This window comes from Cavia porcellus, unplaced genomic scaffold (assembly GCF_034190915.1).
Source record: "Cavia porcellus strain 051 isolate PalLab524CR breed Dunkin Hartley unplaced genomic scaffold, mCavPor4.1 scaffold_3, whole genome shotgun sequence".
NCBI lineage: Eukaryota > Metazoa > Chordata > Mammalia > Rodentia > Caviidae > Cavia > Cavia porcellus.
This window is the reverse complement of record NW_026947486.1, coordinates 65,372,268-65,516,446: the sequence shown is the minus strand read 5'-3', so window position 1 is coordinate 65,516,446 and position 144,179 is coordinate 65,372,268. Positions and strand designations below refer to the sequence as shown.

Here is a 144,179-nt window from a genome sequence, read left to right as displayed (position 1 = left end):
ACTTTTTGGAGATGGCTCAATCTAGCATGTGTGAATATGGATTAGGGGCATGTGATAACTGAATTAGTCCACTGATTCTTTTAACATACTTCTGGATATGGCTAGTGGGAAGGCCCAACTTCGGTATGAGTGGTAGAAACCAAAGGATTTGTAGCCTGAGAGAATAAAAAGGAGAGGGAGGCCCAATGTTACTGCTTTGCTGCCCTGTGCCTTCTACACCATGAACTGTTTCTCCTCTGGTATGCCCTTCTGTTGTGCAACTCTGCTTTGAAACCAGCAAACTATGGATTTCAACCAATACAAACAGTGAACAAACCCTAACCAACCTAACTAACCCTAACTAACCTAACTAACCTTTACAAACCTTTCCTTCTTCATCTTTGGGTGCCAGCTAACCAACAAGACAAGTAACTAAAGTAATATGCACATATTTTAAATAAACTTCTTCAAAATCATTCCTTAAATAAATCCAGAAATTTATATTGAAGAACAAAATACACTAAATAGTCAAAGGAACCTTGGACAACAACAACAATACAAAACAAAACCTAGAGGTATTAAGATATCTTACAGTAATGAAACTTTCATGAGACTGTCAAAAAAGCAGATGTATAAGTTAATGAAATAGAATAGAGACACCAGAAACAAATGAAAATACCCATACTCAACTGATTCTCAAAAAAGACATGAAAAAAATAAGTATTTGAGAAAGTATAGCTTCTTCGGTAAATGACAGGGGAAAACTGGGTATCTACATGGAAAAGACTGAAATTTGATCCCAGTTGTTTATTTTCAACAACAAAAACACCCCAAATAATCAAAGTTCTAGAAGATAACCCAGGGAAAGCTCTTCAAAACATGTATATATGTAAGGATTTTTTAAAATTTGACTCCCAAAATACAAAAAGTGGAAATAAAAATAAAGAAGAGCAATTATATCAAATTAAAAGCTTTGTATAACAAAAGAAACAAGTAAAAGAGTGAACAATTTTCAGAATGGGTAGGGATATTTATCAGCTATTCATCTGAAAAAGGATTCATATATACCATATACAGAGAACTCAAAAACAATAATAAAACACTGAATAATCTAATTAAAATGATCAAAATGCTTCTCAAAGGAAAATATAAATCACAAACAGTTATATAAAAAGATTCAATATCATTTACCTTCCAGGTTAATAATAAATATACTGAAATATCATGTGACCTCAGTTTTATAAAAAATCTTCAATATCATTTACCTTCCAGGTTAATAATAAATATACTGAAATATCATGTGACCTCAGTAAGAATGGCTTTTACCAAAATTCTGGTGAGGGTGTGGTATAATGAAACTCTCTACATAATTGGTTATAGGAAGGAAAGTATTTATGGGTATTATGCAGAACAGTGTAAATATTCCTTAAAAAACTGAAAATAAATTTAAGGTATGATTCCACTATCCTGCTGCTGGAAGACCTAAAGAAATGAAATAATCATACCAAAGAAATACCTGCACCACCAAGTTTCTTGTGACATTCTTAACAGCTAAGCTATAGAATCAACCTAGATGCCCGCTAATGGATAAGTAAAATGAGTACATATGCACAAGGGTGTCTTAGTAACTTTCTCATCACTGGGGAATAATATACAAAACCCACAAATTATAGGAAGAGAGACTTCTTTTGGCTCACGGTTGTGAGAGGTTTCAGTTTACAGTCACATGACTCCAAGGCAGGAAGCCATGGTGCAAAGGCCTGGGTGGAGAAAAGCTTCTCGCATCTTGGCCACCATGAAGCAGAGACAAAAGGAAAACCCCAGCGAGTGAGCAAAAAGTCAGACTTAGCACCTACATAATCTAATCACTTTCTATAAGTCTTACCTTTGAGCACATAAGATTTGTGGAGTCATCCTAGATCCAAACCACAACAAATGGATTACAATCAGCCACAAAAAATTCCATCTCCTGGAACTCTCATATCTTCCAAACCTGCAGTTTGTCCTCTTAGGTCCATTTCTTTCCATTTACCTTGTCATGGTGCTCAGAAACCTTGTTACCACTGGGGCTGTGAATTCTGACTCCCACCTCCACACCCCCATGTACTTCTCTCCATCTTATCTAGTTGTATTTCATCTTCACCATGATCTGCAAAATGATTATAGACAACCAATCTCACAGCAGGGTCATGTACTATGTAGGCTGCTTGCCACAACGTTTCCTTTTTCATCTTTGGAAGTGTGGGTCATATGTTCCTGACTGTGACATAATGATTTACTCAGTCACTACAATACCTTGCCTTTGTGGCTTCTTAATATTGGTTTTTGTTTTTGCTCAGGGTTTTGGGCTCATCTACATAATTATACTGTCTTACAGTTATCTTAGTTCAAGGATGTGGAAATTGCTGATTTCTTTTGTAACACTGATCCCTACCTTAATCTTATTATTTTGACAACTTCCCTAGTTAGTGAAGTATATTGCTCGGACCACAGTCTCCTTGCACCAAATCTTATGGATATTTTCCTCTTAATACAAAAATATTTACTTACTATGTAAACCTATCAATGTTTAGTAGAATAAAATCTTCTCTCTGTTTGTCCCTGACTGTCATCTGTTTGCTTACTTTATAGAAAAGGCATTAGAATACATGTTGACTTAGCTGTATCATAATTTACTACAGATTGCAGCACTTTCCGTGATGTATACAGTGATTCCCTTTCTGCTGAATACCTTCACTTGGGGAATTTCAGGTACTCTGAAGAGTTCTCACAACACAACAATATCCTCTAGGAATACGTGACATCCATTTGAATATAGTCTGGAGAAAGAAAATCAATCTAACATCTAAACTTGTAAGTCCTGAACTTTAGTGTCATAATTTTATACCATTTATTTCTTAAAACTTTTCACAATGTAATGCTGATGGGATAAATAGGAAATTTTAATATTGAGTATATATTTTACTTAGGAAAATGAAAATTGCTTGAGCCTGTATGATGCTATGTGTTTTGAAACAATGTAAGTATAATTGAAATGATTAAAATGTATACTTAATATGCTTTTTAAAAAGTAATAAATTCAATCAGTTCTAGCAAAATGACTGATACTGGAAGAAATTATGTTAAGTGAAGTAAGCCAGGCACAAAAAGATAAATACTGTACTGCAGGTTCTCACTGATATGTGAAAGTTTAAAAAAGAAATCTGAATGTATAATAGTGGTTATGAAACAGGGAATATAGGAAGAGGGTGATTAAAGGGAGACTGAATTTGACTAATGTATGCTGTTATATGCTTGTATTGAAATATTATCCACTAATATGTACAAAAATACATTTAATTAAAAGTAAAACTAATTACTACACTTGCATATTTGACATCTTTCTGTGCTCATATTCTCTACCTCATTTGTGAATTCTATGCAGAAGGAAATTTTTGTACCTTCAAAATTTATATTTTATGTATTTTTCTAAATACAAGGGGTATATAGTACATTTTAGAAAATTTATTTTAAAGAAGTTAAAACAGAACAAAGCAGATCAGAAGAAAACAATATAAGCGACACAGATTTCAAAGCAAGACAAGAGGAGATCAACAATAGTTACCATACTGTCTCTTGCATTTTTCTAAATAACTGTCTATATCTTTACACACAATTAATTCATAAAAAAACAAAATAGTATAAAACTGATCAAAACAGTACAATGAAGACATTACAGCCTTTCAAAACCTGACAGTAGGAAAATCAACAAGGGCTACCATAACGTCTCTTGTTCTCTTCAAAATAGCTGTCCATACCTTCATGCATGTTGAAATTAAATACGCAAAACAGACAGAAATCATTCTGAACAAAGAATGGAAACATTACAAGATTTCACAGTATGATGATAGGAAATCAGAAATGGATAACATAATGTTTCTTTTTCTTCAAAGTAGCTGTTCATTTCATCATGAATAATACAATCGATTACTGTAAACTGATTAGTAGAAGTTCTAGGCTTGTATAAGCCTCTGCATGTACACGTGTTCTTTCTGAATTAGAGTGAAATAAACAAAAACGAAAAGTTAAACAAATTACTAGAAAAACAAGAAACAAAAAAGACAAATGAATATAGCAAAGAGCCCAAAACAATCTTGAGATAGGCTTTCAAAACAAGGTAGTAGGATCATAACTAAGATTGTTACTTTACATAGTGATCTTCAAAAGAATTCCTCAGATACCAGAGACAAACCTGCAAAATTGTTCTATGCCTACAAATGTTAACTGTTTTGTTCCAAGAACTAATAGAATTTGTAGCACAATCATCTTAGCTATCTTAAGTATGTTTATACAAATTTAGATATTTTTCCTTTTCCCTTTTTTTGTTCTTTTCTCGAGATATTATTTTTCCCCTTTGAGCAGATCCTTACCCTTTCACACTATTTATTGAATATTTTGTATCGTATGTACTGTTACCCTATCTTACACTAGGGAGACAATATGGAATTTACACATGTGAGTTTGATTTATTTCACTTATGATTATGGTCTCAAGTTGCATCCGTTTACTTATAAAAATCTCAATATGATCATTCTTTATATATGAGCAATACTCTGTTGTATAAAAGTACCACAGCTTTCTAATTCATTTGGCAGTAGATTGGCGTTTAGATTGTTTTTAAGATTGGCTATTACAAATTGTGCTGCTATAAGCATGAATGCACATACCTCACTGTGATATGATGTTTTCAGTTCTTCTGGGAATATGCCTAGAAGAGGAATAGCTGGGTCAAATGAGATTTCTAATCTCAGCATTTTAAGGAACTGCTAGACTGACGTCCACAGTGGTTATATAAGTCTGCACTCTCACCAACAGTGAAGAAACCTTTCTTTTTACTCACAACCTCTCCAGAATTTGGTGTTGGTACTTTTCTTGATCCTAGCCATTCTTCCTGGAGTGTGGTCGTATCTCGGTGTGGTTTTTATTTGCATTTCTACAATGACCAACGATGATGAACTTTTTTCCTGTATTTATTTGCCGTTTGTATTCCTTCATCTGAGAATGGTATATTCAACACAGATGTCCACTTGTAGATTAGGTCTTTACATTTTGGAAGTCTTATTTTTTTTAAATTCTTTGTATGTTCTAGACAGAAGTCCTTTGAGGAACAGATGACTAATATTTTTTTTTCAAAATTCCTGGTTTTACTTTATACTCTCTTGGAGATTTCTTTTGACATGCACAAACTTAATAAGATGAGATACCAGCTAAGGATTATGGGAAGTATTTCCCATGCAGTTTGATTTCTATTCATGAATTGTCTACCTAAACATATGTCTTCAAGATTTCTACCTACTGTGTCTTTCAACAGACTAAGTGATTCTGTTTTAATATTTAGGTTTTTGATTCATTTTTACTTTAGTTTAGTACATTGAGATAGGCATGTGTCTAGGGGGAATGGGAAGATGGCAGAACAGTAAGCAACAGAGTAGAAAGCCTCTCTGAGAGAAACAACCCAGATGCTGAAATATGGCATTCTGGAAAAGAAAAGCAGAAAAGATGTAGGTTCCCTTGACCCAGGAAGAAAAATTGAAGCCCACAGAAAGAATTTTAAAAATAGAAAAACTTGAACAGAGGAAGGCGGTAGCTGGCAGCGCTTTCACCAGAGCTGGTCCTACTGAGCCAGAAGCACTGTTGGAACCCTGAGATGTGCAGGCACAGTGAAGCTGGTGGCTAGTAAGGCTGCAGGCCTTGGTCAGTAGATGTGATGGCAAAGGGGAGCAGCGCACCGGAGAACTGCACTGGCTGGTGTGCCCAAACTCGCATGGCTGTGACTCAACGGGCTGACCTGGTTCCCACTGCTTTGACTCGCCAGAATCCCAGTTGTGCTAAAGTGCAGACACACTGAAGTCAGAGATCAGTGAGACCTGCAGAGAACAGAGCTGGCAAGGGACCTGCATTGATCTGTGGTGAGTGCTGGGAGCAAATCCTTTCCACAGGAAAGGGGACAGTATTTTGCAACTGGGCAGGACTGGCAGAAACAAGGTACAACAGAGACTTCAGCCAGTTGTTCCCTTCTCAGATGGGATTGGTGGGATTTGCTTGGCCTGGGTCATGTCTCTGGCTAAGACCCAATAGGTTGTCCCAATTCAATTCCTTATGCAGTGGTGCACATTAATACATGAAGGCCTCAGCAGGTTGACTGACCTGGAGCGGAGGGGCCAGCATACACCGCACCTGTTTGCACCACAATAGCACACTGGAGGGGACAGGATCACCTAGCCAATGTACTTCAGAAGAACCATAACCAACAAAGAAAGAGACTGAGGCCTCCTCTATAAGCCTATATGGAAGAAACAAAAATATGAGAAGAGAAAGCAAAAGAAAAAGCCCCCAACCTCTAACCCTGAGAACATGGATCCAGGAAAGGTAAATACAAAAAGGATTGGGGACAGCAAACATGCAATATCAGACACGACATCAGTGGACATAAAGAGATATCTTTGGTACCTTAGAGGTGAATTCAAAAGTGAAATATTTAACCAAGTAAAGCAAGATATATATAGAGTAATAAAAGAAATGCTAAGCACCTCTTAAGAAGACATAGATGGAAGAATGGAGGAATACAAAAAAGGAGAGAATCATTCAATAAAGAATATAAAGAAAACACAGAATACATGAAGCAGATTCAAAGACATTACCAGGAAATAAAAACTCCATTGAAAGCTGGCAAACCTGCTTGAAAGAAACTAAGGATAGATTATCCAAACTGGAGGGCAGGTTTGCAATGTGGTATCATGAAAGGGAAAACTTCTTTAAAAAACAAGAAAACAAGCAATAATAATTCAAAGGCTAGAAGATGACAAGAGGATCTATAACTTGAGAATAAAGAATGTGAATGAAGAGGCAGGGGTACAACAAAGGAACTATGAAGGTTATTCATAGAAATAATTAAGAAAAACTTCCCAATCATAATAAAAAGAAATGATTCTCAGATGTATGAGGCAATACCGAACTCCAGGTACCTACAACCAAAACAGAGCACACCCAGGCACATAATAATCAAGATCCCAGAAATTCAAAGTAAGAACAGAATATTAAAAGCTATTAGAGATAAGAAACAGGTCACCTATAAGGAAGGCCCATCAGAATTATGGCAGATTTCTCGACACAGATCATTAAGTCAAGAAGAGCGTGGAGTGAAATATTCCAAGCCTTGAAAGAAAATAACCTCCAGCCCAGATTGATACACCCTACAAAACTGTCTCTAGAAATTAATGGAGAAACAGGATGATTCCAAGACAAAGAGGAACTGGAGAAATTCGCAATCACCAATCCCACGCTACAGAGAATACTGCAGAACATTCTAGAGAGAGAGAAAAGTACCAGGATTCCAGGAACAGTGGCAGAGAGGCCTCAATGAGTGGAACAGAAAGCAGAATGAAGAAGACAGGCAGACAACTAATGACAGGAAAAGAGCACAACAGAACTGATGCAGAGAATGTTTGTTATAATCTCTAATATAGATGGCCTTGATACACTTGTTTAAAAAAAGAGAATCTCAAGTAGAGTAGATTAGGAGGTAGGGTCCATTGAGATGTTTTTTTATAGGAAATATAATTAACCTAAAAAAGGGTATATGGATGGAAAATCAAATACGAGAAAACAATGCTCCATGTGACAGGGAACCAGAGAGTAATAGAGCAACTAGACCAATATTTGTGGATAGGTTGGAAAGACAGGCTTTAATGGGTAATAGAATACAAGTAGAGATCAAGTCCAGGAGAGAGAAGGTTCATAACCACTTAGGTAAATAGCAGGTTGCCCCCCCACCCCCAATTTCTAACTGAGGGTCTTGGTGAGACCCAAAAATGCACAGTGCACCCTGGGGAAGTGAAAGGGGAAGAATAGTCTTTAAAAATATGGCAGAAGATATTGTTAATAGTGTATCAAGAAATAAAACCCATATTACCCACATGGCTCTGCTTAGATAAACTTTATTCTGCCCAGTTTGTCTACTTGAATTAGATTTGAGGGCACAGATAGCTATCCCAAGGATATAGCACAGTAATCATCTTTAATTTCCTGTTAACTTAATCTGGAGCCCTACATGACTTATACTGTTTTGTCATGACTTATTTTAGTTACATCTGGTTTGTTTGATTGCTGTTTGGTATCAACAGATTTTATTCAAAACTGTTATGATTGATAGTACCAAGTCTCAAAATATGGGCAACTATACTAAGAATGATAAGACTCACTACGATGCCCATTCTGGTTTGATTACTACCTGTTTTTGACACTATTTTCAAAGTTGTGTTTTTATTAATACTGTTATGTACTGATACATTCAATTATACTATATCTGATGATATAGCCAATTCTATTGAAGATAACAAGAGACAATACAGTAACCATGGTAGAACTCCTTGTACCACAATTTTATATGTCTTTTTCATTTCATGTCTATATAGGAATATGGTTTGTTTTGTATTGCTTTGTTTTGTTTCTCCCTCTAATATAGAAGAGATAGAACTAATGTTAAGGCTCATGCATGCGCTGAGCCTGTAAATAGTTTATGAGAACTGATCTTATGACACAGGATGAAATGAACAAATACTTTGAAGAAAAAGAGACACTACAGTACCCAGTGCTGATCCTGGAGTATCATGATGTGAAACCCAGCAATACCATTATTTTTGTTCAGAATGATTTTAGCCTGCTTGAGTTTGTTTAATCTCAACATAAATGAATAAATGCACGTATGTTTAAGTGTATAGTCTTGTAGCCCAAAAATGAGTCCCCCATATGCCCCCAACTTGGTGTCCAAAAGTGGGGCAAGACATGTTTTAAAAAGCAGTGCTGATTTATTTTATCCTGGGTCCAGTGACACAGTGCAGTTGGAGTTTGCAAAAGCTGTGTGTCCCCCCTCAATTCTTTCCAAGCTTTTTGTAGAAAGCATGATTTACAAAGTAAGAGGCTATGGGCGTGGAACAGGAAATGAGAAAAATCCTTGATCTGCTAAGGGATGAGGAAGACCTTTGTTTCCCTTTGCAGAGGACAGAGAAGTCTCCGAGGAATTAACAATCCTTTGTCAACTTACTTTAACACTCAATTTTAGATAACATCTCTGGTTTGCAGAGGGCAGCAATGGTTAACATATCAATTAGGTCAGATTCCCAGGAATTTACAGTTCTTTGCAGAGGGGAGAATTGATTAACATATCAATTAGGTCACTCAGAAAAATGACAGCATACAGAACAGTACTTTGGTCATATAACTTAGGCATAACACAAACATAATGAAGCTGTTTTTGCTAGTGTATAACACATAGGATTGATAACCATGTCACTAAGTTTTTGTTGAATAGTTGAACAGAACTGTTTTCAGTTTCTCTGCTTGAATTCCTACTTTATATGTTCCACTTTTGTATCTTGAATAACTACTTGTAAGAGACAATATGTTAATATCAACTAGTGATTTCTTACTGTTTATTTTTTCTTTGAAAGTATGTATTATTTCCACCCGTTTTCTGTTTTGTTTAGTCTTCCTTTAAATTTTTTTTTTAAATAGAAACAAAAAAAAGAGATAGGCATGGGTCTAAATTTAGTTTTTGGCATAATTAGTGCCAGTTTTTCCAGAACCACTTATTAAAGAGACTATCATTCTTCCAGTGAATGTGCTTGGCCTCTTTGTCAAAGATAGGGTGGCTCAGGGTGTGTGTAGTTATAGTTGTTTCTTCTAATCTATCCCATTGACCTTGAGGTCTGTTATTATGCCAGGACCATGCTAATTATATTGCAGTAGCTTTGTAGTGCAACTTCAAGTCAGGAATTGTGATGCCTTCTGCCTTGCTTTCCTTGCCCAGAGTTTACTTTGCTACTCTAGGTATTTTCTTGTCTGAGATTCATTTTAGGAATGATTTCTCTAGATATGAGAGTTATGCCAGAGGTATTTTGATTGGACTTGCATTAAATCTGTATAACAATTTTGGGACAGTGGCCATTTTCATAATGTCTGTTCTTTCTATCCATGAATAAGGAATGTACATTTTCTGAGATCTCCTCCTATTTCTTTTTTCAGAGTATTGTCATTTTCATTGAATAGATCTTTTACGTCCTTTGTTAGATTGATTCCTAAGTATTTCACTTTTTTGGATGCTATTTAAAGGGTGTGGCTTCACTTATTTCTCTCTCAGTGGTTTTGTTGTTAGTGTATAGGAATGCTATTGATTTTTGAGCATTGAACTTGTATCTGTGATAGCTTGGACCCCAGAATAAAACCCAAGGAAGCAAGAAATTAATATTTGGGGAGCAAAGGCTTTATTTTAGGCCAGGCCTGATGTCATAGTCTCCAGGAGCCAATTTGGAGGCTGCATGCCTCACAGCTAAAAGTCAGGGCTTTTAAAGTTAAAAACCACAGGAATGTTGTAACTGTTGACACAGCCAGATAGCAGTTGGGCCTTACAGAACTTCCTGTAATTTCTTTGAGGTTAAGCATTTTTTAAAGAACAGTACAATTAGCACATTTTATGATAGACCACCACTGAGTAGGGAAGGAGGTTACCAGAAACTGAAACCTAAGGCCTTTATGGCTTTTCAGGAAATTGAAACTTACCTAGATAGATAGGGAGGAGGAAGGGGGGGCAGTACGGCACATTACAGAACAGAAATACGGCGAGATTACTTTTCTTTGGGGGGAAGAACAAGGGCAGGTAAGGGTTGTGCTAACAAGCCAGTCTCCCTGCATACAAGCAACTTACCCTTTAAACAAGTTTAAATTAGGAAAACATCCTGGTTTCCTCAGCCAAGAATAGAGAAGTCAAACAGTAATTAACAACCCCTGTTAGCTTATTTTAGCACCGCATCTGTTATTAGTAGAGGGCAACAATGGTTAACATATCAATTAGGTAAGATTTTACAATTCTTTACAGAGGAGAGCATTGATTAACATACCAATTAGGTCACCCAGAGGGAGAAGGAAAGCATATATAAGGTATGGCCATGTTACAGGTAATTTGCTATAATACAAGTATAACGAAGCTATTTTTCTTAGACTACAACAGTATCCAGCTACAATACTGAATTTAGTTATATCTAGGAATCTTTCAATAGAGTTTTGGGGGTCTTCTATATAGCATATCATGTCATCTGCAAACAACAATTATTTAAGTTCTTCTTTCCTTATCTTTACTCATTTTATTTCTCTCTCTTGTATAATTGCTCTAGCTAGAATTTCCAGCACTATATTGAATAAGATTGCTGATAATGGACATCCTTGTTTTGTTCCTGATTTTAGAGTAAAAGCTTTCAGTTTCTGTCCTTTTAATATTATGTTGGCTGTTGGTTTGTCATAGGTGACTTTTATCAGATTTAGGTAAAGACCATCTATGCTGATTTTCCATAGGTTCTTTTCATGAAAGAACATTGGACTTTATCAAAATGGTTTTATGCATCCATAGAAATGATCATGTGGTTCTTATTTTTGGCTTGTTGATATGGTGGAATACATTTATTAATTTGCATGTTATTTAATTTCCATGTGTTTGTGGAGTTTTTGCAGTGTCTTTTGTCATTAATTTCAGTTTCATGGTACTATGATTGGATAACATGCATAGATTAATTTCAATTCTTTTTCATATAAGCATGTTCTGTGGGCTAGTAAAGGGCCCGTTTTAGAGAAGGTCCCAAGTGCTGCTGAGAAGGATGTATATTCTGATGTTGTTGGGTGGAGCACTCTCTACATATCCACTATGTCCATTTGTTCACAAGTTTGATTCAGTACTGTTATTTTTTTGCTGATTATTTGTCTAAATGATCTGTCTATTTGTGTCAATGGGGTGTTAAGGACTTGTTATAATTGTGTTATTGTTTATTTGATTTTTCATTTTTGTTAGTATTTGTTTTGTATAGCTGGGTGCTCCCAAATTTAGGGCATATATGTTTGAGATTGTTATCTCTTCCTCCTGATTTTTCCCTTAACTAGTATGTAGTGATCTTTTTTATCTCTTTTGATCATCCCTGGGTTGAAATTCACATTGTCTGCAAACAAAATAGCTGTCCCTGTTTTTTTGGTTTTTTTTTTTTTTTTTTTTTGGATCCAATTGCATGAAGTATGATTTTCCATCCTTTGGCTTCCAGTCTATGAATTTCCTTTGGGTTAGATAGGTTTCTTGTATACAGCATATAGTTGGAAGTTGTTTCCTGATCCATTCTGCCAATCTGTTTCTTTAATTGGTGAATTGAGGCTATGTACTTTAATGGTTATAACTGATATATATTGATTTATTTTGGACATGTTATCTTTCTGCTGCTGATTCTTTACCTTTCCCCCCTGTTTAATTGTTTGCCTTGCTTAGTAGTTTTTTCCTATGTCTGTCTAGAATGCCTTTCAGCATTGTTTGCAGTGTTGGTTTGGTGGTCATGAAGTTCTTCAGCTGTTCTTTGATCTTATTTCATCCATTTTGAAGGACAGTTTTTCACGGTGCATCAATCTGTGTTGGAAGTTGTTTTCCTTTAGGATCTGAAAAACTTCATTCCATGCTCTTCTTGACTTCATTGTTTGTCTGCTATCATTATGATAGGCTTTCCATTATATGTGATCTCTCTCCTTTCAGTTTTAATATTCTGTTCTTATGTTAAATTTCTGGGATGTTGATTATTATACATCTGAGTGTACTTATTTTGGTTATGGCTATTTGGGTTTTTATATGCTTTATTTATCTGCATGTCAGTTTTCATTCTCATGTTTGGGAAATTTTCAGCTATTACTTCTGTAAATAGTCTCTTGATATCATTTGTGCTGTCACTTTTTGTTTTTACACCTTTCAACATAAGGTTGCTTTTCTTTGCATCTTCTTGCCTATATTGAATTGTTATTTCCTCATTTCTTATTGTTTTAAAAAGATCTTTTCTTTCCTGTTTATTAGGTGCAGTCTTGTCTTCAGGACCTGAAGTGTATCTTCACTTTCATTGAGGCAGGTTGCCAACTTTCAATGGAATTTTTGATTTCCTGTATTTCTCTTTGAATGTTTCATGCATTCTCTTTGTTTCTTAGATTGTTCATTGAATATTTCCATCCTTTTGCAATATTCCTCTAACTTTTTTAAACTATGTCTTCTTTAGATGTGTTCAACATTTCTTTCATTACACTTGTGATTGCTTCTTTTACCAGGGAGATTATTTCTGATATGATTTCTTTAATAGCTTCCCAGAGTTGTGTCTTTACTTTGGTTGCTAACATTTCACTAGTTTCCAGTGTATGGCTTACATTTTATGTCCATGTCTCCTAGGCTTGTTTGTGATGGGCTGGAGGTTTGAGATTGCATTTTACTCTTTTACTTTGTCATTTTCCTGTATTCCCTTAGGGAAGCTTAAGGAAAGGTCTCAGTTGTTTCTTGAGTTGAGAATATTTATCCATACTGCAGGGAGTTTCCTCAGTTGAGTGGAGGTCATTAGACAGGCCTTACCAGGTGGCTCACATCCACTTGGCATCCCTGGGTGGGGCCCAAGTATGCCCAGAAGGACCTTTCCATGTGTCTCTGGTAATGGAAGATGCTGGGCAGTGACCTACCAGGCTCTGAGCAACATGCCCAAGCTTCCTCACAGGTGGGAGATTGCTGTGTGTACTTTCAGCTTGCAAAGTTTAGTACAGGTGGCTCTGGGCTACTCTGGGGTCACTGGGAAAGGCCCAAGTAGTCCCTAGGGAACTTCCAGTGTGTCTTCCAGTGATGGTGGACTCCGGGCTGGGCCAAACCAGGCTCTGAGCAATGTGCCAAGGCTGCACCATGGGATAGAAATCTCTGCACGCAATTTTGACAGAGTGCAGGTGGCTCCAGGCCATTCAGGGGTTGCGGGGTGGGGCCAAATGTGCCCAGGGGGACCTTCTGGTTGGTCCTCCAGTGCTGGGTGAAGCTGGCTTGTGCCCTAACAGGCAATGAGCAACTCACTGGTCCTGCACCATGGGATGGAGATCATTGCGTGCACTTTTGGCTTGTAAGGCAGAGTTCAGGAGGCTTTGGGCCACTTGGGGGTCTAAAGAGTACATATTATAAGTAAACAGTTGCTGGGAAAATCTGTAGAATATGACTTAACAATCCTGTGACTTTCAACTAGGCTTCTTTCCAAGATATTCTTTATAAGCAGTTATGTATATATTCAAGAAACTTTTTAAGAAAACTGTAGCTCTATTTTTGTTTCTTTTCCTCTATAATTGAGAGGTGCATATGTTTTATTGATATACTGAATTGGTATGTGAATACTAATGCATTATATATAAGATTATTATATATTATCTATAATAGCAAAATGCTCAAAACTAGTTAGATATCCATCATTGATCTATTACAAATATAGCTATATTAGTAATAAACAATTTTCTTGGTATTAGAGAAAGAATGAGTTATATCTGCATTAACAACTAGAAGAGATATTTGTGATGTGTGTGTACACACACTGATTCAAACATACACATTGAATGAATATTAAAAATAGTATTGTCTAATACACAACACCTTACACAGCATTTGGAGATAAGGAAGGAATGGATGTATGTGTATGTGAAATTTTATTTTTATAAGAACATTGCAATATTTCATTCTATTTCTTGTAGGAAACACAACAATTTTATAATTATGGAAGAACACTGGATCACAGAATTAAAACATACATATTTGAAGCATTTAATATAATATTATCAATTGAAGAATATATTATGTATAATCTTTATTTGCACTTTAAACCTATAGTAACTTATTACCTGAAAGAAGAAAAATTACATATTTCATAAATTCTCAGCATTTAGTGCCATAAGCTGAAAAATTTAACTTATTCCCTCCCAGGAATATCTTTATTTGTAATATTTCTTTCCTTACAAAGGTCAAATCATCATTCAATAATATGAATTATGAACTTCTATTCATTCAAAAATCCTCATTGATAGCAGAAAAAGATGGGTACAATTACCTGTCAAGAGTAATTCTGCAATGTAATAACATTTGCAGAAACCAAATAAAAAGATATTACAAATGGCCCTTTTTTTTTCTTTTTCTTTTTTATCGGTACCAGGGATCAAACTCACGACTGCCTGCTTGCAAGGCAGGAGCTTATGCCGCTGAGCTAAATCCCCAGGCCCTCAAATAACCCTTTTGAGAGGCTATTCAGAGTCATTGACTTGATCATGCTGTGCATTTTCTTTCCAAATTTCTCTCTAAGCATGTAATTTTGTAGTAGCTCAGAACTATTGTAGATGGTCATTGTTCCATAAAATATACAAATTTTCAGAAAAATGAAATGGTCTCCGTGCTAAATGTCTGTGAACTGTGATAGTTTTTGTATTGAAGTGGTGCTGCCATAATATCCTTGATACTGTCTGAGTAACAGTATCACTTTACTGGTCTTAATCACAGGTTAGTAAATGATAATTTTTTTTTTTGCATTATGCATCATGTAAAATATTTAGATTATTTCTGTGGTCTAGGCACTATGTTAAACATTATACAAGTATGATATAATTTAAAATGAATAATTATCCTATTAGGTAGCTGTTATTATCTACATTATAAACCAAGTCTAAGAGTAAGAGTGAGGCCTTCAATTTAAAGTACAAATGTTTACTCTTTGTCTGAAAGTTTCCAATAGTATCAGGGTTATTCATTACTAGAGTTCAATATTGAGTTCTCCTCCATTTTATGAGCAGCAGAAAACTACAATTCCTAGCTGTCTGGTAATTAGACAGGGTCATCTAACTAGTCCTGGCTTATGATCTATGAACAGAAAGGAGATGTTTTGTTTCAGGATAAAATATTTCATTGCTAATGTGCAACTCTTCTGAAACTGCTCTTTCTTAGTTGCAACTATTCAGGATTTGTGTTGTGATATGATACTTTCAAGCTTGAAGTAGCTAAATTCCGTATCTCAGAGTTGTCTGAATCCACATTTGTAATTTGTATGAACGAGAAACATGCTTTTGTTTCGTTAATCCACTGAGATTATAGAACCGCTTTTTACCTACCTTGTTACCCTAGTTAGTGTAAAAAAGGTGCTGAAATTTGACAGTTGTCATATCAAAAATCTGAAATGTGACATCAAGAAGGTGATTTGGTGGTAAAATTTTTCAGCGGCAAAAATTTTGTGAAACTGTAGCCTGCAGTAGAATATGCACATATAGGGAACCCATAACTCTAGAAATTATCTATTCTTATCTTGATTTGCAATGAAACAGAATAGAAGATCCAAAAAAAACTCCAAGCACACTGAGCTACTTTATCTTTGACAAAAATGTACCAAATGCCTTCACTGGGAAAAAGCCTCTTTAAAATATGGTGCTAGGAAAACTCACTTTATATATACTGAAGCTCAAACAAAGAAATGAATCAAAATCTAATCTAAGAAAATCTCCAAACTCCTTGGAAACTTATGTCTGCTGTAATTTATGTCCACCACTGAGACTGCTTATTTCATCCTTGTTAAACCATGGTATATTGAGTGTGTGGAGGACAGATGACTTTTCTTTTTAGTTCACATATTCCATTATCAACAGGAGCCACAACTCAACTTGATAGACAGTATTGTAAATCATTTGATGATTCTAAACTTTTAAATTATGATTGAAATTTTCATTGAAGAAGAGGTGGATATTTTTTCTCTATGTGAAGAATAATGAATCAAATATTTGAAGAACTATTGTAGTTTTTAAGTGTTCAGCAGGATTCATTTCTGTGCTACTTCCTGAACATGTAGAGCATCTTTCTTAAACTCTTTTTTAATCTTAGTGCCACATGATTTGTACTGGCCAATAAGATGTGAGGAAAAGTAGCATTTATTCCTTGTCAAAAGCACTTAATTGCTTTTGTGCACCTTTTTTGTGACAGTAGTGGAGGTATGGAGCTTAGATAGCAGTGCTACAGCTCACAGCAGCTTGGTTTGCTGAGTCAGCCTTTGAAGAAACACCTTACAGAACCCTTTGAACGTGTTAAAATTTTCAAGTTGTTATATTTGGCATGTTTAATCTTATTCCTTTCAAAAATATGTACTATTTTGTTACTTTAAATTTTATTTTGTAAGTACACATTTCCAATGAATGAAATTTACCTTTACCTTAGGAAGTATGTGCATGGTTTTATTTTATAAAATGTCAAATATGTAAACAAATTGGAAAGATCACTAAATACCTCATAAGTACCATTAAGGAAAGAACATCTTCTGTACCAGCTAAAATGGATTTACTCAGAAATGGGTATGGATATTCAATTAATTTTATGAAGCTAGACTAATTTTAATGCAGATTTTATAAATATAACACAGCAATAAGTGAACTGCTTTTGTGAATAGTGGTACATGAACTAGTATGTGTCAAATATTGTAGACTAACTCAACTCCCATTCTACTCATTTAAGTGCAGTAAGGGTTCTAGTAATAATTAAGTTTTTCCAATTAGACTTATAACGTGTTTGTAAGGTGGAAGTGGAATAAAGAACATCTTCTGTTGTTGCTAATGGCAAGTTAATGGATAAAAGAGTGGCAGTCATAGTGACCTGAAGTAGAATTCTAGAATTTTGCCAACAGTTTCATTGAGGCTATTAGAGGACACTAAGCATTTCATTATCTACTTCCTAGTTTCATGAGTATTGGAAGTAGTTGTGGGTGACAAGAGTAGCAATTTTTCTTGAATTAAATGATATAATGCTGGCCTCTTCATCTCCATTCTATTACAGTAATTTTATGCCTCTGCTAATTTTCTTTGTATTTGAACTATTAGAGTGGTATCTGCCTCTAATTTTGTAATGTGTACTCTTGGACTGCAGAAATTTGCATCAGCTCAGAATAATTGTCTAGCCATTCTCTTAGAGTTTAGCTATATCTGTCTTCTGTGTACGCTGAACCCATTAGTCACAGGTTCATAGGGAGGAAAATTAAATGAGTATTATTGGGAAAGAAAATCATATATATATATTAAAGTATAAAATGTATGTCTTGGGATACATATATGTTGAGAAATGATTATCACAGTCAAGCTAATTAACATATACATCACCTCACACATTTAGAGACATTCTTAACTTCTACCATTTAGAAATATTTTGTAGTAGTATGAGTCAAAAATTACTCGTAAACCAAAAGCAAAATTGTTCTCAGCATCTTCCACTCAGACAGAATTAAAACAAGTGAATATCTCTGTAGATGTTTTTTTGACATCTCTATATATTAATACATTTTTTAAAAAATTGACAATGCCATTTATACTGTCTTTTAACCCACTGTTTCACTTAGCAGAGTTAATAGCTACCTTTTCCTGTTAATGAAATCATGTCCACATTATGATTTCTTAATGATATAATTAATAACTTTTTTCCATCTTCCCAATTACCTTTCCCTATAACCTCTCATTCCCTTTGTATTTTCTAATAATAATTTCCCTTCAACATTTGTCATCTTTTTTTAGATACCATGTATTAAGGAAAACATGCAATAATTGTCTTTTTGAGTCTGGTTTATTTTGTTTAACACAATGTTTTCCAGGTCCATCAAATTTCCTACAAATGACAAAGTTTCATTCTTCTTTATGATGAATAACACTTCATTGTTGATACATACTATAATTTCTTTATCCATTTATATGTTTATAGGCATCTAGGATGTTTCATATGTTGGTCACTATGAGTTGTGATGTAATTGATATGAATATACAGATATCCCTATAGTATGATGACTTTAATTATTTAGGTATTGTTGTAGTCAGGGGTTGTGCAGAGAACAATAAGGACATGGACAGTGCATGAAGTTTATAATATTATTTTTATATGGTCACCGGAAGTTAACACAGGAAAATGCAGGAAATCTATCCACAACACCAAAGACATAGATTATTTAGTCAAGAGCCTAAACCTCACGGCAATGTTCCACATGAGTCCATATAAAAACCCAGAGCTCAGGACAATGCCTCCCATGAGTCCAAAGGCACCACAGCAGTCCTCAGTGACACGGAGGCCCTGAGCTCCTCTGACGACAAGCACAGTCAGGTACGTGCCAGGAAGCCGCATGACGACTTCATCCTTAAGACCAAGCAGCACATGTCTTCCCCTCTTGATCCCGGAAGCAATGCTTGATGTGAGGACCAAAGCGTCTCCAGGAGAACAAACAGCTCAGACAGCAACTTGTAGGAGAACCCACAATGCCTCCTTAATGCCCCAACCCTCAACACCTCCCTTCTTCTCCACCTATTTATCCTGGCAACTTTCCTCAAGTGGAGCATCTTTGCTCAATGTCATGTTAATGTAATCCAGCTGGCGTTAAGTTGACCACCAGTTCTTAATCCATAGCACAGTCCCACCAGCATTGTAAAAGAGTTCCTTTTTCCTTGCATCCCTGCAAGAATTGATTTTTATTGTATTCTTGATGATAGCCTTTCTGAGGTGAGATGTAGATTTAATCACATTTATGAAATGGCTGAAGATGTTCAACATTTTCCCATATATTTAGTAACCAATTTTACTTATTTCAAACAGTGTTTATTCAATTTATTTATAATGATTCATTACATTGTTTTGAATTTTTGTTGTTAAATTTTTTACTTTTTAAATATTTTCTTGTTATTGCTTCTCCTTTAGAAGAATAGCTAGCAAAAATCTCTTTCATTGTATTGACTGAATAATTCTGTTGGTTGTTCCCTTGTCTGTGTAGAAATGTTAATTTTGTGCAGTTTCATTTATTGATTCTTAATACTACTCCATGTGCTATTGCAGTAGTTCAGCAAGTCTTTCTCACTGCTTATGTCTTCAAGTGCTTTCCTCATATTTTTTTCTTATAATTATAAATTGAAAATCTTATATTTGAATTTTTGTACAAAGAGAAGACTTTTTGTACAGGGAGAAGAAAATACTATACGTTATTTTTTGTACAGGGAGAACTCCTGCTACATGTGGACTTCAAAAGGCCTAATCATCTATATATGAATATCCAGTTTTCCCAGGATCTGTTAAGGAGATTGAGTTTTCTCCAGTCAATATTTTAATATACTTTGTCAAGATACACATGGTTGTAGCTGAATAGGTTTGTTGCTGTGTTCTCTATTCTGTCTCATTTGTCTACGTGTCTACTTTCATGCCAGTATCTCGTTATCTTTGATACTATGGCTTTGAAGTATAATTTTAAATCTATCTTCTGCCCCCCATTTTCATATTCACCTCTTTTTATTTTTATTTTAAATAAAAAAACCAAGCAAAACAAGACAGAATAAAGCCAATCAGAACAAAACAGTGTAAGTGAAACAGGACATCAAAACAAAAGAAAATCAGCAATGGTTACCATAATGCCTCTTGTCTTCAAAATAGCTACAGATATCTTCATATATAGAAAAATCAAACAATGCAAAATAAAATAGAACCAATATAAACAAAACATTGCATATAATAAAGGACTTCAAAACAAGATAATAGTAAATCCAAAATGACTACCATAATATGTCTTGTTATCCTTGAAATAGCTGTCCATGTCATCAGATATAATAAAATCAAACCACAAGATAGAATAAATCTCAACTGAATAAAACAATGAAGATATTGCAGGACTTCAAAACAATATAATAGAGAATTAATGATGGTTACTACTCTCAGAAGGAAATCCCCATAGATGCTACACTTTTTATGATTATCCTTTGAATAGATGATCAGACTACCAGATTTAGACCTAAAATGTAAGTGAAGCATTAAATTGTATTTTATCACAATAGCTATCATCTGAACCTGTGTTTTTCTGGATCAACTGGATGCTTATGGCTGGAGGAGAATGGGGAGGTGGAGTTAGCTGTTTTTGTTTCCCAATCCATGCCCCAGAATTGGCTGGCATCTGGATCTCCCTGCAGTGGCTTGTGCATGTGGCTGATTCACAGTGAGGGCTTGCTTCTTGGTGACTTCCTGTCTTCTTCCTCCACAGTCCATGCAAGGCCCTCAATTCTCATTATAAATCTGGCTAAATGAACCCAGGATCTAGGAGTAGTGCACACACCTGTAACCCCAGCATTTGGAAGACTGAGGCTGGAGGATTGCCATGAATTCACAGCCCTCTGGACTACATAATGAATTCAAGTCCTTACTGAACTATGTAGTGAGACCCTGATGGATAATAAAGTGTCCAGTACTACCCATAATATACCCTGATTGTTGGGCTGTCTTGAAATTGCCTCCACTAGATTAAGCAATCCTCTTTCTTTAAACTCAATTTCCGGTAAAGTCTCAGGACATAGGCTAATGCAGACAAATTTTCTGCCATAGCATAACACAGACTAGTTCAACTGCCAGTGAGGCATTCTTCCTACCTGAAACCTCCAAAATCTGACATTAGTTTCCACATTCCTATCAACATTCTGGTCTTCTGAGTTCTGACCAGAATTACCCATCTAGATATACTTACAATATTCTAAGGCTTATCTAGCCTGCACTTCCAAAACTCTCCCAACACCTGCCTCAAACCAGTGCCAAAACCTTTTAAACTACATTATCAGGTACAGTCACAGCAATAACACCATTTCTCCTGGAACCAGTTTTCTGAATTAGTTAGCTGTTTATTCACTGAGATACAATACCTGACACCCAAAACTAAAAAGAATGGAGAATTAAACTGGCTCATGATTTTTGGGGCATTTTGCTCATGGTTGATTAGTTCCAAGGTAGAAACATTATGGCAGAAGGATACAACAGAGAGAAGATGCTGGGTTCCAGACAGAGGCAGAGCAGGGCAACAGTGCCAAAGAAGAAGGGGTGAGAGACTAATCAAAAATCACAAGGCCATATCTCAATGACTTACCAGCTTCCTACATCCAAAAATATGTTTCACCAGTGTTTTGGTGGATCCTCAATCAATCAGTTTTGTATGCCATTCTATTTGCCACACACTCTTGCTGGTATGAACCATTCTACTCCCATATTTTGATATACATTCAAAATCTAAGTATTAAAATTCAGCTCACATAAACAATAGTGTGAATGGTAATGATGTAGAATCTACAATTTATAGTACTCAAGGGATACCTTCTAGTGAAAATAAAATAAATGCCTAAACGCTTTTGCAGGCATTGTATACTTTGTTCAGAGTAAACATACACATTTTAGAAAAATATATGGCCATAAGCATTTCTAGTTTTTTCTCATCAAGTCCACTTTCATGTAGTCGAAATTTCTCTTACTCTGGTTTATACTTCAGTAAAATGAAGTATAAATTGAAACCAAGGGAAGGAATATGACTTGTGTCACAGAAAATTCATTGTCAACCTGGAGTGTGGGTTCCCTGAAGCTACAGTACAAACTTTGATCTGCTACTTATACTTCAACAGACAAGATAATTAAGTCCTGCACAATTTATTTTCCTCATCTATAAAGTAACAACATTAGTAATGTCCAAATCATATAGTTTCCATAAAAAGTTTACTGAAGCAAAACATGTAATGTGTATAACATATAGACAGACCTCTGATTGCACAGTGGGTTGGCATCAGAACCAAATTTGTAGTATGGAATATGTAATATTTTGGGTTTCTAGATTTTTAAATAAAAATATTTTTAAAAGAATTAAGTCTATCAAAATAAAAGAGTTTAAGTGATACATGGTTTCAAAACAAGATAATGAGAAATCAACAATGCCTACCACAATGCCTCCCTTTGTCCTCAAAATAGCTGCCCAAATCATCAGATATAGAATATAAAACAAAACAGAACAGAATAAAACCAATAGAAACAAAAAAGTGAGCACAACACAGGACTTCAAAACAAGATAATGGTAAATCCAAAATAGCTAACCATAATATAGTTTTATCTTAGAAACAGCTACTCACACAATCAGATATAACAATATCAGATATAGCAAAGTCAAATAAGACAAAACAGATTAAAACCAGACCAAACAAAACAATGTACCCTATACAAATCTTTTTAACAATGGTTACCACCTTCAGAAAGCAATCCCCCTTAGATGTTATACTGTGCATTTTTATTCTCCAAACAGATGATCAGGTTACTGGCTTTAGTCCTGCAAATTCAATGAAACAGTAAATGCTACAAGCATTAAATTTAATTTTATTTAATAGGTATCATCTCAGCCTGTGTTTCTTTGGATCAGCTGGTCACTTACTGGGGGAGGAACTTCACTCTTCTTGTCTCACAGCCCATGCACCGGGAGGGGATATATCTAGCTATTTTTAGTACAGCCCTTACATGGCACTGATTCACAGGAAGTGGCTGGCTTCAGGTTTGTAGATTTCTCTTGTGTAGCTTAGACTACCTTCAGATTCTAGAGTAAATGCCATATGGATTTTTCCTTAAATTCCATAAAAGAGTTGAATTCCATAAAAGAGTTGAATTATTCTAGAATAGATATAAATATCTCCAAAAAGAAGCCAGAAATTAGCAAAATGTTGTTCCTCAAGTAGTTCATGTATTTCATTAGAGACTAAATTCCCTTCAACTATTCCTTCTTGTGGTCAGACTATAAAGACAACCACTGTTCATCTTATGTCTCAGTTTCTTGAATAAAAATAGGAACAGATGAAAACCTCAGAAGGATTACTCATAAAACACTTATACTGAATAGCTCTATAAGAGACAGAGGTAGGAAAATTGCAGATTTGAGTTCAGTCTGTGCAACTTAACAAGACCCTGTTTTATAAAAAAAAATGTTAAAATTGCAGATCACCTCAGAGGTCCTAGGCTCCTTTCTCAAAAGCATTAAACATACAAGTATGGGGAGCAGAAAGACAAATGGCTAGCCAATTTCCTCTACCCTCTGCTGATACTGCTGCCTGCCCAGGTCCTGCTTGAACAATGCAGAAAGCAGGGAAGGGGAGAACCCATCTCCTGTTGATGCCATCATCCTCCCAGGTGTCATCTGACCAGTACAAAGAGTAGAACAGTCAGATTCCCAAATTCTCACCAGCTCTGTTCCTGTGCTCTTCACAGCACAAGGTATCAGAAGTGAAAATCGAAAGACAAGTCTGATTAAAGATGAGACCAATATATGGAAAGAAAATTTCCCTTCAGGACTGTTACCACACCACAGACACCAGCCGAGAGATAGCTAGGAGATATAGGGTTGGAGAGGATAAGAGCTAAACAAGAATCCCCCAGGATCCCCTAGTAGGCTCATCCTGGATGAAGAAAATCATGGGGATTGTAGTCTGGGAAACCAGATTTGGTAGCTGTAATCTTTAGAGGGGTTGGTCCTCAAGGAGAAGCCATTTATTCTAGTGTTACACTTGAGCTCTTGCTCTGCTGCCTATATCCAGCAGAAATTAGTGGTATGAATTACTATAGGTCATTATATGGGTGGCCTACATGTCTTCACTAAAATCGTAGACTTTGTTCTGATTAAGGGCAGTTCATGCAATGATTGTGGCTTTAACAATATCCAGTTGACATTTGACACCATCATTTTTGTTGATTTTAATATAGTCAAGGTAGTATAGTAGTTGCTGTGAATTAGCTTTCTTTCTATGCCAATATTTGTATATCCTGGGAGTAATAGCACTGTAGCTCATTCTGAAAAATGGAGCACTATGTCATGAATGCCACAAATCCCAGCCCAAAATGAAACAGCAACAAAAAACTGGAAAAAGAAATATGAAATTACAAGGCAACAAAATATCTCCCAAAACTCTCCCTCAAAATGGTTCAGATAGCATTTATGGGAAGGAAATCATAAGTCACAAATCACAAGGTCTGAAAGATTGTCAATGGAAGTAAAACAGTTTAATAAGCTGTTTGGAAAAGTTATGTATGTATGTATGTATGTATGTATGTATGTATGTATTTAGGTGGGGTCTTACCATGTAGTTTAGGCTGGTATTGAGTTCACTATGAAGCCCAGGCTGGCCTTGAACTCATGGCAGTCCTGCTTCTTTGGCCTCCCAAGTACTTGAATTATATCCATATGCTATCGTGCCCAGCTTGGCAAATTGAAAGAAAATATAACTAATCAGGTAATGACTCTAATGAGATAAATGAACAGTGAGTGTAGAGAACACACTAATAGAAATCAAGGTAAATTAAAGAAACCACAGTGCAAAGAATTTCATAAAACAAACACTAATAGACATATAAAAGTTCAGATAAACATCAATACAAGTCAACACAATTATGGTGGGGACTGCTATAACACACTATCATAAATTAATTGGCTAAACAAAATATCAACAAAAATATCAGAATTGAAACATACCTTCAAACAAATATATCCAACAGCAAAATATTTTATCAAACAACAGAATATTTATTGTTTTTAGTAGCATGTAGTAGTTTCTCCAGCATAACTCACATAGTAACTGATCAAACATGCCTCAGTAATGTAAAAGAATTGAAGTTTTACTGTGCATAATCTCAGATCAGAGTGTAATGAAACTAGAAATCAATAACAAAAGAAATTGCAAAGGTATGTAAATGTATGGAAATTAAACCATACACCATTGACTAATCACCAGGTCATGAAAGAAGCTAAGGAAAAAGTCGGGAAATTCCAAAAATTAAATAATAATATCAGTAAGATATATGAGAACTAATGGGATGCAATAAAAACAGTGCTATGAGGTACACTTATAGCAGTGAATGCCCATATCAGAAAAATACAATGAACCCAAATATATAACCTAATGATGCATCTCAGGTTTTTCAAAAAATAAGAACAATCTAAATCCAGATATTATTCAAGAAATAAATTATAAAGATCACAGTAGAAATCAATGAGATTGCAATCAATGAGATAAAAAATTCATACAATCAATGAATCAAAAAGCTGATTTTTTGAAAGAATAAAGAAAATAGAGAAATAATTAGTCTTTACAAAAAAGGAAACTCACAAATCACTAAAACTAGAAATGAAAATGGTGAAATCAAAACAGATAATGCTGAAATCCAGAAAATTGCTAGCAACTACTTCACAAACATATATGCAAAAAATTGGAGAACTCAGAAGAAATGCAGATATTTCTAGACACATAAGAATTACTGAAACTGAACAACAACAACAAAAAAAAGATCGCAATTTTTATGTACCAGAAATTGAACACATAATTTCACACTTTCCAGACAGGCACTGTGCCACTGAGCTATACCCTCAGCCCAATTTAGTAATCTTGAACTATTCAATAATGAGCAATTATTTTGAAGCAGGAACACGACAACCACAACAATAAAAACACAACAAAACAAAATAAGAAATACGCTTAGAAATGCCCAGGATCTCAAGCATTCACAGCTGAATTCTACAAGAAATTTAGGAAAGATCTAACACCAATACTCCTCAAGCATTTTAATGAAATCAAATAGGAAAGAGTAGTTCCAAAAATAATGCTCAAAAGCTAAAATTATCCTCGTTTCAAAATCAGGTAAGAATCCAACCAAAAAGGAGGACTTCAGATAAATCTCTCTAATGAACATAGATACAAAAATCTTTACCATGTTACTGGGAAATAAAATGCAGCAAATCACAAAAAAGATCACACACCATGACCAAGTAGGCTTTATTGCAGGAATGCAAAGATAGTTTGAGATATCAAATCAATAAATGTAATTCATCTATAAACAGAAGCAAGGACAAAATCACATGATTATTTGAACAGACACAAAAACATTTGAAAAAAATCTAACATATTCATGATAAGAACTGTGTTGGTGATTTCTTTTCAAGCGCAAAAATTTTTCAATAATATGAAGTTCCAGTTGTTGATTCTTTGAAGTGTTTCTGGTAGAATTTGTGTTTTGTTCATGAATTTTCTGCCTACCCCTATTTTCCCAAGACTTCTACCTACCTTGCCTTCCAGTAGATTTAATGTTACTGTTTAAATATTTAGGTCTTTGATCTACTTAGACTTTATATTTGTGCAGGGTGATAGATATGGATGTACTTTCAGTCTTTGGCATATGAAGAGCCAGTTTTTCCAACACCATTTAATAAAAAGGCTATCCTTCTTCCAATGAACATGTTTAGCCCCTTTATCAAATATAAGGTGGTTGAGTGTCTTTGTAGTTGTGTTTGATACTTCCGATCTCTTCCATTGATCCTCTATTTCTTAGCCATTACCATGCTGATTTTATCACTGTAGCTTTGTAGTGTAATTTTCAGTCAGGAATTGGTATGCCTCCTACCTTGCCTTTGTTACCCAGAACTGCCTTTGCTATTCTAGGATTCTTCTGTTTTAAAATGATTTTAGGAATGTTTTCTTTAGATCTGTGAGGTATGCTAATGTTATTTTGATTGAGATTGCATTAAATGTGTATAATAATTTTGGGAGCATGGTCATTTTTACAATGTTGTTTCTTCCTAGCCCAGAGCAAGGAATATCCTTCCATTTTCCAAAATCCTCTTCAATATCCTTTTTAAGACTAGTATAATTTTCAGAATATATATCTCTTACATTCTTACATTGATTCCTATGTACTTCATTTTCTTAGATGTTATTGTGAAAGGTTGGTTATATTTCCATAATTTCTCTCTCTATGAGTTTTTTGTTTATGTACAGTAATGCTATTGATTTTTGAGTGTTGACTTTGTATCCAGCTACACAGCTGACTTTTTTATTAATGTTAGTGGTTTTTAATGTAGGTTTTGGGATGTTCTATGTAGAGTACCATGTAATCTACAAATAGTAATAATTTATCTTCTTCCTTTCCTGTCTTTATTCCTTTTATTTTTCCCTCTTGTCTGACTGCCTTGGCTAGTATTTCCAGAACTATATTGAATAAGAGTGGTGATCAGTGGACATCCTTGACTTGTTCCTGATTTTAAAGTGAAGGCTTTCAGTTTTTCTCCATTTAGTGTAATGTTGGCTGTTGGTTTGTTATAGATGGACTTTAAGAGATTGAGGTAGATACTACCTATTCTGAGTTTCTGTATGATATTTATCATGAATAGGTGCTGGAATTTATCAAAAGCTTAGTTTGTGTCTATTGAGATGATCATGTGATTTTTGTTTTTCACTCCGTTGATGTGGTGTATTACATTTACTAACTTGTGTATGTTAAACCATCACTGCATTCTTGTGGTAAATGCCACTTGGTCATAATATATAATCTTCTTGATGACTTGCTGCATTCTATTTGGCAGTGTTTTGTTGAGAAGCTTTGTATCAATGTTCATTAGTGAGATTGGCCTATACTTGTCACCAGGAATGATTTAGGGAGGATTGCTTACTTTTCAATTTCATTGAAGAGTTTAAGGAGTATTGGCATTAAATTTCTCTAAATTTCATGTAGAATTCAGCCATGAATCCATCAGGACCTAGACTTATTTTGTTGATAAGTTCTTAATCACACTTTCAATTTCAATAGCTGACTTTGGGTTATTCAAAACTTATATCTTCTAGATTGATCTTGTTAGTTCATATGTTTCTAGAAATCTGTCCATTTCCTCTTTTCCACCCCCAGTGAGTAAAGGTTTTCAAAGTAGACATTCATGATATTTTGAAATTAAATGGGATCTGTAATAATTTCCCTCTTTTCAGTTCTTATTGCATGAATTTGAGTTTTTTGTTTCTTTTTCTTTATAAGATTTTCTTTATAAGAAACCTAGAGGTTTATCAGTTTTGTTGGTTCTCTCAAAAAACAGCTCTTTGATTCATTAATTCTTCGTGTTGTTTTGTTAGTCTCAATTACATTAATTTCTGCTCTGATCTTTACAATTTCTTCTCTTCTATGATATTTGGGTTTGGCTTGCTCTTCTTTTTCGAGAAGCTTGAGGTGTAGCATATTGTTTATTTGTGTTTATTCTCTTTCTTCATATGACAATTTATTGCTATATATTTCCCTCTTAGGACTGTTCTTATCGCATCCTGCAGGTTTCAGTATGTTGTGTCTGCATTTTCATTGAATTAAAGGTATTGTTTAAGATCTTTAATTTTACATGAAACCCACTGATTGTCCAGGAGGTTGTTATTTACTTTCCATGTATTTGTGCAGGTTTTGCAATTTCTTTTGTCATTAATTTCCAATTTTAGTGCACTACAGTCTGATAACATGCATGGGATAGTTTCAATCCTCTTACATTTACTTAAAATTATGGGCTAATGTCTGGTCTATTTTGGAGAATGTTCCATGCGCACCTGAGAAGAATGTGAATATTCTGATTTTTTGGCTGGAACACTCTGTAAACATCTACTAAATCCACTTGCTAACAAGTTTCATTCCATTATTTCTTTGCTGATTTTTGTCTAGTTGATCTACCTCTTTGTGACAAGGAGTATGAATGCCCCTTATTGTAATTGTGTTGTTGCTTATTTGGTTTTTCATATTTATTAGTATTTGTCTTATATAGTTGGGTGCTCCTATATTTGGTGCTTATATGTTTGTGATTGCTAGCTCTTCATCTTGAATTATTCCATTGACAAGTATGTAGTGACCTTCATTATCTCTTTTGATCATTTTTGATTTGAAGTTCACATTGTCTCAAAAAGAACAACTACCCTTGCTTTTCTTTGGGTTCCTGTCACATGGAATATTGTTTTCTATCCTTTGACTGTAAGTCTATGAGTTTCTTTTTGAGCCAGATGTGTTTCTTGTGTACAGCATATTGTGGGATCCCGTTTCTTCATTCATTCTGTCAATCTATTTCTTTTAATAGGTGAATTAAAGCCATTTACATTTATGGACATAACTGATGTGTATTGGCTCAACTTTGTAATGTTATTTTCCTACTTGGTTTTTCTAAATTTGCTGCCTCATTTAATTGCCTGCCTTGTCTGGTGGCTTCTTTCTGTTGTTGTTCTGGAAATTATAGTCATTTTTATCACTATATAGTATGTCTTTCTAGGGTTGGTTTGGTGGATATGAATTTCTTCAATTGTTCTTTGTCATGCAAGTATCTTATTTTGCCATTAAATTTCAAAGAAATTTTTTCAGGGTACATCAGTCTGGGTTGAAAGTTGCTTTCCTTCAAGACTTGAAGCATCCTACTCTAAGCTCATCTTGACTAGAGGATTTGTGATGAAAAGTCTGCCATGATTCTCATGGGCTTCCTTGGTAGGTGAGTTGTGTCTTTTCTCTAACAGCTTTTAGCATTCTGTTTTTATGCTGCATGACTGGGACCTTATTATATATCTGGGTGTAGATTTATGTTTGTTGTGACAGTTTGGCATTCAATATACCTCACTTATCTGCGTATCAGATTTTCCCCATGCTTGGGAAATTTTCTGCTATTACTTCTATGAATAGTTTACATATGTCATTTGCATTGACTCCTGCATCTTCATGGATGCCTATTAGTCTCGTTTCTCTTGGCATCATCTTGAAGCTGCTAAATTGTCATTTCATGCTGCTTTGTTAATTTTAAATGTTCTATCTTTTCATGATTGCTAGCTACAACCTTGTCCTCAAGGTCCAAAATTCTATCCTTAGCTTCATTTAAAAAGTTTTTCCAGCTTTCAGTGGAAGTTCTTATTTCTTGAATATCACTTTGAATTTGTTTTATGCATTCTGCTTGTTTTCTACATTGTTCATTCAAGGTTTCAATCAATTTCCCACATTCCTGTACTTTTTATCTATTTCTTCTCTAACTGCACTGAGCAACTCCTTTAATAAGGCTGTTATTTCTGTCTTTACATAAGAGATTACTTCTAATTTGATTTCCTCTATAGCCTCATGGAATTGTTTTTTATTTCACTTGCTATCTTTTCAGAGATTTCATGTGTATGACTTTTAAAGTCCTCTATTTCAGTGTCTCTTGTACTTGCTCCTGATGGACTAGATGTTTGAGATTTCATTTTGCTTTTTCATTTTTGTCATTTTCAAATTTTGTGCTAATATTTGGTCTTTCAATCCCACTAGTCAACTGTCAGTAGTGTGTATGTTAGGGTCCTCCTCTGTGATTGATTTTTGTTTGGTTGCTGGGTACCACAACGAAGAGGAGGGTCAGTCATCTGAATTCTTCCTGCAGGGCCTGTGGGGTGAGTCCTAGATCCTTGCTAGGCTGACTAGCCTAGGACCATTGATGTAAGTCAACCCTTATTTCCTGCTGTTCCTATGTATACAGGTTGTTCCACTCCATCAGATCTCCCTGTCTATAGTGTTTGTCTCAGCTGAGACACTACTGTGTCACTGGGTGTCCCATAATAACTAATTTTCAGGTTGCAGGAGGCCATACTGTCGCACCCTTTAACCCCCTTGATATTCTTTATATAGAGGAAGTATTCACCCACACTCTTGCCAAGCTTGCCAAATTCCTACAGCTGGAAGGAACTTCACTACTGCTTCTGTTTACCCACTCAATACCTCTATTTTAGGGGCAAACTCACCACTTTGATGGAAGCCTGTTGAGATCCTCTGTCAGATAAGGGTTAGTGAGTCTCCTACCAACCCAGCATGATTAATCCACTGCAGTCCAAGGTTCTCAAAGGAGAAGTGGCAGCCAAAGATCAACAGCAATACTAAGTCCAGGATATGGGGGGATCCCCAGAGGTGGAGGTCTGTGGTCCAAGGTGGAGCTGCATGGTGCAAGGGTGGGAGGGTGCATGTGGGAGTGGCCTGCCCGCCCAGGTGGAGGCCCAGGGTCCAAGGGTGGGAGGGCAGGAATAGAAGCAGCCTGTCCTCTGAGGTGGAGGTTTGTGGTCCAAGGGTGGGGAGTAGAAATTTACTGCAATGGCAATCAAAATACCAGTGGCATTTCTCAAAGAGCTGGAGAAAACAATTGTAAAGTTTATATGGAATTATAAAAGATCTAGAGTAACAAAAGCAACCCTGAGTAATAAAATCAAAGCAGGTAGCATCACAGTTTCAGACTTGAAGTTACTTTTTAAATTTTATTTAAAAGGAAAAAGAGAAAAAACAAAACAAAACAAAGCGGTGTAAGGGTACAAGTAAATACAGAATTACAAAAAAAAACAGTAAGAAATCATCAGTTAATAGCTTACATATTATCATCTTAGAGATAGTTGCTCAAATCACAGTATCAAAGCATACAAAGTGGACATTCAAACAGTGAGACTGCAAACAGTTGTGTTCAATGATCCAACCCAAAACATTAAAATGGTCAGCTGTTTAACACCCCTAAACACACTTGAAGTTGTATCCTTTAGAGCCCTTTTTTTCTCTCTCTTTTTTACAACAAAATTTACACATTTTGGGTTTTATTACTCCTCTTATTACTTTTTTGGGGGGAGAGAATAAAGTCAAATATGGCAAATCAAAGTTGTCAGTCAAAACCAAGGATAGGCATAGCACATGATGTAAAACAGAGTACAAGGTTATCAACAATGGTTATCAACAATGTCTCTTGTTTCCTTAAAAAGAATTGTCTATCTCATTAGATATTATAAAGTTGAACAAAACAGTAGAGAACAAGACCAATAAAACTTAAGCATTGTAAACATTACAGGACTTCCAAAGGAGACAATAGTCAAACCAGAATGGGCATCTTAGTGAAACTTATTGCCTTCAAAGTAGTTGCCTATACCCTCAAACTTGATACTATCATACAGAATGGAACAGAGTCTAATCCGTCAAAACAAGATAGTGGGAGTATTACAGGACTTCAAAACAAGTTAATAGAAAATCAAAAAAGTTACTATTATATATCCTGCTATTTTTTTAATTTTTCCCCTTAATTAAAAAAAATAAAAAATAACTAAATAATTTTTTTAATGAATAAGGGAGAGATTGAGATAAAACAGGACATAACAATATAACAATACGGGTCAAAGCATGACTGTTTCAGCAACCTAGTGCTTCACCACCAAATAACCCAACTTAATAATGTCTGTCTTTTTCCTTGAAATATTTGAATAAAACTTCATATACTATAGCTTGAAATATTTCCATATCAAGAAGCCCAGAATAAAGCCTTTCCAATTAATAAGTGAAAACTTTATAAGGCTTCAAGGCCACATAATGGGGAATCATGATTACCACATATTTTTATATATTTGAATCATTACTTACATTAGGGAAACTATTCGGTATTCACACATGCGAGATTGATTTATTTCACTTATGAGTATGGTCTCAAGCTGTGGCCATTAATTGATAAATATCTCAATGTGATCCTTTTTTATAGCTGAATAATACTCCATTGTATAGAAATACCACAACTTTTTTAATCCATTCCTCAGTTGATGGACACTTGGGTTGTTTCCAAGATCTGGCGATTACAAATTGTGCTGCTATAAACATAGGTGCGCATATATCACTGTGGTATGATGCTTTCAGTTCTTCTGGGAATATGGCTAGAAGTGGAATAGCTGGAATAAATGGGACTTCCAATCCCAGCTTGGTGAGAAATCTCCAGACTGACCTCCACAAATGTTGCACCAGTCTACACTCCTACCAACAGTGTAGGAGAGTTCCTTTGTTTCCACAGCCTCTCCAGCATTTGTTGTTGGTTTTCTTGATCCTGGCCATTCTTTCAGGAGTGAGATGGTATCTCAGTGTGGTTTTAATTTGCATTTCTCTAATGACCAATGATGATGAACATTTTTTCATGTATTTATTTGCCATTTGTATTTCTTCATCTGAGAAGTGCGTATTCATCTCAGATGCCCATTTTTGGATTGGATCTTTGAATTTCGGGGGTCTGAGTTTTTTTAATTCTTTATATGTTTTAGACAGGAGTCCCTTGTCTGAGAGAGAGTTCACTAAAATCTTTTCCCAGTTTGTGGGTTTTCTTTTCATTATGCTGGAGATTTCTTTTGACATGCAGAAACTTTTTAATAAGAAGTGGTCCCAGTTATTGATTGTGGGAAGTATTTCCCATGCTGTTTGAGTCCTGTTCATGAATTCTCTACCTACTCCTATGTCTTCAAGGTTTCTACCCAATTTCAGACTTGAAGTTATACTATGGAGCGATAGTGATTAAACCAGCATGGTACTGGCACAAAAATAGGCATGTGGACCAATAGAATAGAATAAAAGAAGCATAAATAATCACAGACAATATATTTTTGATCTTTAACAAATAAGAATATATACTGGTGTAAATCTCTTTTATACATGGTGCTGAAAATTGGATAGCCACATTCAGAAGACTGAGCATATATATATATATATATATATATATATATATATATATATGTGTGTGTGTGTGTGTGTATATATCACCATGTACTAAAATAAATAAGAATTGACCAATGATATAAACATTAAAATAGTAGCATTTAATCCACTAAAAGACAAAATAGGTACAACTTGTAAAGGCACAGGCACAGGGAAGGACTGTCTGATACAAGAAACTATACTGAGATCCAACACATGGATAATATGAAATTAAAAAGCTTTTTCATTGCAAAAGAAACAACTAAAAGTGTAAGGAAATAACATATAGAATGTTTTAGAATACATATAGAACATAAAGAATTCAAAAAGTTAGACTTCCCAAAATAAAATAAAAGACCCAATAAAAAATGGGCCACCAAAGTAAATATTCAACCACACTAGCCATTAGAGAAATGCAAATTAAAACTACATTGGGACACAAAAATGGCTATCACTAAAAAATTTAATATTAAAAAATTCTGTTGAAGATGGGCAGCTAGCATAAGCAGAGAGACCCAGGCAGATCTGCCTCTGATTTCTGGCCATCATTTTCAAACGGTTTACTTCCTGTGGTCAGAAAGTGGGAGCAGGGCGTATAGCCAAGCAAGTCCCATGCACCCATAGGCCATCATTGGAGGCCCTTGGTTCCTTCAGACAGCCATCACCCACCAGGAGAATCAGACAAACACACACCTGTGTACCTCCCACCATCGCAGAAGTCCTGTTAGACACACAGGCTAAGAGAAGCAGCCCACCACCACATATCCCTGACCATCGAGGAAGCCCCACTTGTAGCTGAACAAGTTTGGAGAAGCCTGCCACAAGCCCTGCTACCTCCCTGTAAACCTGGGGCTAGAGGAACCCAGATGCTTGTCAGATTACCCTACACTGAGGAGGGTAGTGCCTGGGATCAACAAAAGTGGGAAGTGCCTGGGATCTCACAATCAGCTTGTTGAGAAGAACCCAGAATAATCAAGACAAAGGAGCAAAAGGCAGTCTCAGACATCTAGCCCATACAGAACAAGTCTGGGTGACAGAGTCATAAAGGAAAATAGAATTCACCTACCTAAAATCTCTGAAAGGATAGCAACTGAAAGAAACAACTTCACGAGACTATAAAAGTAAATCATAAAGAATGTCTCAGGGAAAAGAACAAATCACAAGCATAATGAAACAATTACTCAGCATATCTAAAGAAGACATAGATAAAAATGAGGAGCATATGAAAATGATAAAAATACCAAACGAACATATAGAAATAAATTACAATACATGGAACAAATTCAAAGAGATATCCAGGAAATTAAAAAGTCAATCAAAACTGGCAAAACTGCTTGGAAGAGATTGAAAATTGACTTTCAGACCTTGAACATAGGATTACGGCTAGTGATAGTGAAAGGAAAGATGTCTTAAAAATAACAAGGAAGCAGAAAATAACAATCCAATGACTGGAAGAGAATGCAAAGAAAAATAATTTAAGAGTGATTGGACCTCATGCCATGGGCACCCTCTGGCTACCTTCGCACTACAGAGGCTCTGAATTCCTCCCAGCAAGACGCAAGTCCCCAGCACTGCCACACTCTGGCAACACATTCCACCTGGCCACCTGGATCCTGGAGGTTCTTTACTCCACCTAGCCAAGTGTAAGGTCCTGGTACCACACTGCAAGGGTGTGTCCTTGCTGCACAGAGGATTCTAATTCTGCCCAGCCCAGCATCCAAATACAACTCGTCAAGGAACTGCCCAGCCAGCCTCATGGGTCACAGAAGTTCTGAGCCCAGCCCAGCCCAAAGCCCCAGAGCTTCCGTTCAGGGAAGTGACCAGCTTGGATGATGGGTCCTGAAGAATTTGAGCTTTGCCCATCAGAGCACAAGGCTCCAGTACCATATTTCAGAAGTGCAGCCCATCTAGCAATGAAGCAGGTCCCAGAGGTTCCAAACTACACCCAGCCACGCACAGTAACATTAATTTAATTACATTTATAAAGGTATTTTCCCAAGTGAATTAATAGTCACATGACCCAGGTAGTAGACATAAACACATTTTTTGAGGGTAACTGTCTAAAATATGTATTATACTACATATAGAAGTTCATTGAATAAGAATTTAAAACATAAATTTTGGGTAGGAAGTAAATTTTCTCAGTGTTAAATTCTATTTTAAAAGTCGGTAAATTTGTGCAGGTTGAAAGTCCAAGGTCTCTTGGTGACTTTGGACTAATATAAGAAGAGAAGAATTTAATGAAATGAGACCCACATGGTTGTAGAAAAGTAACCCAGGCACAGACACTGCTACAGTCAAATTTTCATAGCAATCAACGTACAATCTCTTCTTCAGGGAGAACTAGAAAATAATTTTCCTTCTGTATGAAGCATAAGAAAAGCTTAAACAACACAGTTCCTAAATATTTAGAGAAATATATATATATGGAAATGATTGCAAGAGAAAAAATAATTGTTTGCAAGAGAAATAATCATAGTTTCCTTTATAATAAGTGCCAAGGGGAATAATATCTGATGTTTTTTATTGGGGAAATTGAATTCCACAAGTAAATACTGGAACAATTTGCTAATGGGTTGTAATGTTCAAAGGTTATGTTAAACATTTTAAACTTAAAATTTAGGAAGAGTTGATGGTAGCTATACAAATTCATCACTGACCTATACAAGTAAAAGCATCATTTTAATCACACATGATTCTCCAGCTTAGACAGAAATAGTTGTTGTATGATAGAATCCAGGACATGGCTTTTACAGTGCCACAATGTCAATTTATTTTTAATGAATTCTTTTTATTGCAAACAAACCTCTAAATTCAATTCTCCACTCACTTTCTTTAGAAAGAAAAAAGGAAATCAGAAGACTAAGGAGATGTCTAAGAACTGCCACAGTTAGAAATTAAGATAAATGGGCGCTCATAATTTCTTTAGCTTACAAGTTGGCAGAATTAACCACTACTAGCACACTAGTTATACAGTATTTTGTGGGAGGAGGGCATACTGACATTGTTAACTCCATATAAATCCCATTAGAGAACTGGATTTACAAGTTTTTTAAAAAAAATACAAAATGGGGGTAGTCAGATTTCTTTTCAGGATCAAAATGTGAAACAAATGGAAAAATTGTATTTAACTTTCACAAGTACAAGCTTCCACAAATAATGCAACCAAGTTCTATATTTTTAACAGCCTTCTATGTATACTTTGTCTTCTATACAAACTTGGTTCCAAGCTTTATCTTTATTACCAGTTTTGCCAACTTCAGTTAATCAGATAGGTAAAATAAACTTTCCCAGATTTTGTCAGAAGTTATTACTTAGTTTACCCCCTCCACTACTACCCAGGAACTACAGAAAGGATGAAGGGTAATATGAGCAACATAGAGTTATATGTAATTCATGACAAACACTTAGTTCTTCCATGAATTTGGTTGTTAACATTTCTATTATATTATGACAATGACTCTGCACTCTTATTCTATGTGAGAAATGTGGGGAGTAAATTCTTGATAAAAGACACCAGGTATAAAACATTTTACTTTGTTGTGTTAAAAGGTCACATTTTACAGCTAAAATGTAGGACCCTGAAATACTGACACATTTTCTTATTGTGCACAATGCTGAGATTCTCTTATGATTCACTTTAAAATTGCAATTAAAAGTGCACAAAAGGGGGAGGGGCACATAGATCAGCAGCACAGCACCTGCCTGGCAAGCATGAGGTTGTGAGTTTGATCTCAGGTACCAAAATAAATAAACAAACAAACAAATGCACAAAAAAGAAAACAAAATCAACCCACAGGCTTCTGAAAAAGGAACCCGCAGGCACTTCCTCTTGTGTAATTTTAAAAAGTTAGCTTACTAAATAAAACAGTTGACTTCTTTTGAAGCCTTTGGATAAATATGCATCAGTCCATCTTATTTATTCAATAATATTCTTGGTGATAATGCTGACTCCGTGGCTTCTGATCACAGAATTGATCCTGCTGCCATTGATGGTAGTGCTGAGATCAGTTTTTGGTGACCATGATTGTTTCCTCATCCTTTGAAGTTCTGGTTATAGTTTCCTATGTTAGACTTTCTACCTCTGTAGTTAAGTGTTTGAATAACCACCCCAGCCAGGACAAATGGGGCCATGAGGGTATGGGATAACTTATTCCACCACTTCCACCATTGCCACCACCTCTCGGAGGCATATTGCCCTCCTTTATATCCACTGCAATTCCTACGAGCTCCCCACTGAAATTTCCACCCCACAAATTGAATCCTCCACATCCTTTATGGCCACCACCTCTGTTAAACTGGCTTTTGCCACTCTTAATTTTATTGCTCTTCTTTGAGCCAGTGTTGTTTCTTTTCTAGTGGAAGTGCCTTTGTGCTTTTTCCTTATATTGCTCCAAGTTTCTGGGCTTCTTGCTTCTGAAGTTCAACACAGATTAATTCATCAAATGATTTTGCCACCTCTGGCAGGGTAAAGTTTCCTTTGTTTTTTAGGACTGCTTGTTCCAGCAGGTATTTTCCCTCTGCTTCTGCTTTCTCTATGTTCTCTGCTTATATTCTTCATCTTTTTTACTGGAAGCCTGCAAGCAGGCACATTTTTCTTCTCTGGGTAGCAGGAGACACATTTGTCTGACCCAGAATGAAATTTCACCTCTTACAGGCAGTGATCTCAATCAACTTTGCAAGACAGTGCAGGGCTCACTGCAACAGTGTGTTTAACGTGCCATTTGATTTTTAGAACCTGCCACTATCATTTTATTCATAATGGTATCTGTTCCAAGAATGTTGCATTCCTCATGATTTTCAGCTGCATGTTTAGTAACCCAAAATGGTTTTCCAGCTCTTGACAAGCCAATTGGCATCACAACTTCACAATTTTTCTTCTCTTCAGGCCTCTTTGGTCCTCTTACTCTACCTTCCAAGGGGGCATTTTAGATGAAAGTATCGTATAGTCTTGGAGTATTGGAAAATACAGATTTTCCTTCTAATTGAAATTAAACTCAACTGTGCAGTTGTGGCAGAGAACATGTGGGAAGTGTGGCCACCCAGCAAGAACTTCTTTAATAATTTTGAAGGTGGTAGTACCAAGATCTTGTCTACTCTTAGCATAGGAAAGTTCAGCTTCATCACTTTCAAAGATAAGAAAACATATTTTATTCCTTTTAGAGAATATCCATAAGAAAATTCTTCTTCACCAAACCATTCCATTTGTGGTTAACGACCATCCAGTCCGAACTTTATGTATACCAATATGTTTTGTATAACAAATGCCTTACTGGATCCTCTTCTGTAACCTTCATCTCAAAACACACTTTGTCTTTTGACACCATTAGAAGCACTTCCTCTAGGACAAAGAAAACCAAAGCTCTCTATAGTAAGGAAAGAAGCATTGTGGCAGTCTCTTGATATTTTAAAATGTACACCTCAATTTGCATTGTCTGCCCCAGCGGTCCCGTTCTCTTCACCGATATATGGTCACCATCCAGAACATACAATGCCAATTTATGAGTTCTGCTTCAAACATTGTGCTCAAAATTTAGAAAACATGAATCATTATCTAAGCCAGAATTTCAGGCTGCACTGTGAACTGTTAAGAAAGCAAATTTGAATTACCAGTCAACTGTAACCTCCATAGCGGCTATGCTAAATTACATTTCCATTTCCACAAATGATGTGTAAAGTTCTTTTTGCTTCACATCCTGGACAGCATTTTTTTGATACTAGGTATTGTAAGTGGGGTGAGATGGAAACTCGGTGTAGTTTGTGTTTTCATTTCCCTGAAGGCTAAAGATTTTAAACATTTTTTCATGTATTTATTGACCATTGATATCTCTTCTTTTAGAGAAATGTCTATTCAGATCATTTGCCAATTTGATGTTTAATTTTTTATTAAGTTTAAATATATATATATATATATATATATATATATATATATGATATTATTCTCTCCCATTCTACAGATTGTCTCTTTATGTTGATGATGATTTTCTTATCTGAGCAGAAACTTTTTAACTTGACATAATATCATTTGTCAGTTCTTGCTTTGATTCATGTGCTAGAATCTCAAAATAGGTATGTAGAATAGGCTGCTCCCAAATTTAGGTTGCCTCTGCTTTGGCCTCTGGAGTGTTGGGAATATAGCTGTACATCACTGCACCGGCCAACATACTTGTATGCATTGTATTTTAACTATAATCCAGTCCAAAATATTTCTAACTTCCATAATTTGATTTTATCAGCTTAAAATTTTATCAGTTCTTATAGTTTAGTACAGTTTAGCGCTTCTTGTGATTTTAAAATTTTTATTACTCTAATGGCCATTCATGTAGCTTCCTTTATGAACTTTTCATTCTTTTGTCCAGTCCTTAGTTTGATTTCTTACTGATTTTTGAGTCAGAAGAGCTCTTTATATATAGTCTAGTCAACGATTAGGTGGATTTTTTGTGACTATTTTTCTCCTGTTATTAGCTTGCCTTTTAATTCCTTAATATTTTTTCCACAGAAAAAAATTAATCAGAATGATGTCCAATTTTTGAATGTTTTCTTTTCTTTCATTTTTTTTTGCCTTTTTTTTTGAGGTAGGGTCTCAAGTAGTTTAGACTGGTCTTGAACTTGCTATGTAACCCAGGGTGACCTCAAACTCATAGCAATCTTATTGCCTCAGCTCCCAAGTACTGGGATTGCATACATATGATGCCACACCTAGATAATATTTTCTTTTATGATTGGTACTTTTAGCGCCACTTTTCAGAAGTCTTTGTTTAATTCAGGCTTATGAAAAAATTTTTTCCAATTCTATGTTTCAGAACCATCAGCTTTTGCATTTAAGCTTGTAATTCACTTCTAATTAATTTTATGAGTATGACATATAATTTAAAATTTGTATTTCAGATAGATAAGTAGTTTTTCTGGCACTAGTTGATGAAAAAAATACCCATTCTCCCGCTTAATTGCATTAACTCCTTTACTCAAAGTCAGCTGACTACCTAAGGATCAATGTTTTGGACTCTATTCTTTCACTTTTTAACCTATATATTTTTCACTAAAACTCATACAGAATTATACTGATTGCATAGCTTTATGATAAAATTTGTAGTATAAGGGTGGGAGGTCCTTTAACTTTGTTACCGTTATTTAAAGTTTTCATTTGATTATGCAACTTAGAAATACCCTTCAACTTCTAAAAAAGGTCTTTTTGTGATTCTGATTGAGACTATTGGATCCACAAATCACCTTGGGGAGAATTGACATCTTAAGACTATTGAGTCTTTTAAATCATATACATGAAAGAGCTTGTTGTATATTTAGAACTCTAAAAATTTTTGTCAACAATGTTTTATACATTTAGTATGGTGCTCTTATCCATCTTTTGTTACATTTATTTCTGAGCATTGTGAAATTTTTATTCTGTTTTTTGTGTTATATTCTTTTGCAAATATTTCTTTAATTATTTACTGCCACTGTTAAAACTAAACCTGATTCTTATTCATACCTTGAGTTGTATATCTTTGGTAATTTTAACTGTCAATTCTATTAGTTCTTGTACAGATTCCTTAAAAATTTGATATAAGCAATTGTGTCGAGTGTGAATCATAAGAGATTATTTTTCTTTCCTGTTGCTAAATCTTGCTTTATTCTTTCTTATGTTACTGCAAAAGTTAGAATTTTTACTGCCGTGTTTATGGAAATGATGGAATTGGATATCTTTCCCTTGTTCTAAATCTTGGGCTAGAGCATTTACTATTTCAACATCAAGTATGATGTGAGTTGTAGGATTTTTTGAATGCTCTGTATCAGTTTGGGGTAGAGTGTTTCTATATACATAGTTTGCTGAAGATTTTTTTAAAATTATGAAGCTATTGTTAAATTTTCTCAAATACTTCTACCATATCTATTGAAATTATCATATATATATCATTTAACATAAAATATGATGATGACTTACAATGACTTATTTTTCATTTTACTGTAATATAAGTAAATATTGAAGAAATATTAAAAATTTTTCTTTAATGAAAAAATTAAAACTTCATAACAAAATGAGAGAATAATAATAATTAATATACTGTGGGTCATGATCTTAAAAGAATGGTCAAAATATTACTCAGAATGTGTCATAGGCAAAAAAGACTTTCTCTTTTTAAGAAGGGACAAATAGGACTTTCTTTTTGATGAACAAAAAGAAACTAGCACTATAAATGAAACAAATTTGCACATATCTCGACATATTTCTGAAGTAACGGAATAGAAAATTTTAAGTTTTCCCTAATTCCTATTTATCTATCTTCTATTTTTCTCTTTGCTGGCCATTACAGAAATGAAAATTAAAACTACGTTGAGATACTACCTTACTCGAGAACGATTAATTTTTTTTTTATGTTTTTTAAAATTTTATTTTGAAAGTAGTAAAATACAACAGAACAAGACAGAATAAAGCCAACTAAGATCATACAGTGAAATTGGTACAGATCTTCACAGCAGGTTATCAGGATAACAGTAATAGGTATCACAGTATAATCATTATCTTAACAATAGTTGTTCTTTCAATCACGTATATCAAAAGAGAACGATTAATTTTTGAACTTTGAAGGACTCTACCAATCCTGAGATTAATCTAATTTGATCACTATGTATGCTAAGATACATATCTTTTTGGATTTGCAAATATTACAATGAAAAGATTGTTATATCTTCATTTTTGTGTGTGAAATATATCTGCCTTCGTTACTTGTGATATCTTTTTTTTTTTTTTTTTTTTTTTTTTTGTCTTTTTCGTTTTTATCGGTACCAGGTATCGAACTCACGGGGCAGGCGCTTATGCCACTGAGCTAAATCCCCAGCCCCTACCTTTGATATCTTGCTCTTTGCTGATATCAAGTGTTATGCCAGCTTAAAAATGATGTTTGAAAGGATTTTTTCTTGCTATTTTCAAAATTATTGTTGTAACATTTACATTATTTTATTTCAATATTTTATAAAATTCATATTAAGACCATTTATGTCTAATGTTCTTTATCCTCTGGGAAAGTTTTGGCTATATATTGGTAATTTACCTTTTCAATAACTTTGTAAATTTAATTATTTTCATAGTGGCATAAGACTGCCATAATTTTTTTATTTTTTAAATGATTATAGAATTTATATTATCCTGTTATCCTACACTAATGTAGGATGTTATCCTACACTATTCCTGATTGTGACTATATGTGTTTTCTCTATTTCAGCACTATTCAAGCATGAATTTCTCCAATTTTATAAATTATTCTATTAATTATGCTTAAAGGTACATTTTATTTTTAATTTTTATTTAAAAAAACAAAACAGAAAAAAGAAATGATACCAAATTTTAAAGAATAAAGTAGGAATTTAACACTAATTAATATATTGCATATTGTCATTTTACAAGTAATTGTTCAGGATACAAAATTTAGGCATGAAAAAAATGATCAATGGAAGAAGAAGCTATTCTTTTAGATGAACTAAAAGAGATTATTAGTATAGCTATCTTGTATATATATATTTATTATATATTTATATATTTATAACATATTATATATAGAAGGAAGAAGGGAAAAGAGTATACTTATGCAAGTATGTATACAAGTATATATATATATATGTACATATACAAGTGTATATATATATATATATATATATATATATATATATGTGTGTGTGTGTGTGTATGTATATATACAAAAATATATATATGGAAGAGGGGAAAATATTCTATGTATACAAGTATGGGTACATTTTAGATATACATAATGATCATCTTCATCATAGTGAATTTGTATTCATACATGATGTATTTGATTCTTTTTCCCAATCCCTTCTCTTCCTTTAACCCCTTCACCTCTCCCTATTTATAAAGCTTTGTTTCCTTTTTATAATTTTTTAAAATTAATTTTTCCTTCTTCCTTTCCCCCTTCCCTCACTCTTATTCTTTTCTTTTGAACAATTTATTCCTGTTTCACAATATCTGTTGCACATTTTGCTCCTTATTTACTCTTTCAGTTGGTTAATTATGCCATTATTAATTTTCCATATAATTTATTTTCATATTATTCTCTCTATTATCTTCCTCTTTCTGCAAATTTTATACTTATATTTACTTCATTTTTCTATTTTCTTATGGTACAAGCAGGTTGCTGATTTAAAAGTTTAAAAAATACAGGAATTAATGATTACGATGTTTTTTATAACTGCATCTCACACATTACATATTGCGGTGTTTTGATTTTTGTGAGGCAGGGCTTCGTTATATTGCCTAGATTTACCTCAAACTCCTAGGTTTCAGCTTTTTCTTGTCTCATCTTTCCAACCATTTGGGACTAAAGGTGCATGCCATGCTGCTTGGCTTATTTACCTTTTTGCAATTTTTATCTAGTTTGAAGCATTTTTTGTAACCTTTACTGATTATGGTCAACCAACTATTTTTTCATATATTTGGATATTTTCCAGATTTATTATTATATTTGAGTTCCAGGTTAGTTTCCTTGTGGTTGCATCATAAAGTATTAAAATACCTTGAAATTAAGATTTCTTTTATAGCCTAACATGATTTATTTGTAAGCTATCCATGAGCACTTACTTGATAAGAATATGAATTCTATGTTTGCCATGTATGGTGTATATATACATATGTTCTATATCATATTCTTAAATGTCTCTCATGTATTAGTCAGGTACTATGTTTGTTTATAACAAAAGTGATATTTTGGGCCTGGGGATTTAGCTCAGTGGCATAAGCACCTGCCTTGCAAGCAGGCAGTCGTGAGTTCGATCCCTGGTACTGATAAAAAGGAAAAAGACAAAAAAAAAAAAAAGATACTTTTACACAAGTTAATCCTCTTTCAGTTTTGAAGGTTGTGTTCACTGTATATAAAATTTGAAATTTCAAATCATATCCCATTAGCAACTTTAAATGATCCACTGTTTTATCTTCTACTTCTATTGAGTATATGCTAATGACTTGCTTCTTTTTTGAATATTTTTTTATTCTGTTGTTAATTATGTTGAACTGAGTTCTGAACTCTTGGTATTGTAGGGTCTTCATCCTGCTGAATTAATGAGATTCTCTTGTTGATGTGATTTATTCTATTTACCAAGGAGAAATTCTAGTTTCACAGTGGACTCGTGAAAAGTTAAGTACAAAATGAGAGGATTATTTGAAATAATTTTAGTAAATTTATATCTAGTAGTAAAGCTATACCGACAAACATAAAATTTTAGATTACTGATTTGATTCTTTGCAATAAATGATTTAGTCCATGATGCAAAGAAACATGGTGAAATAAATGTTGATGGGAGGAATAGGGGACATTTTGTACAATAAAGATGTTATAAATATATAAATTTTAAGCTGTATAAATACTAATTATGATCTTGTGAATAGTTAGGGAAATGAGGAGGGCCAACTGCAATGTGTTTCATCGTCTTTGTTAAGTACATATTTGAAAATACTAGCTAGTTTCTTCTATCTTTTGTACTTCCCATTGTTATATTATATACTGACTTCTTGTAGTGAAAATTGTAATATAGACCACTCCATACAGATCATCAGTGAATGCATTTGAAGACTGATAATTAGCCAAGAAATATACAATAATTGGCATCATATTTAGGTTAGATTACTATTGAAAATATCTATGTCCTCTTTTGGAAGAGAGAATGAGACTTGTTTGTATGAAGGATGGCTGTCTTGTTTGGAAAAAGTAGCAAGTTGATTCATTAATACATGACAGTTCAAAAATTTATTGAAGTGTGCACATGTGTCATGATGTTCTTAGTAGGCAAAAAGATGGTCTGTTATTTTATACTCTACATTGTGATGTGGTTCTACAAGCTACATTTTTCTTTTCCTAGCTGGCTCCAATATAAGTTCTGATTTAATGGCTATGTGAAGAAGGCTGGAATTTCATTAGACAGATTGAAAATTTGCTCCTTCCTGTATGTTTTCTTTTCTTCTGTGCCACCCCAGAAAATTATCTGGATCATTGTAGCATTACTATTTATTTTGTTTTTTTTTTTTTTTTCATTTTTATCGGTACTGGGGATCGAACTCACGACCGCCTGCTTGTAAGGCAGGTGCTTATGCCGCTGAGCTAAATCCCCAGCCCCAAATACTTATTTATTTAAATTATTAAATGTATTTTTTTGTCTTTTTCGTTTTTATCGGTACCAGGGATCGAACTCACGACTGCCTGCTTGCAAGGCAGGCGCTTATGCCGCTGAGCTAAATCCCAGTAGAATACAACAAAATAAAACAAAGCCAACTGAGACAATTCAGTGAAATTTGTACAGAACTTCAGAGCAGGCTACCAGGATTGTAGTGATAGGTACTATAGTATACCTTGTTATCTTCACAACAGTTGTCCATTCAATCAGGTGCTGCAAAGTCAAATCAAAAACAGAGGCACCTCGGCCTGTGCCCAGCTGCGCATAGCCATCTGCGTGCAGAGGAGGATCTGGGTGGATCCGGAGTGCCCGCAGGAGGCCCTTCCTTTGTCTGGAGGACTGTGGATATCTCTGCAAGCAGGGAGGGATCACAGGCTCCTGAGGCACTGCGGTGTGTGGTGAGTACCCTAACCCGGCTGCGATCCAAGAGCTGTGGATCTACCAAGGGGCAGGTGGGCGCACAGTGTCCCTGAGGCCCAGCTTGCTGGAACCGCGGAGTTCTGAACAAGCAGAGGAGGGCCATTGGTTCTGCAGGCCCAATGGCCTGGGGTAGAGTGGTGCCAGAGTCTCAGTAGCTCCAAACATAGAAGGGGATTTTCAACAGATCCTGAGGAGGCTTTCAAATAACACTTGAAACACAGAAATATAGGAAAATGACAAAACGAAAGACCAAATTACAACCTGAAACCTCCAGCCCATCTCAGGAAACCCTAGGAGAAATGTATTTAGAAGAAAATATATCCCATCCTCCTCATATATCAGACACAATAGCTACTGAAGTAGACAAGCAACTCCAGGAAGATTTAAAGAAATTCAAACTCGAAATAATATCCCAGATAAAAGAAGAAATGATAAAAGAAATGAAAGAGATTCTAAATATATCTAAAGAAAACACAGATAAAAAATTGGAGGAACTAAACAAAAAGATAGAATCCCTAGATGAGCAATATAAGAAACAAACAGAATACATAATGCAGATGCACAGAGATATACAGGAAATAAAAAACTCCACTGAAAGTTGTAAAAACCGCCTTAATGAAAGTGAAGATAGAATTTCAGACCTTGAAGACAGGATTGCAGCTAGTGAACAGGAAAGGAAAGATCTTTTAAAAATAACAAGGAATCAGGAAACAACAATTCAACAACTGCAAGATGATGCAAAGAAGAATAACATAAGAATGATAGGGATTAATGAAAAAGAAGGAGACAACATAAAGGATATCAAGAGGATATTTAGAGAAGCAATAGCTGAAAACTTCCCAAGCATGAGATCAGAAACTGACATCAGGATCAGTGAAGCATATAGAACTCCAAATAGTCATAACCAAAATAAAACTACACCCAGACATATAATAATCACCATCCCAGAAATCCAACACAAGAATAGATTATTAAAAGCTGTCAGAGAGAAAAGACAGATTACTTATAAAGGAAAACCTATCAGAATCACAGCAGACTTCTCATCACAAACAATAAAGTCAAGAAGAGCATGGAGTGAAGTATTCTAGATCCTAAAGCAAAATGATTTCCAATCTAGACTGATATATCCTGCAAAACTATCATTTAAAATAGATGGTGAAATACGATACTTCCATGACAAAGAACAGCTGAAGAACTTCATGAACACCAAACCAACCCTGCAAAAAATATTGAAAGACAGTTTAGATACACAAAGGAAAAAACCACTAAGCAAAGCAAATAATTAAACAGAACAGAAAGATAAAGATGCAACAGCAGAGAGATAAGAATCCTACAATTAACCAACATTTAACAGTAATAACCATTAATGTAAATGATCTCAATGCACCAATCAAAAGAAACAGACTAGCAGAATGGATCAAGAAACAAAATCCAACCATATGCTGTTTACAGGAAACCCATCTAACCCAGAAGGATACTCACAGACTGAAAGTCAAAGGATGGAAAACAATTCTTCATGCAGCAGAAATCCAAAAAAAGGCAGGAGTAGCCATTCTGTTTGCAGACAACGTGAACTTTAAACCAACAATGACCATAAAGGATAAAGAAGGTCACTACATACTCGTAAGGGGAAAACTCCAAGATGAAGAGATAACTATCTTAAATATATACGCACCAAACTCCAGAGCACCCAGTTATATGAAACAATTATTAACAGAAATGAAAACTCAAATTATCAGTAACACAATTGTAACAGGAGACCTTAATACGCCATTGACACCAAAGGACAGATCGACCAGACAGAAAATGAGTAAAGAAATAACAGAACTGAATCATACCTGTGAACAAATGGGTTTGATAGACATATACAGAATGTTCCACCCAACAACATCAGAATACACATTCTTCTCAGCAGTACATGGATCATTTTCTAAAATAGACCATATATTAGCTCATAGAACATATTTAAACAAGTGCAAAAGAGCTGAAATCATCCCTTGCATGTTATCGGATCACAGCGCTCTGAAATTAGAAATTAATGATAAAAGATACTGCAAAAATCCCACAAACACATGGAAACTGAATAACACACTCTTGAGTAATCAGTGGGTCACAGAAGAAATTAAAGAAGAAATCAAACAATACCTAAAAGAAAATGAAAATGCAGATACAACTTACCGGAATCTGTGGGATGCAATGAAAGCCGTCGTGAGAGGAAAATTTATTGCACTGAGTTCCCACATCAGGAAAACAGAACGAATACAAATAAATAACTTGATGCTACACCTCAAACAGCTAGAAAAAGAAGAGCAAGTCAAGCCCAAAGCCAAAAGAAGAGAGGAAATTATAAAAATCAGAGCAGAAATCAATGCAATAGAGACTAAGAAAACAATCCAAAGGATCAACAAATCAAAGAGTTCGTTCTTGAAAGAATAAATAAAATCGATAAGCCCCTAGCCAACCTTATTTAAAAAAGGGAAGAAAAAGCTCAAATTCATGCAATAAGAAATGAAAAAGGAGAAGTCACTACAGACCCAATAGAAATACAGAAGATCATCAACACCTATTTCGAAAACCTCTACTCTCAAAAGTTTGATAACACAGAAGAAATAGACAGTTTCTTAGAAGCATATGAAGTGCCAAAGCTAGATCAAGAGGATGTAAAATTGTTGAATAACCCAATCTCGGTTACTGAAATTGAAAATGTAATTAAGTCCTTACCCACCAAGAAGAGCCCAGGCCCAGATGGATTCACTGCAGAATTCTACAAGAAATACAAAGAAGACCTAATGCCAACACTCCTCAAACTATTCAATGAAATTGAAAGGGAAGCAATCCTTCCTAAGTCATTCCTGGAAGTAAATATCACTCTAGTACCAAAACCTGAGAAAGACCCAACTAAAAAAGAGAACTATAGACCGATCTCCCTAATGAACACAGATGCAAAAATACTCAATAAAATATTGGCAAATAGGATCGAGCAAATCATCAAGAAGATTATACACCATGACCAAGTGGGATTCATCCCAGGAATGCAAGGATGGTTCAACATACGCAAATCAATAAATGTAATCCACCATATCAATAAATCCAAAAATAAGAACCACATGATCATTTCTATAGATGCAGAAAAAGCCTTCGATAAGGTCCAACATTTATTCATGATAAAAACTCTACAGAAAATTGGAATAGATGGTCTTTACCTCAATATAATAAAGGCCATTTATGACAAACCAACAGCCAGCATCATACTAAATGGCCAAAAATTGAAAGCCTTTACTTTAAAATCAGGCACAAGACAAGGATGTCCTTTATCACCACTCCTATTTAATATAGTACTGGAAGTACTAGCCAGAGCAATTAGGCAAGAAAGAGAAATAAAAGGGGTAAAGATAGGAAAAGAAGAAGTTAAGTTGTCATTGTTTGCAGATGACATGATACTCTACATAGAAGACCCCCTCAGCTCCATTGAAAGACTCTTAGATACAATAAATAAATTCAGTAATGTGGCTGCATACAAAATCAATACTCAGAAATCAATAGCATTCCTATACACAAACAACAAAACCACAGAGAGGGAAATAAGGGAAACTGGACTATTCACATTAGCAAGCAAAAAAATGAAATATTTAGGAATTACTCTTACGAAAGAAGTGAAAGACTTATACAGTGAAAACTATATTACACTGAAAAAGGAAATTGAAGATGATCTCAGAAAATGGAAAGACACCCCTTGCTCATGGATAGGAGGAACAAACATTGTGAAGATGGCCATTCTCCCAAAACTCTTATACAGATTCAATGCAATCCCAATAGAAATACCATCAACATACCTTATAGATCTAGAGAAATCACTCCTAAATTTCATCTGGAACCAGAAGAGACCTAGAATCGCAAAAGCAATTCTAAGCAGCAAAGACAAAGCAGGAGGCATCACAATCCCTGACTTGAAATTATACTACAAAGCAACAGTAGTAAAATCAACATGGTATTGGAATCAAAACAGAACCGAAGATCAATGGAATAGATTAGAAGATACAACCACAACTACAAACACACTCAACCACCTTATCTTTGATAAAGGAGCCAAGCAGGTTCACTGGAAGAACGACAGTCTCTTTAATAAATGGTGCTGGAAAAACTGGCTCTCCATTTGCCTAAAACTAAAGCTAGACCCATGTCTATCACCATGTACTAAATTAAAATCTAAATGGGTCAAAGATCTGAATATTAAAACAGAAACGCTAAATCTATTGGAAGACAAATTGGGTAGAAACCTTGGAGACATAGGAGTAGGTAGAGAATTCATGAATAGGACTCAAACTGCACGGGAAATACTTCCCAGAATCAATAACTGGGACCACTTCTTATTAAAAAGTTTTTGCATGTCAAAAGAAATCTCCAGCATAGTGAAAAGAAAACCCACAAACTGGGAAAAGATTTTAGTGAACTCTCTCTCAGACAAGGGACTCTTGTCTAAAACATATAAAGAATTAAAAAAACTCAGACCTCCAAAATTCAAAGATCCAATCCAAAAATGGGCATCTGAGATGAATACGCAATTCTCAGATGAAGAAATGCAAATGGCAAATAAATACATGAAAAAATGGTCATCATCATTGGTCATTAGAGAAATGCAAATTAAAACCACACTGAGATACCATCTCACTCCTGAAAGAATGGCCAGGATCAAGAAAACCAACAACAACAAATGCTGGAGAGGCTGTGGGGAAAAAGGAACTCTCCTGCACTGTTGGTGGGAGTGTAGACTGGTACACCCTTTGTGGAGGTCTGTCTGGAGGTTTCTCAAAAAGTTGGGACTGGAAATCCCATTTATTCCAGCTATTCCACTTCTAGGCATATTCCCAGAAGAACTGAAAGCATCATACCACAGTGATATATGTGCACCTATGTTTATAGCAGCACAATTTGTAATTGCCAGATCTTGGAAACAACCCAAGTGTCCATCAACTGCGGAATGGATAAAAAAGTTGTGGTATTTCTATACAATGGAGTATTATTCAGCTATAAAGAAGGATCGCATTGAGATATTTATCAATAAATGGGCACAGCTTGAGACCATACTCATAAGTGAAATAAATCAATCTCGCATGTATGAATACCGAATAGTTTCCCTAATGTAAGTAATGATTCAAATATATAAAAATATGTGATAATCATGATTCCCCATTATGTGGCCTTGAAGCCTTATAAAATTTTCACTTATTAATTAGAAAGGCTTTATTCTGGGCTTTTTGATATGGAAATATTTGAAGCTATAGTATATGAAGTTTTATCCAAATATTTTAAGGAAAAAGACAGACACTATGGTAACTACTATTGTTTAAAAAAATTATTTAGCTATTTCTTATGTTTATTTTAATTAAGGGAAAAATTTAAAAAAATTAGGATATATAGTAGTAACTCTTTTTGATCTCCTAGTAACTTGTTTTGAAGTCCTGTAATACTCCCAAGATCTTCTTTTGACTGATTAGACTCTGTTCCATTCTGTGCAATAGTAGCAAGTCTGAAGGTATAGGCAACTAATTTGAAGGCAATAAGATTCACAAAGATGCCCATTCTGGTTTGACTATTGTCTCCTTTGGAAGTCCTGTAATGTTCACAATGCCTGAGTTTTATTGGTCTTGTTCTCCACTGTTTTGTCCAACTTTATAATATCTAATGAGATAGACAATTCCTTTTAAGGAAAGAAGAGACAGTGTTGATAACCATTGTTAATAACCTTGTACTCTGTTTTACATCATGTGCTATGTCTATCCTTGGTTTTGACTTACAGCTTTGTTTTGCCATATTTGACTTTATTCTCTCCCCCCACAAAAAAGTAATAAGAACTAAGGAGTAATAAAATCCAAAATGTGTAAATTTTGTTGTAAAAAAGAGAGGGAGGGAAAAAATAAAGAGCTCTAACGGATATAACAGCAAGTGTGTTTAGGGATGTTAAATAGCTGACTATATTAATGTTTTTCGATCATTGAACACAGCTGTTTGCAGTCTCTCTGTTTGAATGTCTACTTTGCATTCTTTGATACTGTGATTTGAGCAACTATTTCCAAGATGATAATATGTAATCTATTAACAGGTGATTTCTTACTGTTATGTTTTTTTTTGTAGTTCTGTATTATGTGTAACCTTACACTGCTTTGTTTTGTTTTGTGTTTTTCTCTTTTTCCTCTTAAATAAAAAAATGAAAAAAAACAAATCAAAAACAGAACATTATAAACCCTATCAAAGCAAAATATTGCACAGAACAAAACAATTAATCAGAACAAAGCAAAACAGTGAAAGCAATATTTGTCTTCAAAGAGAAGACAGAATGAAATCCCCCATATTTGCTATATTGCATAGGGTCATCCTCCCAAGAGATGCTCAGACTTCTGGCCCCAGGTCAGCATAATCAACCCAACAATACAATCATTTAGTTGCTTTATGTGCATTAGTTCCAGCTGTCCCAGACACCATCCAGTTGCTGGGGCGGGGTGTATATGAAGTTTGATTCTCAGTGAGCCTGCATGAAGTGGTAGGCTCGCAGGAGACACTGAGTTGTTCTCTCCCTGGCACAAGTGCCCAATGCTTGATCAGCCACTTCCTCTGCAGCATTACTTTTATGAAATTGTACATTATGTCTCCTTAAAGCTATTCTTCTTGAATTTTACTTTAGCTGATGTAAAAGTTGCTACATTGTTTTTATGTCAGATTTGTACTTTCTGGTTCTCTGTAGATTACTTTAAGAAGTAATATTTAGTTTGATATGTCAATTAATTGTGTTATAAACATTTAAAAGTTAAAAGTGTTCTAAAGTCCAGCCAAAACTCGCATAATGCTCTTCACAAACCTATCTATACAACCACCTCAATAAGTTAGCATGCGTATTTTAAGCAATTTTATCTATCCATTTACTAGAAACTGTCTTAAGAAATGCATAACATTGGGCTGGGGATTTAGTTCAGTGACATAAGCGCCTGCCTTGAAAGCAGGCAGGCGTGAGTTCGATCCCCGGTACTGATAAAAAAGAAAAAGACAAAAAAAAATACATAACATCCTTTTCATTTTGCATGTTTCATAGGACATGGTATAAATTTTTTACTAGCCTGTAACTTGATTTTATTTTACTATTCTCTGTGTTAGAACATTTAAATATGTCTCCTTTATAATAGATACATAGTATGAAATTTATGAATCCATTTTTGACACCTCAATTTTTGATTGTTTTGATTTTGGCATTTAATAACAACATAGTTTATTAATAACAAATTTTTAAACCTTTCCTTATGAATATGGACATTTTGAAAGACAGAGTTGTGGTTTCACAATCTAGATCTGCAGACAACTTTAGGGTATCATCTGAAGAAGAGAATAATTTTATGACCTAGGAGAAAATGTAATTTATTTTTCAAAACATTTTTCCTCTGTCTTACCCAATCTGAAACCATAATTCTGTGTTTTGAAAATCTAATATCTGTGGTGAATGAGATGAACTGCATATTCCATAGAGACACAAACCTTCAGAAAATGCATGCTATAACACAGGCAACTAAAAACAAGTTTCTGGCAAATGAAGTTCCAGGTGATCCTTGTCTTTGTGAATTTGTGCATGAAGGTGCTGCTTTCAGGTAAACAGAAACGTTTGAACTTCTTCTGCAACATGATTTCTTACCAAAAATGTATGGGCATGCCTCAGATATGTCTCCATTTTTGCACTCTTTGAGACTTTGTATGCTATGCTGATTGTGAGAGTGGAATTAATATTGAATGACCTTTGAGATTTGTATACACACGTAACATGCGCTATGGAGATCTTGTAAAAATATGATGACCTGGGACTAGAACCCAGATGTATAGCTGAAAAGAAATTCAAAATTTTCACTATATCTGTCTAAAGTGAGCTCTTAAACAATTGTATAGAAATATATTCCCCCTAATCTGTTACTTTTGGTGAATTTTTGGCATTTTTGTTAATGTATATTCATTCATTTATTGAAGTAAGGGGAATTTAAATTTATGAGGCAGATTTTAAAATATGGCCTCTGAGAAAGAATTTACATTCTCTCATTGCCATGGAAAACTGGCATCAACGTGGTGCCATGATAACATAATGTAATTCTAGTTTCTATGACACTCAGACTATGCCATCTATCCTGGGAGGAGAAATACTGAACTTGATATTTACAGAAAGAAAATGTGTGATAATTGCACTAAAATAAGGTCATTTGCATTTGTAACTTCACTTTTATTGTGTGTGTAAGTGGAGCGAATAATTGAATGTATGGTTGGCAATATAGAGGCTGATTACTACTGCTGGCAGTCACAATTGAGTGAGACTAACATGGTTGAATCAACATGTATTCTATCTCCTTTCCTATTTCTGTGTCATCAGGTGACATCTGTAGTGTGAGGGCTCTATGTTGTTAGATTTGTAAGGTATAAATTTGCAAACATTTTAAACTATGCACCTTTCTCCATGAATGATTTTTGAAGTACCCCTAAAGGTGATATCTTCATTTATATCTATATACTTCTATATATGTTATAGAAGTTTGAGAAAGGTAAATGCACAAATTTTGAATTGATGAAATACTAATACTTTTTTTTCTTGCTCTCCTGGGGAATATTTACATGCTTCCTGAATTTCTGAACACCACTCATTGCTCTAAATAGTACAAATTGCTGCTGTAAAAGAAAACCTTTGAATTTTATGGCACAAATTAGAATCAGTAAATGGTTCCCTATCACTAAAAACACAAAGTACAAGCTCCTTAATAGGCTTCTGGTGTCAGTTGTTGACTTTTTGTTGTGGTTTTTGTTGATCTGACAAAAACCCTGTTGATTTTCCCTATCCATTAATTAAACTTTAAAGGAAGACAGATTATTTGAAGTACAACCATGTCCTCCTTAACAATGGGGGCGTATTTTGAGAAAAGTATCACTTGATAATTTCATAATCATGTGAAATGAACATCATGGAATCTATTTGTACAAACCTAGATAACATAGACTAATGTTAAGCCAGGCTATCTATCTATCTATGTATCTAATTTATATGATATTTGTGTTATTTGTAATATATTGCAAAAGCTTCTTGGATCACAATGAAAAAAACTGTGAAATATTATATTAAGCACATGAGAAATTATAATAAAGGAATTAGATCTTTGAAATGTATGAAGTTGCTATCATAAAATGGCACTAAGTTTTACATCAAGATTTTTATTATTCTGGCAAATGCAAGGTCCTGAATTTGATTTTTAGTACCAAAAATTTTTTATTAGTAGAAATACCCTTGAATACAATATAATTTAATATAAATATAATATAATATGTACATAACCCAGCAACATAGTCCTTTATCAGGTATTTTGCACTGAACAACGTTGTATATACTATAATTTTATACAACTGAGATACGTTATATTTGTTTACATCAGAATCACCACAAACATGAATAATGCTTTATGACATGATGTTACAGTGGCTATGATATTACTAAGTGATATGAAATTTTAGGTTCAGTATAATCTACAGAATCACCATCATATATGTGATCCGTTGCTGATTAAAATGTCATTGTATGGTGTATGACTATGCTTGTTACATTTTTTTGAAATCTGTTTTAGCAAACAGTTAGGAAATAACGTATATATAATTCCTTCATGTTCTAACTCCTGGCTATGCTTGGGGGCAATAAAACTTGGTTTGCGTTGTATTTCTGTTTTTCCAACTGATTCAACTGTTAGTCTGTGCTCACAGGAAGTGCCACAGGGAAGCATGTCAACCACATTTTCATTCTAGTGACAAATTCTACTTCATCATAGTATATTACTGGTAACATATACTGCTGGTTTTGTCTGTTGAAATACTTTAAAATTATTTGGCATATTAGGCTATAGTTTTTATTTTATGTGGTGCTTTTTCTTTTATGATTTCAGGGTAGTGCCATACCCACTGAACGAGTTGGGAATTATCCCTGTCTCTTTTTTTTTCCTCAGTAATAATTTGTGAAGGATAAATATTGCTTCAATTTCCATATATATTATAGAGGAATAGGAGCAAAATTTATACTCTGTATCAGTGTCCCATTGCTGCTACAACAAATTGTCACAGACTTAATAGCATAAACAACACACATTTATCACTTTACAGTTCTCAATTTGAGAAATGTGAAATGGATTTCACTGAGGAGAAATATAAAGGGTCTCCGTGCCTTTGCTAACATTTATAGCTGTGTATCTTGGATCTCATGTGTCATGGTTCCTTCTTTCATCTTTAAAATCAGCACAGTGTCATCTTTAAATGTCTTTATACTTATATTTCCACAGTTTCTTGTCTCTTATAAGAACACCTGTAATTACCTTGGACAAGTGAAGTTATTACAAGATATTTACTTCACTCAATATCTTAATCACAACTATAAAGTCCCTTTTGCAATACGAGGTCATATATTTACAGATTTTGTGCATCAGAAAGTGAAGATCTGAAAGGTATTTTGTAATTCAGCCTACTACACCTTCTTTAAAACTAGCAAAATATCAGTCAAAAAACAGTGATTCTCAATACACTTAACAAAAAACATATGACAATGATAACAAAGGAATTTAAAAACCAACAATATAAAACCTATATTTTTTTCAACTTAGTTTTTGTAGGAGTTTCTTGGTTATGGTGCAGGGTAAGGAAACTGAGGTGCAGTCTAATAGATTTCATGAGTGATAAGGATGAAACTAAGCAGATGAGAAAGTCAAGGTTTCCAGGCACTGTGAGATAAAATGCTGAAAAAAGTCACAGAAAAATACTGATCTGTAGAGAGTCCTATTGAGCATTAAGACAGGCTTAAGCTTGACCCAACTGGTGACAAAATAAAGAATGTTTGCATGCAGCACTTCATTAAAGATTATGGCAAATTCTGAACTGATACAAGCTACATTTCTGGTTTTACATATGTCAAGACTGGAGAAATTTTTACCTTATCTATGGCACCACAGTTTGTGTTGTTATTCATTGTGCTACACCTGAGAAGACCAAGTATATTTATATAAAATGAGAAAGATATTTGTAGACACAAAGAAATCTGTCATGTGTTGAGCCACAATATTCACTCTACTCACTTCATTGATCTCCTCAACAAAGTTAGTGACAACATTCAAATTCTTTTGGAGACTAGTAATATTACTAATTTCATCAAGTTTGACGCTATGTATGGTGACAATAGGTGCTAACTTGAGATGTCTTGGCTCTTCTTCTATGTTTTGTATGAGTGAAGTCACCAGCAACAATTTTACTACCTTGTTTCTGCAACATTTCTGTTATTTGCAAAGACAACAAACCATTTATTTCTCTTTCCTGAGGAAAAAGAACTGATTTCATCATTACTGAAGAGAGATACAACAGACAGGTTACAACATATAGTAGTTGGTGAAAGGTCTCCAGGTAGCATGTTAGAAGGAGAGTTCTTGAGATCCTGGGAAGATGGCAGATTTGTAGATAGAAAGGTAGAGAAACTCTCTGAGAGAAACTCAGATGCTAGAATTTAATACCATGGAGAAGACCAGACAAAAGGAGAGGGATTCTCATGACCCTAGATGAAACTGAGGAAAAAGAGAAAGAAAGAAAGAAAGAAAGAAAGAAAGAAAGAAAGAAAGAAAGAAAGAAAGAGGATGGAAGGCTGGACCTAGAAGTGCTCTCACCAGAGCTAGTCCCATGCTGTTCTGGGTGCTTTGGAGTTAGACAGCTCATGGTGGTGCTGAAGTTGCAGTCGTGCCAAAATGGGGGTCGGTAAGCCCAAGGCTCTTGGTGGGAGAATGTGCCGTAGCAGGGAATGGAACCGGTATGGAGAGCTGTACTGGCCCTCAGTGAGTGCTTGGTATTTGGTCCTGTGCGGAGAGATGACTGGCTGAATAAAATATTGAAGTTGGGCAGGATGGGCCTTAACCCGGGATTGCAGCAGCATCAGTGGACATCTCCTGTACTAAAGCAGACTGGTGGGATATGCTTGAGCTGGGCCACACCACTGGTTGGGACCCAAAAGCCAGGAATGAAATTGTCCTGAACCTGTGAAGTTTGTACAGCACAGACTAACATGGTAAAGGTACACACTGGTTGACTGGCTCAGAGGAGATGGGCCAGCCCACATCATCCATGCACGCAACTCACAAATTAACAGCAAACTGGAGAGGGCAGCAATCCCCTAGCCAGCATGCATCAAAAAAGCTTTAAGCAATACGGAAAAGACCTGAGACCTCCACCATACACTTGTCTAAAAGAAATGAGAAACATGACAAGAGAAAGAAAAAAGAAAAATCCTCCAGCCACTGACCCAGGGAAAATAAGTCCAGGAGAGGTAAATACAGAAGAAATTGAGGGCAGTAAACATGCAATATCAGACATGGCATCAGCCAACATAAAGAAATATATTCATGACACCATAGATGAAATTAAAACTGAAATTCTAATTCAAGTGAAGCAACATATAAGAAGATTAATATAAGAAATGCTAAGCACCTCTCAAGAAGATACAGAAGGAAGAATGGAGGAACCCAGAAAAAGGAGAGAAACCTTTGATGAATATAAAAAAAATCTAGAATACATGAAACAGAGTCAAAGAGATTACCAGAAAATTTAAAACTCCATTGAAAGCTGACAATATTATTTGACAGAAATTAAAGTTAGACTTTCAAATCTTGAAGATCGACTTGCAATGTGTGATCATGAAAGTAAAGATCTTTTAAACATAACAAGGAACCAGGAACTAACAATACAAAGGCTAGAAGATGACAAGAAAATCTATAATTTAAGAATAAAAAAAGTGAGTGAAGAAGCAGGGGTAAATACAAATGAAATACAAAGGCTATTCACAAAAATAATTAAGGAAAACTACTCAAGCATAGGAAAAGGAAATGATATTCAGATATATGAGGTATACAGAACTCCAGACAGCTACAACCTAAACAGATCTATACCCAGACATATAGTCAGACTCCAGAAATTCATCACAAAAACAGAATATTAAAGCAGTAAGAGAAAAGGAACAGATCACCTATAGAGGAAAACCCATCAAAATCACAATAGATTTCTAGACACAAATCACCAAATCAAAAAGAACTTGGAGTCAAGTATTCCAAGCCCTGAAAGAAAATAACGTCCAACCCAGATTGATGTACTCTCAAAAACTGTCTCTCAAATTCAATGGAGAAACAAGATGTTTCCATGGAAAACAGGAACTGGAGAATTCATGACCACCAATCCAATCCTACAAAAGATACAAAAGGACATTCTAGAGAGAGAGAAAAATCACCACGATTCCAGGAACAGTTGCAGAGAGGCCTCAATGAATGGGACAGACAGTGGATTGAAGGAGAAAAGTAGACAACAAATGGAAGAAAAATGGCACAGCAGAGATGAGGCAGAATATTGGCTATAATCCCTCACACAGACAGCCCTGTAACACTAACAAAAAGAAACGTAGCAGAGTAGATCAGGAGATAGGGTCCATCAAGATGCTCTAAATAGGAGATATAATCAACCTCTGTATAGGAAATATAATTAACCTTTAGGTTAATGAACCAAAAGTCAAAGATGAGGAAATAAAGCTCTATGTGACAGGGAACCAGAGAGAAATAGAGACAGCTCATCTAGCAGCTGCAGATGGGTTGAAAAGTCATGGCACTTTTGTGCAGTGGAGAGCTACTCAGCTACAAGGAAGGAAAACTGTGAGGCTTTAGTAGGTAAAGGAATACAGCTAAAGATCAAGCTCAGGGGTAAAACTGTTCAGAACCAGTTAGGTAGACAGCAGGCTGCCCCCCTAATCTAAAAACTGAAGGAGTTAATGGAACCCAAAATGTAAAAAGCACCCTGTGAAATTGAAAGGGGAGAAACTGTCTAAAAAAGGAAGGCAAAGGACATTGTTAATAACAATAGTGTATCAGGATTTAAAATCCACATTATTCTTATTGCTCTGTTTAGTTTGACTTTATTCTGTTACAGTCTCTCTACTCATACTAGATTTGAGGGCACAGACAGCTATCCCCAAAATAGCAGGATATACTATGGTAGCTATCCTTAATTTCCAATTAACTTAAACTGAAGCCTTGTATTACTTACATTGTCTTACTATAACTGATCTTATTTGAATCTGGTTTGCTAGATTGCTCTTTTGTCTTGACTGATTTTATTCAAATCTGGTATGCTTGATAGTATCAAGTCTAAGAGTAGAGGCTACTACTCTGTAGAAGACAAGATTCAATAGGATATCCATTCCGATTTATTAACTGCTTTTGAAGTCCTATAATGTCTCCAGTGTTTTTATTAATATTGCTATGTACTTCTATTTAATTATACTATGCCCGATAATGTAGACAATTTTATTGAAAATAACGAGACACCATAGTAATTACTGTAGATCACCTAGTAACATGGTTTTATTTGTCTTTTTCATGTTGTGCTTTCCTAGGAATTTGTCTGTTGTGTTGTTTTGATTTGTTAGTCTCTCTAATACAGAAAGGATAGGTATACATGTAGAGACTCATGCATGCATAGAACTTCTAAACAATTTATGAGAATTTATTATATAACGTATGATGCAATGAACAGATACTTTGAAGAAAAAGAGGTGCTCATATGCCCAGTGCTAATTCCATAGAGTCATGAAATAAAATATAGTGATACTATTATTCTCTGTTCAGAGTGTTATTAGTCTGCCTTCTTTTGTTTAATTTCAATATATGTAAAGGTATCAACAGCTATTTTGAGGAGAGTGAGAGACATTATGGCTGCCATTGCTGACTTTCCTATAGACTGATCTTGAAGTCCTAAAATGCCTTCATCATCCTGTTCTGATCAGTTTAATAATATTTTGTTTGGTACGAATTCACTGTGCGTGAAGATATGAACAACTATTTGGAAGAAAACAAGATACAATATGATAGACAGTGAAGATCTCCAGTGGTCTTGCTTTGAATCTTTGTGTTTCATAAACTGTTGTCTTATGATGTTTTGTTATGTTTAATTTTACCCTCTTTAACATAAAAAAGAGAGTTCTCTATACTTTTTTTTTATTTTGAAGGTAGTAGAATACAACAGAACAAGACAGAATAAAGTCAACTGAGACCATGTAGTGAAATTGGTACAGAACTTCACAGCAGGTTACCAGGATAACAGTAATAGGTATCACAGTATATTTTGCTATGTTTACAATAGTTGTTCTTTCAATCATGTATATCAAAATAAAAAGAAATACGGAATATTATAGAACTTATCAAAATAGAATATTGAATAGATCAGTACCATTAATCAGAATAAAGCAAAACCGTAATAAACATATTTGCCTTCAAAGAGATGGCAGAAGGAAATCCCCCTTATCTGCTATGGTCAACTTCCCAAGAGATGCTCAGATCTCTGGCTCCCAATTGTTAATTGGGAGAGAGGAGGGGAAGGGAGGCAGGGGAAGTGGAATGTTTGACTTTAGGTTGTGCACCAGTAGTTTCACTATTGCTTAGCAGGGAGGCAGGCTGGTTGCTTGGTTTCCCAGTATCCTAAGTTCCAACATAGCACGGATCACAGGAGACACTGGTGGTTTCCCCCTGGAAGGGCCGCAGCTCGCCACAACACAGCTGTTGACCAGGAAGGGGAGCTGCTTCCTTGGTTTCCCAGCATACTAAGTTCCGTCATGGTGTGGATATCAGGAGACACTGTAGGATCTCCCAATGGAGGGGCTGCAGCCTGCCACACCACAGCCAGTTACCAGGGAGGGGAGCTGCTTGCTTGGCTTTCCAGCATCCTAAGCACCATCATGGCACAGATCTCAGGAGACACTGGTGGTTTTCCCTCTGGAAGGGCCATAGCTAGCCACAACACAGTCGCTTAACAGGGAAGGGAGCTGCTTGCTTGGTTTCCCAGCTTCCTAAGTTCCAACATGGCACAGATCTCAGGAGACACTGGTGGTTCTCCCTTGGAAGGGCCACAGCTAGCCACAACACAGTCGCTTACCAGGGAGGGGAGCTGCTTGCTTGGTTTCTCACTTCCTAAGTTCCAACATGATGCAGATTTCAGGAGATACTGGTGGTTCTCCCCCTGGAAGGGCCACAGCCGGCCACATCACAGCCGCTTACCAGGGAGGGAAGCAGCTTGCTTCGAGTTATCTATACTTAAAGAAAATATGTCATGATTAACTTTGAAAAAGTGCTTAGTATATACACATGTGGAAATTACCCCAAGGTTTTAACAAAAGGAAAATAAATGAAACTACTGGAGCATACGTGCAAATGTTCACACAGGACAGGGTATGGGATGTGTTTACACTTTAAAAGACTATAAAAATTCATAATTCAACACACAGTTGCATACTCAGAATGATCTTCTCTCAGTCACAGGAAAACATTAATATTAGATGGAATATGAGTTCAAATATGTCCACCAAAATTTCAAAAGTAGTATTACAGTCAGTTTGTAAGTAATTTAAATGTATCTTTGAAGGAATTCCAGATATCTATGGATATAAAAATTTCTAAAAATTAACAGTGGAATTCACAAAAAAGACATCCATTTAATGACTAATTGACACTTGAGGAAGTGAGAAAACACTGTACATATTGAAGAGAACAATCAATCAGACTGATTTGGGTGTGACGTTATCACTATATTCATTACGTGCAAACAATTACGTAGAAACATTAAATATTTCAAAGAGCAAAATTAAAGTTCTGGACGTGAAAATGATAATGTTTGAAATGAAAATCACTGTGTGCCAACAATGTAAACTCTTACACAGCATTAGGATGTTATCTGAAACTGATTCTGACATGTATTTAAAAAGACAAAAGATCTGTTGTCAAGATGATCCAGAACGTGAAAACCAAAATTAAAATTCAGACACTAAATTGCTTTAAGACTTATTACAAAGCTATATTAACCAAGACAATATGAAATTGATGGGAAAATAGACAAATAGATCAACAAAATAGAATAGTGAGACCAGAAACCAACCTACATAAATACAATCAATGAAATTTTAACAAGGGAGCAAAGGCAATACAACTAGAAAAAAAGATGATCTTTTAAAACAATGACAATGAAAGATTGGAACACTGAAGTGTAAAATAAGAAATTTAGACACACAATGTATTCCATGTACAAAAAGTAATTCCAAAACTTTCAATGGAATTTTTAATTTCCTGGATATCTCTTTGAATCTGTTTCATGCATTCTATTTCTTTCTTACATTGCTCATTCAACGTTTCTATGATTTTCCTATGCTCCTCTTTTTTAAATCTGTTTTCTCCACCTATTCTGAGCAATTCCTTGAAACCACTTGAAAGAAACTGTAGACAGACTTTAATACTTTCAAAACAGGATCAGAGCTAGCAAGCACAAAAGGAAAGCTCTCTTAAAATAACAAAGAATCATGGAATAACAATTTAATAACTCCATGATCATGGGAAGAAAAACTATATAAGATTGATAGGTATTAATTAAGAAGGAGTCAATGCAAATGACATAAAAAATTATTTGCAGAAGTAATAGCAGAAAGTTTCCCAAGCATGTGAATAGAATACGACATAAGAATGAGACATACAGAACCTCAGACAGCTATAATCAAAATAAATCTACACTAAAACATGTAATAATTCATATTCTAAAAATTAATACAAAAACAGAATATTAAAAGCTGTTAGAGCACAGAATGAGATCACCTATCAAGGAAAGCTGATTAGAATCACAGCTTATTCCTCCACACCCTCCTGAACAACTAATTAGTAATACATGAAATTAAAGATTTAAAATAACTACAATTATATGTATATGCAGATGCAATATACCAGAACTGGTTGGACACAAGGAAATTAGTCCTAAGAGGGAAATATAAAGCAGTAAATTTTCACATCAAGAAAACAAAATGGGTACAAATAAAAACCTAATGTTGCAGGTCAGAACTGTAGAAAAAAAATAACCAAGTCAAGACAAGCTTATTAAGAAAAAGAAACAAACTATCAAATTCATTCAGTGAAGAATGAAAAAGGTGAAATCACTACAGAGCCTGTGGAAATTCAGAAGGTCATCAATTCCTACTTTGAAAATCTTCATTCACACGGGCTGGAAAACACAGAAAAAGTAGACAGATTGCTAGAAATACATGAATGAACAAAGCTGAATCAAGAAGATATAACAATTTTTAGTAACCCAAAATTGATTTCTGAAATTTAAAATGCAATTGTAAACTTAGCAACAAAGAATGGCCTACCTAGTTTCTGATATATTCGCAGCTGAAATCTACAAGAAATTTAAAGAAGATTTAATGCCAACACTCCTCAAACTATTTAATGAAATTGAAAGGGAAGCAATTCTGCCCAATTTATTCCTAGAGACAAGTATTACTCTGCTACCAAAACCAGAGAAAAACTCAAACAAAATGGAGAACTGTATGCCAATCTCCCTAATGAATATAGATATAAAAATTCTCAATAAAATACTAACAATGCAGCAAATCAAGATGATTATACACTCTGATCAAGTGAGATCAATCCTAGGAATGCTGAGATGGTTCAAGATATGAAATCAAAACAATCACATCAACAGAGCCACAGGAAAAAAATCACATGATCATCTCAAAAAATGCAGAAAAACTTTTGGTCAAAGTTCAACATTCATTCATGAGAAAACCTTACATAGAATCTAAACAAATGGTCTCTACTTCAATCTAGTAAAAGTCATCTATGACAAACCAATACCCAGTATCATTAAAAATTGCCAAAAACTGAAAGCCTTCACTCTAAAATCAAGAACAAGACAAGGATATCTACTTTTATCACTGTAATTCAGTGTAGTTCTGGAATCATTAGCCATATCAGTCAGACAAACAAGAGAAATAACAGGAATAAGGATAGGAAAGTAAGAAGTTAAATTATCATTATTTGCAGATGACATGATTCTCTACATAAAAGACCACAAAAACTTCGCCAAAAGACTACTAGAGTTAATGAGGAAATTCAGTAGCATAACTGAATACAAAGTCAACATTCAAAAGTCAATAGCATTTGTGTACACAAATGGTAAACTCACAGGGAGAGAAATTATCTACATAACATCTTTCATAATAAATCCAAAAAATTATTTAGGAATCAATCTAATGAAAGATGTAAAAGATATGTGTATTGGATATTACATTACTCTGAAAAAGAAGTTTAAGAGGATATCAGAAAATGAAAAGATATCCTTTGTTTATGGATAGAAAAAACCACCATTGAGAAAATGGCCATACACCCAAAACTGTTGCACAGATTTAATTCAATTCTGTTCAAAATGCCATTAGCATACCTCTCAGAACTAGAGAGAGTCTTAAAATTCATTTGGAACCAGAAGAGACCTAGAGTAGTATAGGCAATCCGGGGCAACAATGGCAAGGCAGGAGGCATCAAATTCCTGACTTGAAATTCTACTACAAGTTTACTGCGATAAAATCAGCATGGTATTGAAAAAAAGCAGACCTGAGGATCAGTGGAACCAAGTAAAATCTGCAACAACTATAAAAACACTCAGCAACCTTATCTTTGACAAAAGGAACAAACATGTTCATTGTAAGAATGACAACCTCTTTAAAAAATGGTGCTGGAAAAATTGACTCCACATGCTGATAGCCGTCAGTAATAGACTCAAGCCTATTATTATACAGTAAACTAAAATCAAAATATATGAAAGTTCTAAACGTTAAAACAGACATACTAAACCTACTCAAAGAAGAAATCTTGGTAGAAATCTTCTTAATAAACAAGAGTTTATTAACAAAACAGAGATTTCACATGAAGTTCTTGAAAAGAATCAACAAATTGGATTTCATCTTATTAAAAACGTTTTTGCACATCAAAAATCACCAATAAAATGAAAAGAAAACATACAGAATGGAAAAAGAAATTAGCCCACTGTCCCTCAGACAAAGGATATCTATCTTGAACATATAAAGAATTGAAAAAAATCAGGTTCCTGAAATTCAAAAACTCAACCCAAAAATGGACATTTGAGATGAATACACAGATTTATTAATCAGATGAAGAAATTTAAATGACAAACATATGAAAAATGTTCAACATCACTAGTCATTCAAGATATACAAAATTTAAAAAAAATCAGATTTTATCTCCCAAAACAATGTCTATAATCAAGAATTCAAATAATAATGAATGTTGACAGGCTTGGGGAGTGTTGTTGGTATAACAATTATTGGTATTATTGTTGTTGGTATAACCAACTATTGTTGGTGGAGTGTAGAATGGTATAACCATTGTAGAAATCAGTGTGGAATTTCCTCAAAAAACTAAGATTGGAGGTCCCTTTCCATCCAGCTATTCCCCTTCTGCATATTTTTCAGAACTGAAAACATCACGCAGTGATATATGTGCACCCGTATTTATACCAGCACAATTTGAAATAACTAAATCTTGGGAAAAACCCAAATGCCCACCAACCATAGAATGGATAAAATAGATGTGGTATTTTTATTCAACAGAGTATTACCCAGCTATAAATAAGGATAATCTTGAGGGTTTTATACTTAAATGGAGATAACTTGAGACCATACTCACTAAGTGAAAGAAATCAGACTCATGTGTGTGAATATCATGTCTTCCTAGAATAAAAAACTTAAAGAGTAAATAACCCTAAAATGTACAATAGATATTGTGAAAATGAAAGGGAAAGAAAATGCTCAAAAGGAAACATCAACTTGGATAGGTGAAAGTAGAAAAGAAAGAATGGAAAAATTTACATGTATGTATACGACAAATAATTATATTAATAATCTCTGTAGTTCATCAAAATAATAGTTTATACTTTCATTGTTTTATCAGATGTTTCATTCCTGTATCTTGTAATCTGAATAACTACATTGAAGATAACAATATTCAATATGTTAATCATTGTTAATCTATCATTTTGTTTTGAAATTCTGTATCAATTTTGCTTTACAATTGCAGTGCAAAATGCAAAACAATTTAAATACTATGAACATGGGAGAATGCCTAGATGATCTTCGATTTGGTAATGATATTTTTGAGAAAATTCCAAGGGCACAGTCCATGAAAGAAATAATGATGAGCTATATTTCATCAAAATATATTATCTAAAAATCAATTTTTTTCTCTTTACCATCACTGTGAGTTGTTTATATGTGATGTGGCAGATTTGATGTATAGTTGAGAAACAAGAAAAGAGAAAGAATATCTGCTTGCTCAGTGCTATGATAGCATTGCTAAGGGGAAACAAGTCACTGAGTGACCAGATGTTTTTTCCTCTTTGGTTTCTTTATCTACATGCAATATTTATTTTGAGAGGTATGAGACCTCTGAATTCTGCAAAGTTGATCTTTATTCACTATGCATGTGGATACAAACACAAACATTTTCTAATATTTCACTATGAAAAATTTGAAATGTTGCAATCTCAAAATTTTACAATACACATGTTTACAAAGTCATTGTTTTATTTCATTTGCATTTTAACTTACCTATTTATTAATGCACCTAACTTGCCTATCAATCTATTTCATTTTTAAAGTAATTCCAAATGAAACTATGCATACTATGAAATTTCTTTGTAAGAACTTCAGCATATGTATCAGAAATTGGAGTTTAATAACTGGAATTTTTCCTGTGATGCAAAATACATTTAAAATGTGAATTTATTTAGAACACATTTTTGAGCCTTTTGGCATATATACATATATATATATATATATATATATATATATCATATATAGGGGAAAATCAATTATAAATGCACTACTTTTGAAACAGTTGAGCACTAATACGTTTTTCTTGGTCTCCTGGGGATTATTTACATACTTCCTAAATTTCTGAAAAGCAATTGTTCCTCTAAATTGCACAAATTTATGATCCATATGAAAACATTATATGTGTTTATGAAACTAATCCAAACACCTTTCAAGAGTTAGTATTCCTTCAGCATGACTGTTTGTGTTCTTCGTCTGTTAATGCCTTCCCTAGTCCAGAGATAACTAGTTTTAATCTTTCTCACTCAGGTTATTTATGCTTAAACCTAAATTTTGAAATAAGTAAAAGTGTTTCATAAAATAAATATCACTATGTTCCTAAACCACAGAAAATCATTTCTATACTTCTTGTTTTGCATATACATAGCTTTGATATTAAATTCCTTGAAGTACAAATTTTATTTAGTCACATTACTATTTAAAGTTTCTAAATGAATTCTTTTTAAAATAAAACCTTTATGAATTATCTGATCATTGTGGGGTTATTTTGGTACTCGATACCACTGATATTATTTCCATTTATTAATTATGTTGCAGAACAAATAACCCCGTCCTTGATTGGACACATCAAATACAAGTATTAAAATATCTCATCATACTAAATAAAGATGTACAGTTATGTGTGAATTAAAATGAAAAATAAAACAAAATTATTTTTTAAAAAGCATACTTGAACATATTAGATTCCTACTGAATAGCCAAAGAATTCTTCATAAGCACACACAAAACACTCTCTGAAACAGATCCCATGTTCAGTTGCCAAACAAGTATCATACCAAATATATTTTTCAACCATGATTATATAACACTAAAAGCAAATAGCAGCAAGAAAACGAGAATTTTCAAAAACATGGAAACAGAATGACACACTCTGAAACAAGTATGACTTCAAAGAGTTTATAAAAATGGAATAATTAAAATACCTTGAGAAGAACAAAAATCAAGAAACAATCTACTGAGGTTCAGGAGATTTTGCAGGCCTGACTGGACCATGACCAGCAACCTTCTTTCAATCTGGGGAGCAGAGGCTGCATGAGTTGAATTCCAGTGTGCAGTCGCTGCCCTGGAGAGACTTTAGGACCACTGCTTCCAACAGTTAGGTGCCCAGCATGCTTCCTGAAACACTGGACTAGGCTTGGGAGATTTCACAGGCCTGACTGGACCACGCATAGGGAACTTCTTTCAATCTGGGGAGCTGAGGCCGCATGCGGTGAGTTTGTGTTCTGGTACTAGCTCAAGGAGAGCTTTGGACCATCACCCCCTGGATTTAGGAGCCCAGCAAGCTTCCTGAAACACCCAAGGTAGCACAGGAGATCCTGTGGGCCTGACTGGGACACACTCAGCAACCTCCATTCAATCCCAGGAGCTCCTGCCACAGGAAGTGATTTCCAAAACGACCAGGGAAAGCTTTGGAACATTGCTCAAAACACAGAAATATAGGAAAATGACAAGACAAAAGACCAAAATGCAATCTCAAACCTCCAGCCCATCCCAAGAAAGCCTTGGAGCCATGTACTTAGAAGAAAATATAAGCCATATCCCTGAAATGCCGGAAATGATATCAAATGAAATGAAGAAGCAACTCTGGGAAGCTATTAAAGACCTCAAGTCAGAAATAATCTCCCAGGAAAAAGAAGAAATTATAAAAGTAATGAAAGAAATGCTGAGCACATCTAAAGAAGACAGAGTCAAAAAATTAGAGGAAAAATGCACAAAGATGGAATCCCTGAATGAACAGTACAAGAAACAAATGGAATTCATGAAGCAGATTCAAAGAGACATACAGGGAATCAAAGATTCCATTGAAAGTTGGTAAAACTGCCACAATGAAAGTGAAGATAAAATTTCACACCTCAAATGCAAGATTGCAGCTAGTGAACAGGAAAGGAAAGATCTTGTAAAAATAACAAGGAATCTGGAAATCACAATTCAACAGCTGCAAGATGTTGCAAAGAAAAACAACATAAGATTGAAAGGGATAAATGCAAAAGAAGAGGACAACACAAATGATATCAAAAGGCTATTTATAGAAGTAATAGCTGAAAATTTCCCAAACATGAGAATGTAAACTGGCATATGGATTAGTGAAGAAGAAGAAACTCTGAATAGCCATAACTAAAATAAAACTACACCCAGACATATAATAAGTAACATCCCAGAAATGCAACATAAGAACAGAATACTAAAAGCTGCTAGAGAGAAAAGAGGGATCAGCTATAAAGGAAAGCCTATGAAAATCACTTCAGACTTCTCAACACAATGAAGTCAAGAAGTTCATGAAGTGATGCATTTCAGATCCTAAAAGAAAATGACTTCCAACCCAGACTGATGCACCCTGAAAAAATGTCATTCAAAATGGATGGAGAAATAATATACTTCCATGACAAACAACAGCTGAAGAACTTCATGATCACCAAACCAACTCTACAAAGAATACTGAAAGGCAATCTATACAGGCATAGGAAAGAACCACTAAGCAAGACAAACAATTAAACAGAGGGGAAAGGTAAAGAATCAACAGCAGAAAGATAGCATGTCAAAAGTAAACAAATATATCAGTTATAACCAGCAACGTAAATGGCCTCAATTCACCAATTAAATGAAACAGGCTGGCAGAATGGATCAAGAAACAATATCCAACCATATGTTCTATACAGGAAATCCTTCTAAGACAAAAGAAAACTCATACACTGAAAGTCAAAGATGGAAAGCAATACTGGATGCAACAGGATCCCAACTAAAAGCAGGAGTAACTATTCTGTTTGCAGACAATGTGAACTCCAAATCAAGAATGATTTGAAGAGACAAAAAGGGCACTACACACTAGTTAGGGGAAAACTTCAAGAGGAAGAGATAACAATCTTCAATATATGTGCACCAGATTCAGTAGCCCCCAGCTATAGAAAACAAGTATTAACAGAAATGAAACATCAGGTAAGCAATAACACAATTACAACGAGAGAACTTAACATGTCATTGACACCAAAGGACAGATTAGCCAGGCAGAAAATCAGCAAAAAAATAACAGAACTGGATCACACCTGTGAATAAATGGACTTCATTGATGTATACAGAGTGTTCAGTCCAACATCAGAATATACATTCTTCTCAGCAGTACATGGGAAATTCTCTAAAAGAAACCATATACTAGCCCACAGAACATACTTAAGTAAATGCAAAAGAACTTAAAATATCCCATGCATGTTATCAGATGACAGCATCACGAAAGTAGAAATTAATGACAAAAGAAACTGCAAAAACCACACAAACACATGGAAATTGAATAATACATTCTTGAGCAATCAGTGGGTCGGAGAGGAAATTAAGAAGAAATTAAACAATATCTACAAGCGAACAAAATTACAAATACAAATTACCAGAGTCTGTTGGATGCCAGAAAAGCAGTCCTCAGAGGAAAATTTATTGCACTGATATCCCACATCAGGAAAACAGAATGATCACAAATAAACAACCTGATGCTACACCTCAAACATCTAGAAAAAGAAGACTGAGTCAAGCCCAAAGCCAAAAGAAGGGAGGAAATTATAAAAATCAGAGGAGAAATTAATGCAATAGACACTAAGAAAGCAATATAAAGAATCACAGAATAAAAGAGTTGGCTCTTTGAAAGAATAAATAAAATCTATAAGCCACCAGCAAACCTTATTAAAGAAAGAAAAAAACTCAAATTCATGCAATGAGCAGTTAAAAAGTTGAAATCACCACATACTCTGTGGAAATACAGATTATCAACATCTGTTTCAATAACCTTTACTTTCATAGACTCGATAACAAAGAAGAAATGAACACATTCCCGGAAACATGAACTATGAAAGCTGGGTCAAGAAGATGTAAAAGTGCTGAATAATCCAATTTCTATTAATGAAATTGAAAATGTAATCAAGTCCTTACCAAGAAAGTAGAGCCCAGGCCCCGATGTATTCACTGGGAATTCTACAAAAAATACAAAGAAGACTTAATGCCAACATTCCTCAAACCCTTCAATGAAATTGAAAGGGAAGCAATCCTTCCTAAGTCATTCCTGGAAGCAAATATTATTCTAGCATCAAAACCTGAGAAAGACCCAACTAAAAAACATAACTACAGGTCAATCTCCAAAATGAACATAGATGCAAAAATCCTCAAAAAAAAAATATTGACAAACAGGATGCTGCAAATCATGAAGATTATACACCACAACCAAGTGGGATTCATCCCAGGCATGTAGGGATGGTTCAACATATACAAATCAATAAATATAATATGCCACATCAATGGAGCCAAAAGTAAGAATCACCTGATCATTTCTATATATACAGAAAAAGCTTTTGATGAGGTCCATCACTCAATCAAAACTAGAAAGAGAGCGAAATAAAAGGAAAATAGATAGGAAAAGAGGGAGTTAAACTATCATTATTTGCAGACAACATGATGTTCTACATAGAAGATACCCAAAACTCCATTCAAAGACTCCTAGATATAATAAATAAATTCAGCAATGTAGCCGGATAGAAAGTCAATACTCAAAAATCCATAGCATTCTTATACACTAACAACAAAACACTGAGGGAAATGAGAGTCCACACTTTCACATTAGCATCCAAAAAAATGAAATACTTAGGAATTAATCTAACAAAAGAAGTAAAAGACCTATAAAGGTTAAATTGTAATGCCCTGAAGAAGAAACTGAAGAGGACCTCAGAAAATGGAAAGCCATGTCTTATTCATGGGTAGGAAGAATAAATATTGTGAAAATGGCCATTCTCCCAAAATTGTTATACAGATTCAATGAAACCCCAATGAAAGTACCATCAACACATCTCATAGATCTAGAGAAATCACTCTTAAAATTCATCCAGAACCAGAAGATATGTAGAATAATGGAGGTTATTCTAAATAGCAAAGGCAAGGCAGGAGACATCACAATCCCTGACTTGAAGTTATACTGCAAAGCTACATGGCACTGGAATACAAACAGATTTGAAGATCAATGGAAGAGATTAGAAGATACAACCACAAATACAAATAAACTCAACCACCTTACCTTTGATAAAGGCGCCAAACATGTTTACTGGGAGAATGATAGTGTCTTTAATAAATGGTGCTGAAAAAATTGGCTTTCTATATGCCAAAAACTAAAACTAGACCCATGCCTATCACCATGTACTAAACTGAAGTCAAAATAGATCAAAGATCTAAATACTAAAACAGAAACACTAAATCTGTTGGAAGTCAAAGTAGGTAAAAACCTTGAAGACGTAGGGGTTGATAGTGAATTCATGAACAAGAATCAAACCACATGGGAAATAACTAAAGACTCAATAACTGAGGTCATATCTTATTAAAGAGTTTCTGCATGCCAAAAGAAATCTCCAGAACAGTTAACAGAAAATCCACAAACTGGGAGAAAATCTTAGTGAACTGTCCCTCATTCAAAGGATTTCTGTTTAAAACATATAACATATTAAAAAAAAAAAAGCCAAAGCCCCAAAATTCAAAGACCCAATCCAAAAATGGGCATCTGAGATGAATACACACTTCTCAGATGAAGAAATACAAATGGAAAATAAATACATAAAAAATGTTCATCATGATTACTCATTAGAGAAACGCAAATTAAAACAACACTGAGACTACATCTCGCTCCTGAAGAATGGCCAGGGTCAAGAAAACTACCAACAACAAATGGTGGAGAGGCTGTGGGCAAAACGGAACTCTCCTGCTGTGTTGGTGGGAGTGTAGACTGGTGCAATCACTGTGGAGATAAGTGTAGAGATTCCTTAAAAGTTTGGGATTGACTGGTTTTTAACATGTTGTATCTTACTATATTTTACTATATGCGATAGTATAAACAAAAATTTTTATAAGCAAAGAGATAATATAGAAACCATTGTTCATTTTCTGTTAACGGGTTCTAAATACCCTGTAATTTCTTCATTCTCTTGAATAGCTTCAGACTGACTTGATATGCTTGATGCTATAGTATATGAAGTTATACGCAAATAATTCAAGGAAGGAGGCACTATGGTGACTGCTATTATGTTAGATTATCTGGGGGTGAAACACAATGATGCTTAAATTGTTTGGTTCTGACCTGTGTTGTTCTAATACAATGTCCTCTTTTACCTCAATTCCACCCTTTTTTAAAATTAATCGATTTTTTTCTTACATTTTTTTTCAATTAAGGGAAAGCTAAATTTAAAAAATAGTGGGATATATTATAGTAACATTTTTGTTTTCCTATTAACCTGATATGATCCCCAGTGTTGCTCTCCCCATCTTGTTTTGTCAGATTTTACTATATTCTATTTTGTTTGATAGTATCAAGTTTGAGAGGGTATAGGCAACCACTTTGAAGGCAATAAGATCCACTAAGACGCCCATTATGGTTTGACTGTTATCTTCTTTTGAAATCCTGTAAGGTCTCCAGTGTAGGTTTTATTGGTCTTGTTCTGTACTGTTTTGATCAATTCTATTATACCTGACGATATAGATATAGCTTTTTAAAAAAATAGCAAGAGGCACAATGGTAACCATTTTAGATCACCTAATATTCTATTTTTACATCATGTACTATGCCCATCCTTTTGTTCTAACTGACTCTGTTTTGTTTAGCCACGTTAGGTTTTATTCTCTCCAAAAAAATAATAAGAATTGTGGGAGTAAAAAAACTTAAAAGTGTAATTGTTATTAAAAAGAGAGGAAAGGAAGGTGGTCTAAGGGATATAACTGCATGTATGTTTGAGTGTGTAGGATGGAAATCCATATTACTGAACTTTTGTTGGGTCATTGATTGGCACTGTCTGCAATCTCATTGTATGAATGTTCACTTTACATTCTTTAATTTTATAATTTGGGCAACTATTTCAAAGATGACAGTATGTAACTTATTAACTAGTGATATCTTATTGTATTTTTTCCTTGAAATTCTGTATTATTTGTACCCTTTTAATGCTTTGTTTTTTATTTTATTTCCTTTCTTTTTTCTCTTTAAATTAAAAAAAAAACTTTGGGATTAGAAGTCCCATTTGATCCAGCTATTCTACTTCTAGGCATGTTCCCAGGAGAACTGAGAACATCATACCACAGTGGGATATGTGCACCCGTGTTTATAGCAGCACAATTTGCAATATCCAAGTCTTGGAAACAAACTAAGTGCCCTTCAACTGAAGAGTGGATAAAAAACAAGTGGTATTTTCATACAATGGAGTACTACTCTGCTATAAAGAATGATGACATTGAGATATTTATAAATAAATGGATGCAACTTGAGGTCATATTCATAAGTGAAATGAATCAAACTCACATGTATAAGAACTGTACAGTCTCCCTTGTGTAAGAAATGGTAAGTGTGTAAGATTTTATGGTAATCATGATTTCCCATTACATTGCTTTGAGGCCTTTTAATGTTTTCATTCATTAGTTGGAATGGTTTTATTCTGCTTTGTTTGAATTTATTATGATGGTCTGAACAGCTACTTGGAAGAAAACAAGACATTATGGCAGCCATTGCTGATTTAATATCATTTTGCTTGGAAGCTCTACCATGCTTTTGTTCTTCTGTTTGCATTGGTTCTATCGTGTTGTGTCTTATTGGATTTTAATATGTGTGACAGTATAAATAATTTTTATGGGAAATGAGACATTATAGTAGCCATTGTTCATTTTCTGATATTTGGTTCTGAATGCCTTGTGTTACTTAGATTCTCTTGAATGACTTTATACTATTTTGTTATGTTTGATGCTATTGTATGTGAAAGTATGCTCAACTATTTCAAGGAAAGAAACATTATGGTAGCTACTGTTAATATCCAGTTGTCTTGTCATGAAATGCTGTATTGCTTACATTGTTCTTTTCTGATCTTCTTTGTTCTGTGCCCTTTGGTTTTATACTCTTTAAAATAAAAAAGACACAATCTACTAAAACTCATAAAATGGGTCCACAGCCATACTGAGCAGGCTGTTTGTAGTATTAAATGCCTGCAATTAAAAATTAAATAAAGTGAAAACTTCTGAAATAAATACAAGCTTTACTTGTCTATGAACTAGGAAAAACTGATCAAAGTCATCAGAAGAAAGCAAATAATAAAAGCAGAACACATACAAATAAAATAAAAGATACAAAATTTAACAAGCTAAAATAAATGTTTAAGAAGTGTAAAGCAACAGCCCATTAGCTTGACTAAGAGAAAGTGAAGATTCAAAATGGGAAATGAGAGAAGAGACACTACAATGGATGCCTCATAATTAAGGGTTTATAAGAAATTATATACCAACAAATTCATTAGCTTAGTGCAGTTATGGTGAACCTCTTAGAGACTAAGTGTCCAAACTGCAATCCAAAACCCACACATTTATCTCAGATTCCCAATTAAATTAAACCCAATCACCGAGGTTATAGTTTAGAAAAAAATTGTTATACAATGCTGGGTTACTGACTCAAATGTGCACAGAGAAAACTCTGTGTGCCCACTGTGGCACATGTGCCTCAGGTTTGCACTACTGGCATAGATAAAATGGGTAAATTTCTAGAAACATAGAACCTACAAAGACTGGATCAGGAAGAAATAGAAAGCATGAGGAGAATAAGAACAAATAAGGGATTGAACGAGTAATTAAAAACATTCCAACAAAGAAAAGTTCTGGATCATGTGTCTTCATAACTAAATTCTAACAAACATTCAAAGAAGAACAAATTCTTTTTAAACACCTCAAATAAAAAGGCAAAACTGCTTCAAAACTCAAGTTTTATGGCCTTCATCACTCTGGTATGAAAGCCAAATACCCCACAAGAAAAATGCAATCAATGTCAGTGGTGAAAATAGATATGAAAATTCTCAACAAAATACTAGCAAACCAAATTTAGTGGATCATCAAAAAGATTATGTTGCACATTATGACCAAATGAGTTTTACTCCTATGATATATTTGGTTTAATATATGCAGTCATTCAAGGTGATACACTATATGAACAAAACCTTAAAAAAAAGCATTTGACAAAATAACATTTTTCTTGATGAAGTATCTCAACAAACTAGGTAGAAGGAATATTTCTCAACATAATAAAGTTTATGAAAATATGGCTAATGTTATAATCAGTGGGGAAGTATATGAAAAAATTTCTTCTAAATGTTAGTATGGACTTTTGCTCTGTGAATTCTATCAATCATACAAAAACTCCAACAATGAAATAAAATGTAATTAAAGTGAACAGGTGGAAAAGAAATTTTCTCTGTATATGACATAATCCCATGTGTAGAAAATCCTATAGACTTCACAAACCTTTTAGAACTTAAATGCGACTTCAGCAAAGTTGAAATGTACAAAATCAACATATCAAAATCAGTTACATTTGTTTGCACCAAGAATGAGTTGCGTACATAGGAAATCAAGAAAACAAATCCATTTATGGCAATATCAAAAATAATAAAATAGATAGGATTAAATTTAACCAAGTTGGTATTGGTCAAGGAAATTTATTGTGTTCCAGATTCTGCACTCTGAAGAGTGTAAGTAAATGAGAGAAATTGCATTGATGAGAAGATATTTCATAGAACTGTTTTACTCATTATTGTAAACAAATGAACAAGGGCATAAGAAAAATAAGCAACATAAAAGAAAGGAATAAAATCATTACTAAAGTTGTTATAAGTAACAATTTTAAATGTTCAAATTTTCAACCCAAAAATTCTGAAACATTAAAAAATCTCAAGAAAAAATGAAAGTATGTGACAAAGTAAAAGATCCCAGAAGTAATATAAACTTTCCTTGAGGAGGCTAGATGTTATATTTGGGAGGGAAGGTCTTCATAAATGGTACTTTAAGCACATTTAATAAATTTAAAATTTATTTTTTAAATATTAAAGGAGGTTGTTATGATACTGTGTGTGGGAGATCAGGTTGAAAAATTAAGACCTAATCGGACTCTTCTGTGAGCACTAGGGAGAAATTCAGTGTAAGTGCATGCTGACATGCTTTAAAGAAAGTTAATACAGCTGTTGTTTACCAGTACATGTACTGTGAACAGTGGGATGCAGATGAACCCTGTTTTACTCTAATTGCTCATACCTGTGTCTGAGTGAATAAAAGCAGAGTGCACTAGTCATTTGGGACCCTTCATCAAATGGAGGCAATATCCCCCTGACTCCCACATTTTGAGCTAAGTCTATGTCTTTTTGTGTTTCATTCTCGTCATCCCTCAGTGAGGTACAAAGCTTGTAGGCTGGCTTCTACAAGTATATCATTAAATATACCAACTTAATAAATCAACAGACATTATTAAACAATGCTTTACAGAAATTCAGGAGTTGAAAGGTATAGAAACCCAAATTAAAAATTGATGAGATAGTTTCAATAATAGTGTTAAGGTAAGAAAGAAAAGGATATAAAATTGTAGAGAAAATAATAGTAAGAACTCTGAAGAGAAGTACAGAAAATGAATGAAGATCTTTGAAAGAATGTGAGACAGAAGCTTACTAGCAATGCCTCCAGGGGAGTATCAGAAGAAGAAGAGGAGAAAGAGAAGAAGCAGAGAAGCATCTTAAGAAATAATGTCTGAAAAGGTCTCAATTTAATGAGAAACACTAATCTGTGCATCAAAAAACTACAGGTGGGGTAAACAAAGTAATTCACATCTAGATATGTCATTGTCAAAAGACAGAAATAGAAAGGTAAAAAGGACTCTTGAAAATATCAGGAAAAAATAAAAGGCACAGCATATATAAGAAAACCACAATAAGATTAGTAAATAATTTCTTATAACAAACAACATAGTTCAGAAGAAAATGTGATGATGTATTCAAAGCAATAAAAAGAGAAACACAACCAAGAATTTAATATCTAGCAAAATTATTTTAATAATAAAAGTAAAGATATTCACAGGTAATAAAAAGAGAGAAAATTGTTATTAACTCCAGCAAATTTGCAAGAAATACTAACTGAAGTTCATCAGGCTGAATAAATCTCACCCCATATATTATCTCTGCAAAAATCAACAAAAAGTACAAATACATGTAATTATACATGTAGTTACAAAAGACAGTATGTGAACACATTTATTTCCTTTTGTATGCACGCACAACTATACTAGGCCTACGATATCAAGAAATTAAATATATTTGACAATAACAATACCAGAGGGGCAGATGTAAAGCAGGTTTATTGAAGTAATGAAATGATGTCACATGATAAACTCAATCTATAGAAACATTATGAAGAGAACTAAAAAAGAAAAACAAACTTAATAAATCAAACTTTGCAGATATGTACTACACTTTCTTGCATCCCTGTGTTTCTGTAAACCACAAACAATTATACAAAATTACAAACATAATGTTATTAATTGCATGATACAATACATATAAATATAACACAGATTCTTTTTGCCTTACAGTGGAATCTTGATAAATGCATTCTTTCAAAGAACCAACTCTTCGATTCATTGATTCTTTGGATTGTTTTCTTAGTCTTTATTGCATTCATTTCTGCTCTGCTTTTTGTAATTTCCTCCCTTCTTTTGGCTTTGGGCTTGACTTGCTCTTCTTTTTCTAGATGTTTGAGGTGTAGCATCAGGTTGTTTATTTGTGTTCATTCTGTTTTCCTGATATGAGAACTCGATGCAATATATTTTCCTCTGAGGACTGCTTTCATTGCATCCCACAGATTTTGGTAAGTGCATCGTAAAGTCAAAAATAGCATTGATTCAATATATCCATCTACTTAATATTATAGCTTAGCCATACAGTACATGGAGTAGAATATACATTATTCTCTTCATGATCATGTGGTTGCTAGCACAATCAAGCTGTGCAGCATCACAAGAAAGGATAAGAGTACATATTGCTTGCCAATGAAAAAATAAAAAACCAAAAATTGAAGTTCAATTTCTACTGAAGGCATATTGTAAAATTGATATATCAGAATTCAAACAATCAAAATTCAGGCATATATAACAATAATACCACAAAAACAGGGAAGAAGAAATATGCTGTATATGTAGGTCTGGAGTTTCTATATTGCACTATTTTATTTGTCAATTTTATTGAACTAGATGGAGTTAAGATAGCTTGTAAAAATTTTTTTCTGGTATATCAGAGAAAATTTTTCTGCAATAGAGCAGTACTTTAATGGGTAGTTCTCTGTCAGCAATGTAGGTGGGCATTCTCCAATTCACTGGGGCCCAAATATATTTAAAAATCAGCAGAAAGGGAAGTTATTCGCTCTTCTCAAGCTGGGAAATCCATCTTCTCTAGTACTTGGATGCTGGAACTTCTTCTGGCCTTGGGATTCAAATGAGAAGTTTAAACATCAGCCTCCAAATCTCAGGCCTTTAGACTCACACTAGGACTTACACTACTAGGCTCTTATGATTCTAATAATTTTGAGCTTGGAATGAAATTCATTCCTGGCTTTTGTTAGCCCTCTTGCTTATTGAAAGCACATCAAGGAATTTCTCAGCATCGAAAATCATGTGAATCAATCCTTCATAATCCCCCACATTTCTCCCTTTTCCTCCCATCTCTTCTTCTCCTCTCATTCCTTTTAGGTACTTAATTGGCTCTGTTTTTATGGAGAATCCTAACCACAAGTGAAATTGGAAGCAATTGTTAGTTAAGATGTGCGCTGTATGCTTAACAGTAATGGCTAAGAACATACCACAAAATAAAGTTAAAAATTATGATAGGAAATGTACTGCTAGACCAGAAAACATGCATATGAGACATACACAAAAACACAAAGGAAATGGAAGACACAAAGATAAACGTATCAATAACAGCATTTAATGTGAGTATATTAAACTAATCAGCAGAATGTATAACCCATAAGACTGCACAAAGTACAAGCAAATATATGCTATTTGAGATGTACCTCAGAGTCAAAGGCACAAATACAGTGAAATGGCAGAATGGAAAAATACAGTATGGAAGTGTAAATCATAAGAGGTTTGGAGTACTCCTAATAATTACAGACAAAATAGATTTTCTGAAAAATATTTAAAAATAGCAATATTTAATATTGGAAAAACTACAAAATGTGAGGAAAATTTACAATTATATGCATGCATACACTTAGAAGAGTACCTAAAAACATGAAGCAAACCTTCCAGGACTAAAGTGTAAATAGTAAATATAACATTTCAAGTCTATAATACTCCACTTTCACTAACATGTAGTAAAACTAGGAAGAACAACAAATTTAAAGACTTTAAATACAGTATAAAAATTTGATCTAATAGACATCTATAGAATTTTCTATGCCAAAAAATGGACTATACATTCTCAAGTGCACATGAAACATTTTGTGAGATAGACCATTTGCCAGATCACAAAAGAAATTTCAGTAAATTTAAAAAGATTGAAATTGGGCAAAATCAGACTGGTATGTAAAAGAAATCAAAAACAAAAGAAAATGTTGGAATTTCCGAAACATGATAACGTTAAATTATACACAACTAAGTAAACCATAAGTCAAAGGAGACACCACAATGCAGTTATATTATCTTGAAAGATAATAACAAAAAAGGAAAAAATTGAAAATTTGTAAGATTTGAAAAGATATTTTTCTAAAAATGTTAGGCAAATGGCTGACTAATGAGCACATGAAAAAGATGCTCAAAATCATTTTTTATCAATGAAACACAAATCAAAAACCACTGTAAGATATTAGTTCATGCACCATAATTTAGCTAAAATAAAAGATATACGGCAAGTTTCAGTGGGTATGTTACCAAAATTTTCATATACTGCTGGTGGGGATATAAAAATGCATTCACTGTGGAAGATATTTTAACAGTCTTCAAAACATTAAAAACCAACTTATCTTTAAATCCATCAACTCCTTTTTACATATTCATGCAAGAGAACTGAAAATATGTTCATCAAAATTCTGAACAAAAATATTCATAGGTAATTATGTATAAAAGCTCAAAGTAGAAAAAGCCAAAATGCCTATCTAGTGAAGATAAGAAAAAATGTATGATATCTATATGACAAAATATTATTCATCTATTAAAAGAATGAAGTAGTGTGAAGTATAGTACTGATTCATATCATGGTTGGAACTTGAAAACATGAAACAAAGTGAAAAAAGTCAATAACAAAGAACACAGTGTATGATTTCTTTCACATGAATCACATTAAGTAGGCAATTCTATAGAGACAGAAAGTAGCTTAGTGATAGAAAATAACTGAAAATTGATACAAGATTATATTTTGAAAGAGCTGTAAATGTTCAAAATTTTTGATGCCCAAAGTGAAGCAAGGGAAGGTTTATTTCTTATAGTTTTTGAAGTTTCAGTTCATATTTAGGCAAGGTGGCAATGGCTGAAGCACTGTATGATGGCTCCACCCCTGGGTGGGTATAACATTCATATCACCAATCCCAGTCAGAGTTCTAGGCAAAATTCGAATCACAAATACTAGATTTGGGCATGTCCATGATTCATGAGGCTTGAAGGAATGGCATCTGAACATAAGCCATAATAATGGCCAAATCTGTTAGGTCATAATGGCTAGGGAAGCAGAGCAGGGGAACAGTGCTGGAAAGGGACCACATACAGGATCCAAAGCAGACCTCTATGACTCATACAGACGCACCCAGAAATGTGCTTTACCAGTCTAGGGGATTCTTAATCCAATGAAGCTCACAAACCAGCATTAACAGTCACAGAATGCCCTTCAATGTAGGATATAAAAGTAATTCCACACACCTGTAGAACATAAAGCTGACACTCAAACATATTCAAAGACTCTCATAATTCAATATCCCAATATTGTTGTACCAAATGATAAACAGCAAGTGATTTTTAACACTAAAGAAAATCATTTACCCTAAAAAGGGACATGAGCTGGGATTTTATCCTACAAAAAATGATTCTTGAGCATCTAAAAATATTGCATTTAAAAATAGTTGACAAAATTTTTCTGGATTGTATAAGAATGGAGATGGTTAAATGTGTGCAGAGTTCAATCCCAGTGCACACAGAAGCCTTGGAACTTTGCTCCCAGATGGAAAGACCATGCTCATGTCCCAAATCACTGGAGGACATGGGAGATCCCCATGGGCCTAACCAGGTCATGCCCAGCAAACTGCATTAGGGGAATGAATTCAGTCCCAGGTGCTGAACATGGGCAGGTTGTATCCCAGCACATGGGGAAGCCTTGGAACATTGCTTCCAGGCAGTAAGACCATGCCCCGCATCCCAAATCCCTGGAGGACACAAAAGAGTTCTCTGCAGGTCTAACTGGGCCATTCCCAGAAAACTCCAAGCAGCTAACAGGTGTCTGCAGGCTGCCTCAGAGCCAAAAGTGGGCCAGGTGATCCCCAGTGCACAGGGGAAGCTTTGAAACTTGGCTCAAAACTATAAATATAAGAAAATGACAAAACAAAAGAGCAAAATGCAATCTCAAATTTCCAGTCTAATCCAAGCAAGCCTAGGAGACATGGACACAGAAAAATATATAAGCCATATACCTGAAATTCCACATATGATTACAACTGATGTAAAGAAACAACTCTGGAAAAAATATATAAAAGAACTCAGATCAGAAATACTCTCCCAGGTAAAATAAGAAATGATAAATGTAATGAAAAAAAGTGAACACATTTAAAGAAGACACAGTTAAAGAAATAAAAGAACAATACATAAAGATAGAAACCCTGAATGAAAAATATAAGAAAGAAACACAATGCAAGAAGCAGATTCAAAGAGATATCTAGGAAATCAAAAATTCGGTCAAAAGTTGGCAAAACCACCTCAACAAAATCGAAGATAGAGTTTCAGACCTTAAAGGTAAGAAAGTGAAGAGGAAAGGAAAGATCTTTTAAAAATAACAAGGAATCAGGAAATCACATTTCAACTCCAAGATGATGCAAAGAAAAACAACATAAGATTGACAGGGATAAATGAAAAAGAAGGGGACAACACAAATAGTATCAAGAGGATACTTATAGAAGTAATAGCTGAAAATTTCCCAAACAGAACAATATAAAGGGTGCATACGGATTAGTGAAGCATATAGAACTCCACACAGCCATAACCAAAATAAAACTACACCCAGACATATAATAATCACCATCCCAGAAATGCAACATAAGAACAGAATACTAAAAGCTGATAGAAAGAAGAGAGAGTCAGCTATAAAGGAAAGCGTATCAGAATCACCGCAGACTTGTCAACACAATGAAGTCAAGAAGAGCATGGAGTGAAGTATTTCAGATCCTAAAGGAAAGCAACTTCCAACCCAGACAGATGTACCCTGCAAAACTGTCCTTCAAAATGGATGGAGAAACAATATACTTCCACGACAAAGAACAGCTGAAGAACTTCATGACCACCAAACCAACTCTGCAAATAATATGCAAAGGCATTCTAGACAGGCATAGGAAAGAACCACTAAGCAAGGCAAACAATTAAACAGAGGGGAAAGGTGAATAATCAACAGCAGAAAGATAGCGTGTCAAAAGTAAACAAATATATCAGGTATAACCATTTAATGTAAATGGCCTCAATTCACCAAATAAATGAAACAGACTGGCAGGATGGATCAAGAAACATCCAACCATATGTTCTATACAGGAAACACTATTAAGACAAAAGAAACTTCATAGACTGAAATTGAATGGATGGAGAACCATATTCCATGCAACAGGAGCCCCACAGAAAGCAGGGGTGGCTATTCTGTTTGCAGACAATATAAACTTCAACTCAGGAATGATCCAAAGAGATAAAGAAAATCACTCACTCTAGTCAGGGGAAAACTCCAAGAAGAAGATACAGCAAACTTAAATATCTATGCACCAAATTTGGTAGCACCCAGCTATGCAAAACACATATTAACAGAAATGAAAAATTGAACAAACAATAAAACAATTATGAAGATTGTCCTTAACACCGCATGGACACAAGCAGACAGATCAACTAGAGAGAGAAAAGAAATATCAGAACTGAATTAAACATGTGAACAAATGGAATTAGGGAACATGTACAGAGTGTTGCACCCAAAACCATCAGAATATACATTCTTCTCAGCAGCACATAGAACATTCTCTAAAATAAACCATATTCTAGCCCACAGAACATGCTTAAGTAAGTGCAAAAGAAGTGAAATAATCCCACACATGTTTTCAGGTCATAGGACCGTAAAGCTAGAAATTAATGACAAAAGAAACTGCAACCCCCCCACACACAAAAACATGGAAATTCAATAATACACTCCTTACCAATCAGTGCATCACAGAGGAAATTAAAGAAGAAATTAAACAATATTTACAGGGAAACAAAAATTTTAAAAAATCTTACTGAAACCTGTGGGATGCAATGAAAGCAATCCTCAGAGAAAAACTAATTGTGGTGAACTCTCACATCAGGAAATAGAATGAACACAAATAAACAACCTGATGCTACACCTCAAACATCTGGAAAAAAGAGCAAATTAAGCCCAAAGCCAAAAGAAGGGAGGAAATTATAAAGATCAGAGAAGGAATGAATGCAATAGAGACCAAGAAAACAATATAATCAGTAAGGCAAAAAGTTGGTTCTTTGAAAGAATAAATAAAATTGATAAGCCCCAACCAAACCTTATTTTAAAAAGAAAACAAAAAAACTCAAATTATTGCAGTAAGGATTAAAAAGAGTGAAATTACTACAAAACCAGTGGAAATATAGATCATCAATACCTATTTCAAAAACCTTTACTCTCATAGGCTTCATAACACAGAAGAAATGGACAGATTCCTAGAAACAAATGAATGAAACAAGCTGGATCAACAAGATGTAAAACTGCTGAAAACCCAATTTCTATCAATGAAATTTAAAATGTAATTAAATCCTTATGAACAGAGAAAAGCCCAGTTCCAGATGGATACACTGTGGAATTCTACAAGAAATTCAAAGAAGATTTAATGCCAATACTCCTAAAACTCTTCAAAGAAATTGAAAGGGAAACAATTCTTAACTCATTCCTGGAAGCAAATATTACTCTAATACCAAAATCTGAGAAATATCCATCCAATAAAGAGAATTACAGGCCAATCTCCCTAATGAACATAGAAGCAAAAGTTCTCAATAAAATTTTGGCAGATTGTATACCATGATGAAGTGGGATTCTTCCCAGGAATGCACGGATGGTTCAACAAATGCAAATCAATAAATTTAATCCACTACATCAATAGAGTCAATAATAAGAACCACATGATCATTTCTATAGATGCAGAAAAAGCTTTTTCTGAGGTCCATCCCTCACTCATGATAAGAACCTTACAGAAAATTGAAATAGATGGCCTTTATCTCAATATGATAAAAGCCATGTGACAAGCCAACAGCCAGCATCATACCAAACAGCCCAAAATTGAAAGCCTTTACACTAAAATAAGGAATAACACAAGGATGTGCATTTTTACCACTCCTATTCAATATACAGCTGGAAATACTAGCCAGAGGAATTAGACAAGAGAGAGAAATAAAAGGAGTAAGCATAGGAAAAAATGATCATTATTTGCAGATGAAATGATACTCTACATAGAAAACACCCAAAAGTCCATTGAAAGACACCTAGGTATACTAAATAAATTCAGTAATGTAGCTTGATACAAAGTCAACACTTAAAAATCAATAGCATACCTATACTCTAACAACAAAACCACTAAGAGACAAATAAGAGAAGCCACACAGATCACAATAACATCCAACAAAATGAAATACTTAGGAATTAATCCAACAAAATAAGTAAAATATCCACTCAGGGAAAATTATAATACCTTGGAAAAGAAATTGAAGAGGATCTCAGAAAATGGAAAGACATCCCTTATTAATGGATAAGAAAAAAACATTGTGCAAATGGCCATTTTCCCAAAATTATTATAAAGATTTAATGCAATCCCAATCAAAATGCCACTAGCATATCTCACAAATCTAGAGAAATCACTCTTAAAATTCATTTCGAACCAGAAGAGACCTAGAATACCAAAGGTAATTCTAAGCAACAAAGGCAAGGCAAGAAGTATCACAATCCTGACTTAAAGTTATACTACAACACTACTGTAAAAATATCAGCATGGTACTGGAATAAAATCAGACATAAAGATCCACGGAATAGATTATAAAATGCAACCACAACTACAAACATACTCAGTCACCTTATCTTTGATAAAGGGGTCAAAAATATCCATTGGAACAAAGATAGTCTCTTCAATAAATGGTACTGGGAAAATTGGCTCTCTATATGCCAAAAACTAAAACTAGAACCATGCCTATCACCATGCACTAAACTGAAGTCTAAATAGATCAAACATCTAAATATTAAAAGCAGAAACACCAAAACTCTTGTGAGACAAAATAGGTAGAAATCTTCAAGATATACGGGTAGGTAGAGAACTCATGAACAAGAATCAAACAATATAAGAAATACTTCACAAATTCAATAACTGGGATCATGTCCTATTAAAGATATTTTGCATGTTGAAAGAAATCTCCAGCATAGTGAAAATAAAACCCACAAATTGGTTTAAAAAAACCTATTTAATGGTCACTCAGACAAAGGACTTCTTCCTAGAAAATATGAATTTTAAAAAACCAGATCCCCAAAATAATTCAAAGATCCATTCCAAGAATTTGATCTGAGATGAATACACAGTTCTCAGATGAAGAAATAGAAATGGCAAATAAATACATGAAAAAATCTTCAGCATCATTGGTCACTAGAGAAATTCAAATTACAACAACACTGAGGATCCATCTCACTCCAGAAACAATCTCCAGGATAAAGAAAACTACCAACAACAAATACTGGAGAGGCTCTGGTGAAAAAGGAACACTCCTGCACTGTTTGTGGGAGGATAGACTGGTGAACCACTGTGGAGTGTTCGCCAGTCTGGAGATTCCTCAAAAAACTGGGATTAGAAGTCACATTTGACCAGCTATTCCACTTCTGAGCATATTTCCAGTAGAATTGAAAACATTATACAGCAATGATATATGTGCACCCATGTTTATAGTAGCACAATTTGTAATAGCCAGATCTTGGAAACAACCTAAATGCCCATCAACTGAGGAATGGATAAAAAAGATGCGGTATTTTTATACAATAGAGTACAACTTTGCCATAAAGAATGACTACATTGAGTTATATATAAACAAATGGATGCAACTCGAGACCATACTCATAAGTGATATAAATTAAACTCACATGTGTACTGTATAGTCTCCCTAGTGCAAGAAATGGTGAGAGTACATAAGATACAAAAAACTCAAGAAATACAATGCAAGGATAAGAAACTGCTTAAAGAGGAAAAATAATGTGTCAAGTAAAATGAGGAAAAAGAAAAAGGAAGGGAAAAGGAAAGGATAGGATTGACAACCGTGTTATTAGTTTAATTAAGATTTTGTTGGATAGCTGAACAGAACTGTTGGCAGGCTCACTGTTTGAATTCCCACTTTATATGTTCCACTTTTGTATCTTGCACAACTATTTGTAAGGGGACAGTATGTAAATATCAACTAGTGATTTCTTACTGTTTATTTTTTCTTTGAATGTATGTATTATTTATGCCCATTTTCTGTTTCATTTAGTCTTTCTTTAAATAAAAAATAAAATAAATTTAGTTTTACAATATTTGTACAAGTTTTTCTTTTTCTGACATATATGTTTTTGGCAGAGTCTGTATATAAACAAATAAAGAGGAAATTTTAAGTGAGATAAGTAGCAAGTGTGGAAGACAAGTTAATATAATTCCCTAAATTGTATATTTAATTGTTTTAAAGATATGTTAATGTATGTGTTAATGTTTCATTTATACTGCTAATTTATTTAATTTCATTGAAGTGTAACATTTTTGTACATTGTTGCAGTTCAGTTAGTGAAAATCAAAAGTTTTCTCTACCAATCCTCTAGTTAGATCAAAAGCCAATCAAGATGACACTGAATCCTAACTTCCACAGATATAAATGGCAATAGTAAGTGTGTTCTTTGAGCACAATGGGATGAAGGAACCATGGTGGAAAGGCGTGGTTGGAGGAACATTGCTCAAGTTCTGACAACCAGGAAGCAGTGAAAAACAGTGGGAGCTGGGAAGTAGATAAACGCTTTCAGGTCATAACCAGTGACCTGCCTCTTTGCACCAGGCCCCACTTCCTAACATCACATTTAGTGATATCACTCCTATGCCTTTCAAAAGCCTTACCTAGGAGCACATAATGATCTTGGGGGATATCTAGATACAAATGATAACATGGCTTAAGATTCTACTCTAAAGCAGGATAGAAAAGATAAGTGCCACAGACAGAAGATATTAATCATGGGAGTCAAAATTTCTTCTCTGAGATCTGGGGTGCCCTCATCGGCCTCTCTGTGTGTCTGGAGGACTGTGTATATCTCCGCCCAGACTGTTGGAGTCCCCCCAGGCTTCCAGGTGCAGTGAAGGGGACAGGTGGGTTTGAAGCTTCTACATCAGCCTCCCCATCCCGGTTGCACTTGGAGAACTGCTGAGCTCCCGATGGGTGGGTGGGCCCACACTATCAGCCGAGCCCAGCCTGTTTTGCTGCCATGCCTGGCCATCGGTGTGCAGAGGAGGAGCTGGGCAGATCTGGGGTGCCCTCATCGGCCTCTCTGTGTGTCTGGAGGACTGTGGATATCTCTGCAAGCAGGGAGGGATCACAGGTTCCTGAGGAACCACGGCCTGTGGTGAGTACCCTAACCCAGCTGCGATTGAAGAACTGTGGAGCTTCCAAGGGGCAGGTGGGCGCACAGTGTCCCTGAGGCCCAGCTTGTCTGGAACTGCGGAGTTCTGAGCAGGCAGAGGAGGGCCACTGGTTCTGCAGGCCCAATGGCTTGGGGTAGCGTGGTGCCAGAGTCTCAGTAGCTGCAAACATAGAAGGGGATTTTCAACAGATCCTGAGGAAGCTTTCAAATAACACTTGAAACACAGAAATATAGGAAAATGACAAAACGAAAGACCAAATTACAACCTCAAACCTCCAGCCCATCTCAAGAAACCCTAGGAGAAATGTATTTAGAAGAAAATATACCCCATCCACCTCATATATCGGACACAATAGCTACTGAAATTGACAAGCAACTCCAGGAAGCTTTAAAAAAATTCAAACTCGAAATAATCTCCCAGATAAAAGAAGAAATGATAAAAGAAATGAAAGAGATTCTAAATATATCTAAAGAAAACACAGATAAAAAATTGGAGGAACTGAACAAAAAGATAGAATCCCTAGACGAGCAATATAAGAAACAAACAGAATACATAATGCAGATGCACAGAGATATACAGGAAATCAAAAATTCCACTGAAAGTTGTAAAAACCGCCTTAATGAAAGTGAAGATAGAATTTCAGACCTTGAAGACAGGATTGCAGCTAGTGAACAGGAAAGGAAAGATCTTTTGAAAATAACAAGGAATCACGAAACAACAATTCAACAACTGCAAGACGATGCAAAAAATAACATAAGAATGATAGGGATTAACGAAAGAGAGGGAGACAACATGAAGGATGTCAGGAGGATATTTAGAGAAGTAATAGCTGAAAATTTCCCAAGCATGAGATCAGAAACTGACATCAGGATCAGTGAAGCATATAGAACTCCAAATAGTCATAACCAAAATAAAACTACACCCAGACATATAATAATCACCATCCCAGTAATCCAACACAAGAATAGATTATTAAAAGCTGTCAGAGAGAAAAGACAGATCACTTATAAAGCAAAACCTATCAGAATCACAGCAGACTTCTCAGCACAAACGATAAAGTCAAGAAAAGCATGGAGGGAAGTATTCCAGATCCTAAAGCAAAATGATTTCCAACCAAGACTGATATATCCTGCAAAACTATCATTCAAAGTAGATGGTGAAATACGATACTTCCATGACAAAGAACAGCTGAAGAACTTCATGAACACCAAACCAACCCTGCAAAATATATTGAAAGACAGTTTAGATACACAAAGGAAAAAAACACTAAGCAAAGCAAATAATTAAACAGAACAGAAAGATAAAGATGCAACAGCAGAGAGATAACATTCCTACAGTTAACCAGCATTTAACAGTAATAACCATTAATGTAAATGGTCTCAATGCACCAATCAAAAGAAACAGACTAGCAGAATGGATTAAGAAACAAAATCCAACCATATGCTATTTACAGGAAACCCATCTAACCCAGAAGGATACTCACAGACTGAAAGTCAAAGGATGGAAAACAATTCTTCAAGCAGCAGGAATCCAAAAAAAAAGGCAGGAGTAGCCATTCTGTTTGCAGACAACGTGTACTTTAAACCAACAATGACCATAAAGGAAAAAGAAGGTCACTACATACTCATAAGGGGGAAACTCCAAGAGGAAAAGATAACTATCTTAAATATATACGCAGCAAACTCAAGAGCACCCAGTTATACACAACAATTATTAACAGAAATGAAAACTCAAATTATCAGTAACACAATTGTAACAGGAGACCTTAATACGCCATTGACACCAAGGGACAGATCAACCAGACAGAAAATGAGCAAAGAAATAACAGAACTGAATCACACCTGCGAACAAATGGGTTTGATAGACATATACAGAATGTTCCACCCAACAACATCAGAATACACATTCTTCTCAGCAGTACATGGATCATTTTCTAAAATAGACCATATATTAGCTCACAAAACATATTTAATCAAATGCAAAAGAGTTAAAATCATCCCTCGCATGTTATCGGATCATAGCGCTCTGAAATTAGAAATTAATGATAAAAGATACTGCAAAAATCCCACAAACACATGCAAACTGAAAAAAAAACACTCTTGAGTAATCAGTGGGTCACAGAAGAAATTAAAGAAGAAATTAAACAATACCTAAAAGAAAATGAAAATGCAGATACAACTTACCGGAATCTGTGGTATGCTATGAAAGCCGTCCGGAGAGGAAAATTTATTGCACTGAGTTCCCACATCAGGAAAACAGAATGAATACAAATAAATAACTTGATGCTACACCTCAAACAGCTAGAAAAAGAAGAGCAAGTCAAGCCCAAAGCCAAAAGAAGAGAGGAAATTATAAAAATCAGAGCAGAAATCAATGCAATAGAGACTAAGAAAACAATCCAAAGAATCAACGAATCAAAGAGTTGGTTCTTTGAAAGAATAAATAAAATCGATAAGCCCCTGGCCAACCTTATTAAAAACAGGGAAGAAAAAGCTCAAATTCATGCAATAAGAAATGAACAAGGAGAAATCACTACAGACCCAATAGAAATACAAAGATCATCAACACCTATTTCGAAAACCTCTACTCTCAAAAGTTTGATAACACAGAAAAAATAGACAGATTCTTAGAAGCATATGAAGTACCAAAGCTAGATCAAGAGGATGTAAAACTGTTGAATAACCCAATCTCTGCTAATGAAATTGAAAATGTAATTAAGTCCTTACGCACCAAGAAGAGCCCAGGCCCAGATGGATTCACTGCAGAATTTTACAAGAAATACAAAGAAGACCTAATGCCGACACTCCTCAAACTATTCAATGAAATTGAAAGGGAAGCAATCCTTCCTAAGTCATTCCTGGAAGCAAATATTACTCTAGTACCATAACCTGAGAAAGACCCAACTAAAAAAGAGAACTATAGACCGATCTCCCTAATGAACAAGATGCAAAAATACTCAATAAAATATTGGCAAATAGGATCGAGCAAATCATCAAGAAGATTATACACCATGACCAAGTGGGATTCATCCCAGGAATACAAGGATGGTTCAACATATGCAAATCAATAAAAGTAATCCACCATATCAATGAAGCCAAAAGTAAGAATCATATGATCATTTCTATAGATGCAGAAAAACCTTCGATAAGGTCCAACACTTATTCATGATAAAAACTCTACAGAAAATTGGAATAAATGGTCTTTACCTCAATATAATAAAGTCCATTTATGACAAGCCAACAGCCAGCATCATACTAAATGGCCAAAAATTGAAAGCCTTTACTTTAAAATCGGGCACAAGACAAGGATGTCCTTTATCACCACTCCTATTTAATATAGTACTGGAAGTACTAGCCAGAGCAATTAGGCAAGAAAGAGAAATAAAAGGGGTAAAGATAGGAAAAAAAGAAGTTAAATTATCATTGTTTGCAGATGACATGATACTCTACATAGAAGACCCCCTAAGCTCCATTGAAAGACTCTTAGATACAATAAATAAATTCAGTAATGTGGCTGGATACAAAATCAATACTCAGAAATCAATAGCATTCCTATACACGAACAACAAAATCACAGAGAGGGAAATAAGAGAAACTAGACTATTCACATTAGCAAGCAAAAAATGAAATATTTAGGAATTACTCTTACGAAAGAAGTGAAAGAAGTATACAGTGAAAATTATAATACACTGAAAAAGGAAATTGAAGATGATCTCAGAAAATGGAAAGACATCCCTTGCTCATGAATAGGAAGAACAAACATTGTGAAAATGGCCATTCTCTCAAAACCGTTATACAGATTCAATGCAATCCCAATAGAAATACCATCAACATACCTTATAGATCTAGAGAAATCACTCCTAAATTTCATCTGGAACCAGAAGAGACCTAGAATCGCAAAGGCAATTCTAAGCAGCAAAGACAAAGCAGGAGGCATCACAATCCCTGACTTGAAGTTATACTACAAAGCAACAGTAGTAAAATCAACATGGTATTGGAATCAAAACAGTGCTGAAGATCAATGGAATAGATTAGAAGATACAACCACAACTACGAACACACTCAACCACCTTATTTTTGATAAAGGAGCCAAGCAGGTTCACTGGAAGAACGACAGTCTCTTTAATAAATGGTGCTGGAAAAACTGGCTCTCCATTTGCCGAAAACTAAAGCTAGACCCATGTCTATCACCATGTACTAAATTAAAATCTAAATGGGTCAAAGATCTGAATATTAAAACAGAAACACTAAATCTATTGGAAGACAAAATAGGTAGAAACCTTGGAGACATAGGAGTAGGTAAAGAATTCATGAACAGGACTCAAACCGCACGGGAAATACTTCCCAGAATCAATAACTGGGACCACTTCTTATTAAAAAGTTTCTGCATGTCAAAAGAAATCTCCAGCATAGTGAAAAGAAAACCCACAAACTGGGAAAAGATTTTAGTGAACTCTCTCTCAGACAAGGGACTCTTGTCTAAAACATATAAAGAATTAAAGAAACTCAGACCTCCGAAATTCAAAGATCCAATCCAAAAATGGGCATTTGAGATGAATATGCAATTCTCAGATGAAGAAATGCAAATGGCAAATAAATACATGAAAAAATGCTCATCATCATTGGTCATTAGAGAAATGCAAATTAAAACCACACTGAGATACCATCTCACTCCTGAAAGAATGGCCAGGATCAAGAAAACCGACAACAAATGCTGGAGAGGCTGTGGGGAAAAAGGAACTCTCCTGCACTGTTGGTGGGAGTGTAGACTGGTACAGCCTTTGTGGAGATCTGTCTGGAGATTTCTCAAAAAGTTGGGACTGGAAATCCCATTTATTCCAGCTATTCCACTTCTAGGCATATTCCCAGAAGAACTGAAAGCATCATACCACAGTGATATATGTGCACCTATGTTTATAGCAGCACAATTTGTAATTGCCAGATCTTGGAAACAACCCAAGTGTCCATCAACTGAGGAATGGATAAAAAAGTTGTGGTATTTCTATACAATGGAGTATTATTCAGCTATAAAGAAGGATCACATTGAGATATTTATCAATAAATGGGCGCAGCTGGAGACCATACTCATAAGTGAAATAAATCAATCTCGCATGTGTGAATACCGAATAGTTTCCCTAATTTAAGTAATGATTCAAATATATAAAAATATGTGGTAATCATGATTCCCCATTATGTGGCCTTGAAGCCTTATAAAATTTTCACTCATTAATTAGAAAGGCTTTATTCTGGGCTTCTTGATATGGAAATATTTGAAGCTAGAGTATATGAAGTTTTATCCAAATATTTCAAGGAAAAAGACAGACACTATGGTAACTACTATTAACTCGGGTTATATGGTGGTGAAGTACTAGGTTGCTGAAACAGTCATGCTTTGACCTCTATTGTTATATTTTTATGTCCTGTTTTATCTCAATCTCCCCCTTATTCTTTAAAAAAATTATTTAGTTATTTCTTATGTTTGTCTTAATTAAGGGAAAAATTTTTTAAAAATTAGGATATATAATAGTCATTCTTTTTGATTTCCTATTAACTTGTTTTGAAGTCCTGTAATACTCCCACGATCTTGTTTTGACTGATTAGACTCTGTTCCATTCTATATGATAGTATCAAGTTTGAAGACATAGGCAACTACTTTGAAGGCAATAAGATTCACTAAGATACACATTCTGGTTTCACTATTGTCTTCTTTGGAAGTCCTGTAATGTTTGCAATGCCTAGGGTTTATTGGTCTTGTTCTCTACTGTTTTGTCCAACTTTATAATATCTAATGAGATACACAATTTCTTTTAAGGAAACAAGGGACAACGTTGATAACCATTGTTGATAACCTTGTACTCTGTTCTACACCATGTGCTATGTCTATCCTTGGTATTGACTGACAGCTTTGTTTTGCCATATTTGACTGTATTCTCTCCCCCCCCAAAAAAAGTAATAAGCACTAAGGAGTAATAAAATCCAAAATGTGTAAATTTTGTTGTAAAAAAGAGAGGAGGAAAAAAAAAGAATAAGAGCTCTAACGGATATAACAGCAAGTGTGTTTAGGGGTGTTAAATAGCTGACTATATCAATGTTTTTGGATCATTGAACACAGCTGTTTGCAGTCTCCCTGTTTGAATGTCCACCTTGTATTCTTTGATACTGTGATTTGAGCAACTATTTTCAAGATGATAATATGTAATCTACTAACAGGTGATTTCTTACTGTTATGTTTTGTTTTGTTTTGTTTTGTAGTTCTGTATTACGTGTACCCTTACACCGCTTTGTTTTGTTTTGTGTTTTTCTCTTTTTCCTCTTAAATAAAAAAAAATATGAAAAACCATATTAAGATCTCTATAAGGTTTGAAGGTCAAGTTTTGCCTTTTTGTTTGGGATTTGGACTACAGTGGAATTAAGTAAGTATGTAGGAATTTAATATTGGCATTTTAGATCAGAGAGCAGGCTTTATCTGGATGGCATATTGCTTTTTTATAGGGTGACACATAGAATTAACAAAAAAGAAAGCTTTAGTCTGCCCAAAAAGGCTTTAATGAAAACATTTTGCAGTAAAGGTTTAGCAATCTTATGAATAAATCTATCAAAACTGATCCATTACTGTCAAATTTGGAACACATTTAGTTTTTTAAAACCTGTTATTTGCAGTAGTATGAACCAAGACAAATAATAAAACTTTGAAGAAAACCCTTGTCTTGAAATAGAGCTAGTGGTTCCCAACAAAAGGAATTTATAACCTCAGTTATTAAACAGGAGATTGGTGAAGGCTTTGATTGATGAACAAGGCTGGTAAAATTATCAGGTGGCCAGTATCTTTGATTAAATGGTTTGAGAATTGTGATAAAAAAAAATAGCATCTCTTGAGTGGAGCCGAATTGTAAAAAAAGCATGCCTGAGCGAACCCGCTGAGCTGCTGTTTTGTGGCACACCGGAAGAGCACACCCATGGTGGGGGTGGGGGTGGGGCGAGCACCGGGATGAAGCGCACAGGGGCGGGCTGGGACTGTCCCCCCGGAAACACATAAGGCAGCGGTGATGACGACAGCTCATGGGGGAGGGAGGGGCGGGGAGGGCACTTGGGGGAGGGGCTGGGAGGCGGCCTGATGTAGTGCGCAAAGCTGGAACTGCTTGAGGGCTTGAGGATTAGAAAGCCAATTTAGGAACACAGCTAGGTTTTGATTAGCCTCCTGGACCTGTTTTAAAAGTTTGTTATACTTAGTATGCTTGTCCTGCTCTGGCACAGCTATAGGCCCAGGATCATTATCAGCAGTGTTTACCTTATGTCTGTGATCAGCCTTTTTTTGAGCTGCTTGCCACAGTTGATTCCATTCTTGTGAGCAGAGAGTGGTATTTAGAATCACATAAACATCCTTAAAATGTAAATCATAACAATTAGTAATAAATTTAAATTGCCTGATACAATTCTGTGGGTCAACAGAGAGGCTACTTAATTTATGGGTAATCTGAGACAGATCAGAAAAGGAAAAAGGCACATGAATGTTAACAAGTCCCTTGGGGCCAGCTTGCTTCTGAAGCAGTAGCAGAGCCTGAGGAAAAGATTCCGGAGCAGAGGACCATTGGGCAGCCATCCGTCCAGTAGGCACGTGTGAGCAATCCTCTGTAGAGTGGCTACAGAGCTGCTGCCAGTCACCCTGGGAAACACAAGCAGATGGCATCTCACTGTGTGCCTTGCAGCGAGAGGACTGCTGTCAGCAGCACAATGAAGCATCATGTGCACTGCAACAGGGCGGCTGTTGCAGTTCACAAGAGGAGCCACAAGTGGGCGCCTGTTGACAGTGAGAGTCCTGGGAACATGGCGGCACCTTGTCATGTGACCCAAAACATGGTGGTGCCCTGTCGCCATGTGACCCTCCTGAACATGGCGAGGCCATGCCACATGGCAGAGGGTTGCAACATGGCATCTGTTCCCGCACAAGCTGGAAAAATCAAGCGGCCCGCTGGAAGGACATAGCGACCGAGACCTAGTATGGTGGGTGGTGAGAATGCTGTAGGGGATAGAGAATTCTCAGCAGAAGAAGAATTCAGAGACTTCGAGGAAGTGCTAACAGAGGAATCAGAGCCGCTGGGAGAGTTATGGGTCCTGGAAGGTGGAGAGGAAGATGATTGCACAGCGGGAGGTATCTGCGACGGAGAGGGATTAGAGCTGCTGAGAGAATCAGGCATAGGGGGAGGGGTGAGCCGTCCGGTGGGAGGTAACGGCAGGGAATGAGTTTGGGGGTAGGCAGGTGGTGGCCGGGAAAACACCGGAGGGCAGGACGGAAAAGTTTACAGCACAGTAGACTTAGCTAAAAGTATCTGAGTGGGAGCACAAGACTTAATGAGAGATGGGCGTGTTCTCAGAAAAAGAAAGGCCTGAATATAAGGGAGTTCTAATAACTTGTTGCCAGCTTGACAAAAATTATACAAGTTCCTGAGAATGCAGGGGTCAAATGTTCCTTCTTTGGGCCAACGTTTGCCAATAAGCGGGTAGGTTGGCCAGACTTTCTGGCAGGAAAAAGTTAATTGTTTAGTTTTTATGGTACTTTTAATTTTTAGAGTGCATAAATTGGAAATTAGGCATTGTAAAGGCATCTTTTGGGAGTTAGAAAATACGTTCCCCATGACTGATTCAGGCAAGAAAAAAGTCAGTGGTCCAGAACAAGCCATCACTCATTTGTGGCAGCACGCGGCTGCTATGGTTCCAGAAACTCTTATATTCCAGTCGTCACTGAGAGATTTACGAATGGAGCCCGCGTGGGGTCAGTAACAGTTTTGCCCATGAAAGCGCAAGGCTTTAAGGGAAGTGAGGCATTCTTTCAGTGTGGGCGGTCCAAAAATCTCTGCTTTGGGCTATCCGAACCCAAAGAATGTGAGAGATTTTATAGAGTGTGGACACAGGTTTGCCCAGAAAGAACCCTGCCCTGGGCTGTCATAAGGATGTGAAAATGCACAGACCCACTCGAACGGGAGAACATTCGACTGGGCATGCCCAGTGCCAAAAGTTCCCCAGGGAGTACTCACCTGAAATCAATCTGGCTGATGCTGAGTGCAGGCAGCTGGAGACAAGGACGTCTCGGGAGAGGAAAAAGCTTGGAATTAATCCAGGATGTTATCTGGTTATCAGCTAGGGGACTCAAATGGGTGTGTCCCAGGAGTCAATGGCCTGCCGATCGAGTCATGGCACCAAATGCTAGGATTATTTCCAAAAGATCAAAAATGTTTCCAAAAGATGAGAAGTATAAAATAAAAAGCAGCCTTTATTCTGAGAACACAGAGAGAGATGACTGGCACCCCCACTGCTGGCGACCGGCGATCTCTCTGGTGGCCACGTGGTGTGGGGGCATGTAAATAGCCTCAGTTTAGGGTGGAACCTAAAGCGGGCATTAGGATACACAGGTAGCCCATTGGTCCTAGGTTTGGCACCATATGTAAATTTCCAGGGGCAGGAAGTTGGCATCACAGGTAACTTCCTAGGGGCAGGGGAGATAGGGGCTTCCTGCTTCCGGCTGAGGCTTTCCTGGCTATACTGTCCTCCTGTCTGGGCCAAAACCCTTTCAGTTGTGACTGCAGTTTTTCAAAGTTTTGATTGTATCCAAAAGGTTTGCTTTCACTTGCATGGCCACAGACTAGATGTATTAGCATATCATTGTCTGTGACAAGTGACATTTGTCCCTTGTCACATTGTTCTCCTATTATGACTACTTAAGTATTCTTAAAATATGTGTCTTAGTTCATTTGTGTTGCCAGAACAAAATATCTGAGAATAGATAATTTAAAAATATTCAATTCTCACTTTTCTGGAGGCTGAAATGTCCAAAGTAAAGGTGCCGAAATATTTGGTTTCTGTTGAACTACTGTTCCTCCTAGTGCCACTGGTATGTCCTTGTGTAGATAACCAAAAAAGGCCTAAACTAGGTCCCTCTAATCCTGTTACAGAGTACTAGTGTATACTGAATTTTGAGCTCCTTGACAGTAAAGCATGTATCTTAATCATGTCCAATTTTCAGCCCCTTTAGTAATAGTAACACCACGGAAAAATTAATAGAATATGTAATTTTTCACCATTTTATTTCAAAAGCACAATTTGAGTTCCTTTGTCTAATTCTTATGATTTTCTGATGATTGTGGTAGTCAGGCTTAAGTCAGACAGCAATTAGGAAGGTAAACCTCTTCCTAAGAGCAGAAAATGAAGATTGAGAATAGTGTTTCTTCATTTGCTTCTAATTGCTTGCTATGCGTTAAATGGTAATTAAATAGTAGTTTTCTAAAGCTTTTTCAAACCCCTCACCTCTGATTCTCTATCTAGTAATATTTAAAGTCAAATTATGTTTTGTAAGAAATTGAATTTCTCAGAGTCCTGCTTCTTCTTTTGTTTTTGTTTTTACAACCTCACCTCTTATTCTTACCTTAAAGCTTTGCTATCTTGAAATTACATTCAAGAGGTTTTTTTGTTTTTTTGTTTTTTTTGTTCTTTGATCGATTACTGAACTTCTTAACCATATTAACACAATTTTGCTAAACAGAACAATGTACTTTTCTCCTATTTGTGAAAGATTAACCTTTTGTAAACCAAGAACAATGTTGACAGTGATGTGGTGGCTGGGTTCTGCAAAATTAAAAAAATTCTGTATTTGTTCCTCTGTTGTTTGTTTGTTTGTTGCTTTGTCATAGGTCGGCTTTATCATACTGAGGTTTGTTTGTTTGATTGTTGGTTGGTTTGTCATAGATGGCCTTTATCATATTGAGGTAAAAACAATTTATTCCATTTTTCTGTAAGATTCTTATCATGAATGAATGTTGGACCTTATCAAAAGCTTTTTCTGCATCTATAGAAATGATCATGTGATTCTTTGCCATAAAGAATGACTACATTGAGATATTTATAAGCAAATGGATGCAACTCGAGACCATACTCATAAGTGATACAAATTAAACTCACATGTGCAAATACTGTATAGTCTCCCTAGTGCAAAAAATGATGTGAGTACATAAAATACAAAAAACTCAATAAATACAATGAAAGGATAAGAAACTGCTTAAAGAAGAAAAATAATGTGTCAGGTAAAATGCGGAAAAAGAAAAAGGAAGGGAAAAGAAAAGGTATCTAAAATTATATAAACAACCAAACTAAGCTATAGTTAAGTTGATTCTGCTACAAATGCTATTAGTTCTTGGAACAAAATAGCTAACATTCATAGGATTGGAACAATTGTACATATTATTGTGTGGTGATCTGAGAATCTCCTGCAGGCCGTTATGTAAAATAACCCTAGTTGTGCTCCTACCACCTTGTTTTGAAGGCCTATATTGTCAGTGTTTTGGTTTCTTTGCCATTATTATTTGTCTTTTATGTTTTGTGTTTTTCTAGGAATTTGTTTTGTTTTTTCTTGTTTTGTTTTGTTTTTCCCTCTAATACAGAAAGGATAGGTATATCTGTAGAGACTCATGCATGTGTAGAACTTCTCTTAAAAAGTTTAAGAGAACTGATTATCCAGTGCACGATGAAATGAACAGCTACTTAGAAGAAAAATAAACACTAAAGTACCCAGTGCTGATTCCATAGCATCATGATGTGAAATCCAGCAACACTATTATTCTTTGTTCAGAGAATTTTAGTCAGTTTTGTCTTGTTTAATTTCAACATACGTGAAGGTATGAACAGCTGTTTTCAAGAGAATGAGAGACATTGTGGCACCCATTGTTGACTTCCTTATTGTCTGGTTTTGAAGACCTAAAATGCCTTCATCATCCTGTTCTGATCAGTTTTATACTACTTTGTTTTGCATGAATTCACTCTATGTGAAGATATGAACAGCTATTTGGAAGAAAACAAGAGACAATATGATAGACAGTGAAGATCTCCTGTTGTCTTGCCTTGAAATTTGTGTCACTTACATGGTTTCCATATGATCTGTCTTGTGTTTAATTTTACCTTCTTTAAAATATTTCTTAAATAATTTTTGTATTGGTACTGGAGATCGAACTCATGACTGTCTGCTTGAAAGACAGAGGCTTATGCTGCTGAGCTAAATTACCAGCCCCTAAAATATATTTTTTAAAACACAGAAATCAAAAAGGTTCTTACAACAAGAAACAAACCTAATGATGCAAAACTTTTCATGAACTAAGATAAACTAGTAATATAAATGAAATAGAAACAAAAGCTAAAACATTGCACTGTTTGTCTTATATGAATCCACCAAAAGATGTATACGTACTTACATTATTATACATTCTCACAATAGTAGAGTAGTTTGCTGTACTGATAAATGACTGGAAGCTACTGGCCACTACTTTGAGCCCCACATGTAATTGTAGAGGCCAAAGTTAATCTGTATTAATCTCATGATGTCTCAGTAAATTTGATTTTACATAAAGGGGAAGTAATTTGAGCAAAAATGGCAGACAGATAATAGCTGGCTACAGAAGCTCCCCGAGATAGTGAACTTAGAATTCAACAGCATGGGAAGTCCCAAACAGAGGGAGATGAATTCTCTTGTCCCAAGAAGAAACTAAGGTGGGAAGAACCAATCAAAAATATATTCTTGGTGCTATTATTGGAACAGCTAAAGGTTCAGTGCTCCCGCCTCAGCAGGGAACTTGGCAAGCCATCCAAGGTCCCACCACTTTGACTCATTGGAGGTGCAGTCACACTGAGGTCAGTGGTCGACCAGCTGAATGTAGAGCTGAGCTGGCAGGGAGCCTGCATCAACCTGTGGTGAGTGATGGGAGTGGAGTCATTCCACAGAAAGGGGAACTCCAGCGGACAACATTCTGGGACTGGGCAGGCCTGGCAAGTACAAGGGGCATCAGTGACTTCAGTCAATTGTTCCCTTCCTGAACGGGATTGGTGGTGTGAGCTTGGCCTGGGTCATGCAAAATGGCTGAGCCCCAATACATTATCTGAAATTAATTCCCTACAGTGGCGGCACACACTAATCTAGTGAAGCCTCAGAATTTTGAGCAACCCAGAGGGAAGTGGCACACAGTAACATAGTGAAGGCTTCAGCAGCTTCAATGATCCAGAGGGGAGGCTGTTTGCAACTCACTAGTAGACTGCAGTGGGAAGAGTCACCTAGCCAGCATGCTTCAGAAGAATTGTAACCAACAAAGAAAGAAACTGGGACCTCCTGGAAGAAACAAAAAAGACGGGAAGAAGAAGCAACCACAAAAAGTCCCCAGGTCTCAGGCCTGAGAACATTGACCCAGGACAGGTAAATACAAAAGAGAATGAGAACAGCAAACATGCAATATCAGACACGACACGATTGGACATAAAGAGACATCTTGGGGACTTCATAGATAAGTTCAAAAGTGAAATATTTAGCTAAATAAAGCAAGCCATAAGAAGATTAATAAAGAGATGCTAAGCAACCCTCAAGAAGACACAGATGGAAGAAGGGAGAAACTCAAACTAAAGAGAGAACCATTTGATGAAGAATATAAAGAAAATATAGAATACATGAAACAGATTCAAAGAGATTACCAGCATATTAAAAACTCCACTGAAAGCTAGTAAACCTGCTTGAAAGAAACTAATGATAGATTATCCAAACTGGAGGACAGGTTTGCAATGTGGAAGCATGAAAGGAAAAACTTTAAAAATAACAAGGAAACAATCAGTAACAATACAAAAGCTAGAAGACTACAAGAAGATCTATAATTTGACAATAAAGAATGTGAATGAAGAAGCAGGGGTACAAACAAAGGAAATACAAAGGCTATTCACAGAAATAATTAAGGAAAACTTCCCAAATATAGGAAAAGGAAATGATATTCAGATGTATGAGGCACACAGAACTCCAGCCAACAACAACCAAAAGAGAGCCACACCCAGGCATATAATAATCATGATCCCAAAAATTCAATATAAGAGCTGAATATTCAAAGCTGAGTCCAGAAAAAGATAACCTATAAAGGAAGGCCCATCAGAATAATGGCAGACTTCTCAACACAAACTATCAAGTTGGGAAGAGCCTGGAGCAAAATATTTCAAGCCCTGAAGAAAATAATCTCCAGCCCAGATTGATATACCCTGCTACAGTGTCTCTAGAAATTAGTGAAGAAACAAGATGCTTCCAATACAAAGAGGAAGTTGGGAAATTCGCACTCAACAATCCAGCTCTACAGAAAATACTGCAGGGCATTCTAGAGAGAGAGAAAAGTACTAGCATTTCAGGAACAGTGGCAGAGAGGCTTCAATGAAAGGAGCAAAAAATAGAATAAAGAAGATAAGCAGATAACTGGTGGTAAAGAAAGAGCATAACAGAGGTGAGACAGAGAAGGTTGGTTATGATCTCTAATATAGATGGCCTTGATACACCAAATTAAAAAAAAAAAGAATCACACGTGGAGTAGATCAAGTGGTAGAGTCCACCATGATGCTATTTATAAGAAATGTAATTAACATGAATAAGAGTACATGAACTGGAAATCAAATATGAGAAAACAATGCTCTATGTGACAGAGAACCAGAGAGTAATAGGGGCAACTAGACCAGTATTTGTGGGTAGGTTGGAAAGACAGGCTTTAATAGGTATAGGAATACATTTAGAGAACAAGTCCAGGGGAAAGACAGTTCAGAACCACTTAGGTAAATAGTAGGTTGCCCCCTGCAATTTAATACCAAGGGTCTTGGTCAGACCCAAAAATGCACACTGTATCCTGGGGAAGTGAAAGGGGAGGGAGAATCTTAAAAAGATGGCAGAAGATATTGTTAATAGTGTATCAGGATTTAAAACCCACATTCCTCACACCGCTCTGCATAGAGAGAATTTATTGTGTCTCAGTTTGTCTACTTGCATTAGATTTGAGGGCACAGACAGCTATCCCAAAAACATCAGGATATAGCAGAGTAATCATCTCTAATTTCCTATTAACTTAATCTGGAGCCCTGTATGATTTATACTGATTTATCATGATTGATCTTAGTTAATTCTCATTCATTTGATTGCTGTCTAGTATCCATAGATTTTATTCAAAACTGATATGATTGATAGTATCAAGTCTGAGAGTATAGGCAACTACACTGAAGATGATAAAACTCTATGATACAGATTCTGGTTTGATAACTGCCTGTTTTTGAAATTTTATACTATTTAGGAAGTGGCGTTTTTATTAATACTGTTATGTACTGATATATTCAATTATACTCTGTCTTATGATATAGCCAATTCTATTAACATAACAAGAGACAACCCAGGAACTATGGTAGAACTTCTTGTACAACGGTCTTATATGTCTTTTTTGTTTCATGTTTTTATAGGAATATGTTTTGTTTTGTCTTGCTTTGTTCTGTTTCTCCCTCTAATGTAGAAAGGATAGAAATACATGTTTTGACTCATGCACGTGTGGAATCTATAGACAGTTTATGAGAACTTATCTTACGAAACATTACAAAATGAACAAATACTTTGAAGAAAAGGAGACACTAAAGTACCTAGTGTTGATCCTGGAGTGTCATAATGTGACACCCAGCAATAGTATTATTCTTTGTTCAGAGTGATATTAGCCTGATTGGGTTTGTTCAATCTCAATATGATTGAATATATGGATAACTGCATGTATGTTTAAGTGTATAGGGTTGATAACCACATTTATAAGTTTTTTTGGATAGTTGAACAGAATTGGTTGCAGTCTCCCTGTTTGAATTCCTACTTTATATGCTCCACTTTACTATCTTGAATAACTATCTGTAACAGGACAATCTGTAATCATCAATTAATGATTTCTTACTGTTTATTTTTTTCTTTGAAAGCATGTACTATTTCTGTCTGTTTTCTGTTTTGTTTAATCTTTCTTTGGATAAAATCTAAAAAGAAAAAAAGACGCTACAGTTCCCAGTGCTGATACTGGAGTGTCATGATGTGAAATCCAGCAATACTACTATTCTTTGTTCAGAGTGATTTTAGCCTGGTTTGGTTTGTTTAATCTCAAACTAAAAGAAGAAGTGGAAAACTGCATGTATGTTTAAGTGTATAGGATTGACAACCATATTACTAAGATTTTGTAGGATTGTTGAACAGAACTGTTGGCAGGCTCACTGTTTGAATTCCCACTTTATATGTTCCACTTTTGTATCTTGAACAACTATTTGTAAGCGGACTGTACATAAATATCAACTAGTGCTTTCTTACAGTTTATTTTTTTCTTTGAATGTATGTATTATTTATGCCCATTTTCTGTTTTGTTTAGTCTTTCTTTAAATAAAAAAATAACATAAATTTAGTTTTACAAATTTATACAAGTTTTTCTTTTTCTGACATATATGTTTTTGGCAGAGTCTGTATATAAACAATTAAAGAGCAAATTTTAAGTGAGGTAAATAGCAAGTGTGGAAGACAAGTTAATATAATTCCCTAAATTGTATATTTAATTGTTTTAAAGATATGTTAATGTATGTGTTAATGTTTCATTTATACTGCTAATTTATTTTATTTCATTGAAGTGTAACATTTTTGTACATTGTTGCAGTTAAGTTAGTGAAAATCTGAAGATGATTCTGATAAGTTAAGTTGTATATGAAAATCATATAAAATACAGGGAAAATCATTCTTGCAATTAAGGGTAGCCAAAAGTATTAAAAAACAGTCAAATGCAAAAGAAGTCACTAACGAATGGAGAAGAAAAATATATGAGATACAGGAAGAAAAGCAAAAAGAAAATACAAAATCATTGCATCAATAATTACATTTAATATGAATAACTCAAACACTTAGGATGAAGCGCAAAGATTATCAGACTGAATTTTAGAAAGTAGTTTAACTGTTTACAGGGGTCATACTATAAAGACAAAATGAAACATATAAGTTATACAACACTGTCCTAGAAAGCCAATGTTTCTACATAAGCATTACACAAAACAGTTTTTAAAACTTACTGAGATTAAAAGAATGTTTTGTATTGGTAAAAGAGCCAATCAACCAGGAAAATAGCAATTATAAACATGTATTCAACATAATAGGGAACCAAAATACATGAAAGAAAAACTGACATGTAGTAAGGGAGAAAGAAACAGTAAAACTTGGAGAAATCACTACTTCTCTTTAAATATTAGGTAGATCAATGAGAAAATAAGAGTGAAAAATACTACAAATTGATTGATCTGACAGTCATTTTTAGCATAATGCAATATCAGACACATGCAATATTGTCACATGCACATGGAATAGTTTCCAAGATTGACTATATGTTATTTCATGAAAACGTATATATGCTTATATATATCATATGTGTGTGTGTGTATGTTGTTTTGTCCCTGAGACAAAGTACTTGACATCCAAACTTTAAAGGAAAAGAGATTTAATTTGGCTCACAGCTTCACATAGTGCAGTCTGTGGTTGGATGACTCCAAGGCAGAAACATTATGGCAAAAAGGTGTAGCGAAACATCATACTTAGTTTATGGTGGCCAGGAAACTGAGAAAGGAAACAGTGCCAGAGGTAAATGGGTTGGGTACCAGATAAAGCACTCAAAATAACATCTCTGTAATCCACAGGCATAATCAAAAGTTTTCTCTACCAATCCTCTAGTTAGATCAAAAGCCAATCAAGATGACACTGAATCCTAACTTCCACAGATATAAATGGCAATAGTAAGTGTGTTCTTTGAGCACAATGGGATGAAGGAAGCCATGGTGGAAAGGCTTGGGTGGAGGAACATTGCTCAAGTCCTGACAACCAGGAAGCAGTGAAAAAAAGTGGGAGCTGGGAAGAAGATAAACTCTTTCAGGTCATAACAATTGACCTGCCTCTTTGCACCAGGCCGCACTTCCTGACATCACATTTAGTGATATCACTCCTATGCCTTTCAAAAGCCTTGCCTAGGAGCACATAATGATCTTGGGGGACATCTAGATACAAATGATAACATGGCTTAAGATTCTACTCTAAAGCAGGATAGAAAAGATAAGTGCCACAGACAGAAGATATTAATCATGGGAGTCAAATAAAATTTCTTCTCTGATGTGTATATTTACTCTGAGAAATAGAAAATATTAGTAGAGATAAGAACTAGTGGGAATCACTGAGTGCCAGTGTCAGAAATCAGAAGTTCTTATCTGATTCACTTTTTGATAGTTCATGATTGTGTCTTTCTGGTATGTGATTCAGACCTGAGAGACTTATAAAAGAGAGATACAAGTGTGTCATATATGCTTTATTTTCCTATTTAATTCACCCTTTCATAAAGTGGAGCCTGGGTAGTGAATTTGGTGTTATGTGGCCTTTTAGATGTCTTCTATCAAAACAGAGTATTATAGCCAGTTTTAAGCTTTCCATGGGGTGGGACAGCAAATAATGTATGCATTGAATGGGTACAAATATTTGATGCACTATATATTAGATTGGTCCATTCTTTAAAAAATTTTGTCTTCTAATGCAATTCCCTTCAATGTCTTCTAATATTTTTGTATCTATTTGTCTATATCTTATTTTGTATCTATTTGTCTCTTGTCTACATATTGAATTGGGCTGGGTATGGGTAGCTGAGTTACTTATTATGACTCTGCTTCCATGAATGAATTTTCATTTCTGTACTATAGTAGGCTGACATCAGCCAGAAGATGTGTTCTTTGACAATTAGTACTATTTGTTCTTGGAGGACTCCTTCATTTTTTGAGGAAGCAGAAACTTTCAGCAAAAATGTTCATATTCAATCTGTGTGGGATACTAACTTCAACATCCAGATAATTTGGATTTCTATCATTACTGGTCTATGTGTTGAGGAGAGGGAGTTTGTTTAGGTGTAAATGAGCTTGCTTTCATCTGGTGGGTGAGATGATGGCAATCCATACTAAAAGGAGACTAGTGACTGAATCATCAGGCTTTGCTTCCACTCCCTGGTTTCTATGTCCAAAATAAAAACTGTAGTAGGAGGACCATATGGTGAATGATTTCTTTTCAAAAAAATTAGTTTGCCAACATTTCTCATCATTTACCAATGTGCAAGAAACCTTACTTGAAAAGTTGTAGTGTTTCCAGCTCTATTCATCAGGGTTTCAGGATCCTCATTTTGTAAACATTCTTAGACTATGCAAGAGAAGGGCATGGAGATGGTGTGAGTGCTATCGGTGGGTATCTTGTATACCATCAAAGAGAGTCAAAGAGGTTTGCTCTCCTCTCTTCTGCTCTTGTTACTTCTGCTGTCTCCCATCTGGAAAACACACTATAGATAGGTTAAAATAGCCTGATGCTGCAGTAAAACTATGAGCTAAGGGTTGGCATACATCAATATTCCTAGGCTAGTCAGCATAGGAAGAATTTAGGACTCACCCATTAGACCCTACAGGAAAAATGCAAGTGACTGGTCCGGCCCATACATTGTGGAACCCAGCAATTGGGTGAATATCAGCAACACTGTAGAACACTAAGATACACATGTCAGACAACTAAGACTAACAGGATTGCAAAGACAAAAATACTCAGCAATGAGGTGAAAAGGACAAAACAAAAAAGCAAAATGTAATATCAAATGCCCAGGCCATCCCAAACAAGTACAGGAAGCATGGAAATTAGGGACACTGGAAGTCATATGCTTGAAATTTCTGAAAGGATAACAGGTAAAATAAAGAAACAAATCCATGAGGCTATAGAGGAAATCAGGTTAGAAACAATCCCTCAGGTAAGGAATAAAATGACCAGCTTAATAAAGGAGTTATGCAGCACAGATAGAGAAGACAAAAAAAATACAGGAGCATAAAATGATGGAAACATTGACCGAACAGTATAAGACAGAAATAGAATGCAGGAAACAAATTCAGTGAGAGATCCAGGAAATTAAAGATTCCATTTGAAGCTGTTTAAATGAAACTAAAGAGAGTTTTTCAGACCTTAAAGACATGATCACATCTAATTATCACAAAAGGAAAGAACCTTTAAAAATAACAAGGAATCATAAAATAATTCAACAGCTTCAAGGTGATGCAAAGAAAAACAAAATAAGACTGATAAGAGCCAATGAAAATTCAGGAGTCAACGTAAATGACATAAAAATATACTCGAACAAGTAACAGCAGAAAAGTTCCCAGATATTGGAAACTAAGCTGATATACAGGAAAGTGAGTTCTATAGAGAAAAGCCATAACCAAAAGAAATCTACACCCAGATATACAATAATCAACAACCCAGAAATTCAGCATAAAAACAAATACTAAAAGTTGTTAACAGAAAACACTCAACCTACCTATGAAGGAAAGCCTATTAGAATCATGGCAGACTTCTCATCAGAAACTTTCAACTGAAGATAAGCATGGAGTGAAGAATTTCAAGCCCTGAAAGAAAACAAATATCAACCCAGACTGATGTAACCTGCAAAGCTTTCTTTGGAAGTTAATGGAGAAACAGGATACTTCCATGACAAAGAGCAACTGAACAAATTCATGTCATCCAAACCAATCTTAGAAAGAGTACTGAGACACATACTAGAGAGAGACAAAAATGACTACAATTTCCAGACCAACAACAGAAATCACTAGGGAGGGCAAGCAATTAAATGAGATGGAAAACAGAGAACTAACAAAGAAATAACTCAAATTGATGCAATAAAGAATGAAAATGGTGATATTATTACATATTCTTTGAAAATTCAGAAGATCTTGAATATATACTTTGAACATCTTTACTCACAAAGTGTGGAAAACAGAGGAAATGGAAAGATTCCTAAAAACACATGAATTACCAAAACTGAATCAAGAAGATATAATTTTTTAAGAATCCAAAATCAGTTATCAAAATTGAAAATGCAGTTTAAAACTTTCCAACAAAGAAAAGCCCAGTCCCAGGTGGCTTCACAGATGAATTCTACAAGAAATTTAGAGAAGAGTTGACACCTATACTCCTCAAAATCTTCAGTGAAATTGAGAGGGAAATAATTCTCCCTAGCTCATTCCTGGAGGCAAGCATTAGTTTGATACTATCACCAATCAAAAAGGAGAACTTTAGGCCAATCTCCCTAATGAGCATCAAGGCAAAAATTGTCAATAAAATACTAGCAAACAGAATGAAACAAATCATCAAGAGTATTATACATCCTGATAAAGTGGGATTTATCCCAGGAATTCAGGACTGGTTCAACATATGCAAAACAATAAATTTAATATATCACAACAACAGAGCCAAAGACGAAAATCACATGCTCATCTGAATACATGCAGAAAAAAATACTTTTGATAATGTTCAACATGTGTTCTTCATAAGAAACTTAACCTATAATTGGAAGAGATGGTCTCTGCCTGAATCTGATAAAAACCATATATGACAAATCAACAGCGAACATCATAAAAAATGAAAAAATACTGGAAGTGTTCACTCTGAAGTCAGGAACAAGACAACGTGTCCACTATCACCACTCCTACTCAATATACTTCTGGAAACAATAGCCAGAGCAATTAGACAAGAGAGAAAAATAAAAGTAATAAGAATAGGAAAGGGAGAATGTACTATTTGCAGATGAGAAGTTACTTTACAGATAAGACCCCGAAAAAATACCGTAAAATACTGCTAGGGCTAATAAGCGAATTCATCTGCAGAGCAGTTGAACAAGGTTTACAGTCAAAAATCAATAGCCTTCCTGTACACAGACAAGAGAGTCACTGAGAGAGAAATTATGGAAAGAACAACTTTCACAATAGCATCCCCAACATGCAATACTTAGGAATCAACCTAACAAAGTATGTAAAAGATATATACAATGACAATTATAAAACTATGAAAAAGAGATGTAAGAAGGTGGCAGAAAGTGCAAAGTTATCCTTTGTTCTTGGACAGGAAGAACTAACCTAGTAAAAATGTTCATACACCCAAAAGTGTTACACGGATTTAATACAATTCTGATAAAAGTACCATTAACATAACTCACGGGTCTAGGGAAAATATTCCCAAAATTTATTTGAAAACAGAAGAGAGCTAAAATATGAAAGGCAAGGCAGGAGGCACCACAATCCTTACTTTAAATATTGCTATAAAGATACTGTGATAAAATCCGAATGATGCTGGCAAAAAAAAAAAAAAAAACACTGAGCTGTGAATCAAAAGAACACATTAGAAGATGCAGACACAACTACAAATACACTCACCATCTCATCTTTCACAAAAGGGCCAGCCATATTCACGGGATGAAAGATAGCATCTTTAATAAATGGTACTAAAAAACTGGCTTTCTACATGCAGAAGATTGAAACTAGACCTATGTTTATTACCATGCACTAAATTCAAAATGGATCAAAGATTTAAATATTAAAATAGAAACATTAAACCTACTGGAAGTTTAGGTAGATAGATTATCTTCAAGACATAGGGATAGGCAAAGGGTTTAGGAACAAAATACAATCCACTGGGGATACTTCAAAGAATCAACAACAGAATAAAAAAAAAACTTAACCAATTGTCCATCAGACAAAGACATCAATCAAAACATATAAATAACTGAAAAAAATCAGGCCTCCCAAATTCAAAGACCCAATCTAACATAGGCATCTGTGATGAATACACAGATTTCTTTTCAGATGAAGAAATACAAATGGCAAATAAATATATTCAAAGGTGTTTAGCATCACTGGTCATTTAAGATACACAAATTGAAGCAACATTGAAATTGAATGTCACTCCATAAAGAATGTCTATCATCAAGAAATCAAGCAAAAACAATCTTGGCAAGGCTGGTGGGATATATGGGCCCCTTCTCCACAGTTGGTGGGAGTGTAGACTGGTACAACCACTGTGGAAATAATTCTGGAGCTTCTTTTAAAAACTGTCATTTGTGGTCCTATTCAATTCAGCTATTCCTTTTCTGGGTATTGTCCCAAAAGAATTGAAAATATCATACCCCAGCAATATATGTTCACCCATGTTTATAACGGCACAATTTGTAATACCTATATCTTAGAAACAACTCAAATGCCCAACCACCAAGGAATGAATAGAAAAGATGTGTATTCTTATACAATGAAGTATTACTCAGCTCTAAAGGATAATCTTGAGGCTTTTGTAGGTAAATGGATTCAGCTTGAGTTTTTGCACATCAGTGAAATAAATCAAGCTCATATGTATAAATACCATATTGTCTTCTGAGTGTAAAAAGAATGGAAAGAAGAATAAGAACAAAAATGTACAGTAGATGCTATGACAATGATAGTGAAAGAAAATGCTAAAAACAAAAGAATTGGGATAGGGAAAGGAGAAGAGAATATATATATGTATGTATGATAGGCAACTGTACTACTAATTTCTGTTATTTCGTCGAAAAGAACAGTTTTTGTTTTCATTGTTTGAGTGTTTGATCAGTTTTTCACGCTGAAATCTAGTAACCTGAAAAACTATCTCTAAGATAACAAAACCAGAATACTAGCCAGAGAAACTCAGTAGTACATTAAAAGGGTTACACAGCCTGCTTTTTGAGTCACTCAAGAATGCACAGTTTGCTTTACATCAGAGTATCAATTAATATAATATATAATGTTAATAAAGTAAAATATCAAAAGACACATCATCTCAGTATTACAATGAAAACATACTTGAACCATCTTATGATAAAATCTAATCATAAAAATTCTCAAAAAATTAACTGTAAAAGGAAACTCTCATAGTCATTCCAATTATGGCCCCTAAATATTTAGTAAGATGACAATCAGTACAAGGGGAAGGAATGATCACTTAACAAATGATACTGTCATAACTGGTTATGTTTACATAAAATAAGAGATTTGGAACCCTAAATGACAAAAAAGGCAAATTAATGCAAAATTGATAATAGGCATGAATGTAATAAAAAGTCCTTAGATAAAATCATATGTGTAAATCTACTCTTCATGATCAACGTTAGGCAAAAGCTTTTAAATATGACATCAAAAGTATAAGCAAAGAAATAAAGACTAAATGATTCCATCAAAAATTCTTGGGGGCTGGAGATTTAGCTCAGCGGCATAAGTGCCTGCCTTGCAAGCAGGCAGTCGTGAGTTCAATCCCCGGTACCGATAAAAAGGAAAAAGACAAAAAAAAAAAAAAAAAAATTCTTACAAATTTGTTCTTTGAAAGACAATGCCAAAATGGAAGAACTGGCACTTTGCTGTAATCTCTGCTACTCAGGAAGGTAGGCAGGAGTTTCTTAAGATTGAGGGCAACTTAGGAAGCTTTCTTATACCTTGTTCTTAAAATTGCTGTGTTTTAAGTCAGAAATACTCCTCCAAAATCTTGTGTTGGTACGATAATCAAGTCAAGGCGGAACTGTACTGATGAGTGGATGTATCTATTGATGGGTTCAGTAGCTGAGTGTGCCTTTAGTAGGTGAGGCCTCGTTTTGGATGGATTAATGGGGTGTAAACTGAAAGCGTATGAAATGTATATTTCTGTACCTGTGGCCTCTCCTCCTTCTCTCCTTCCTGGCTAACATGGGGTGAGCAGTCTTCCTTCACCATATCCTTCCACCATGCTGTTTCTGCCTTTTTGTCAAATAATTATGCAGAGACTGAGATTTCTGAAACTGTGAGCTGAAATATTCCTCTCTTCCTTTAAGTTGTGGGTGTTGGATATTGTGTCTGCAATAAACAAGGGGACTAATATAGAAAAGTGCTACCAAGAATGGCTTTATTACTGTGACTGTGCGTATCCTGATCACATGGTTCAGCAGCCTTTTGAACTGCTTTCCATGATTCTGGAAAGGGTTGAAGATGCAGGGTGGAGAAATTCTAGAATACTGCAAGCTGAAGCTGATGGATATTTCTGGTTGGAGTTCAGAAGACAAGAATGCTGATAGTAATGCAGACAGTAAAGGCCAAACTATTGAAGTTTTAGATGAGAAGGATTCTAGTGAAAACAATTAGCAGTTCTACATTCTTTATTGTGCAAAAATTTGTCTGTTTCCTCCACAGCTTAAGATTTCACACGAGGTTAAATCTAAAGGTGCTAGACTAATTGATTGGGCATAGAAAGTTTCAAGGATGTCCAACATTCAGATTGTGGCATGGGTACTGGTGGTTGCTTTTATTCAGATCCACAGTAGGAAGCAGGAACATAAAGCAAGTGTGAAAAGTCTGCAGTTTTACCAAGATGGAAGTGGCTGCCAATTTGGGTACAAGGAGAGCATGGTTGTTTAAATGTGTCTTAATTACTTTTTACTCATTGCTAAGACAAAATACCTGAAGCCCAAAGTTGGCAAGGAAAGGTTTATTTCTTGCAGTTTTTGAAGATTTCAGTCGATACTCAGGCAGGCTGCAAGGCAGGCAGGCATGGCGGGGCCGCAGTTCATGGCGGCTGCAAACAGCAAGGCAGAAACTTGCAAAAGAGTAAGGCACACCTTTTCCCTGCCATTACATCACATCCTGGCTCCACCTCCATATGGGTGTATCACTGACACCATCAATCCAAGCACTAACAATGAATCAATCACAAATGCACAATGCAAACTCATGGGGCTTGGGGGACCACAGACATAAACCATGACAAAATTCTTACTATTAAATAGAAGCGAAGCACCTTGCATCAATATAAGAAGAAAAGACGGCTTGATGGCATGTCAGGAATTGGCCAGACTCCACTCTTTTTAAGCTCAAAAGTGTACATTCTGCTTTGAAAAGAGAGCCCCAGTACACACTATCATTCATAGCATTCTAATTAAGAGTTTCCTTCAAGTTCAGACATTCAGAGTTCGGCCATCCAGGAACTCAGTGGTCACTACACCTTTGGTCCACAGGTTCTCAACTACTGCCCAGTCTACATGATGTTGATCTTGCAGACATGAATAAGGCAAGGGTTGTGGGATAGTGGAGGCTTTCACCTAGATTTCAGAGATAAGGCTGGGAAATCAGTGAAGGAACCCCAGAGAGGATGATGCTTCAGTTGTGAGAGTGAAGCCATTACGCAGTGGAGACTGGATGAATTTGGAGATGCTACGAATGTGAACTGTCCATCCAAGCACATTTCTACCACAATATGCCCTAGGTGCTGGACATGTTCCTGAAAGATTTAATGTTTGCCTTTCTGGGTTTGTTTTTTGCTTGGTTCCATTTCTTTTTATACCCATATCTCTCTCCTTTGGAATGTGAATATATACCCTGTGACATTATATGTTTGGAAGTTCAGTTGGTGCATCTGGACCTAAAATTAGAACTATGATATTCTTGGAGGAGAAATAGTAGCAAGTAATCCTTCTCACACCTGACCCCATGAGTAATGCAGGCTACTTTGGCAAGAGAATATCATGTCCTAAATTTGGCTTGTTGCTTTCATTTTCAGTTTAAATGGCAGCATTATGACAAACTTGGGGTGAATACAGAGGAAGAAGCTGTATCAAATATAGTAACCGTAGCTGCTTTAAACTAACAGCATTATAAACCTAATAACAACAGTGATAATGAACCTATCCTCCAGCAAATGACTGAAACATACCTAGAATCTATTTCCCTGATGTGAAAGTGAAACGGTGGCCTTGAGGATTTTAGACCAAAAAATATCCAATATAAAGAAAACCAAGTTTCCCAGATACAACTGTATCACGCAAGAAAACTCTATGAAATCATAGATAAAACAAAGAATGTGAATAAATTTCTTATAAAGAACGTAGTCATTAGTGAATGCTAAATTGGCTGTAGAACAGTCGTCTCAAAGAATAGATTAGTGTGTCAAGTGCTAACTAATTTTGGTGCAGATACGAGTTGTGTGGGTTATGGGCAAGGAACACAGGCAATTATCTATCCAATTGATATAGAAAATGTCTACATAGAGTCAGATGCCTTCATGGAGGTAAAATTATCTTTATAAGACAAAGAAGAAACCAATTAGATATCACAGGACAAAGTAATCCCTTGACACTTCCATTGTCTGACCTTAAGGTCCTGCATCCTAATTTTCAGGAGGGGACATTGAGGTGATGTCAGAGTAACTCTGTTGTCACTAGGACCCACAGGCCTTATATCTCTGTTCTGTAATTGTGTCATAAGGCAGAAATAATTTTTCCAATTGGAAATGATTTTTCCGATGTAAATACTGAAACACTGTCCAGATGTTTTTTTGAGAGACAAGGGACGCTGCTGATATGGATGAATTTGGAAATGCAGTAAAATAATGAATGGAATAACGATAACCACCTGGGTGCAGTCATTTGGAATCATGTTATGCTCCACTGCTTTTAAACTTTACTATTTGATGCATAGTTGCTATAGCTTTTTATATGCATATTCTGTGAGCACTCACAAATTCCTAGGGGAAGTTCTCTCAAATGTGAAAAGCCTCTTGTAGGGTAGTGATACTGGGAATACCAAAATCAACAACTAAACTTCCATTTCTGTTCCATTTTCTACTATGGAAATAATATGGAATACAAGCAAGAGAAAACACAATCAGGATCTTGATGAAGAACTTAAAGACAGTAGAAGTATTGACACTATTTCTGCAGCTTAAAACAAAAGCTCCAAATATTCAAAGAAAACACACTAATAGTGGATGGGGGCTCAAGTGGGTTACTGCCAACTGATTCAGCCATTATACCTATAGCTACTGCACATCCAAACTTAAATGCAAGATTACCGTGTTGCTTCTGGTGAATTTGAATTTTATTTCTGTTTTCCTCTGATGCATATGAAAACATACAGAACAAATCCCTCTCCCTTCTTGTATGACTTGGTTTCAATACTTTGGTATCATTTTGGTAGGCCTCGATAAAGAACAGGTGGCAATGGCTGTTTGCTGACTCATGAAAGTTAAGTCACTTACGTGGAATACCGGCAAGCCACCCAAGACAAATTATTCAAGACAAATTTTTGAGAGTTATATGGTTTGAGTCTCAAAACTTAATCTCCAATACATCAAAGGGAGTTACTGAGTGTGTAGAAAATGAGACTTTTATTGTGGGAGGAAATACCCACCTCTTATTTGTTCTACATAAATGATAACAGAAACGTTGGAGGACAACAGCCATTTTATATATTATATTTAAGAGAGAAGCAAATGTAATTTCTAAAATGTGTCCTCTTTGTACAAAAGATTGCAAATTTATAGGAGCTGGGGCCTCATCTTGCTCATCCACAAAGGAAGACTTTTAGCAATCTGGGGATCATGCTTCTAAAATGTCTCCAAGGCTTGGTTGGTCTTAGGTTACTGATGGCTCAAAATAAATGTGGATGATATCACTGGGCATCAGCAATCAGTGAGCCCCAGTGGCAAGCCTGAAGACCCACCACTGTGAGGACCAGTCAGCATAACACCTGAATTTGAATGTAACCAACCTAAGAAATACTAAGGAAAATGCAGGTTGTATTTGCAATGTCTTTTGGGTAATAGCTAACAGCTTATTTGTCTATCTGTAACTACTGATATATAAAAGGCATCCTTCTGTGAAAATCACTTATGGAGATAAATGATAGTTTTATATTATGACAGTTTTAAAAAATTCAGTGCCTGATTAATTGGTCCCATTGCAATGGGCCTGTGAGAATACATAACCGCAGAATAATGTGGAAGGGAAAAACCATTTATCTTAGGGCGGGGAAGCAAAAGAGAGAACAAGTAAGGTGCTGGTGTCCCACTGTACCCTTCAAGAGTATGCCTCCAGTGATTTTAACCTCACACTAGGCTCTACCTCATAAAGATTTCACCACCTCCTATTACTGCTTAGTCAGACAACAAGTCAACACATGGGCCTCTCAGCAACAATAATGATGTAAACTACAGCATTGGGTTCCTGGCCCCAAAAATTCATATCAATCTCACAATGCAAAAGATATTAATTCGATATGCGGACTCCCAAGATCTTAATTGTTTCAGTATTGCTCAAGAGGGCAAATCCCAAGACTCCTCTGAGACTCAAGGCCCTAAGACTCAAACATGAGGCTCTATAAAACAATAATCAGGTCTCATAATTCAATGAGGCAATGGTGGATAAACACAGGATAAAAATGCCCATTCCAAAACCAAGGGAGAGAGAAATAGAATAGAATTGAATAGAATAGAGTTGGATTAAAGAAGATCAAACCACAGGAGAGTAAACACTAAATTCTAAAGCTCTATATCCAGTTTCTGAGACAAGTGGTGGCATGAGGAGACCTCGAAATAGCTTGGACAGTCCTGCCACTGTTGCAGTGCTAGTTGCAAGCCATAGGCATTCCTCTAGGACTGGTTTTCCTAGGTGACATTCCATGTTTATTGCATCTCTCCCTTAACAGTTCTTGATTATAACTTTGGCTTCACTCTCACAGGTGAATGCATCACCCTGTCAGGCACTACTTGCAGGGTTTCTGACACAATGTCTGGCCTCCCGGACTTTCCTTTAAAATCTTAGTGGAGTGTTGCATGACCCCATACCTTTGCATCATGAAAGACTCCAAAAGCGGTACCACATGGATCATACTGGGTGTCTTCCAATATGACAAGGTGTACCTGGGACTGCTTAAATCACAGTTGCATTGATTTCTTAGTGCCTTATTGGCTGAACACAGGCAAGCAAACATACAGGAACTTTGGGAGATACAGGGCACTTCAGGTCTCTGTTTCAAAAGATTCTTCCCTGGATAGTCTTTGAAAAATTTTGTAGTTTTGCACTTCAGAATTTATATGGATGGCTATGGTCTTGCAGATTCCTAAGGAATTTTAAAAGTTTCTTTTTTATAGTCCCGGTACAAAAGTCCCTGTGTGTCCATTCCTTTCTTTACACATGGTCCTTTTCTGGCTGAGCTGTCCATTTTTCAATTTTTTCTGTACTGCTTCTCTTTATTCCTGATTTTTACTGTAAATATGACTAAATCATCTAGTAATGCTTATATAATGACCTGAATGCTTTGATGCCTTAAAAGCTACTTCAGCAAGAAAACCATTCCAGGGCCGGGAATATAGCTCAGCAGCACAGTGTCCACCTGGCAAGTGCAAGGTTGTAAGTTCGGTCCCTGGTACAGAAAAAAGTAAAGAAACAATCAACAGCAATAAAAAAAAAAAAAAAAAAAAAAAAAAAAAAAAAACCAAAACACCAATCCATCCGTTTAAGCTTTTCTTGTCATAAAATCTCAAGGCATAGATACTATGTTGACAAAATCTTTATCACAGTTTAACAATGATGGCCTTCATTCCAATTTCCAGAAAGTTTTATTTTTATCTGAGACCTCAGCATCACCTGTCATGTTTACTTGTTTATCAGTATTCTGGACTTCTGAACGGCCACAAGCATCTCACCTTAAGCAATGTTTGTGGCATTCTCGATATTTTTTTCAGGTGACTCCTCCAAATATCTCTAAATTATACCTGTAAGCCAGTTTCAAAGAATCTTCCACATCATCACATACTGGTAGAGTAATGGCAAACTCTAATACTTCTGTCAATATTCTGTGTTAATTTTCAGTGATTATTTTTTAAAAAGCTAGTTATAATCATCTTATACAATAAAATTTTTATTTTGGCTCAAGTTTGGGAGACTTTTTTCCATGATTGATTGATCCTCTGACTTTAAACCTATATCAGAATATCATGACAGGAGCTCATGGTGGAGCTAAATTGCTCCACTCATGCTAAGAAAGTCAAAGAGACTGGGGTCCCACAATTCCCCTCAAGGAGATGTTTCTAAGAAAATGAAAACCTTCCACCAGACCTACCTCTTAAGGTTTCTACCACTAGTTAAATACTGCCCAATAGTGCTAAGCTGGGGGGAGGAGTTTATCATGTGAGTCTTTGGGGCCAATTATAGCATTCACCAATTTCTGCTTTATGTTTAGTTTCATTCTAACAACCAAGTGCAATAGCCCAATAAATGAATAATTTCAGGGACAAAATCTACAGTTGTGACAACTTTCTCCAATATTTAATATGTGCACCGAACTAAAAAGTGATATTTGATGATGTGTTTTGAAACTGTGGAGTACACAAATCTGGAATGAAGGCTTTAAAACCTAATTGGCAGGTGTAGAAAAGATTCTGAAACCACTTTTTGACACTGTATTGCTGAATGCTTTTTAAGCTTCAATGCTCCCTTTTCCCCAGCACCTCATATTTGAGCAAGCTGCCAAGAACTCTCAGGCAATTGCTTTTTAGGAACCAATGGGTGGTTCAAATCATAGAAGCCCTATGTTGTGCCGTCAGAACTCATAACAGTTCTACTCTCTTACCAAATCACAAACCAAAGCCACTTATCCTTCTACACTCTGTCAAGCCATTTTTCACACCCTGAAGTTCAGAACCGACCCTTCTCTTCTTTGCAGGTAGAATTATGAAATTTACTCATGTTTCCTTAGTAAGTATATGTCATCAGTATGAACATGTAATCCAATTTTTTGGTGAGATGTGGGCCTGTCCTATTGTGTACAATAGATCCTTTCACGACCAATCTCTGTAGCATACTTGTAAAATGGCTACTATATACATCTTTGAAGTTTGTTGCAGAGCTATATTACATGTTCTATGCCTGCAGAGCAACTGCTTTCAGTAAGTGACACAAGAAGTGTTCTTTCAAGCATGAAGCTACAACTGTCATCTGGTCACTCAAATTTCCTCAAAGCAGTGTATCAATACTCAAAGAAAGGAGTCTGCCTACCAATGAGACCAACCGACCCTGATTACAATGCAAGATGAAGGGTTGTTGTTATATAATGTAGACAGGAAAAATATGATCTACACTACCGGTATTCTCTCGAAGAATTTGCACAGCAATAATGGTAGAACCAGCATACAATAGCTTTTGATTTCATCATAATTGAATAGTTATTTACACTCAAGGTGTTTGTTAATTGGAAGTGAATAGAATGAAGAATCTCGGGCTGCTGAGTCAAAAAACATTCTAGGAAGCATCTTTTACTATCTGATGTGCTTAGGGATGATCCGTTGAAAATACTGCCTTCGTCCCTTTATTTGTCTTAAACTGGGTGTGAATTATATAGCATTTATTAAACACCTTCAAACTACTGTTTTTAACACCTCAACTCTCCATTCTAAAGCATCCTTTTCAACATGTATGATTTCTAAGTGGGTTTTATTATGTTGATTTCAAATTGTCCCTCTGTTCCTCTTCATTCATGTTTTGTATATTGCTGATATTTTATTTATGTGCTTTTTAATTAAATGACAGTGAACAGACTGGTGTAAAGTGTTTTTAACTGGACACTGAAGCAAGTCACATTTCGTATTTGCTAGGGAGCATAACAATCGGACCAGTGAACATAAAGTTAAAAGAGCAGGGTTCCATTGAGCTTCTACAACAGCCTTATGACTCAAATCTTAAGGGAAACTAAGGATCAGGCTCATTTATTGGACACAGGACCTATTAAAATTTGCTTCCTAGCACAAGAACTATAGGAAGATGTATGGAGGTTAATCCTTTGTTTACCCTTCCAGGCTTCTCTCTCATCACCAGCATATCTAGACTTTTCTGCCTTGTCCATCAACAGCAAATTCAAATGTTTCTCATTTTGTCTGCCACCTGTATGACAAAACCTTTCTTGACTTTCTCTGTCACTAGAACTTAGGATACAGTCACAGTGGGTTTGTCCTTGCAGTGGTGAAACCTCCACTAGAAAGCTCTCAGGTTTCCTAGCAACAGCGGTCCTCTGTTACCTCATTGCTCCCAGGATGCCCCGCGGCAAGAAGCCTCAGAAAGGTAGAGGCAGCCATTTTCCCCAGCATAGCAACTACAACCCGATGTGTGCTCCTGTTGAGGTCCTTGCTGCACTTTGATTCAGCCATGTCTGAGCCTGGCAAGCAAGATGGAGCCCCAGGAGGAAAATGGCAGATGTGATGAAGTAGCAAGTCTGGACCTCAGACTGCTCCTAGATGTCCTAGTGCCTAAGCACAGGGCCAAAGCAATGGCCTCTGAAGCTCTTTAGATGGTTATCGGAAACTCTGAGGAAGAAGATGAGCAAGAGGAAGCCCAAGTCACCCTCAGCAAGAACCAGGATATACAGCCCATAGAAGAGGAGGATGAAGAGAAGAAAGAGGGCAAAAAACAAGTGAGTGAGGAGAACGGAGAAGCAGCAGGTACCAGTGAATTATTCTTGGGTTTCGTTGTACCTGTTCTGTGATTTAGTCTGTTCCCTTGTACACAGTGTCTACCAAAATGATCCGGTCCTCCTCTGGCTTCAGGGTAGTAAGGCACCACCAGAGAAATCTGAAGATCTGGGATAGGAACCTGTGCACAGAGAGCTAGAAGGGTCAGGTGTGGGAGGTGGGGTCTCAGAGGATGAATACTTAGCAGGGGAGCCTTGTGGTGAGAGGAAGAGGAGCCTGCAAACAGGGCAGCATCCCAGAAGGCAAAGAAAAGTGCATGCAGTGGCTTAAGTCCAAGTCCAGTAAGACTGGCCCTGTGGACCCAGAGGGGCAAGGCTGGGAGCAACAGCAGTCTTTGGAACTTTGCAGCCAGAGTAGCTGCAGCTGGCTCCCTTGTAGATCATCCCCTGAGCTTGTCTGATGTCATTAAACAATGAGTTCATTTTGTCAAACATCTTGTGGCCTATTGAGCCCAGAAGAAGCCACATTCTCTAAACACCTTACAGTCATGAGAAAAAGCATTGTAATTCTACAACTTTGTGTTTGATGAGGAATAGGAGATAGTATAATGTATGAACAGCCAGAAGGTGAAAGATTGTGTTTAGTGCAGTTCAGGAAGATACTTGGGCAGAAATGGAAGGAGAAACTCAGGGTAAAGATTAAAAAAATGCATTCTTCACTTTTGGTTACAGCTTTTTAAACTGAAAAACGTTGCAGGATGGACCAAGAAAATGATACGTGATTGCTAGATTCCTTGAAGAGTGTAAGACTGATATTTTCAGTGTTTGAGGAACCAATAAACTTTAATGTAGGCTTGTCTTTAAGACAAATTCTTAATCAAGATGGTTCTGAAAAAAAAAACAAAACAAAAAATTTTACAAAAACAAAAACCAAAACTAACTTATGTAAACAGACTCAGATTGTTCTAATCTCTTTCTCTTCATGAGTCAAAAATAATCACCAGCACAGGATGTGAGAAAGAGGGGAAATGTCCCCATAACTGTGGAGTAGAGAAAATATGAGAGCCATGAAAGTATTTTATCAATCAGTAGGAGTGGGGCCCAGTGGTCTTTGAGGTTTTTTATTTTCTTAAATGATGCTACTCTACAGGTTTTTCAATGTAGGCAACTAGGTGCTAAAGTGTAACTTGGAACAGTTTTCCAATGACATTTTAGCCCTGAAGTCTCTATCATCACTTGCTAAGAATGCATTGCTAATTAGTATAAATCTGTAGTTGAAGAGGCTCAAGAAGGCAAAGGTAAGAAGAAAGACGAGAATGAGGAAAAAAATGAAGAACTAGAAGAAGGAGAACAAAAGTACTAATAGTGACAGGTAAACCTCTCTTGAGAACTCAGATATATGTTTGTAACCTTGAGTATTAACTAACCATTCCTCTCATAGTCCTTGTACTTATATCTTTATGTTTTCAAATTCCTTCATAAAATAATAAAACATTGTTAAAAATCATTTTAAAAATAGATCAATGTTGACAACATACTTCCACATTAGATAAAGTTAACTTCATTCTGACGTGTACATCATTCTAAAGTGCAAGACCTTTATTGTGTAGTTGCAAGGTTACTACAAAGAAATTTAACAGTCTTTGTAGTGGAAACCAGTGGAGAAAGGTCACTAAACACAGCAGCTGAAGCAACTGGGCCATGTACTAAGTGATTATTTATCACATGACCACACAAACATAGTTTCATAAAAAGGAATGCCTTTGAGAAGGTTGATTATTGAGAGAGTAGGAAAAATTAAGGAGTTCAAGTGAGACACTTCATGACCAATCCACAAATAGTTCAGTTTATTTTTCATAGAGCATTCAAACAAAAACAGATTGTTGTTTATTATGGAATTGGAAGTTAACATATACATCTCTACTTGTCTACTTTTCTGAATGATTTTTTCTGTGGCCATCTGATAATCTCATTCTTATTTTACATATATGAACTTGAAAGACCTGGGATTTAAGGAAATATATATGGTTTATGTAAAAAAAAATCATGAGTAGAGACACTTAAATCACAGAGTAGCTTATCAATGAAGAAAATCCAGCCATTCATATATATCACTAAGATACCAGCAAGATTGACTTGATCCCCCTATTGAAACCACTAAATTTTTGAGAAAGCTGATATCAAAGGGTCTGTGTTGCAAGTTGAAAGGTTTTATTTCAATTTTTGTTTTTGCTTTTCCTTACTGAGATGCAGATGTACATACAATGGATTCAGACTTCAAAAGTCTTTAGTGTGAGTTAATGGTGTACAAATATTAATTGTTTCTTATTTTATCCTACAGTTGGAAAACAAGAAAGCAATTGATGGAGAAAGGAAAAAATATATTTGTTCTTCATTAATTACATAGTTTTCTGTATTTATTTAAAGAGAAAGAAACCAACAAATTGAGAAAAATGGGTAGGAATAAAACAGAATTACAGAAAAATAAGCAGAAATCACCAGTTGATAAGTTACATATGATCATCTTAGAAATAGTTGTTCAGGTTACAAAATTAAAGTATGTAAAGTGACATTCAAATAGTGAGACTGCCAACAGTTCTGCTCGATGATTGAACAGAAACTTAGTAATACGGTTATCAGTCTTACACAATTGTATTTTATCTTAAAGAGGGTAAGATTAAACATATGAAAACAGAACAAAAGAGTTCAAAAAGATGTCAAAGCAAGTCCACTGGAAATCTTCACTGTTTATGTTATTGTCTCTAGTTTTATTTCAGTTAGTTACCATCTTCACACCCATTGAATACGTACTGCATACTATAGAACTAATCAAATCATTACAGGATGCTGAAGGCTTTTTAGGTCTTCAAGATCTGATGTTGGAGAACACAATAATGACTGCCATAATGTCTCTCATTCTCTTCATAGTAGCTGTCCTTATCTTTACGTATGCTGAAATTGAACTTAAGAGACTAGACTAATATCACTTTGAACGGTGAATAATAGTATAGCTATATTTTATATCATAATGCTACATAATTAGCATTGTGTTTCTTAGTGTCTCTTCATCTTCAGCATATCTGTTCATTAATTATTGCATTATATAATCTGTTCTCGAAAATAGTTTTAAATATTCTTCCCATGTGTGAATTTCTACATGTATATGTATTCTCTCTGTATTATAGGGAAAAACAAATCAAAACAAGACAACAAAATAAATTCCTAGAAATACATGAAATGAAAAAGACATATAGGACCACAATATTTGGTGATCTACAGTAGTTACTATGCTTTCTCTTGTTATTTTCAATAGAATTGTCCACATCATCAGGCATTAAACGTATCATTAAACATAACCTTACATAGCTATTTTATTAAAAACACAACTTTGAAGTTATTTTAGGACTTGAAAGCAGTTAATAATCAAAACCAGATTGGATATCTTTTATATCTTGTCATCTTCAGAGTAGTTTTCTCCACTCCCAGACTTAATACTATCAAGGATACCATATCCTAATGTAATCAATCAAGGATAAACTGCAGTCTAATGAACCAGCTTCAAATACGATCAGTCATAGTAAGACAAAGTAAGTAATACAGGGTTTCAGTTAAGTTAATAAGAAATAAAGATATTTACCATGGTATAACCTGCTATTTTGGGGTTAGCTGTCTGCGCCCTCAAATTGAATATGGTAGACATACGAGAACAAAATATAATCAAACTAAACAGACCGATAAGATTACTGAGACTTTTAAATCGAGATACACTATTAACAATATCCTCTGCCTTCCTTTTTTAGATAATTCCTCCCTTTTCCCTTTCTCGGGTTGCTTTGTATATTTTGAGTGCCACAAGCTCTTTTAGTTTTAAGATTAGGGGGCCAACCTGTTATCTATCTGAGTGTTGCTAAACCTTTTTATCCCTGAACTTGATCTTGAGCTGTACTACTTTACTTTACTAAACTCACAAGGTTGTCCGTCCTTCTAGCTGTGTAGTTCCAAACTGCCCAAAAGTGTCATAGCTTTGCAGTCTAGCTGAGGCTGCTGGATGAGTTGTCCCTATTTCTCCCTGGTTTCCTATCACATATAGTGTTGTTTTCTCATCTTTGACTCTCAGTTTATTAACCCTCTTTCAGGTTGAGTGTATCTCCTATTCAGAGCATCTCAATGGATCTTGCCTCCTAGTCTACTCTGCCTGTGTTTCTTTTTTGTTAGTGTATCTGAGCTACCTATAATAAAGATTGTAGCTTACCATCTTTGTCTCATTTCTGTATTTTATTCTTCTGTGATTATTAGTCCACTTTACTCCTTCATTCTACTGTCTACCCAGTTAACTGAGGCCTCTCTGTCACTGCTGCTGGAATCCTGGTATTTTTCCTCTTTCTCTCTCTCTCTCTCTCTCTCTCTCTCTCTCTCTCTCTCTCTCGTCCTTCAATATTTTTTGTAGGGTTGAGTTGGTGGCCATGAACTCCCACAGTTCCTCCTGGCCTTGGAAAAATCTTATTTCTCCATTAATTTTAGGAGAGAGTTTTTCTGGGTACATTAGTCTTGTTTGCAACTTTTTTTCTTTCAGGGCTTGGATAATTTCTCCCCAGGCTCTTCTCAATTTGAGAGTTTGTGTTGATAAATCTGTTGTTATTCTGATAATTCCCATTGTAGATTATGTGCTTCTTTTCCCTGGCTACTTTTAGTATTCGGTTCTATTGGTGAATTTCTGGAATCTTGATTATTATATGTCTGGGTGTAGATCTGTTTTGTTTGTAGGTGGCTGGAGTTGTGTATGCCTCATTTATCTGGATATCATTTCTTTTTGCTTACTTGGGAAGTTTTCCTTAATTGTATCTGTGAATATTCTTTATAGTTCATTTTTGTTACTCCTGCTTTTTCACTCACATTTTTCATTCTTAAGTTATAGATCCTCTTGTCATCTTCTAGCCTTTGTATTGTTTCTTCCTGCTTCCTTGTTATTTTTAAGAGTTGCTTCTTTCATGATCACACACCATAAATCTCTCTTCAAAGTTGAAAAGTCTAACTTTAGTTTGTGTCGAGGCATTTTGCCAGCTTTCAATGGAGGTTTTTAGTTTCCTGGTAGTCTTTTTGGATCTGTTTCATGTATTCTAGATTATGTTTATGTTCTTCATGAAAAGTTTCTCTTCTTCTCTGAGTTACTCCCTTCTTCCACCTGTGTTCTCTTGGGAAGGGCTTATCACTTCTTTAATTAATCTTTTTATAGCTTGCCTGACTTGGATCAGAAGTACAGTTGTACATTTGTCTATGAGGTCAGGAAGGTATTTTTTTATGTCCGCTGAAGCTGTATCTAATATTGCATGATTACAGCACTGTTTCTCTTCTGTCTTTATCTCTTCTTGGCTGATTTACAGGGTCAGCAGCTGGAGGTTTTTTTTTTTTTTTTCTTTGATCTCTTGTCATGTTTCTGGTTTCTCCCAGAAGGGTGTGTCTGGGGGGTTCTCTGGCCCTCTCCATATTGCTTACGACCTTTCTGAAGCGTCCTGACTGGGGTTTTGCTACTCTCCTCAAATCTCTGTTACCTGAGATATGTTAAACTCCCTCCCAGGGGCTTGGAATGGTGCAGGGACACTCACCCCTGCCCACCCAGTCCAGATTTCAGGGCATAGGCAAGCAGGCCCAATTCCCTGAAGCTGGTCAATCATGGCAGGAAACCAGAAACTTCTGGTTCTGTAATACTCATTTTTGTCTGAAGAGGAGTTTTCAGAAGCAGCTTCCCTGGGCTCTGTTCATGGCAAGGGCTCTGTGGGGCTCTGGCTGCATGGGTCTGGTGGAGGCAAAGACACATTCACCCACCCAGGGAACGTGATGAGCCCTCTGGCAGTTTGGCCCGCTCAGCACAGGCTACGTGGGTTCGGGTCCTTCCGTGAGCATGGAGTGCAAAGGTGGGGATGCATTCCAGCAGGTCCGGTTCCACACCCGTGATGCCGCTACACTCCCTGCTCCTGGAAACCTCCAGGAAGTGGCCCTAGTCCAGGGAGGTAGCAGATGTGGTGGAGGTGGTGGTTGTAGTGACAGTAGCCGTGGCTCCATTGGGCTCTGGTGGTGCAGGCCTGGAGGTGGCAAAGACGCACTCACTCAGCTGGGGACCTCAGGGACTTTCTGCTGGCTGGGGCCTGCTCAGCGCCAGTGCCTTGGGTTCCAGTCCTTGCCGTGAGCTGTGTGTTCAAAGGTGGGGATGAGTTCCAGTAGGTCCAGTCCCCTGCCTGTTGCACCACAATATGCCCTTATCCTGGGGCCCTTCTGGATGTGGCCAGGATCCAGGAAGGCAGTGGAGGGGCTGAACGTGATGGCAGCAACACCACATGAAGTTCTGTGGTGTTCTGGGCAGCAAGGCCTGGTGGTGGCAAAAACACAATTGCCTGCCTGGGGACCTCAGGGGCACTCTGGTGGCGGGGGCCTGCTGAGCGCTGATGCCATGGGCTCAGGTCCTCGTGCCACCAGTGAGTGCGATGGTGACAATGCATCCTAACAATTTGGTCCCAAGCCTGCAGGGTCACAACCTGTCCTCTTCTTTGAGCCCTCCTGGATGAGGCCCGCATTCACGGAGGCAAAGCTAGTGGCTGGGGCTGGAACAGCATGTGGGTGCCCAGTGGTTTCAATCCCTCAACCTCTGTGGGGCCCCAGGCCACAGAGTCAGAGGGGGAAGCTGGAGGTAGTGGGGATGGCCTGTCTCATTAGCAGCCCAGAGGCACTCAGGGCTCCATGGTGGTGCAGACAACCAGGAATGTATGTTTGATTCGTTTATCTCACCTTAGTTTCTTCTGGGGACAAGAGAATTCCTCTCCTTCTGTGTGAGGCTCCCCATGTTGTTTTATGTTGAGTTCTAATTGAGTATCTCATGGAGCCACTGTAGCTGGCTGTTATCTATCCTCCATCTTAGCTCGCAATCTAATATTTAAGATTTCTTTCCCTGTGATGGTCCTCTGGTATTTTGATTATGATGTTATAAAGTGGTTCTCTTTTGGTTTTGGATATGTGGGGTTCTGTCTGTATTACATATGTTTATTTCGTTCCTTCTCTTTGGAAAGTTTTCTGCCTTTACTATTTGGACTGTCTTCTGATTTTTCACTTATTTTACTTACCCTTAATTAGTCGTCTTTGTGTCATATAGCACACACTGAACACTTTTTTCTACTTATGGTGTTGCTATAAAATTGTTCATGAATATTTTGGTTGGAAGTCATCACTATTTTATGGCTCTGACAGTTTGACTTCATATTGTTTCTTTCTGGTACCCATTCTTTTGATATAACTTTTAATTTCCTGGATTTCTGATGGAGCAATTATTTCATGAATTATAATTCTTTCTTAAACTCATCATTTATATTTTGTGTTATTTTGTTTTATTCAGCTAGACTTTAGGTAGTGTCTTCTTAAAGCATCTGGATCATATTTATTCAATTATCTGCTTAGTTGTATCTTTTGCAATCACCCTTAGTTTCCCTTTGATCTGCTTTCTAATATCTTCTATTATGCTTTTGAGTAATTTGGGTGTATAGCTTATACTATTTTCTCCCTTGATGCCTACTGAGTTAATTTTGGAGAAGCTTAGAATTTTGGGAGTTATTTGCCTTCTTTTCTCATGTTTCTTTTGATTTTGTTTGTTTTGTGTTGAGATTTGTGGATAATTATAGGATAAAACATGTTTGCTAGTATTGAGTTCTCTATAGACACTTCAAGAATGTACTTATGGTATGGATAAGTATAAACCTTTGCCTTTATTCCAAGATCTGACCACTTCAATTAGTTTAGAGGGGAGGGTGAAGTGTAATTGGCCCAAGATTGAGTTCTCTAGGAATGTACCTAGTATTGATAATGTCAAAAATTAGTTTAGTTGTTAGCTTACAGAGAAAAATTCATTAATAGAAATAATTATGAGACCCTAGAAATGTCAAGCAAAACATCTTCAATAGTATCATTCGAGACAAATGAGACAACAGCATACCATAAGAAACAGTTCAGTACCACCCTTAAGCTTACGGAAGAAATCCACATGTAGAATGCAAACATCAGACAACTCAGGAGTTAACTTACAGCTAATATATATAACTGCATCAGATGTATCTCTGCTAATGATGAAAGGCAATTCAACAATAATTCTATAAAGTTAAGTATCTTAAAATTAATGAAGTTTAATGATTACAATATTGGAGATACAGGGCATTGATAATGAGGTAATACAAAAAGAACAATTTGAAACCTCAAATTATAGGATAAGAGAAAGAGGAGAGAAGATGTGTGAAAAAGGGTACTACTGAGAAGTAGAAGGATGTCTAGTGAATTTGGTAAAGTTAATTGAAAAATGTGATGAGAAATAGAAGATAAGAGAAAAAATGAGAAAAAGAAGAAAGTATATGTAAAAATAAAAATAAGAGAAACATTAAAACATAAATATTCAGTGTCAAAAGAGCAATAAGAAAGAAGAAATAAAAACGGGGAAAAAGAAGACAGGAAAAGAAAATTCTCCAAATTCCAATAAGTTAGTAAACGCGAAAGATCGCACTTCAGCAGCCATCAGCAGACACTGCACACAAATACCCAACTCAGTAGGAATGCAGCAGTGGGCTCTCTCCCAAGGATGCTTCCCCCCACCACCACCACAGGTAGCCAGGTTGGGCTAGGAAAAACAGAAGCCAGCCCTGCACCACCATACTCAGTGGCCACCATTGGATACTTGTAGCCAGCATTGGCCAGGAGAACCAAACAGTCATGCTCCAGAGAATTTGTAACCAGTGCAGAGAGTGCTTGGGACTCCACTACCCACTTGTTTGGGCGAACCCAAGAAAATGTCAAGACAAAAGCAAAAGTCAGTCCCTAGACTCCAACCTAAGCAGAGCAAGTCCAGGAGAGGAAAACCTGAAAGAGATTATGAGTCACACACTTGAAGTTGCTGAAATGATGGTAACTGAAATAGAAAACTTCAAGTGGCTGTAAAAGAAATTAGAATAGATATACGATCTCAGGTAAAAGAAGAAATAAAAAAACATAATAAAAGCATTGCTAAGCATTCTAAATAAGACATAGGTTAAAAAAAAACAGAGGAACATAGGACAATGAGGGAAGCCTTGAGTAAAAAAAAATGAGAGATTTAGAAAGCATGAAACAGATTCAAAGAGCTATCCAGAATATTAAAAATCCCACTGAAAGCTAGGAAAACTGCCTGAAGGAAACTGAAGTTAGACTTAGTGACCATGAAGACAGGTAAGTGTAGCTTGTGACTGTGAAAGGAAAGACTCTAAAAAAAATAAGGAACCAGGAAATAGTAATTCATTGACCATGAGATGATACAGAGCAAAGTAACTTAAAAATAATAGGCATCAGTAAAAAAGTAGGAGTCAACGCAAATGACATTAAAATTCTATTTACAGAAGTAACAGCAAAACACTTCCCAACCATGGGAAAAGGACATAATATACAGATAAGTGAGGCATATAACACTCCAGCTAGACATAGCCAGAGTAAATCTACAGAGATACATAATGAATCAGGATTACAGAAATTCAACACAAGAATAGAATATTAAAATCTGTTAGAGGTCAGCTATAAAGGAAATCCCATCAGAATCATGACAGACTTCTCAGCACAAATCATCAAGTCAAGAAGAGTTTGGAGTTAAGTATTTCAAGTCCTGAAAAAAACTCCCAACCCAGACTGATGTACCCTGCAAAACTATGTTTCAAAATTAATGGAAAAACAAGATACTTCTATGACAAAGAATAACTGAAGGAATTCATGACCACCAAGCCAACCCTACAAAGAATCCTGAAGAACATTCTAGAGTTAGATTTAAAAAAAGATCACTCTTCCAGGAACAGCAGTAGAGGGGAAATCACGAATTGTGTCACACAAATGAATGGAAGGGAAAAGCAGGTAGCCAGCAGCAGGAAAGCAGCATGGCAGAGAAGCCAGTGCATGGTGGCCATAATCATTAATGTATACGGCCTCAATTCACCAATAAAAAGAAGCCAAGGTAGAGTGGATCAGGAGACTGAATCCATCAATATGCTTTATTCAAGAAACATTTAACTCAAAAGCACATTCATAGACTAAAAATCAAAGAAGAGAGAACAATTCTCTATGTGACAGGGAACCAGAAGTAGTGTGGGCATTGCTTATCCATTCCTGCAGAATAGATAAAATGTTATGGCATTTCTATACAATGGAAAGCTACTCAGCTATACAGAAAGACAACTGGAGGCTCTTGTAGGTAAATGGATGCAACTTGAGATCATGCTCAGGGATGAAATGATGCACAGTCATGATGGTGAACATCGGGTTGTCTCCCTAGTATGAAAATCTAAAAGAGTTAGTGGAATCCAAAATACACACGAGATGTTGTGAAGGTGAAAGTGGAGGAGATGTCTAGAGTGTAAAAGCATTGGCCATTGTTCCATCTATATCCTGTTTTGAAACCCTGTATTGTTTTCATTGTTCTTTTTAGCATGGCTTTATTATGTTTAGTTTGTTTGATTTTATCATATTTGATGGTATGGTCAGCTATTTCAAAAATAACAAAACGTAGTAGCCATTATTGATACTCAATTATCTTATTTGGAAGAAATGTATGGCTTTATTTGTTTTCTTTTAATTCATTTTATTCTCCTTGTTTAGTTCAATTTTATTATATCTGATGCTACAACAGCTACTTTGAAGATAACAAGATGCATTATGATAGTCACTGTAGTATTCCTATTGTATCATTTCGAAGTCCTGTATGCCTTTCATTGTTTTGTTTTTATTCTGTTCTGCATTTTATTTCATTTTATTACACCTGATGGTATGTATAGTTATTTTCAATTTAACAAGAAGCATCATGGTAGCAGTTACTGATTTCTTTTACCTTATTTTTGGCCTTGTATCGTGTTCATTGTTTTGTATTGTTTGACTGTTCTATTTTGTTTTGTTTGATTTTATTATGTCTGACAGTATAAATAGTTACTTTGAAAATAAAAGATGCATTATAGTAGCCACGGTTGTGTTCTACTGTCATGTTTTGCAGTTCTGTATTGCTTTCATTGTTTCATTTTGATTGGTTTTATTGTGTTTCCGCTTGTTTAATTTTATTGTGCCTCATGGTATAAGAGTTATTTTGAAAATAACAAGAGGCATCATGTTAGCCAGTGTCGGTTTTGTTTTATCTCGTTTTGAAGTCTTTTATCACTTTCACTGTTTTGCTTTCTTTCTATTCTATTTCTTTTGATTTTCTCTGTTCAAAAGAAGAAAGAACATGCACACAGAGGAAATATTTTCCATGGTCTCTTCATGTCTTCAATTTTGAGGTCTAGAAAGTCTCATTTTTGTCTAAAGTCCTTTGGTTTTCCCAGGATGTGCCCATGTCCAAGTGAAAATATGCCCCTGGTACATCAGTGGATAAAGAAGGAAATCAGACTTCAGATTTGCATTGAGTGCAGATACCAACATGAATAGAACTAGCAGCAAGGAATTGAAGTGGTGCTAAATATTGTACTAAATAGCAATTATCCTTTTCCTCCAGCTTCCAATAACATTTTCATCATTTCTCCTTATGCTCTCCCAGGCCAAGACTGCATTGGCCATTAAGTTTCTAATAATATTCATTTTCAAGTTTATTTAACTATCAATAATTCTTTCATCATCTCCTCTGTTTCTTCCTTTTCCTTTGTTTCAAAGTCATTCTATATTTTAGAATTTGATTAGTGAGTCACCCTACTCTTTATACTAAATACCTGATATTCGTTTTTGTACATTATGGATAAGCTCCAAAATGACATGTCTTTAAACGAAAAACAGCAACTCACATTATAAATGCATCAGGAATTCAACAGTAGCTTTCCTGAGCTGTTCTATCAGCATTTTATATGGGTGACATTTTCAGTTGTGACCACAGTTTTTCAAAGTTTTGATTGCATCCAAAAGGTTTTCTTTCACTTGCATGGCCACAGACTAGATGCATTAGCATATCATTGTCTGTGAGAAGTGACATTTGTTTCTTGTCACATTGTTCTCCTATTATGGCTACTTAAGTATTCTTAAGACATGTGTCTTAGTTCATTTGTGTTGCCAGAACAAAATATCTGAAAATAGATAATTTTAAAATATTCAATTCTCACTTTTCTGGAGGCTGAAATGTCCAAAAAGAGGTGCCGAAATATTTGGTTTCTGCTGAACTACAGTTCCTCCTAGTGCTACTGGTATGTCTTTGTGTAGAAGACCAAAAAAGGCCTAAACTAGGTCCCTCTAATCCTGTTACAGAATGCTAGTGTATTCATAAGGATAACATCCACATAACTTAAGCAATTTCTAAAAAATTCACCTCTTATCCACAAAGCGGAATACTATTCTGTGTGAATATTGGAAGGAAAATATTCAAATCATATTAATATGAAACTAAGCTTCTTTACGAGGGATTTTTAAAGAGAGCTAGACAGAAGACTTAATGTTGGTTATGATCTAGCCTCTCTGTCACATTCCACTATTTATGAAATGCCTTATTGATCCTACAGGTCAACTTTCTTTAGCTAAGGAGAATAGCATGGTAAGAGAATTACGGTGATCATTTTAGATGTTTTATGATGCAAATAACCAGCTGAGAAATGCATGGTATTGGTGAATCACAACTGCTTTCAGATACCAACACCAGGAGACAGAGTCTTCTGAGTGATCTTGGAGTATGCCTATCTTAGTGTTGATGCTGAATCACTTGTCAAATATACTACTGCCGAGACCCAGCCTTGATGATGTTTGACGTGAGCCTACAAGTTAGAGGTATCAAATCTGCCCTAATTATGCATTAACTCTCTGAAAATGGCCAGAGAATAGTGGATGTTGACAAAGGGGTGTGCACATTCAGATTTCCCATCCTTGATCTCAAATGTATTTCAGGTTTTGAAGCCCTGTGCTTACTGCGCAAGTGGACACAGGATCCACGCCTCAAGAAGCTTATAGGCCCCTTTTTCATGTGTCTACTATTTTAGGTTTAAATATATGTAGAACGTTTTATATATACTTACATATATCAGGAATAAGAGATAACCAAGAAGTGGTGTATGTATACAGTGAATGGGCAACAAGTAGGATGTATTTTCCGCATTTATACATGTGAATGTTTTTACAGTAAGCAATGAAGCTGAGGGTGTACAGAGTAGGGTCAGAATAAGTCCTGGAGCTCAGAAAGGAACCAAGGAATTGATATGTAAAGACCGCTATCACCACATCACTTGAACAGTGCTTTGAAATGTTTGAGTACAGTAGGTACACTCAAAATTGATCCCTAATAAGCTTAACGCTTCTGGCATTTACGTTCTTGTATAATATTCTCTTGGACTATGGATATATTTTTTAATTTCTATCTAATTCCAATTAATCTAATTAATTTTATTTATTAATATAATTCTAACTCGTAAAAAAGTGGCAAAGGTGGTGTGATATCATTCTGCAATATTTTATACACACACTGTCAAATGCACACAGACACATTCATATGCATAGAATATACATAGACTTATGTATGTATTTTGTGTGGTAGTTTGCTATGCAGCAACAGAAAAGCAATGTGATGTACCCAGAATAGGGAGGTCCTGGAAACTTCAGGTATCCAGATATGTAGTCCTTAACATTATCCAATGATTTCAGATTTATACTTGTAACTGAAAGATGTACGCTTTTACATTTCTCAGAAAGCCAAATATGAAAAAAATTTTAATACCTCTAGTATTATAAATTCAAAACCAATCTTTCAGGCTGTTAGGAAGCTTTATTTGTCATGATAAGAGAATACATTATATGTAATAGTCTTTTAGTTAATTTAAACCTTTTGGAGGGGAAAATATTTGTATGTTGGTATATACATATATATGCCTCCAAATGAACTCTTGCCCTGACCCTGAAAATGTTACAAACGTTATAGGTGGTTTGACTTATATGCTTGGTGTGCTACCCCTTACCTTCATTATTCCTTGTCATCCTGTGTTATCCAAGTACAGAAATATCATTGGCCCTTGGTTTGGAAAAGGTTTCTTTCTATAGAGCTAGTTACTGGGCAATATTAAAATGTAAATAGTCCCATTGATCCTCAGGTCTGTGTTTTGCCAATACCACACTGATGGGTTGGAGGACTCATTCAATCCAGCTATTCTCTTTCTGGTATTTTTCAAGAAGAACTGAAAACGTGATACCACAGCGATATATGTGAACCCATGTTCATATCAGCACAATTTGTAATAGCTAAATCTTAGAAACAGCCCAAATGCCCATCTACTGCAAAATGGAAAAAAATGTGGCATTTTATACAATGGAGTACTACTCAGTCATAAAGAATGACAAACTCGGGGCTAAGGATTTAGCTCAGCGGCATAAGCACCTGCCTTGCAAGCAGGCATTCGTGAGTTTGATCCCCGGTACGGATAAAAATGAAAAAGACTAAAAAAAAAAAAAAAATGAATGACAAACTCAGGGCTATTATAGGTAAGTGGATGCAACATGTGACCATTTTCATAAGTGAAATAAATCAAACTCACATGTGTAAATACCATATTGTCTCCCTAGTGTACAACAAACCTGAAAGATTAATAAGGTCCCAAATGTACAATAGATACTGTGAAAATGAAAGAGAAAGAAAATACTCAAAAACAAAGAACAATTGGGACCAGATAAAGGAGAAAATGAAGAAGTGAAAAGATTATAGGTATATAGGCATACATATATATGTGTGTGTGTATGTGTGTGTGTGTGTGTGTGTGTGTATCTATAAAAGATAGATAAATAGATAACTATAGTACTACTCTCTGCTAGTTCATCATAGTAACAGTTTGTGCTCTCACTGATTATTTGGTCATTTTTTTCATGTCTAAATCTTGTAACCTGAAAAACCACTTCTAAGATAACAATATGCATACATTAACTAGCACTAATTTCCTTTCTTGAAATTCTATTTCATTTCTATCTTTTGTTTTGTTTTTAAAATAAAATAAATAAATTCACATGTAACTAACTAAAAAATGTAAACATGAACCATTCTGCCCCACTTATTATGCTTGATTTTATTCACCCTTTCTCGCATAAGTCTCACTTTTTCCACACATATTGTGTGCACAGTTTATCTCATTAAAGATCTCTTCTCTGTTTAAATACCTTCGTGGAGGATACCAACCACCAGCTACAGCAGGCACACTATGTGAAGCCCTAAAGACCAATACTGTCTTAGTTCATTTTGCGTCTCCAACAATTCTCAGGTCGGAGATACCAATGTCAAGTTTACTTTCCCTCCACGGTTACATACAGACTGAGATGGGCTACAGAACAGCTTCTGGAACAATTTAATAGCTTAGATTTTCACAGAAAAACGACCAGGCAAGCTAAAATGAAGCTGGAAACTCATTAGAATGTACCTTTGGCACCTTGACATGCTTAATTTATACATTGAAATACAGTAATATTGTTAACCTTTTTTCTTTTTAAAAATACAGTTTTAATTTTACAAATTTATGGGGTATAGTGTAATATTAGATACATGCATACCATGTGCAATGATTAAATCATCCTCAAAAACATTTCCATCTTCTTAATCTATTACAAATTGTGTTTAATGTGTAATAATCATACTTGTTTTTGGTATACAATCTATTTCAATCTATGTATATAATATGTAATTGGAAAATCAATATAATTACCATCAAAAACTCTTAATATGAATTTCATTTTGGAGACTCTTCCAATTACTAAATATACAAGCTACTTTGAAATTTACTCAGTCCACTACACTGTGGAGTACAAAAACTTATTTCTATTTAACTCTAGGTACCTGTTCACTCTGTAACCTTCCACTATCCTCCCTTTTTTATTGCAAAAATCATTATTGTACATTCAGATTCACTTTTTTGAAAAAATTTGCATCTGAGATAGACTGAGGATTTTGTGTTTCTGAGTCTGCCGTATTTTATTTAACACAGTGTCCTCCAGTTTCATCTATTTTGTTGCAACAGATTTTCATTTTTTATGGTTGAATATTCTATTATGTGTGTCTACCAGATTTTCTTTGTTCATTTATAGGTTGATGGACATGAGGATTGACTCCATAGCTTAGTTATCATGAATAGGCAGCAAAAAAAAAAAAAAACATGGATATGTACATATCTCTCTGTTTTGTTGATATCATATCATTTGAAAATATAACCAGTGCATATATGTGGTAAATTAATTTTTTTGTTTCTTGAGGATCTTGCATACGTTTATCTGTATGGGTTGCACTAATTTCCATTGCCTCCAAAAGTGATTGTGAGTTCTCTCTTCTCCATATCTTGGCCAGCATTTCTTTTTGTTTTCTTGTTTTTATTTAGTTTTTGTCTTTTAGGTAATAGACACTCTAACTGGATAATCTTATCTAAATCTTGTTTACTTTTTATAATTTAATCTTATTTTGATCTTTCTTTTATCCTGCTTTTTCTCATTTTATTTTTTCAACAAATTTCTTCTTCCATTTTCTCTTTTCATTGATTTTTACTGTATTTTGATATCTGGTTCGTCTTTATGTTATCATTGCTACTGTCCAATTAGAAAAGTAGTTGTTTTCTCTTCTCTAAGTGATGCTTTTCTCTTCTCTAAGTGGGGTTCAACTCTCATAAAAGACTGGTCACTGACAAGTTCCTCACATAAAACTCTCAGCCAATTGCTTTTTGGCACCCAATGGGCGGTTCAAATCATAGAAGCCCAATGCTGTGCCGTCAGAACACTCATAACGGCTCTACTCTCTTACCATAACACAAAGCAAAGCCACTTTTCCTGCTTCCCTCTGTCAAGCCTTTTTTCACACCCTAAATTTCAGACCCAACCTTTCTCTTCTTTGAAGGTGTAATTATGAAATTTACTCATGTTTCCTTAGTAAGTATATATCATCAGTATGAACATGTAATCCAATTTTTTGGTGAGATGTGGGCCTGTCCTTTATTTGAAGAGAGTCTACAATAGTTCCTTTCACCACTAATCTCTGTAGCATACTTGCACAAGGGCTACTATACATCTTTGGAGTGTGTTGTAGAGCTGCATTAGACATTCTGTGCCTGAAGAGCACCTGCTTTCAGTAAGTGACACAAGACGTGTTCTATCAATCATGAAGATACAACTGTCACCTGGCCACTCAAATTTCCTCAAAGCAGTGTATCAACACTCAAAGAAAGTAGTTTGCCTAACAAAGAAACAAACAGACCCTGCTTACAATGCAAGAGGAGAGTTGTTGCTATATAATGTAGACGCGGGAAATATGATCTACACTATTGGTATCCTCTTGGAGAATATTCACAGCAATAATGGTAGCACCAGCATAAAATAACTTTTGATTTCTTCATACGTGCAAGAATTATTTACATTCAAGGTGTTTGTTAATTGGAAGTGAATAGAATGACGAATTTCGGGCTGCTGACTCAAAAAACATTCTAGGAATCATCATCTTTTATTGTCTGATGTGTTTAGGGATGATCCATTAAAAAATACAGCCCTTCCTTCCTTTATTTTTCTTAGACTGGGTATGAATTATAGAGCATTCATTAAACACTTTCCATTTACTGTTTTTGGCACCTCAACTCTCCATTCTGAAGCATCCTTTTACACATGTATGATTTCCAAGTGTGTTTTATTATGTTGAAGCCTCCAAATTCTCCCTCTGTTCCTGTTATGTATACTGCTGATAGTTGATTTATATGCTTTTTAAATAAATGACTGTGCGACTTCTGAGAGAACATGGCAGATATATAGAGCAGCTATGGAGGCTCTCTGAGTTAGCCAGCTTAGAATCCAGGAATGGTGTGGTGTGAGGAGTCCTAAGCAAGCGGAGATATACCCTGCTGACCCAGGAACGAACTAAGCTGAGAGAAACCCACTGGAAATGCAACCCCGATGCTATACCCGGAGCAGAAAAAATCTCAGTGCTGAGGCTGGAACCCGTGCCTCTGGAAGCAGGGATTTGAATTCCCTGCTGTTCCAGCTGCTTCTAAATCTACACAGCAGAGAGAGAGATGCAAAACCTCTGAGAGCAGGAATCGGTGAATCGAGATGAGTGCAGGACTGGCAGGGAGCCTTACATCGACCTGCAATGAGTAAGAGGAACATGGACCCATCCATAGACAAGGAGGCTCCAACAGGGGACATTCTGGGACCTGCAGAGCAGCTGGAACAGGATGCTGCAGTGACTTTAGTCACATATTCTCCTCTCAAGCAGCATTGGTGGGGAGCGCTTGGCCTGGGTGACCCTATAGACTATGACCCAGTAGGCTAGCCCAAACCGGATCCCAGCGCCTGGCGGTGGGCCCTAGCAGAGAAGCCTTCAGTTATTTGACTGACTTGGAGGGGTGGGCCCAGCAGAGGCTTCCCAGGTCTGTGTCTCCCTAGTACACTGCAGTGGGTGGGAACACCCAGCCGGTGCAATTCAAACAAACTGTAACCGACAAAGAAAGAAACTGGGCCTCCTATATACACTTGTATGGAAGGAACACAACGTATGGAAAGAGGGAGCAATAAGAAAGGGTCCTCAGTCCCCAATCCTGAGAACAATGATCCAGGAAAGGTAAATGCAAAGGAGACTGAGGACAGAAAACATGCAATATCAGACACGGCACTAATAGACAAAAAGCGGTATCTCCAGAGCCTCATAGACGAGTTCAAAAGTGAGTTATTTAACAAACTAAAGCAAGATATAAGTAGAAGAGTTAGAGAAATGCTAAGCACCCACCCAAGAAAAAACAGATGGTGGAATGGAAGAAAAGAAAAAAAGGGGAGACTTGTTTGATAGTGAAAATAGAGAAAACATCGAATACGTGATGCAGGTTCAAAGAGATTACCAGGAAAGCTGGCATAACAACTTGAAAGAAACTAAGGATAGATTATCTGAACTGGAGGAGAGATTTGTAATATGGAAGCATGAAATGAAAAACTTCTTAAAAATAGCAAGAAAACAAACAGCAATAATACAAAGGCTTGAAGATGATAAGAGGATCTAAAGCTTAAGAATTAAGAATGTAAAAGACAATGTAGGGTCACAAACAAGTGAATTACAAAGGCTATTCATAGAAATAATCTAGGAGAATTTCTCTAATTTCGCAAAAGGTAAAGATACTCAGATGTATGAGGCATACAGGACCCCAGCCACCTACAGCCCAAACAGAAAAACATGCAGGCATATAATAATCGAAATTCCAGAAATCCAATATAAGAACAGAATATTAAAAGCCATCAGAGACAAAAAATAGGTCACTTACAAGAGAACACCCATCAGAATTATAGCAGACTTCTCGACATGAACCATCAAATCATGAAGAGTGTGGGGGGAAATAATTCAAGCTTTGAAAGGTAATAATCTCCACCCAAGATTGATATATCCTGCACAACTGTCCCTAGAAATTGATGGAAAAACCAGGTGCTCCCAGGATAAAGAGGAACTAGGGGAATTTGCAAGCACCAATTCAACTCTACAGAGAATGCTGCAGGACATTCCAAAAAAAGAAAAATACAAAGATTCCAGAAAGTGGCAGAGAGGCCACAATGAATGGAGCAGAAAGCAAAATGAAAACGACAGACTGACAACTAATGACAGAAAAAGACCTCAACAGAAATGAGGCAGAGAAAGTTGGATGATAGGAACACCTATTTTAGAGAAAACAAGACATTGTAATAGCTAGTGCTGATTCAATATCATCTTGAATATTATAAGACTACGTATCAGTTTCACCAGTGACCATAAAATTAAAAGAGCAGTGTTTCAGTGAGTTTCTAGGGCAGCCCAATGACCCAGCTCTTTAGGTAAACTGTGGATCAGGCTCATACAAGGACACAGGACCTATTAAAATTTGCTTCCCATCAAAAGAACTACAGACAACACAGGAAAATGTATGGGGGTTAATCGTTTGTTGACCCTTCCAGTCTTCCCTCTCATCACCAACATATCTAGACTTTTCTGCCTTGTCCATCAACAGCAAATACAAATGGTTCTCACTTCCTCTGCCACCAGCACAATAAAATCTCTCCTGACTTTCTCTGTCATCAGAACTTAGCATACAGTCACAGTGAGTTTGTCCTTGCTGTGGTGAAACCTCCCCTAAAAGCTCTCAAGTTTCCTAGGAAACAGCGGCCTCTGTGACCTCATTGCTCCCAGGATGCCCCGCGGCAAATAGGCTCAGAAAGGCAGAGGCAGCCATTTTCCCCAGCATAGCAACTAAAAAGAACTGTTAACCCTGTGGCTAACAGAAACTGAAGCGTACTGGCTGGAAGTGTCATTTTCTGCTACATTTTCCCCCTCTTTTTTGTTTTAACAATACACACCAAAAGAGAAAAAAGCATAGTAACAGTAAAGAAAAAGGAGGACTATATAAAATGTAAAAACATTTGTTCATAAGAAAGACACCATTAAAAAATAAAAAAATAGCTATGTTCAAGAAAAGTAGCTAACAAAGGAGATGTAACCAAAATACATCAAATATTTCTACATATTTTTAAGAAAAAATAGATGACACACAAGGCGGTGAGGGGCAAATAGGCACTTCAGAACAAATGGTTAATAAAATGAATAATGAAAAAGTGGAAGGGTTCTCCACTTTACTATTCATTAAGATTAAGAAAATGAAAATTAAAGCCATATTGTAAAGCTTTTATTCATACACCTCAATAGGCAAAATAAAAATAGAAATTTCATGTTGTGTGAGCAAGTGAGCAACAGGAATTGGTACACACTGCTTGAAGCACTGAAAATTATTACAGCCTCATTGGAAATGTGCAATGGTGTGTGTCTAGGTGGCCCCCCAAGCATCTTGAAGTTATGGAGGTGGCTGAATCTAGCACTTGTGATTGGTGTATTGCCTAGCACTGGAATTGGTACTGTGAGTGCTGGACCCACCCGGGTGGGGGAACCTGGCATGCAACATAAGGGAGGGAAGAAGGTGTGTTTTTCCTCCTTTTGCCTTTTCACTCTTTTGCTTGTGGTTGCCATGAAGGGCTCCCCCTCAGCCATGTTTCCTTGCCTTGGAGTGAGCTGAGTATGGACTGAAACCTCCAAAAACTCTAAGACAATAAACATCCCCTTAGTTCACTTTGGGTATCAGGTATTTGTCTCAACAACCAGAGAAAAGTAAGCAAGACAAAATGTATGTGGTAAAATCTAATATACATGGATTTGCACAATCTCGGATGCAGCAATTTCACTTCTTGGTATGTGCTGAACAGAAGTAAACACATTTGTGCACCA

At 35.6% G+C, this 144,179-nt stretch overlaps 1 pseudogene; it reads right to left on the bottom strand.

Moving 5' to 3' along the window:
- Positions 1 to 37,875: 37,875 nt before the first annotated feature.
- On the bottom strand, positions 37,876 to 122,687 carry LOC100721235 (heterogeneous nuclear ribonucleoprotein U-like; annotated as a pseudogene).
- Between the last annotated feature and the right edge of the window lie 21,492 nt (positions 122,688 to 144,179).